This window comes from Hydra viridissima, unplaced genomic scaffold, assembly GCF_058129835.1.
Source record: "Hydra viridissima isolate aposymbiotic clone 2 unplaced genomic scaffold, HvirCarnegie_v1 scaffold_8, whole genome shotgun sequence".
Taxonomy (NCBI): Eukaryota; Metazoa; Cnidaria; class Hydrozoa; order Anthoathecata; family Hydridae; genus Hydra; species Hydra viridissima.
The window spans coordinates 16,491,221-16,614,124 of record NW_028324307.1 but is presented as its reverse complement, the minus strand read 5'-3'; the positions used below and the strand labels follow the sequence as shown (position 1 = coordinate 16,614,124).

Sequence of the window (122,904 nt, the reverse complement as noted above, 5' to 3'; positions counted from 1 at the left end):
TAAAGGTAAAACATTAGAAAACTCCGTACAAATTAAGCATGTAAAATTGAAATTAAAAGTGTGTGATTCCGTCACGATATTGCGTGATTCCGTCACGATATTGTGTGATTCCGTCACGCACATTAAACATTTATTCGCATAAACAATATATCCAATATTCATACAATTTATTCCAAATTTTAAATATTAAGATAATGTGTAGTTATTTACTTTGATGTTTGCCAGAAAAAATAATAAAATAAAGTTTTGTAATTATTTCGTGACGGAATCACAGAAAATCAATGAAATACAATATCGATTTAAATTAAATTAAATTATTAAATTTACCTAATAGTTTCTAAAAACTAATTTTACATATTTACTGTACAATATTTCTTCTTTAAAATGATACCATTCTTACCTGTTGATGTATTTTATAACATTAAATAATTAAAGATATATTGTTGTTGCATTTTCCACAAAAAATTCCCAGGCAATTTGTAAACATACCTCGGTTTCACTAATTACCATAAACATTAATTAGCGAACTTATTTATTCATTTATTTTATATTTTCTTGTGATTAGATACATATTAAAGCTAATTACGCCATAAATATGCTGTAAAAAATTAGTTTATAAAATCAAGTTAAGGTTACGATTTTCGTGGAATTCATCATTTGCATTTTATATTACTAAATTTTACATTTAAAGTTTTAAAACAAGTTATTGATAAAAAAGAAAAATTATCATCAGATAATTCATAATCTGACTGTAATAAAAGATCTCAGATGCTTTGTACTTCTTTTTCTCCTTCCCCTTTGCCTTCCGCTCCCCTTTTGCTTGTTTGCTTGTACTACTTCTACTTTGTATTTGTTGGAGTATCATTGGAATCTACAAAGACACTTTGAGTTTGGTTTTCACTGAGTCTCTGTATTCCCTTCTTGTTGAGCTAGAGTCCCTTGACTCTCTGTTGTTGCTCTTTAGTTTCAGAACTAGTTTGAGTTTCTGGTGTTTGACTTAAAAACCTTTTCAGGTGCAACTCTGTTTTTTTTTTTTAGTTTTAGTTTGACTTTGTGATTAAGCCTTTGTATTTTCCCTTTGTTGAGTCTTTTCTGATGTGACATGAGGTCACTCATATGGTTCACCTTAACAAGTTTTCTCCCAATTTTTGATGTTCGAACGAATCTTTGTGTAATTCTCACTTATAAATACTAAGTTACTAGTTTTTTTTGGGTTTACATTGTGTCTAAAATCTGTAGCTGTCCTTCCTCTACTGAAAACGTTCTTTGTAATAAAATAGAAGTCACAGGTATAGTCAAGTAACTTCTAGCCACACCAGTTAGCAGAGGTAATTTATTTTTATTTTGCTTCCACCATTCCAAAGCATCCAAATCTTTTTCAGGGAAGCCGATTGTCTGATATTTTCCACATTTGAGCATCAAAGATGGCTTGAAATTTGATTGGCTTAACTGTAAAGTCCTTGGGCGCTGCTCTGAAGCCTGCCTCCCGCCTTTTAAAAACTCAAGGTTCGCTGGATCCATAGTTTCATTGAGGTCTGATGTTTTTAGCGAAGAATAATCATCATACAATAACTTGTAGAGCTGGATTGTGTTTGGGTGATTGGCAACCAGTTCCTTGATAGCAGCTTCCCTCCCTTTCTCACTGTTTTCTATTTTTTTGAGTGTATATCCTCTGCAACATGGGTGAAAAAGTTAACCCACATTATATAATTTGATTCCAATGCCATTATTCGGTAGACTTTTCTCAAATTCGTCCATGAAGTATTCTAGACACTTTGCAACTGGAGAGTCAGACTCTTCAGGGACAGTTTCGGTTCCTTTGTAAAGCAAAGAGAGATTTAATGATTTTTTGAATTTTACATATTGTCACCTGCTTCTCTGAAGACCAGGAATCAAAGCATCTTTTTAGTTCTGCCTAAAACAATAAAATGTTGTAAATATTCTTGAATTCAAACTCATAAGGAATCAAATTTTGAAGATCTTGTTTGTCTAGAATTTCAAGAACAACCAATAAACCAGCCTTTAGTCTGAGAATTGACGGAAGCATCATGAAATTGGAATTCCATCTTGTTACCAAAAGCTGAGCGATCTTAAATTGTTCTATATTTGGTGTGACACCTGATGTCATAATGTGCTGCCAGCCTAATGAATCTTAAATTTAAAATATTCCTGAAATAGGAAACCACTGTTCAACAAAGCAAGATTCTTGGTTGGGCTGCCAGTTGACTGAAAATTGGCTCAGAAAAATGTCTGCATTTTAAAGAAGTTTTAAAGGTCAAACGCTTTTTCTTAACATTAGCCTACGTCAATCTTGAATGATCAAGGATTTTTGCTTTACAAGGCAGTTTCATAACAAATTTGGAAGTAAAAAATACTACATAGCAGTATGCTTAATCCAGGCCATAAAAACTTGCAATTAAAAATATTATTGGTCAACAAAAAACTGAAACAGTTTCCACCTGTCTTAACACAGGGTCAACCATTCATCATGGGTACTTAGGTATGAAGGCACACTTCATTTCAGACGACTGGGAGCGGATTAAGTTGTCCATGACGTTAACGTTCGTAGTTCGTAACGTTCTAAGTTTTGTGAAAGACATTCTGCCTTAATATTTTTTAGACACTAGAAAATGTTGAGCAAGAGTAGGAGTTAAAAGATAAGATCCCAGTCCGCTTCAGAGATAACTTTGCAAATGTAAAAACAGCTTTCAAAGAGCAGAAGTGTATATAAAAACCTATTGATTGTCTGAAACTTTCACTTCAAATTGTCGATAAAAATAAATTTTTTGTAATGTTGTTATTTGTTGTTTGGTGCGTTGTAAACTTGATAAGAAATGTTAAAAGCTTTACACTCATGTTTCTCATTCAAAAGCTTTCTTTTCTGTGTACTACAAACAACAAGACCTTCAAATAAACAGTTTTGACGGGCTCAAACTTAAAGATATTTCCCTACAAACTAAAATATACTAATTTTATGCTTGAAAAAAATTTTGAACTTGAAATTTTCCCACAGGTTCCAGTCATGCACTGAGTTTTCTGTGCATAGCTGGAACCTATGGGAAAAGCTGGTGAAAATCTTAACAACTTTTGACAAAACCACAAAATAGCTCTCTGGGATCTTTGCATCAGTGCATACATTTCAATCGTAACAACCATAATGAAGTCATTAGAAAATTCGATTTCACCCAAACTTCGGTTAAGATGTATGAATAGTTTTACTCAACAAAAATATTCATACTTTCTGTTTTGGTTAAGGTTTTGATTTCGGTTGTTCATTAATAAATATATTCAAGAAAGTGAAAAACATATGGCGAATAAAAGTCAGTCAGTGTTTTCATGACTATCTTTAACAATTTATCTCTTTCTCGACAAATTTTTTGTTTAAACATGTTTTCACAGAATTTCTATGATGTATATAAATGACACAGTTTTTAATTTAAATTTAATTTTAATTTAAATCTTTTCAAAACATTAAAGAAGTTAACTAAAAAAAACCTTAAAATTTAGAGATTACTTTTTAAAACTCATCGTAATTTTTCAGTGCAAAACTATTATCTGGTGCTACTATTATTTGGTTAACTAAATATAGACATTGGTTACATTCAAAGAAGTCTTACGGTTTAGCGATACAGTGGTCTGCGTCAAAAATGTTGCTAGAGTATTCTTAGGTGGTTCTTAATGAAATTTGTCTTCTAAATCCAAATTAAGCATTCATATCGTTCAATCACGTATAGTTTTATAGACATAGACTGAGCTCTATGGATGGCGTTTGAGAGGTTAATGCTAATTTTAATTCAAGTGCGAGGGGCTGTGTAGAGCTTGCTTGTCTCCAGGTGATGGTCAGCATGAGTGGCTGTGTATTGCAATATGTATAAATAGTGTTTAAAGTATATTTCTAAAGTAAATTTCTAAAGCTTTATTAACTGTTGTCAATTTTTACTGGTAAATACATCAGCTAAATAATCTATATTTCATAAAAATGAATAGAAAGTCTAAAAACAGTTTTAATAGATTCTGCTATAACTCCGTCAGTAAAGTCCCGATAGCATGCATATTTCGGAATAAACCTGGGGAATCAAAACAAAAGCTTTGCCCCACATATGTGGGGCAAAGCTTTTGTTTTATTACTGCAAAGTCTGTGTTGCAGCCTCAAAGCGCTGGAGTGAGGACAAGATAATCTCTCTGTTATTTTATGTATCTATGGTTATTGAGAAGGCAAAACCTTGTTACAGATTGATATTTTGACTAATGACTAATCTTCAAGGTAGTATTGTAATTAATTTAAAAACTACAGTTCTTGACAAACCCATATTTATTTTTAGAAATCTTTTTGGTGATTTTCCTTGAATAAAAATTGTATTAAAATTGTAGAAAAGGGGGTCGAGTATTTTAAAAAAAAAAATAAATCAATTGGTGAACATTTTTTTTCAAGTGTCAATGAGAAGAACAAGCACATTTTTGTCTATCTTGTTATTCCTTTTCCCATTATGATTATTCCTTACTACCACTTTGTTTTTCTGCACCTGGAAAAAACGAGCTAGAAGAAAACCAGGAGGTTACTGACGCATCTGTGACATGAGTCTTCGTTTTGTATTACTTTGCCAAGTACACTCGCTCAATGTCAATTAAATGACTTGAACAGAAGATCTTGTTCTTTCTAAAGAGAACGCATAAATTCTTGTTTCTCGTCTTAGTGAGAGCAACTTCCTCTCCAAGTATTCTTACATATTGGCAATAAAGTTTCATCCACACCTATTGGTCATTCAGTTCAGTTAACAGAAAATTTCAAGAATACCAGAGTATCGGTTAATGCAACAAAGTACTCCTACAACAATCAGCTAGTATGTGGTGACCGTAAGGTAAAAAAAGTTTCTTAAGTTCCTTGTCATTACAAAACTTTCCTTTGAAAACATTTTGCCATCATTTTGTAAATTTTCTTGAAAAATTAATGGCAAAAATGAACTAGTTTTTGTTTTGTGTGACAAAAATGAAATCGTTTTCCCTTTTCCCAAGAATTGTCGTGATGTTGCACACTATTTTCAAACTGTCAAATATTTCAAGAAACATTTTTTGAAATACCAATGGCAGAAGAATATATCACATATAAGTTTCACTCTTTTCCTAAATATGCATGGCTAAAATTTTCTATACCAAAAAATAAAAGTTCTTAGAAACTATTCAAGTCAATGTGCAAGCGTAAAGACAGTTTCACATTTAAGTTTACTACTATTAATGCATTTATGGATAAATCATTTATTTCAGGTTGTGCGCCTTTTACTCGGGATGCAAGGGGGCTACACAAAAAACCCTTGCTTTATATGCTTCTGGGATTGTCAGGCTAATAGTCTTTACAATAAACAGAAAGACTGACAATTCCTAAGGGGATTCATAAATGGATGCAATGTGGTTGATTAGCCTCTAGTCCCTCCAGAAAATGTTTTACTATTTCCTATTAATACAAAACTTTGCCTGATGAAGAACTTTGTAAAAGCACTGAATAAAAAAGATCAAGCTTTTAATTATATACTACAAAAATCCCATAGTGATGCTAACCTGCATGCAGGCATATTTGACGAAGCTAAAATTAAAACTCTGTTAAAAGACAAAAGCTTTAACTCTACAATAGAAGCCGTTGAACAAGATACAGGGCGAGGATTTAGTAATAGTAATCGGTTGCTTTCTGGGGAATAAAAGAATATCAGAACATGTCTCACGAAAAAGTGTCAAACATGTAAATGAGTTTGTTAAAAGCCTCGAAAAACTGTAAGCTCGTATATCAATAAAAATGCATTTTAATGTAAAAATGTTGTTACTTTTATACAAAAATTACAAGTAAAAGTAATTAACATAAAAGAGTTTTTTACTTTTTCCTTTTTACTATAAATTACCTTTAACTAATGTTTACTTTAAAAAGTGAAGGATAACTGCATTTTAATATGAAATTGCTTTTATGTATAAAAGCAAAAATTAACTAATGCAACTTAAAAGTAATGTGAAAGAAAAGGTTAGTTACTACTACAAGTAAAAAAAAAATTTTTCCTTTGAAATACTATACTTTACTTAGTAAGTAAAAAGTTATTTTATTTACTCTTATTCATCAAATAACAATAAAGTAATAAGTCATTTTATGTTGTTTTAACACAGATTTGAAAGAAAAGTTGCGAATTTAGGAATATTGCCTGCTTCTGGGTTCTTCTAGGTAATACTGATAGGAATTAATCAGCATGTTTACGGGACATTTTTGTGAAGAGGTTTTGTAATTGGGATCAAGTTTTTCAGCATGGTGGGTTGCTTCCTATTCATGGTAATCCATGACTACGTCACTTTTCTGACGGAGCGCTCTTTTTCGAAAACCTCCTTTATATTGAGCTTTTTGATCAAACATCTTTTTTGGAAATAAAACGTATCAGCGATGATTATCCGGCGGCAAAGTAACATACCGAAACATCAATTCTTTTTGGAGGTGCAAGGCACTCCCAACCGCCTCCCAAAATATATTTGTGGGTGGAATGTTTTCATCTCTATCTTCAGTATCTTCCGCCTTCCGATCGGCGGCCGCTGCTGGAAGTTTTTTTTGGAGGCCGCCGCCAATCAAAAGGTGGAAGCGACTGGCGGTTGCTGTTAAATAATATTTTGTAAGCAAGAAGATTGGAAGATTGTCTCCAGAGGTTCCCACTTTCCAACTGCCATCGGCTGCCAAATGGCAGGTAAAAGTTTTTACTTCCTGCCGCCAGAAAAAATGGAAGAAAATTAAACTTTTGTTTTTACGCAACTAAACTACTTAAAGATTAATTATTGCAAAATGCATTTTTCCAAAAAATTTATTTTTATATGGGGAATAAAAATCTCATACTGACAGTAAATATATAATACGAAATTTATACTGATGAGTAAAAATTTTGAATGAGATTTTCATCGTGTTAGTAAAAATTTCACACAACATCATAAAAATCTCCATTGTATAAAGCAATTCTTCGACAAAAAATAAATGCTATTTAGGAAATAAAATATTCCATTATTGTAAAAGCTTTAATTATCGGGAAAAATTCAATTAATGCTGTTAATCAACTCTAACGTCATTCGATATATTTTATACTTCGTTTGCCGCATTATCATATGTGTTTTGGGTGGAACATGGACCGTTCAAAACGTTTTGCAAAAATTGTAACTCAAGTAAGTATAAATTATTTGATTAAAAACGATTTCCGTTTGGGGAATGCCAAGCCGATAGACTTTCTAGTAAAGTTTTATGCACCTCAATAATTTTCATTTGATCTTCGTGGTTGTTAACAACAACCACGCTGAATAACAATAACCACATTAACGTTGTTAACAACAACCACTCTGAATATTAATTCGCAATTTCAATAACGATTTTAAAAAACAGACCAATTTATTAGATTTGTATAAAAAGTCTAAAACAAAAACAAAGAACTTGTCAGTTTTTTTAAACAAATGCAACTAAAGTTTTCCCAATTTTAAACCAAATTAAAAACCGAATAAGATTTGATTAATTTTGTTGAAGAATATAAACTGACAATTATATAACAAAATCAATCGCTGGGGCAAGAAAAAGGCATCTATTAGCTATATCATCGAGTTCCATTTGAAACGTGTTTTACAAACCCGTAAAATTACGGTCAAATAAATCTTCATAAATTATCCTTTAAGTATAACTTAAAAAAAAAACAAAAAAAAAAAACAGCCCCTGAAATTGCTGGGATGTGGGGGGAGCCTAACCACTCCCCTGCTTGTAAATGCCAAAATATTTAGGAACTACATGAACAATAATTGAAATAAAATAGTAACTAATAGTTAAAACAATCGCTATACTCTGTTAAATTAATCACACAATTTTTTTGGTTTGTCAAATCGCTGAACCCCGCATTAGACATATTTTATAAATATGTATATAAAGTTGAATGTATTGAATGTATCAAACATGATACTATCAATTGGCATCGGGAACTAGAAGTATTGGTTAGGCTAACCGGAGGGCACAATCAAAAGTTAAGAAGGCAGTATGTTCCAAATTTCTTGCCGAAGCATTATTTCTTCACGAACCGTATTGTTGAAAATTGGAATCGTTAGGAAAGTGATGTTGTCAATTCCATTTCAGTGATTAATTTTAAAAACAAACTTAATAAAGCAAAAGAAAAAAAAAAAAACGCTGTTAATATCTGACATCTACTGTAGTTAGATTCTTTCTTGAGACTCTCAAGAACACAGCTTCAATTATTATTATTACTATAATATCAATCAATATCAATATATTTTGTGCTAAAGATGTTACAAAAAATACAGGTCATTGCAAATAGTAATTTACTAATAAAACGCAATGACCTAAATAACATAAAGAAAAGACAAAAGAAAAATGTAAGAAATAAATAAGTCACATAATAAAAGTAGAACTTTGCACAAACCTCTAAGTAACATCTTTAAACAGACTTTTGAAAGAGTTAAAATATAGGTCCAACAGTTATCATAATGTGTCCTCACATACATATGGACATACGCATATACACAAATAAGAAATTATAAAATGTACATAAACATAAAGAAAAAAGTTATAGAGGTTAAGAATAATTTTAAGCGTAACTTTTTAGGTTCAAAGATTACCTCCAATATAACTCGTTGCTTCAATATCTGAACTACTCTAGAGAAAGTTCGTTTTTAATATCATTTAATACTTCTAGGTGCTGAGTATAATTTTTGATTTTAGCATAATCATAAATGGAGTCAATGCACACTTCAAAAACTAACTTTGCACCCTCAATTTCAAACTTTGTTTCCAATACATTTTTAATTCCTTTCATCAATTTTCTAAAGCAACCAACATCATCTGCTGAATCTGAGACAATATAACTTATAACTGAAGATACTGAACAAGGTACTGCAGCGCTAAAGATCCATTCTTCATCAAGTGCGTTACTGAAATCTCTAAGTATAATGTCTTCTATATTAGGCTTCTCATTTTCTGCTCTTGATCTCTGGGACCAAGATGGGCTTTTAGCACTTGCCATTTATATTTACCTCTAATTAAGTATAAATTTCGTAGGTGATGTTAAAAAGTAATCGTACATCTTACTTACCTTAATGTGTTGTTAACTTTATTTAAAATTCTGGGCCTACCGAACTAGCAGACGAAGTACAAACCATTCTTGCTTCAGAGGCTAAAATTGGAATATCGTTTTCTTATTAGAACCAAAATTCATCTAATTTCCAATTTTTTTGTTTTAAAGCGTAAATGAAAAAAAACAAACTCTTCTTTGATGTTTCTCTATGATCGTGTTTTTTCTGCGCATAGATTAATACCACACAATGTTGAAAATTTACTAAATCCATTTTTGTGGTTAACACGCAGTAAAGGTGAATCTTGAAGTTCTAATCAAATATTTGGATCTGTCCCTTCTAAAAATGAAAATGATTAATAATATTTATCTATATGCAAATCTTTTTATAATAGTATTTTAAAAAATTATTATCAAAAGTTTACATATATTAAAAATTAAAAACAAATAATATTTTTAAAGACCGCCGATCCGTTACTGTTTATCGGATTGTTGGATTGTGCACCAAACTAGCTTTACTGATCGGTTCAAATTAATTACGGATTGATCTGATCCGAAAATAATGTATCGGAAGACAATTCGTTGAAATTTTTTTGGATGATAAATTTGTGCGACACTTTTGGATTAGAGTGCAATCCGGAAAATTTTTTTGGAATTGGAATCCGAACCGATATTATTTTTGCGGATTCAGAATAATGCATGCTTTTGAAATAAGATCTATTTTTATTTATTTCTAATATTCAAATATATAATGAAGCGAAACCATTTCCATGTAAAGAAAAAAAAAAATGTCAAAATCAGATTGAAAGTTTATTATTTTCTAAATTAGTTTCAAGGCCACACAATATATTAAATTTTGCTTAGTTGTTTAGCTTTTTTGCTGAGTTGTTTAGTTCTTTTTAATATACCAACATCTCAATCTTTGAGATTGAAAGATTGGTTCTTCTAGAGTTGTTTACAGTAGCGAGCAAAAGTTACCAGACAAGCGAATAACTTCAGGTAACTTTTTAATAAAAAATCCAATTTCTTTTAAATTTTCACTGGAACGTCAAAAATTGATTACAATTCTTAAAACAAATGAATTTTTACTAAATCTAAGCAATCTTATCTTAAAAGTTCATTTTATTGAGATATGCGCTGCAACAGTATAAGGGCAGAACTAAAATAATAAAATTCCAAGCCTTTTGTTCGCTTTTATTTAATCTTTAACAACGGTAAATAAAACAAAAAGTATTTTTAATTAAAAAGAAGATTATTTTGAATAAATTTTTAAAATGGAAAAGCAAAAATATACAAGTTTAGCTGTCAAAGAAGCGGTATTGCGTGCAATTGAACAAGGCAGAACTGCAAGAGATATTGCGGATCAGTTTGATATAGGAAAATTAACTGTGGCAAATATATATAAATGATATCAGGAAAGAAATAACAATAGAATCTCTCTAAAGTCAGGATGACCTCAAAATACATTTGAAAGACAAAATAAAATTTTAATTCGTGCCGTAAAAAATGATCCACCCAAAAATGCTGTCTTGTTAAATGCTAAAATGAAACCTTTTATTTCTATAAAGAATAGAAAAGCACGCTTTTCTATTATAGAAATAAAACAAAATGTGCTAAGTAAAATAAAATAAAATATGCTTTTCGATTCTTTATAGAAATAAATGGTTTCATTTCAGCATTTAACAAGAGTAAGTGCTTTTTAGTGATGAATCTAAGTTTATGTTATTTGGAATTGATGATGAATCTAAGTTTATGCTGGTATTAAATATGTTCGTCGACCAAAAGGCCATATAAACGATCCTAAGTACCAGCTACCAACAGTAAAGCATGGAGATGGAAACGATACGGCCTGGGGTTGCTTCAATAGAAATTGCGTCGGTCATATCCATTTGCTTGATAGCATAATGGACAAAAATATGTACAAAGATATTATTAAGGGTGTTATGCTACCACATGCTAAAGACAAAATGCTTCGAAGATGGATATTTCAGCAGGACAACGACCCAAAACACACTTCAACCCTTGTTAAAGACTTTTCAAGACCAAAAAAATTAAATTAATTGAATGGCCTTTGCAAAGTCCTGACCTTAATCCTACTGAATACCTATGTGAACATCTTGATCGACAAATTTCAGGCCGAAAACCAACGAGTAAACATTTAAAGATTTATTTAAAATTCTGAAACAAGAATGAGAAAAAATTGACATTAATGTGATTATGAAGCTGGTGGACTCAATCCCATGTCGCTGTAAAGCAGTAATCAATGCCAGGGGTTTCCTGACGAAGTATTAAAAAAATTTACATTAAATTACAACATTTTTAATTTAAAAAATTTTTTTAAAAAAATCTACTTCAATTATTTTTTTCCGCCCGGAAATTTTTGCACGCACATATTTCAATAAAATGAACTTTTGAAATTAGATTGCTTAGATTTAGTAAAAGTTCATTTGTTTAAAGAATTGTAACCAATTTTTTAACATTCCAAAGAAAATTTGAAAGAAATTCGACTTTTCCTTCAAAAGTTATCTCAAGTTATGCGCTCGTCCGGTCACTTTTCATCCTTCTGTATGGTTCCTGCAGTTGAGAAAACTCTTTCGAATGTTGATGATGTAGTATTTATACAGGGGTTTTTTCTGGCTAGCCTTGACATTATTGGTAAATATACTGGTTTTGCTTTCAAAATTCCAGTACATTTGCATTTGCTGGAACTGGCTTTGCATTTAAATACTCCTCAATTTCAGCTTAAATGGCTTTCTTTGCGCTTGTTTCGCCTCCTGGATTAATGTAATCTGCACTTTCAGGATTAGTGTAATCAAACACTTTCTTTCACAGTTGTTCAGTGAAGTCAAAATTTTCATCATCCTCATCATCCAACACTGAAGGGGAAGAAGTGCCATGGCTAGCCAAAATTTCTTTTTCTGATAGTTCTTCTATTGCTTTCTTTACTGCAGTTTATACTGCAGAATACTTCAAACTTTTCCCACTCATTCACAAAGTACATGACCTTGCTGTTAGAGTCTAAACAATGAGCAATGGAGAATTTAATATTCATCAGTTTACAATGCATTGAAGTAGTAAGCAAGCTCTGTTGGCACCTCTGTTTTTGGTTTAATCATCCCCTTGCTAATTTTCCTCTGATGTTGAATAGGCAGTTAATAACGAAACAGATGCTAACATTCGTTTTGCTGCTGCATTTCTCGGAGAATTCCGAGAAGTCTTTCAGAATCCGCATGACAGATTGAATAGATTCCACTTCATCTTCTGTTGGTAAAAGATCTGTCAACTTACAATCTCCAGAAACAGTGGAATTTGGATTCTTTAAAGAATGCATCACCGGAAGAAGATCTACCACAGACTCCATTTGATGGAGATCAGAGTTCCATCTGGTGGGACATCTCTGCACTAACCTCGTTCTGGATTTAATTTAGGCTTTGGCAGCATTAACTAAAGTCATACCTTTTTGAGAGCACATGTTGAAGTGACCTACTAATTTTGTTATTTTGTGGCTAAGAATTAACCACTTCGGACATTGGATTTATCACCGATAGCACCATTGACAACTAGATTTAGACGGTGATTGACACACTAAATTGCACTTTGTACGCCAATGGATTTTCTAACAGCTATTTGGACATTAGCTGCATCGTCGATCGTTATCCAGGTTTTAACTCCAAAATTAAGTTCAAGTTTGTTGTTAGATTCATTGAGCTTCTTGGCAATATTGTCCCCAGTATGTTGTTCGGGGAAGAAGGACAATTCCACCAAGAAGCGCTTTAATTGGAACTTTGAATCTATATAGTGGAGTGTAAAGCTCATGAAAGACAAGTTGGTGTGAACATTCGTCCACATCTTGGATGTGAAGGCCACTCCATCAAGATTTGACTTGTTTATATTGAAAATGCTTTTTACTTGTTTCTGGATGAATTTAAAAAGGAGAAGAATGCATTATATAGATATTCTTTGCTGTAATGGCTCTAAATTGACCGTCGCTTGCAGTTTTCATCATCCGAGTGAATGCGTCAGTTTCTACTATAGAAAATGGTCGACTGTCCTCAATCACCAATCTAGTAATGTCAACAACAGTTCTTATTTGATTGATGTTAGTGACTTCCCATTCTGGTTTTGTAGCCTGTTTTTGTAGTTTGCTCCACCTTGTTGAAGAATTCCTAAACATTAACTAGCTTAGACATCTGAAAAGAAAAAGAAAAAAGAAACGACATTAAAGTGAAGCAAATCGGATTATTTTTCGGATTAAGTTTGCAAGATCGGATCGAACTTGTATTTCAGATTATTTAACAAATTCAAAATCCGAAAAAACCGATTAGTTATAATACGGATTATTTTTCGGATTAAAAATCCCATGGACCTATAAGAGATGGACGTGCAACCTATTGCTTTTCTTTATGAACCGTGCTCGTTGCGCATTGTTACAAATCTTTTGTTTTAAACAATAGAGAATAAATTATATTAAAGTCTGTCGGATTCGTCGAAAGTTTTTGGTCTCGTCAAACCAGTTACATCAACTTTCTTTTAGTTATTCAAGATAACAGCAATAGAATCATGTTTTAAGCTTAATTTTATAAAGCTCTATTCTTAATACTTTTAGAAATAACGCTGATGATAATATAGAAATTGAGATCCATTTACTTAACTACTTTAGTACGTGTATAACTAGAGATATAGTAAATAATACAAAACATCAACTAGTTTTGTAGCTACCTAGAACATATTGGTTTCATGTCCAGGGAACTGCCCCATCTACTATATTGCTGTAGACTTCCATTTTATGAATATTATAGAACTTTCTATTTTAATGTTTAACAACAGAAATATATAGAGTTAAGGATAAATAACTTATACATAAAATGAATGTTAATGCAGTAAAGAAAAAAATATTTTGTCATACTTTTAAAGAATTTAGCAAAGCCAATTTATGGCAAACCGCAAGAGTAACTAAGTATTTAATTTTAACATAACATGGTTTATCAGCTGTATATAAACTAGAGACTGGCCAACCGTCCTATGTGATCATTTTATTCGTTAATATCGATTATTTCGATTAATGATAAAAAAAAAACCAAACGATTAAAAAGTTAATTAGAGCGAGTTTTCTATAAACGATCGCGCGACAAGAGAGCGTCTAAATGATTAAAACGATTAATATTCATGAAACTTGATTTTTAATCGATTTGATTTTTTTAATTAATGTAGCTGCAATAACTCGATTAAATTATTGTTCAGTTTACTTTTGAGGATGTCCCTGCTGAGAGTTTGGATGATATTTCAGACTCTGAACCTTCTTCTGCCACAAATTCTGACTCAACCAATCCTGGAAGAAGCTCAGATTTAAATGAACTTGAAGATAATGCTTTGGCAGAGCAGTCAACACGACAGCCTTCAAGAAAGAGGAAAAATTCCTAAATCATCTGAAGCCGTGCCTCTGAAACAAAGTAACAAAAATAGCTAAACTAACTGAGAGACTTTTTGTTTGCCATCTTTTAATGTGTTCGTGATTTTTGTACAATAAATGTTAAAACAAAATGTGTTTCATTGTGTTTTTCATTTTGTGTTTTTCTCTTAAAATAAAAAAAAATATTTTATCGAGTTTTTTATGAACAAGGAGTATTAGAAATTTAAAAAATCTAACTAGATTTAAAATGAATAAAATGACTAATTGTTAGACAATTTGATTAAAATGATTAATAGTTTACTCGAAACTGATTAAAACGGTCACACAACTTTAATCGAATTAATTATTAATTTTTTAATTTGGTTGGTCAATAATCGATAATCAAAAATCGTGGTTGTCCGCTCTCTAATATAAACTAATTTTTATTTGACAAAAACAAATGGGTTATTATGTGCCTTTTATGACAAATAAAATAACATGAAATATGAAAAACGAAAACATGAAATATCTGGCCGCATTTTGCAAGATAATTATAAATTTTAATAACTTTTGAGAAAGTTTTGCATTATCAAATGAATTTTAAAAAATACTATCAGAAAATACGCCTACTAAAAAATAATGCATAGTGGAATATATATTATGGAGCTTATAGAGTAGTCGAGGCAAATAATGGCGACATATCGGAAAAAATACCCAAAAAGTACATAAAATTAAGCCTGGTGAATGAAGGACCAAGGAGTTGAATGAAACCAGATCTTGACAAAAATTTTATTTAAGCTTTTTTATATTTCTCTATACTTTTTTTAGTCATTTTAAAATTATCCTTACAGGTCTATTTTATTATTAACAGAACTTTGTTTACACGAAAAAAGTTTCCAAGTTTACAAATGCTTAACTTGGAAAAATGATGAAAATCCGTTCGTGCCGACAACTAACTTCCTTTACTTTGGTGTAAATTGTTTAGTAATTTGTCAACACGTGAAGTAGTTATTTTATTCTGAACAGTCTTATTAAACAAATGCTATAAAAGTTTAAACTAATACCACGTGATGAGAGTTTCTGTTTTAAAACTGTGGGCAGCTATTTTGATAGATTTTTTTGTTGACGGGTGAAAATATAGAGTTTGTCGGAAACTCGCATGGCTCGCTGATTTCTGCGGCCTCTGATGTAAAACAATAGGGTGCACGTCCATCTCTCATAGGTCCATGAAAATCCGAAAACACGGATCGAATTACATTTTCGGTTTACGGACTTTTTATTGAAATATTTATCTCAATATTTCTTTAATATTTCCCTAAATAAAACTTGATGTATGCAGACCGTTTTTAATGTATGCAAATAGTTTATAAAAAAGAACTAAGTATTCAAAATTTTCCCTTAATATTTGTCTTCATAAAAAATACTTTAGAGGTATACATAAAGTTTTCAATAAAAGAATTCATTATTTAAAGGTTATTTGCCTTAAATGTTGAAATCAAAGTTACTATTTTTCAAACTAGTTTATTTCTCTATTTTTTTTTATTTTTATTTCTATTTATATTTTTTTTTTTTTTTAAACAGAAGAAATATAACATAAAATTTATTGGACCAATCCACTAATTGTAGCAATCCGCAAAGCGAATTAATTCGCAAAGGAATTCGATCCGCAAAAAAGAAAAATCCGCAAAAATTCAGTTCGAAAAGTTCTTAACTTTTAAATCAAAATAATATAGTTATGGCTCACCATATTAAATCAAAATAATATAGTTATGGCTCACCATATTAGATGTAAGTGAAGAATAGAAGACTTGTTGATTTATTGAACGAATTGTTGTAGGTTAAGATTCCCAAATAAGACTGATTGAAACTAAAGAAAAAACCCACTAATTCTATGGCTTGCCATAATAAAAATGTAATTTTTTTGGATCACACCATTTAATGGTGACTTGAACGGAACACGATTGATGTAATTCGTTTTTAAATTAATTTTTGGATTATGATTTTTAAAATATTTAACTATCGGACTGTTATAATCCGCAAAATAAATTGGATTGACGTTTTGTGGATTTTACGAACCAAATCGCCGATGCCTAAATATTTTATAACTAACCACTTCTCGGCTGGTTTTGGTCATTTTGCAAACAAGTGTAACTTTTGTTTTGGAGATATCTTTGCAATAAAGTATACCTTCATGAGCTTGAGAAGACCACTTCGTAACATGTTTTTTTTCTCTCCCAAAGTAGATGATTGTGATAAAAAACATTTGGCTGAAGATTCATTTTCAAGAAAGTTTATTAACGTATTTTGGACAAATTTAGCCGACGAAAGTGTTGGAAAATTTCTAGTAGAGAGAAGTTAAGTTGCTTCAAAGAATGGCGCAAGATTATGTTGTTAAATTTCAAGGATATTCCAATCTTCTGATAACAGATTTAGGTTTTTGAGTTCAGTAATCTGTTTTTCTATTAACCCATCGATAGTATTAGGTATCTATAGTATTTTTATTATAAACATTTTTTGCTTTAATTATCTTATAAATCATTAAAAAAGTTGAGTTCCAACGTACATGAAAATCTGATGATAAGTTATTTATTTTTAGTCCTTGTTTCTTAATCTCATCAAAAACAAATGATTGCAAAATTGAAGACTTTTAATAAGAGTTAAAATTTTTCTTAATCTAAAAAATATAACGGATGGAAAGTTAAATAAACGATTAACAGTTTTATCTGGTGGTGCTTCTTCCTCCTCGCTACTTTTATCACCATCACGTTTTCCGTGTCGTAAGTATACGCATTTTCTACTTGATTGTTTTCATCGTGCATTTCAAGCTGTTCGTCCGACGATTTTCATTAGACTCGATTCGCTTTCATTATAGTTATTTTAATAAATAACATCCTCATCGATATATGATGTGCCATCTAATAAGTTCTGTGACGGTTTTGTCCACAACTTTATTCCATGATTTGAAAGAAGATTTAATTTATGACAAGCGCATCAAAGTCGTAAAGCAATTGATCCCATCGTCTTTTTAATATCTTCAGCATTGGCTGTTGTTATTGAAATAACTTTAGTACCAATATCAAGTTTAGTAATTTCTTGTTTTACGATCGCTGTAAGTCTATTATTTAACTGCCTGAAAATGAAAATGAAAACTATGTTTTACAGATTTGGTTTAGGCCCACATACAAGGTTTCCATTCTCCGGGTACATCAAACAAACATACCTATTAGTGTTGGCCGAAAAACGAAAATAGCGTCTTAACAGGCAATGATTTTATTTTACAGACTGAATTTATAACTTGATCCTCGTCGGTATCTGAGTTCGAACCTACAGTACAAATAATAGTTCATAAAAACATATTTCAATTATCAACGCAAATTAAATACCAATACTAGTACAGTATCTTTTCTGAGTCATTTACTTTCTTTGACCTTTCTGTTTCTGTTTCTGTTTTCATTTACAAATACATCTTAATATTTAAATAAAATTAATAAATATACTTGAATATTGTTACCAGATCTCATGCTTCAACAGTAGGTGTGTTTGTTTAAGATAAAGACAAACTTTCTGACGATGTGTGTTGATAAAGTGTTGCGTTCCAAATAAAGGTCTTTTAAATTCTTTTCTTTTTTTGTCTTTTTTTTTCCAGTCATTGTGTAGAAAAATTTTTAAAAAAACAATGCGTTACTTGCTTTGTGTAGGAGAAGCCTCGGATTCAAATCGTATATTAAGTCCCTGTTAGTACCATTTAGGTTGTAATTTAATGTTGTGCAATTCTTGTTTTGATATATTAAAAGGTTGAAAATATTTTTTTTCAGATCAATTAAAAATTGGAAAGTCTCATGACAAGATTAGAAATTATCAAAGACGACATCCTTTTTTTATGTAAAGGGTTTTGGAGAAAAGGATGATTGGTTGAAAGTTTGCGAGGAAGCGGTCGCAAAGATTGAAGAACTTCAAAAGCGAGATGGAAAAAAACGAAAAAAGATTTTGAATTTTATGTCAGCACGAAGAACGTGTAGTTGTCGATCGCGAATTTCGAAAATCTGATTACGAAAATCCAAAATTATTTTTGGTTTAAGCGATGTTGCAAGCGATGTTGCGAGCGATGTCGCAAACTAGTGTAAAGGTGAGTGATTTTTATTTCAAACCACAGATGTCTTTTTTTGCAAACAAAAAGATTTGTCCTCGAAAGAGTTATTTACATAATTTTTAAAAATTTCAGTGAATGTTAAGTGTTTCAATGATATTTTTGACGTTTTTCTTATTTAACTTTAAAATATTTAAAATTCCATAAAATTTGAAGAAGAAACTTTCATCAAAATGATAAGTTTAACTGGAGAAAAATCACGATTGATTGCAATTGTGATTCTTAATGCGATCAATCCCGCGAGATGAAACACGTCACACGCGTTTAAACAAAAATAACACGAAAAAAAAACGCAGACATGAAACACCTAACAATAGTCGTCCGTCACTCTACAAAACAATAGAATGAAAAGTTTTTATTACAAAACAGTTTAGCATTCAACCCCTTGTTTTATAGACGAACCCCTGTTCAAACATTGTGAATACGTGATTTTTATTTATTTGTAAACTTATATAAAAGGAGCAAATGAGCTAAAAAAAAGTATTTTGATATATCCAACGTTCTTGGAGAAGACATTAACCATAAAAAAAGCTAATGAGCAAATAAGTTATCAACCGAAATTTGTCATCATCATAAATGAAGTTTAATTTTAATCAATAAAAATTAAACATTTGTAACTGAGAACACGGATTTGTACATATCTAAATTTATGCACTAAAGGGCCTTTTTTTGTCAGACGAGGTATATATAACATATATACAATAAAAAATGTAAAACCTTTATTTTCGTACGCAAATCTCTGAAACGATGAAATGAAATTCTTTTCTAGAACACTGATAAGAAAAATACTTTTTTTCAATTTATATTCCTTGTTTACCTTGTGTGCTAAAGAAATGCCCAAATTTCTCTTTTTACATAAAAGTTATCAAGTTTATAGCAAATTGGATATATCCGTAAAGTAAGCATTTTTTATAGGATTGCAGTTTGAAAATTGCGAAACTACACTAAAGTTTAATTTACGCAAAAATTTCCTGTAATTACGGACAATTTATCAAAATTTGTGCTATAAGCTTTATTGGATTGGGCCCAAGAAAATATGGAAAGTAAAAAAATTTTAAATAACCACGAGGTTTTTAGCAGAATTGAAATAAATGGAACATCTAACTGTTTTTTTTAACTCTGAAAGACCACAAAGAGAACTTTATAAATTGCCCAACAGTCTGATTACTTAATCCTGCTAAAAATAAAATTGGTAGAATCAATAAAAATATACTATCAAAATTAAACTCTAATATCAAACATTTAGTTGCTTTTAACCAATGGATATGCACTCAAAATAATTCTGATTGGTTCAAGAGAATTATTAAAAAACACCTTCATAAGTTTCTTATTTTTGACATAAATTATTTCTACCCATCAATTAATGAGAAACTTCTAAACGACGCAATGAGCTTCGCTGAGCAACACATAACAATTAATAATGAGCAAAATGTGATTATTAAACATGCAAGAAAATCTTTGCTGTTCAATAATGAACAAGCTCGCGTAAAAAAGAAAAGCAGTTCGTTTGATGTTACCATCGGTGTTTTTTACGGCGCCGAGGTTTGTGAACTTGTTGGTATTTTCTTAATTTACCAACAATCGCAAGATTATAAAAAGGTTGATTTTGGATTATGTCGAGAAGACGGTTTTGCTGTATTTAAAAACACCAGTAGTTCGCAAATAAAAGAATCAAAAATTACTTTGTCCAAATCTTCAAAGACATTAGTCTACTTATTTCCATCCAATGTTATATGAAAAAGGTCAATTATTTTAACGTTACTTTAAACTTCGATGACTACTCTTTCCAGCCTTACAGTAAACCTGACAATGTTCTAAGCTATATTCGTGCTGAATTCAACCATCCACCAAACATCTTAAAGCAGATTCCGCACTCCATCGAGCTACAATTTTCGGCTAATTCCTCTAGCGAATACATCTTCAGAAACTCTTTCTATATGTACAAGGAAGCCTTAAGAAATTCCAGTTACAACGAAATGCTTAAATACATTCCCAACTTACAACCCATTAACAACAAAAACCGTAAGTGAAAAGTTATCTGGTTTAACCCTTCCTACAGTAAAAAGTTTTGCCCAAACATAAGAAAAGGGTTCTTAAATTTGGTTGATAAACATTTTTCGTTAAACCACTAACTCCATAAAATATTAAATTCCATCAAAGGGAGTTGCTGCATGCCAAGCATAAAAGACATCGTAAATTCACACAAGTTACACATTCTGCAAAAAAGTAGAAGAGGAAGAAGAAGAGGAAGAAAAAGAGGAAGAAAAAGAAGAAGAACAAGAAGAAGAAGAACAAGAAAAACAACAATAACAAGAAGAATATTCAAAAACCCTTATTCCTATGACGATTATATACAATTCAAACTTGATAAAGTAAATATTTGAAAAAATGCAAATAAAATAAGATTTGTTTTTGTAGTGGCTTATGGGACATAAGGAAATTAAGCGATCAGTAACTAATACAATTGAAGAAAAAGATTTTTTAAAGACTTTTGTAAGTTTATTTGAATATATAGATTCTATTACTTATTACTAATATGATCTGAGTGTGAATTTTCGGTCAGTAAAAGGCATTCAATTCGTTAGAGCGATTTATAATATCAGTAAATATCCGATATTGTGATAGAACTGTAAAGTTCCGTGGTTTACACCCACCAAAAGCCCAAATTTTTCAATAAATAAGCAGATGATGGTGGTTCACTCTTTAAAAGAATCATGGATATTTTTTAATTTTAAAGTGAATAAAAACGTTCAGAAGCTTACCTAAAATGATTTAGATCCTTACTCAGTTATTTTTAAAGATATTCTAGAATCTTATTATTACCAGATGTAAATTATAGAGAAACTGAATTTACTCTCAAACATTCTATTTTCAATTTGAAGGAATGGAACGAATTTAAATTTTCGTTGGAACGAATTTTTATTCCTATCTGGATTTTCTGGAAAAAAATCTTGTTTATGGTTCAAAAAAATTTTACTCCAGTGACAAATGAAATTTTTTATTAGTATTGATTATTGGTACAGTAAATATGTTGAAAATAAGGTAGAAAAATTATCAATGAAAATCATTATGAAATGCATCCATCCTCAATTTGTTATCTTGATCTGGATCCAGATCTATTAATTGAGCAACTGATTCTTCCACCAGAATTTAATTTTTTATTTGGTGTTGTTCAGCAGCTTGGAAACGTTTTTCTGGATAATTGGTGTGGGTTTGTGAAGCTAAAAAAGTTCTTCAAGAGGCTACCAAGAAAGAGATTGGAGTTGAAGCGTTTTAAACAAAGTTATAAAACAAAAAGTTATGAGAAAACTTGGGCTATCTTTAAACAAAACTTTTAGAGTCATTTACAAAATTAAATCGAATTTTCCTTGCAAAGATAGCCTAACAATAAGGACCCATTAACAAATCTAAAGATTTCATATCTTTCAGCGCAAGAGTTTGCATTGAATGTATATTTTTAAAAAGAATTTAGAAAATCCATAATCTACAGTATCATATACAGTCCTCCCTTATTGCTTACTCAAAACTGTTTACACTTTACGTGAAATGCTTTCTCCTCATAGAACAATTTAGGGAGAAAGCATTTATGTAAAGTGTAAACTAATATAAGTGAGGGTCAAGAGACAAAAGAACCATTAGATGATAGAGGCAACCTACTCTCAAGACATGAGCACCGGCAGCCAGGGGCAAGTGAGGGCAGTTGCCCCCCTCCCCTGGAAAAGTTTCCTCACCGTAATGTAAATGACTACAGTTTAAATGAAATATTACTATCAAATGCAATAACTTCCACGATGGCGGAAGCTTTTTTATAAAGACATACTTTATATTTTAAAAAAAAGATGGTTGAATGAAAGTTTAAAAAAAAAAATGATAGAAATACATCATAGAAAAATAAAAAAGGAATAAATAGAAAAAAATAATAGATAAAGGAGAAGTATAGAAACCAAAAAGAAGAGAAGAAGAAAAAAAAAGGAAAATAAAGGAAATAATAATAATAAAAAAAAAGAAATCAAATTACAATTACAAAGTTCTTACGCAAACAAATAAACTTCGAACTAACGAAGAAAGAATTGGATGCAGTAATCAAATTTTTTAAATTATTTTTTAATGTGTCAGTTTCATTTACTTTTTTATGCTGTTGTTTTTTTGTTTGTTGGCAAAATGTTTCTTGTTTGTATTGTATTTCTATTTATTTTTTTTTTAATATATTGTGTTATATTCATTTTAGTAATACTATTACCTTGTATTTTTTGCTAGCTAAATGATAATTATTATAATTATATACATGGCCGCCGAAGGGGGGGGGGGGGGGAGTGGGCGGGGAAGATTCCCGAGGCCCCGTGTGTGTACAAATAATTTTTTAAAATAATTTTTAAAAGATTTAAATAGTTTTGACTTTTAAAAGATTTAATTAACTTTTATTTTTAATTTTCAATGACCAAAGCACGCTTCTTTTGGTCCTGGGTATGTAATTGATCATAATGAGGGCCCCTTAAGAAAACTTCCCCAGGGCCCAAATTTCTCTCGGTTGCTATGATTGTATATATTTAATTTGATTAATTTGCATTAAACTGCTGTATTTTAATTTTTTTTTTTTTTTTTGGAATATGTTTAATTTGTATTTAATAAATCATTTAACGTTTTTTAACTAATCATTATATTATTATATTGTGGGGAATTATTTATACTTTCCCTGAGACACTAAAGAGTCACTTTTTGAACTTGATAATATATTTTACATCTGACTGCGAATCAAATATTTTACAAAATACACACTCTTTTTATACACTTTTACAATCGCGTCATTTTCACACATTTTATGCATTAACAATTAAATACCTTAACACCTAAAAATATTAACACCTTCAAACACGCCTTCACACAAACACACCTTCAAACACGCCTTCACACACCTTCAATTACGTCTTGAAGACTTTATTCACGACACCCTCCCCAAATTAAAGCTGAGACTTCGGCTGTAATCAGCTATCTTCCATCTCGTCTTCCATGATGTAATTGATCTTTTGTCTTGCATCCAATTTCGCCAGTCTCGTTTCTCTTTTCAAGGTATCCTCTTCGGCTCTGGTTTCCAAATTCTCGTCCGATTCGATTTCGCTTTCTGCCCCACAACTCATTTCCAAGTCACACACCAACTGAGTTGGTCGTTCAATTACATAACCATTTCCCAGTCGTATTTTAAAGCCACTAATAACTCCATCTTTCCCTTTAATGTTGTTTTCAATTCGACCGATGTTGAGAAGTGCCTTGTCCTTCACATCGTCTTTAATGAGAACCATGCTTCCGACACCTGGGAGTTTTGCATTACCTCTCTTTTCCTTTGCTTGTTGTCGCTCTTCCATTGCGTGCACGTACTCGTTCATCCATCTTTTCCTTAAGTGATTCTTACAAGTTTTCACAAACTTGACTCTCCGGAGTGCACAATCGCCCCTTGTTATTAAATCAATATCTTCTTCAAGCAAGATTGCAGGTCTCCCCCTCATTAATACATTTGGCGTCAATACTTGATTATCGAATTGGTCACCTTGGTAACATAGTGGCCTATTGTTCATAGCACATTCCACATCCAACAATACTTCTTCCAATTCAAAGAAGCTCAGGATGCCCTTACCGATTGTTTTTGACAAACTTTTCTTCATTATTCCAATTAATCTTTCAAACAAACCTCCCCACCACGGCGCTCTTGATAAATTGAACCTCCATTTTATGGCTGTAGTAGCAAGATAGTTTGCAAGATTTTCATCCTTCTTAAGTGTTAGTAACCACTTCCCTGTTGCCACAAATGTCCTTGCGTTATCACTAATCATCATTTGTGGTGGTCCTTTTCTCGCAACAAACTCCTTTAAAATTCTCTGAAATTCTCCTGCCGATAGATCATGACAAAGTCTAAGGTAGACAGCTCTTATACATGCGCATGTAAAGAGTGCAACATAACATTTTTCGACCAACTTTTGTGGCGTTTTATATTTTAGCGGACCAGCAAAATCAACACCTGTAACCGTAAACGGTTCGATATCTTCAGTTCTAAAGCGTGGCAACATTGCTCTCGTTGGCGGTAAAAGCGGCTTCACTCTATATCTCTTACATAGATTACATTCACGAATGACCTTTTTTACGGCAACTCTCAAATTCGGTATCCAAAATCTTTCTCTTATGCTACTCATTGTATCTCCTACTCCCCCGTGTAGCGTTTTTGCGTGATGATGCTCAATGATTCTTAGAGTTAGTTGGAATCCTTTTGGTACAAATATCGGATTATACCCAGAGACTTTTCTGTGACATCTCCAAAGCTGTTTCTCATCCTGTTTAAGTTCCACATCGGACTTTATTGCAACAGCTCTTGTAGTAACTTAATGTTCATTAACTCCGCTTCCATCATCTCCTCAGCTTTTAGCGGTCCTGTTATTTTTACTCCATTTCGACAATTGTATATAAACATTTTTATAAAGGATGATATTCTAATGATCTTCCAATACTTGTGTTTACTCAATATTTCTTTAAATATATTATGTCCCTTTATTTCTTCAGTTGCCATACCGACGTTCTCTTTCACACTAATAGTTTCACATGATGCATTCGGCGCTTCGATTATTTCTGGTTGGATTGGCCAATTTTTCTTGTGTTTCAACCATATAGGTCCATTTAGCCACAAGCTTGATAATTTCTCAGGACTCACTCCTCTTGTTCCAAGATCACTTGGGTTTTCTTTTGTTGGGACATATAGCCATTTTACTTCTCCATTCAATAAGATCTGTTGAACTCGGTTCCTGACAAACTGTGACCAACTGCCCCTTTCTTTTAACCAGTAAAGTACCGCAGTACTGTCAACCCAATGATATGCTTCAATGACATTATACTTGGTTAATGTCTTCCTAACATGATTCATTAACTTGCTCAAGGTGTGCGCTGCTACCAGCTCAAGTCTTGGAATACTAAGATCCCTCGGTGCAATCCGTGCTTTTGCTACAAGTAAGTTGCTTGTTTTTGAATATTGATGACTCACTGCAACGTAGACGCATGCACATACTGCTGATTTACTTGCGTCTGAAAATCCATGGAGCTCCATTTCAATGATTCTTCCAGACACGACACTCCGCGGAATTGAAATAGTTCTCTTGATGTTTATTGCCTTGATCCAGGTTTTCCATTCTTCTAAAAGTTCATTTGGAATTTGTTGATCCCAACCGAGTTTTAACAAGCATATTCGACTGTATAGTAATTTTCCAGTGATTAATACAGGTGCACTAAATCCCAATATGTCAAAGACACTGTTGAGAGCGGAAAGTATTGTCCTTTTTGTTATCACTTCTTTATTTCCAATATTGATGCATGCAGTAAAGTCAATCGATAGCTGATCCGTTTCTTTGCTCCAAGGAATCCCAAGTATTTTTGTTGATTTGACCTTAGCGTCGCTTTCCAATTTGCTTACGTTGCTATGCCATTTGTGTAGCTGGAAACCAGCTTCCATTAAGATTTGCGTTGATTCATTTTTAAACCTGATAAGTTCTTCTTCTGTTTCTCCACCTGCCTGTATATCATCGACATAAGTATCTTCTTCCAAAACAAGCACCGTTTTTGGATAAATGTCCTTGTATTTTGATATATGCTTTTTAATTGTGGCGCCAAGAATGTAAGGACTTGAACTTGAACCAAAAATTACCCTTGTAAATCGTAACTCCGTTAATTCCATTTTCTTTAAGTCCTTATACCAAATTAAGCGTTGTGCGTCTCTATCCATTTCGTGTATTCTAATTTGTAGAAACGCCTTCTTCACGTCAGCTAACACGCAGAGTTTATTCATCCGATTTCGTATGAGTATGTCAAATATCAAAGGTTGCAGCGATGGTCCCACTTCTAGACAGTCATTTAATGAAGGTGATTGAGCGTCTTTCTTAGCTGAACAGTCATAAACTATTCTCATTTTCGTTGACTCAGCATTTTCTTTGATTACTGCTTGATGAGGAACGTAGTGAATAATTTCTCCCGTAGGTTTTTCTGGTGCCATTTCCAATATTCCCTCATTGATTTGTTCCATCATTATATCATTATACTGTTCTAGTTTTTTAAGTTTTTTCAATCGAGTTGTTACACTTCCCAATCTTTTAAGAGCCAGATTTCTGTTGTTTGGCAGTTGAAAAATACCCTTTTTCCACGGCATTCTGGTTTCATAGTAACCTTCGTCGGTTTGATGTAGTTTTTCGCTGAAGTCTTGGTGGAACATTGACTCACTGTTTGTGTCTGATAATCCAAGTACTTCTAAACTACACATTTGCTCAAACTCATCACGACCAGTGTTCAATAAGAAACTTTTCTCAATACCAGAACTCAATTGTGTTCGTCTCCCAGAAAGAGTCCATCCCAACATAGTTAATTCTGCTCCTGGATCTTTATCCGGATTTTTTCCGAGAACTACCACTACTATGAAAAGCGGATTCTGAGCCATTGATACTTTTCCTATATTTAAGGAATAGTAGATGTCGTTGTGTAATTAAATGTAAAAGTGTAATTAGATTGTGTGTGTGATAGTGATTAGGATAAAAATGTTTCTTTTTTTTCGTAAGCTATTCTAGCTCAAAGACTTGATCATAATCCATAAATTTAAAACAAGGTTTTAGTTTGTAGTGTCCGATGGCTAGCGTGTGAATGCCGTCTTGTAAGATGTGTCTTTTATCATCGTTAGCGCTGAGTGCGACTTTGTTGATTTCTTCGGTGTAGACATCGTGAAGATGTGATCGTATAACGTTCATGGTTTGTTATTTTTAAAAAACTTTATTCTTTAAAAATTTCACCACAAGGTATTGATAACTTCTTGAAAGTCAAGACAAAATTAGCTGTATTCAATTTTTTTAAAACATAAAGACACAAATGACCACAATAAGACGTATCACCAAATTGAACTCTTTCACTGTTGTAAAAGACTGGGCTTTTCAAGTATTTAGTCAATTCAACAAGAGGAGGTTGAGCATAAGAGTCGAAGCTGTATTTTTTGTCAACGTCTTTATACCAGCACACCCAATGAAACCCACCAGTGCTTGAATCTCCTGTGTTGACAATTCCACATTCTTTTTTTCTTGTCTTTTTTGGTAAATCATCCCTCACAAAAACACCTCTAAAGTTTTTCAATTTTAACTGTTTAGCAGCCTTTATCAATTGAAAGTTAGTTAAAGCCTCATTGGGTAAAACAATTCCTTCTACGTCAATCCATTGAAAGTCGATCATTTTTTTAATTTCTTAAAAAGTTTATCCGAATTTTTTTAACAAGCGATTTTCATAGAATAGCACCTAAAAAGGGTATGCTATTAAAGGGTGAGTTAGGTCCGAGCAATAATCCGGCTCCAACAGATTGATAGCCTTTTCCATTTTTAACAAAGAGTCCATCACCGTGAACATTTTTAGTCCATGGGGTGATAAACAATCCTTCTCCACCTAAAGTTTTTATCTTCATTCCTTTTCCATTTTTGCTCATGTAAAAAAGACCTCGCCCAGCAATTTTATCAACCATAGCAGAGCCAGCAGAAGATCCTACACCTGCTAACAATCCAGTGGCGAGAGCAGGGACTACTCTTGTTGCAAGAGTGCTGCCTATCATACCTAATAACGGTAAAAGAGCTCCGATGAAACCTCCTTCTATTTTCGAGTTGTATGATAATTGTTTTTTGCTCAATTTAAGAGTGACTCCTTTACCAGCTTCATACGCTTTTCTAATTTTGTTCAATTGCGCATTAGTGATAGCGAGAACATGTTTACCGTTCAAGTCTTGATGAGAAAGCTTAATGTTAGTATCGGTTTTGTCTTGAATGGCTTTTTTAATTTTATCAGATTGGCTCTGCGAGATATTAATTTTGATATTTTGATAATTGCTCATTTTTTATGTATTAAAAATTATTTATTTCACTTCTCGAATATGATATCGTATTGTAATATCCTCTCCACGAAAATCAACCAAATCTCCATTCTGATCAATGATGCGAGTAACCATTGTTGAAATTTCAAACAGTTTAACAGGAAGATAAATCAAATGCATTGGTCTCTCGATGATTTTATAGCCTGGACTAACATTTGGATAAAAGGAGTAAATGCAATTGAGTTGGGTTCCATTAATATAGGATGATCCAATAACGTTGTTAACGATTCTGATGGTGTTAATGCTTGAAATTCTAACGATATGATCCGACTCGTATTCGGAATTGGAATTTAATTTTCTTTTAGTAAACCCTAAAACTGAAGAGATGCTATTCTCCACATTAAAGTCAATCAAATAATTCAAGCCAAGTTTAATGGTTGATTTTAAAGTATTAAGATTGATTCCAATTTGAAGGTTGTTTGGAGAGTAATTAATTTTATTTGCAATAATATAACTTCCACGTTGAGCTGATTTTATTGTGTTTAAAATAGACATTTGCAAATACTCATTGATGTCTTTAATGTCATAGCTTCCTGATGGAATGATAATGTTCTCCCAATTAGCTCCATTGTTCATGCTGTATTTGAAAGAATTGTTTTTACTGTTTACATTTGGAATGCTGTTGTAAGTCTCAAGACCGAGAAAAGCCATTTCATAACTTTTTCCTTCGTCAAAAACGATTTTATCCAAAAAATCAGTGGTGATAACACTTGATTTTCCATCTACATCGATTATTATACCTGTCATTTTTTTAAATAAGAATTATTTTTTAAATTGTTTTAGAAAAATAAAAAATTGTCAAACCCGCTTCGGTACTTTCCCTCGTTCTTTTTAGAAGAGAGATCAATAACGGCAAATCCATGAGGTTCATTCCAGCAATGATTGCAAAAGGCTTTAAAATCTTCTATTTTCATATCGCACGAAACGTGGTCTTGATAAATGTGATTAACGCTTTTTTGGTCCTGTTTAAAGAGGAAAATAAAGTTAGCATTTTCTCTGATGGTATGTCTTGGAATCTCAAAATAGTTTTGAGCGAGGTAAAAGCAGTCGACGTTAGAATGTCTTCCTCGGATGTAGTATTTTTCGCACTTGTTTTGATTGGTTAATTGCAAATCGTCAAAGATCATTAAATTGTTTTTGGATGAATCAAGATCTTCTGGTTCTGGCACATCGTCCGCTGTTTCAAAAAATTGACACTCCATATCATCATTGTTGGAATATTTTTTTGAAAGGTTGTTAATAACATCTTCAGGGTTTAAATTCAATTTTTCCATTTCGTCTTGTACATCATCCGTTAACAAATCAACAATATCCTTTTTAGGAAGTTTATTTTCGAAGGATCTTTTGAGTATTTTGTATTCAGGTTGAAAAAGGGATTTTCCAAAGACATACAATCGGTTGTAATCTAGCCATCCCGGTCTGAGAAGTAGATTGAGCAGCAACGTTGTTTTTCCATATCCAGACTTTCCAACGATGATTCCTCGAATGCTTCTCGGTAAAAGCTTGCTGTTGTTTCTTTTGATTTTCCCAATTTTACACGACAATTTCATCACTTCCATTTTTTATATTTAAAAAGTTTTTATATATGTTAAAATGTACTGCGTTAAGTGTAGAAGAGAGACTGAAACCATTCACTTGAAAAACGAGATCACAAAAAACAACAGACCTATGTTGAAAGGGACTTGCAACTCTTGTGGGATAACAAAATGCAAGTTTGTTTCTTCTCATACGCCCAAAGGATCATCTTCGCATGCGGTCAATGGAGGAGACTTGGTGGAATCGATCAACAATTTTTCAAAAAAAAATAAAGCTTCCATGGGCAAAGTTTCCAGGAGAAATGCACGTTCCAGGGATGAATTTTGCAGGACCTGGAACCAATTTAGACAAAAGACTCACTTCCACGGACATGTATCAAGATTGGAGCAAACCGGTGGATAGAGTAGACAATGCTGCATATCACCACGATTTAGCTTATAAATATTTTAACGACCGACAAAACAGAAATTTAGCAGATCGAATGATGCTTGAAGAAATGAATTCGATTCCCAATCCCACTCAGAGAGAAATAAGCTCCCATCATCGTTCCCATCATCCCATCGTTCCCATCATCAAAGCCAAAGCTAAATTTGGATTGGGTGTGAGTGATTTGAAATGGACGGATCAGCTTGCAGAGGAGCTTCATAAACCGGTGATTCATCATTTTAAAAGAAGAAGGGTGATTGTAAACGACATTGATGAAATATGGGCCGCAGATTTGGTGGACATGCAATCGTTTTCAAAATTCAACAACGGTGTAAAATATTTGCTCATGGTGATCGATGTGTTTTCAAAGTATGGATGGATTGTTCCGTTAAAAATCAAAACAGGTCTTGAAGTGGCTGAAGCGCTGAAAAAGATTTTCACAGAAAGAAAATGCATTAAATTGTGGGTAGATAAAGGAAAAGAGTTTTACAACAAGCACGTGAGAGCGTTGGGTGTGCAATTATACTCCACTGAAAACGAGGAAAAAAGTTCTGTTGTCGAGCGATGGAACAGAACGATGAAAGAGAGAATGTTTAAATATTTTTCAGCCAACAATACCAATAAATATATTGACGTATTAGATAAGATGGTGAAAAATTACAACAACACAAAGCACTCTTCTATCAAAATGACACCAGTGGAAGCTAGCAATGAAAAGAATAAAGGTAGGGTATGGTGGAATCTGTATGGAAAGGATCAAACATTACCAGCAAAACCAAAATTTTCCATAGGCGATCAAGTGAGGATCGTAAAAAACAAGTCTCATTTTGAAAAAGGGTATACGCCGAGATGGACTGAGGAGGTTTTTACAGTGTCAAAAGTTCAGTATACGAATCCGCCTACGTATAAAATCTCTGACGCTAACGGTGAAGAAATTCAAGGCACCTTTTACGAGCAGGAGATGCAAAAGACGCAACAAGACATATTCAGAATTGAAAAAATCATTCGCAAAACCAAGAGCAAGTCGTTAGTCAAATGGTTGGGATATCCAGACTCGTTTAATTCATGGGTGGATAATAATGAATTGTTAAGTTTGCAAAAATGATCTAAAAATTTATTTTTAATATGTAAAATGCATGCTCCTCACAAGTTTTTTAGAAATGTTGTATCAGCAGAAGTTCATAGTTTGGATTTGCAATTAAAAATTTTGGAAGAGAGGGTTAGAGAGTTGGAGGAAAGAAGACCGAGTAACATTATTGTGTCTACGAAAACGTTAGATCATCCACCTTATTTCAACGTTAACGAACAATATGAGATTTTTGCCCAGAAAGACATTAAATTTGTTGCTCTCTCACATACAATGATAGCTTTATCCATTGGGCTGAATTTGGAGAAAGGTGTTGCAGTGATAACATTAATGAATAAAATTACTGATCAATTGAATTATAGAAAAAACGAAGTTATTATTTCAGAGTCTGTAGATGATGTTATTATGGACGTGAATAGTAACAGCAAACAGGACGTGATTGTTAAAAAAGGAGAAAAACTTTGTAAGATTAGTTACATTGATTTAAAATAGTTTTTTTCGCTTAATAAAAATGGAAATATTGAATGAAAAACTTTATCCAGTTCTTCCATCAGCTCCTATAGAAGAAGGAGGGCATGTTTACCGTCTTCATAAAATAAGCGAGATTCAGAAAGAGATAGAGAGTGAAAAAGCAAAGCGAGTTCATCTGAGCAAAAAGTACCATCGTGTGTTTAGGATCATTTCGAATGTGGACAATGTGATGCAAGGATTATGTATAGCATTGGGTGCGACTGGAATAGGGCTTTTGTCTACGATTATTGCCAGTCCAGTAGCGATTGCGTGTGAAGGTGTGGCTATTGGCATGGGGTTTTTATCGATTGTTGGAGGTCAAGTGAATAAAAAGATGGTATTAAAAGCGGAGAAGCATGAAAAGATCAAAGTGTTGGCTGAGTCGAAATTGAACACCATCAGCGAGCACATTTCCAAAGCGTTGATAGACGGAAAAATAAGCGATTCAGAGTTTCAATTGATTCTTGGGGAGCTTCAAAAATTTAAATCCTTGACGGTGGAAATACGAACCAAAACCAAAAAGGGAATAGATGAAGTTACTAAAGAAAACTTGATCCAAAAAGGTCGAGAAGACGCGATTCAAACGTTTAACAATTTGTTTAAAAAAGGATCAACGTAGTCGTAAAAACCAATTTATGTTTTTTTTCCACGTATTTTAAAAAGGATCAACGTAGTCGTAAAAACCAATTTATGTTTTTTTCCACGTATTTTAAAAAGATGTTTTTCTTTAAAATACAAGACCTGAATAAAAGGGATGAAATTGTGAAACAAATTAATGACAGAAGAAAGAGAATTTATCAGAACAGCATCAACGACAACATTTCAGATGTTAATTTTCAAGCTGATTTGAGCAAGCTGTTCAAGCCGATCATAGAGAGCAATGAAAAGATGATCAAGAGCCTGTCAGTCGATCAAAAAAAGAAAAGGCCTTTCGAAGTGAACAAAGTTGGAGATAAAATGTACATTGGAAAAATGGAGGTTGAAATAGATGGAGATGATATCATTGTCGGTGGTGAAAGGTATGAAGGGACAAAAGGTCTTTGGGAGCTGATGAGTGAATTAACAATACCAAAGAGTTATACCGATGAAGATTTGCAAAATTATGAAAAAATTTTAATGGATAGTGATGCTATAAGATCTGATTCGCAACCGCATAAACCGAAATCATCAAGAAGACCAAAGTATCAGCAACTTATTGCTCCTATTTGGGAAAAAATGATGCGTATTGAAAAAGGTAAAAAAGGTAGTGGTGTCATTATTCTTCCAAGCGATCCTAATGCGTTGGTGGAAAAGCTTGAATTGAGTATTGCTGCATGGCATGCTGGGAATAAAGAGTCAAGAAATGTGGCTGTTGCTATTTGCGATGAGCTGTTGAGACAAGGAGAGATTAATAAAGAGGAATATAAATCGTTAATGAGCACTATTGATAAAATTATTTAAAAAAAGTGTTTTATTTAAAAAATGCTCATTGTGAACAAAAGAAGATATGTGAAAAAGAACGTTGTTGGTGGAGGTGGTATTGTAGACATGATTAAAAATTTCATAAAAAGAGCAGCTGCGTCAAGTGTGTCAAAAGCAACAGTGAATTTGCTTAAAAATGCTGCAACAAGCAAAATTGGACAAGAAGCGATTACAGCTGCAAAATCTGCTGGGACAGAGTTAGCCCTTTCAGCCATTTCCGCTGCTAAAGATGTAGCTATTGATAAAGGTAAAAAGACCATTGAGAAATTAAAGACTGGTTCATCTATTCAAATTAAGAAAATGTCTAAAAAGAACGCGATTCGAATCCAAGACCTGGTGAAAATGGGACAGGGCATGAAAATAGTATGAAGATAGCATTTTGTTGCGATGACTTGCAATGAGAGACATTTAAATGAATTAAATAATTTTTTTATTATATAAAAAAAATGATAAGTACTGAGCGATTAAGAGTTACTGAGAACCCAGAGTATGATATTGGTATTGAAAAAGTTGATTTTTTTGAGTATCTTCCAACCAATCTCGATTTAAATTCTTCAGGTACGATTACTTTTGAGATAGACTGTCAATCGATTCAAACAGTACCATCAGAGGCTTACATTCTTATTGAAGGAGTGTTGAAAAAGAGCGATGGAACCTTTTACGATGCTAAAGACAACATTGCACTGGTGAACAACGCTTTGTTGTATTTGTTTAATGATGTGACTTATGACTTGTCGGGAGAGCAAGTGGAACGAGTGATGTATCCAGGTCTAGCCACCACCATACTTGGATTGATGAAATATCCTTATGGATTTCAGTTTGCTGATGGATTAAAACAGATGTGGCATATGGATACGTCAAATCTTGTTGGAAATTCAGGATTCAATGTTAGACGAGACCACTTGTTTGCAGACACTACATCCGTTGGAGCTTTTTCGTTTAAAATTCCGTTGAAGCACATTTTTGGATTTTGCGAAACCTATGACAAAGTTGTTTATGGGTTTAGGCATACCATCACCTTTACAAAGAAAGAATGTGATGATGCGATTTATAGAGCGGAGAGCGTTAGTGCAGGAATGATCAACTTTAAAAAATTCAGACTTTATATGCCTCGCGTTGAATTAGATATTTCGAAAAAGACTGATTTCATGAATTTAATAGCTCAAAAAATTCCCATTCAAGTGGCTTATAAATCAAACAAATGTGAAAGACAGCTTATTCCAGCCGGTCAAACAGAGTTTACCTGGTCGCTTGGAAGAGTCACTGACAAAAGCATTCCAAGATTTATCTTGTTCGGACTTCAGACAAACAGAAATTCCAGTCAAACAGTTAATCCGTCACTATTCGACCATTGTGATGTTAGCAATTTTTACGTGACTGTTAATGGAATAAAGTATCCAAATTACAATTACGACTTGAATTTTGGAGAAAAGAGAGTGGTCATGGCTTATTCAGATGCGTTCTCTTTTGATGAAAAATATTACGGCACAAATGAACTTGTTTGTCAATCTGGGTTAAGCTTGCTTGAATATATAAAATTATATCCGTTGTTCTTTGTGGATATCAGCAAGCAAAAAGAAAGAATGACGTCGGAAACAGCTGAATTAGTGGTAAACCTTAAATTTCGAACTTCAACTATTGCAAATACCGTTATTTTTGCAGTGGTGATCTCTGACAAACTGCTTAAATTTGTTTCAGACGGAACCAACATGACTGCTGTTTATTAAGATGTCTTTTCAGGAAAAATTGAATTGACTTAAAAAAAAAATCTTGTTATAATAAAATGAGATATACAACATCGTATTTGAAAAATTTGTTGAATGAAAACGGAGTTAGTAAAACAGCAGATGATTTAATAACGTTGATGATGCTTGCGGTTGAAAATAATTTGATCAGTAAAGATGAGATTTTAGAAAGAGCAAAAGAAAAAAAAGTAAAGCCTCCTCCAAAAGAAAAAAAACCTGTTGATCCAAAATGGGAATGGCTTAGTTTAGTTAAGAAAAAACCCATCACTGTGAGAATAACCAACATTGAAACGGGTGAGGTGACTGAATACAAGTCTCTTTGCAAAGCGATGGCAGGGACTGGACGTGGATGGAGATATTTAGAGCGTCGAGATGGAAAGGTGGATGATGGAATCAAGATTGAATTTTTAAATTCTGAAAAGCTTGAAAAACGTAAAAAGCAGCAAAATTGATTTTTTAACTTTTAACATGTTAAAAAATTGACTTAAATAAAATTCTTGGCATAAATAAAAAGATGGAAAGCATGCAAAAGGATGATCTTTTAAATGCTCTTGATGATAGCTTTGAGTCAACTTCTGATACGACTAAATCAAAAAGTTTGCTAAAATTTCTAAAAAACATAAGAAAACTTCCAAAGGAACATCGAATCATTTTCAAAGAAATGGTTGAAGTAGCACCTTTTGAAGAAGTGATCAGAAATATAAAAGAAGACATTGATCTGCGTAATAAATTCCTGATAGGAACAAATTGGAAACTAAATGCTAGCGGACGTAATAATTGTCGTAAAATCACTGAACATATTAGAGAGATTAAAAATATGTATTCACGTCTTTCCAAATAATTTTTTAATTCTTTTCGCGGGGAATTAAAAAAAAACGGTAAAAACTTTTCGAAGAAGAAAATATGCTGAAAGTGTGCCAAGATTTAAAAAAAAATTGAATTGACTTAAAGAAAATCTTAGTATAATAAAAATGAGTATCTATTCTTCAAAACCGGAATTAATTGTTAAAGAGCGAAAACTTGAATGCATCGAAAAAAATTTTCTTTCCATTAATAAAATGGGTGATAAAACTGATGCTAAAAAGCAAAAAGCAAAAACTACCGCCAAAGAGCGAAAAATTGAAAGTGACATAAAGAAAAATCTTTCCGTAATAAAAATGGAAAGTAAAACTGTTAAAGATCGAAAAGTATCAATGGCATCATTAAGAAGAGATGCTAAAGAAAGAGCTATAAAAGACTATACCAGAATGACCAGGGAAGAGCTTGTTGAGGCTATTAAAACAACAAGACCCATCATTGGTCAAAAGTCTGTTAATGATCGAAAAGATCGAAACTATTCCAAAATGACTGTAAAAGAATTAAGAGAGATGGCTAAAGGTCGTGATGATATCAAAGGTATCTATAAAATGAAAAAAGCTGATCTCATTACAGCTTTAAATATTACCATCATTGGAAGTGGTTCACGTAGACGCACGACTGAGGCAAGACCGTTGCCTGTTAATGAAAGCGTGGTTAGAGTTGTTCAACCAGCTGTTAAAGTTTCTGTAAAACCGACAAAAGTAAGGTTTGTTGTCAAACCTCCTATTGCTCCGAAACCTGTCATTGCTCCTAAACCATTGTTCATTCCACCAAGACCTGTGGTAAAACCTCCTATTGCTCCGAAACCAATTTATTTGCAAAATCCTAATATTCAAAGACCTGTCATTGCTTCAAATCACATCCTTGATGAGCAGGTTTTAGATTCATCACCTGTCATGACACCAAAACCAGTCATTCCACCAAGACCTTTATTTTCAAGTCTGACGGCAGTTGCAAAAAGTGTGGCGTCTTATGTTAAAACTAAGTTTAATGATATTAAAGAATGGATAGAACCTTACGTTCCTGAAGTAGTCAAGAAGAAGGTAAGCGAATCAATGGAACAAATCGATGAAAAGGTAAAGTCTATCAAATCACTTGTATTAAAAACAGTGTATAAACACCCCGCGCCAAAGCCTTATAAAATAGAATTCAAGTTGACTGAACATTCTGCAGAGAATGCTGTTAGACAATTTTCTTACACACCTTCTTCTCAATACCAAGACATTGCATCGTTTTTTAATTTGGTGAGAGAGTCTGCCATTCAAACCATGGAAGGAGAAAGAAACACAAAGGTAAGAATTGTTTTAATCTGTGAAATGAAATCCGTAAGTATCATGACTGGTGAAGAAGTGACTCGGGAAGCAACCTTTTCATCAAGATCAGAGATTATTCTAGAGGCTAAAGATGTAAGAGAGTTAATGAGCGAAATGGAAGAGAAAGTCTTAGAGAATAGTGTTAAATATAATGCGTTGGGATCTAATTGCACTATATCTAAGATTTTAAGAATGGATATCAACTTTACTGATTACGAACCTATTAGCGGTTCTTCCTACATGGAGCTGCCTAAAGAGCTGAAAGACAAAAAGGCTATCATCAACATGGAAAACGAGGACAATCAATGCTTTAAATGGTCAGTCACCAGAGCTTTGAATCTGAAAAATATGCATAACGGAAGAATTGATGAAGACTTGATTCTAAAATCAGAAAAGCTCGATTGGGATGGAATGGAGTTTCCTGTCAAGCTTAATAAAATCAATAAGTTTGAGAAAAATAATCCAGACATTAGCATCAACGTCTTTGGGTATGAAAATAAAAAACCTTACCCTTTGCGAATATCTGAATTTGTTGATCGAAAACACTGTGTTGATTTGTTGTTTATTTCAAACGAAGACACTGACCATTACTGTCTCATTAAAAGTTTGAGTCGATTATTGTCTACACAAACATCAAAAACAAAAAGAAAACAACATTATTGCCGAAATTGTCTGCAAGGCTATGACCAGGAAGAAAAGCTTCAACAGCATCAACCTTATTGTTATGATAACACCTCAGTAAGAATTGAACTTCCTAAAGAAGGAACAACCGTTCAGTTTAAAAACTATAACAAGTCTATGAGGGTTCCGTACGTCGTATACGCAGACTTTGAAAGTTTCATCAAACCCATCGAGGACAACACTGAATATAATAATAAAGAGTCGTACACCAAACAGTATCAAAAGCACGTTCCAAGCTCCTTCTGCTATTATATCAAATGCTTTGACGACAACCTATACAAAGAAAAACCAGTCATGTACACAGCTGAAAGTGATGATGACGATGTAGCCCAAAAGTTCATAAATATGCTTGAAGCAGACCTTATAAAGATTTTCGACAAGATTGATTTAATAAAAAAGAAAGTGATGACTGATAAGGATGAAAAGAATTTTAAGGATGCAACCCTATGTCACATTTGCAATAAAAATCTTAACGGTGATAAAGTCTTAGACCATTGCCATTTGACCGGAAATTATCGAGGAGCTGCTCATAACAAATGCAACTTGGATTATAAAATTCCGAAATTCATACCCATCGTTTTCCATAATTTGTCCGGCTACGACAGCCATTTGTTCATCAAAAAATTAGGAGGGAAATTAAAATGTATACCCAACAACGATGAGAAATATATCAGCTTCACAAAAAGCATCAAAGTGAGAGAATTTATTAATAAGAAAGGTAAACTAAAGGAAGTATGGAAAGAGCTAAGGTTTATTGATAGCTTCAGATTCATGGCTGGTAGTTTAGACAGTTTGGCTAAAAATCTAAACAACGATCAGTGTAAAAACGTTGCTCAATATTACTCTGGAAAGCAGTTTGATTTATTAAGAAAAAAAGGTGTTTACCCTTACGAATGGATGAACTCGATTGAAAAGTTCTCCGAAACGAAATTACCTCCTATTGATGCATTCCATTCCAAACTGAATGATGAGGAAATAAGCTCCGAAGACTATGCACATGCTCAAAACGTTTGGAAGGTATTTGGATGTGAAACGTTTAAAGATTACCACGAGCTGTACAACGTGTCCGACGTGTTGATACTTGCCGATGTCTTTGAAAATTTCAGAGACGTGTGTCGTACCTATTACAGGCTTGACCCTCCTTGGTATTACACCTCTCCTGGTTTGGCTTGGGATGCAATTTTAAAACTAACTGGAATTCAGTTAGAGCTTCTGATCAATATTGATATGCTTCTCATGGTTCAAAGAGGGATACGTGGTGGAATTTGCATGATCTCCAAACGACATGGAACTGCCAATAACAAATACATGGGAGACTCGTACGATCCTTCAAAACCATCTACATTCATTCAGTACTTAGACGCTAATAACCTTTATGGGTGGGCTATGTGTAAGCCTCTTCCTGTTAGAGGATTTAGATGGATGGCTGAGGATGAACTCTCCAATTGGAAATCCATACCTTGCATTCTAGAAGTTGATTTAAACTATCCTAAAGAGCTTCACGATTTACACAACGACTATCCTTTAGCTCCTGAAAGAATGACTATTGGAAAAGTCAACAAGCTTGTTCCCAATTTAAACAACAAAGAAAAATATATCATTCACCATGAAAACCTAAAACTTTATGAACGAATGGGATTGATCATCACAAAAATTCATCGTGGTATCACCTTTGAAGAAGAACCTTTTATGAAACAATACATTGACCTCAACACCCAATTAAGAGCAAAAGCTAAAAACGAATTTGAAAAAGAATTTTTTAAGCTCATGAACAACTCCGTGTTTGGAAAAACCATGGAGAATATTCAAAAGCATGTTGATGTTAGGCTTATTACCACGAGAAAAGAAGTCTTAAAATTGTCAAGAAAACCTAATTATGAGCGAAATACCATTTTTGATGAAAACCTGATCGCGGTTCACATGAAGAGAACAAAACTCTTTTACGACAAGCCTGTTTACTTGGGAATGAGCGTCCTGGACATCAGCAAAACTCTCATGTTTGAACATCATTACGACTACATGAAGCCTAAATACGGAGATCGCGCGAAATTACTCATGACCGACACTGACTCGCTCATTTACGAAATCAAAACAGATGATTTTTATCAAGACATTGCTGATGACGTACTTGAAAAATTTGACACGAGCGACTTTCCTAAAGACCATCCTGCCATTCAAAATGCTGGATTCAAGGTTGGTTTAAATAAAAAAGTTATCGGAATGTTCAAGGATGAGACTGCTGGCAAGCAAATTAAAGAGTTTGTTGGGCTGAGACCGAAACTCTACTCCTATGAGATCCATAATGAAATAAAAGAACACAAAAAATGCAAAGGGGTTAAAAAGAAAGTCGTTGAAAAACACATCACTCATCAAGACTATTACGACTGCTTAATGAACAAGAAAGAAAAACTCGCAACCATGAACGTTCTTCACGATGTCTACACCGAAGAAATCAACAAAGTCGCTCTCAGCGCTAACGATGATAAAAGACACATCTTACAAGACGGCATTCACACGCTAGCCATCGGACACTACAAACTAAAACCTTGTTTTAAATTTATGGATTATGATCAAGTCTTTGAGCTAGAATAGCTTACGAAAAAAAAGAAACATTTTTATCCTAATCACTATCACACACACAATCTAATTACACTTTTATACAAAAATGGAAATATCAATGACTCACACAATCTAATTACACTTTTACATTTAATTACACAACGACATCTACTATTCCTTAAATATAGGAAAAGTATCAATGGCTCAGAATCAATGTCGGAAAATCAACATTATTATGCAAAAAACTATCAATGGCTCAGAATCAATGTCGGAAAATCAACATTATTATGCAAAAAACTATCAATGGCTCAGAATCCGCTTTTCATAGTAGTACTACCGGTTCCGTGGTTTTTATACGTTGATAATCAGCAGCACCGAGTATAATGTGAACAGGTTGAAGTTCGTCACTCCCTTCATCATCGCTAAATTTCAGTCTCCTTAGTCTTGCAAAATGCTTCTTAACATCCTTAATCATCGGATTGGGTAAAAAGGTGAGTGTTTCTTTTTCTGCGTTGGTGCATTCAACCTTAATTCGAAATTCCGGTATCGTTGTTGATTCTATCGTAACGTTATAGATTTCCACACGCTTGTCCACCATTCCATAGAGCTGTTCAATACTTTTATATTCCTTTCGTGTAGGTTTCAGCTTTAGTTTCGTAATCAAGTTTGTACATATATAGGAACTTCCAGCACCCGTATCCAACATTATCCTTGCTTTTTCACCATTTACTTTTGCAATCACTGTCGGGTGAATAGTTGTACTTGCATTTAGCACCACTCCCATGGTTTCTTTTTTATTTTCCATTTTACCATCCATCGTTGCGTTCCCATCTTGACAAATGGACGTGTGATGTTTTTTGTTGCACTTTCTGCATCCTCTTGATTTACAATTTGCCGTCGAGTGTCCGTAACCAACGCAGTTGTAACATAATCTTTTGCTTGTTAAAATCTCACTGCGTCTTGCAACAGTTAGCACTTTTGTACAATCCTCGCTTTTGTGATTTTGTAACCCACAGTAGATACATCCATGCTTACCACTAGTTGCCATGATTTCTTTGTCATAAAGACCGCCATTGTACTGTTTGAATGTAGTGTCTCGATGTTCATAGGACCTTGACTGCACGTTTGTGTTCTTTTTATCGCCCTTTGTTTGTTCGTCGCTTGGGTTAAAAGCTGAGTTCAACGGATTCCTTTCAATGTACTTTTGCAACTTTTCGACAAGTTGCTCCAGTCCCCATTCTTCCCATCCATCATCGTTTTGTGTGAGTATTTCACGAACTGGTCCAAGTTTATCCATCAATGAATACACGAATGATTGAGCCATTTGAAGTTTCTGCATAGTTTTCAATGTTCGTACAGTACTCGCAAGCTTGTTGTAAAAGTCGTGAACTTCTTTGATTTTGTGCGTGCTGTGTATAGCCGTCAATCCTTCCAAATCTTTAATCAATGCTTTGTGAACCCAAATATCTTTTCAGTAAGTTTCTTGTAGTATGCGTTTAGCTTCATCGTATCCCTTCAACGAATGTGGTAAACCAAGTATGTCCTCTCTGGGCTTTCCTTCGACGAGTTCCAGTAAGTAATTGAAATTGCTGATGTTTGATATGTTTGAGTTGTCGACTTCTACCGTGAATTGATTCCAAAATCGCAACCAGTCTTTATAATCGCCATTAAATTTTGTGATTGTGTATTTTTGAAGCTTGACGGATTGTTGAGTAGCTTCTTTTTCGTTTCCAAGTGATTTACGCAATGTTTCTTTCATTTTTAGTTTCTTTAGATACCATTCTTCTTCGCTTTGAAGTTTTCTCAATGAGGCTTGTTCTGCTTCTTTTTGAATCGTTAACTGCTGTTCCATGATTTGTTTTTCATACTCGAATTTTCTGACGCATTCGTTTTTGTTTATCGAATCCAACTTGTCCACCATTTTGTTTTTGATTTCAATCACTGCTTCTACTTCCATTACTGGTTTCGAAAGCCATTCTTCTACCGAATCGATGTTTTTGCCGTCGTCGAGCATTTTTCTGGTCAGCTCATCCTTTGCCATTTCAAATCTTCCCAATAAATTTGTTATTTTGTCCAGCGCTAAGATTATGCTTGATTTGTCGCCATTAATCGTGTTGCGTTCTATGCCTTTAATGTTTATTCTTATCATGTTGATTTCTCTCTGGTAAATTTGCTCTTGGTCCATTCTTCGCTAACTCGTAGGTTTCGTTCGTCCTGGCAGTAGTCGCCACCAAATAGTGTGGGGAATTATTTATACTTTCCCTGAGACACTAAAGAGTCACTTTTTGAACTTGATAATATATTTTACATCTGACTGCGAATCAAATATTTTACAAAATACACACTCTTTTTATACACTTTTACAATTGCGTCATTTTCACACATTTTATGCATTAACAATTAAATACCTTAACACCTAAAAATATTAACACCTTCAAACACGCCTTCACACAAACACACCTTCAAACACGCCTTCACACACCTTCAATTACGTCCTGAAGACTTTATTCACGACAATATAATTAGCATTATTAAGTATAATTTAGCATTGGTATTATGAGCGTTTGTCTGGGCTTTGCATGCTGAGCGTGCATCGTGAAAAAAATACGCTCCAGAAAATCTGAATTTATGGAACAAGTTGTAAATAAGTTTGGCTGGGAACGCAGACGACTACAATTTCTACTTCTTATGTTTTTTTTTTTTACATTTTCTTTATTTTTCTTTTGTCACTGGTCTAATAAAATGACTTGATTAATTGATGCGTTTATGTAGTTTTTGAAATATCACTGTTGAATTTTATTTTGCACCCCCTTGTAAAAAATCCTGCCGGCGCCCATGTCTCAAGAGGTGTTAATTTTTGAGTAAAAAGATATTCTTTCCGTTTTTTAAACGTATCTTTTATGGCTAAACTTTGTATTTTTACATTTAAACATAAACTTTTGTATATAAAGTTTGTAGAAACATAAATTTTCGAAGCTTTAGAGCTGTAGATTTTTGAACGTCCAAAGGCCTCGCTCAAGCTTACTACTTTGCCCTTTTTTTTGCTCCTAGTACTTTTTTCCGGATTTCAGATTTCTACAACCACAAGATAATACTCTAATGACATGAATAAAAAAAAAAATTCGTTTCTGTAAAACATTGAACCTTGTGGAGACTATGTGGTTAGCATTAGATGACCTCCCTTAAACTATTTACATTTCTAATTTGATTTATAATCTTTTTAACCTGCAATAATAAAATTCTTCGCAGATAAAAAAAATTTCTTCAGCTTTTACAAAGGAAAGATGGGATAGTATTTGTTGTGTATCAAGACTAAAAAATGTTTTTACAAATGCTTTTTATTTGCATTATCTTCTCATAATGTTGGTAAAAAAAACTGCTGAAATCCGAGAAGAGTTTATTGACCGGGGCCTGATTACAGTTGGGATTAGTGTTCCTTTTTGATATATTTCTCCCCCCACAATTTTAGCACCTTAGCAATGATACTTAGGCTATTGACCCCTTTAAATACTATCCTGGTAGCGAAAGTTCCTATTTAGTACAAAGCCATAAGTGATCAGTCAGGTTGTTATTACTACTAATCAGCTACTGTATTTGATAATCAGCAATCAGGACTATTCAGCAACTTTATTTGATAAGTTTAACTTCACTATGAGTTATAATCGCTTTATCTCAGTGTAGGATACACATACAATCCTTATAATAAAATTAGTATTGGTGCCTGGTTCACTTTGTTGAGCAAATTAAAAGTTTTTTTTTTAAATATTTTGTCTTTATTGTCAATTTTTTAAAAGGAAAATGCATTTTATTTTAGCAACTAGTAAATTAAGCTGATAGTTTTATATTTAAAATATATTTATTATGTTTCTTCTGGTGGACAGCCCAAATATTGGATCTAATTTCAGCTATTTTCAATTACGAAGGGCTACTTTAAACTCCATGTATCTGAGCTTCTCTTTTTGATTGGAACAATATCGCAGAATAATTTAAAGAACACTGTGGTTTAACACAGACCTGGAGACACAGCCCAGGAGATGTATCGAGCATGTACCATCAACTTGTAACTCTTAAAAAGGTTGATTCAAAATTTAAAATTCAAAATGTCTAAAATTCGATTTTTAAAAATATCTGACAACCTGCGTGCATACTAGGTCTCGCAGCAGTTAAGAAAATAAAAAAATAGTGAAGTTGGTGCTTGTAGATCGTAGATATAGCAGGCATCTAGCTAATAGACTTACCCGTCCTGAGGTAATCTTTGCAAGTAATGTTCAATGAAGTAACTCCAGCTCTTCTTCACCAGGAAAACCTTTCTTAAAGAGACCGATCTTATGGTGAACAAGGAAACTGTTAAAAAGGTCGATACTTTTAATCACTCCCCTGCTTGCAAATAGAGATGAGGTCCTCTTATCTATTCGAAGCTACCCAAGCTAAATCTGGGTGATTTTATGGGTGCAGTGACACAGCTGTAGAAAAAAATGTACAGGTGCGACATATTTTTCATCAAATGTACAAAAACATCCCTATTCTTGCTATTGAGCAATTTACAAACCTTGAGATCTGAGAACCAAACTAAGGTTGGTACTTAAGATTTTCTCACGGAAAACTAAGCAGTTGTAAAAGTTTTGCCTCGAAATACTACAAGTAATTTGGATATTGAAAACTAAATGTGTGTGTTTCATATATAAATAGTTCAAGCTAAAATGATAAAAGAATCAACTAACCGGCTTTTCTCAGATGCCCTTAAATTAAAGTTACCAATAAAATTTATAAAGCCCTTGGACTTTTTATGATAATCAATTAGAACATCTCAGGTATCGAGAAATGATTGATGTCTATTTTTTTTTTAACTCAAGGATGGTTTTTGTTTACTAAACTCACGCCTGATATAATACTTTTTCTTGAGCACTTGTTTTCTCCTTCCTTTGATTATCATCTTAGAAATAAAATGATAAGTTAAAGTTGCATAAATCCTTTCATTATGTAACCATTGAATTATAACAGTTAGAACACTAAAAGGAAATTTAAAAATGTTTCTAAATTGATATAACCCCTGCTGTGTCTTCACTAGTTCAAATTAAACTTCCTTCAGCGCCTTTGTTCCATGTTTGCTGATGGCAAAGAGAGCAAGTAGATCTGTTCCGAGATATCTGAGTTAAAAACGTCCTCGTAAGCTGAAGAAAAAAAGAATTTTCGAGGAAACAATATTTATACTAATAAAATTTGATTTTGGATTTAGTGGATCAATTCTCTTCTTAAACCACCTTAATTTTACCTTATCTTATCTCTGGGTTTCACCTTCGGTTTTCTTACAATTGCACAAACACTAAGCTTTTTCCAGAGTAAAAAATTTGTAACTGGATTTGAAGAAATACAATTTGTACAATCGCTTACCGTATATACTCGGGTAAAAGTAACCACGGTGTAAAAGTTGAAGTGATATTTTTAAATTGTTTTTTTATGTTAGTAAATAGAATTCCTCATTATTCGCCTTTGTAAAAAAAATGTAAATTAACAATTTTTAAAATCGTTTATAAAATTATCATAAAATTACTATAAAACTCGTTTGTGATCAACATCTTCAGCATGATCTTCTGTATGATAATTATCTTCATCTACCTGATTATTTACATCATCTTCCAAATCACCTGTATTTTCTTCATTATGTACAAATAAACCGACCCATACATAGCATAGCTGATGTTGAAGAAGATGAAAAACGTACTTACACATTGATTGCTGATATGTATAAGCACAGATTTCCAGCTTCTTCAACCCAAAAAGCAAAACGTGTAATGTTAAGTTTTTTTAAGTTTCTGAGTTCATCTACTCAGTTCACATTTTGAGAATTCGATCTTTAAAGGGTTTGTTGATACAGACAACGAGCGGAGTATACGAAGAAGTTCTCCAACAGTTACAGGTCAGTTGGAGATGAGCTATTGTTTGTTTGAAATCATTGGTAAGGTTTCATGGTTCAAACTGTAGCATCAATACAACTAAATGTCGATTGCATCAAAGTAATCTGTATAGCCACCGACCAGTTAAGAAACCGTTGATATATGCAAGAAATTTGAAAGCAATAATAAAATTTCCAATAGATCAATCAGGTCCAAATTCCTTTTTTCTGACAAATCAAAGTTTATGCTGTTCAGTAGTGACGGAACTAGGTATGCCAGACATCCAGTAGAAGACAGATTCAATCCAAAATATCAGTTGCCAGCTGTTAGCCATGGTGGAGAAATTTTATGGCGTAAGGATGTCTTAGTTGTGACAATGTGGGTCCTATTGATGCATAGTGGATATTATGTTTATTTAAACGTCATAAAGAATGTTATGCTGCCACATGTAAAGAATAAAATAAGTCGCAAATATATTTTACAACAAGATAATTATCCAAAATTTGTGCCGGATCTGTCATGGATTATTTGAAATCACAAAAAATTAAAGTTTTTTAATGGCCCTCACAGAGCCTAGATCTCAATCCTATTGAGCATCTTTGGGAGTACATCGACCACTAATTAGTTGGTAGAAAACCAACCAACAAAGACCATTTATATTGTTTTAGTTAAAGTATGTTGGTATAATATTCCTGTAAAGCTTTTTTGAATTTCATCGATATGCCACCAAATACTAACTGTCCTATTGAAATTGTCGTATTGAAAAAAAAATGACAAGTTATTTTTGAAATAAATTTTTATCAAAACTCAGTTGTTATTTTTACAATTAAATTTTAATTAACCGTTATAATCTATAATTTTTGTGGTATTATGAATTAAATTAATAAAGAATATTTGGTAAAAATTTCTGCTGATTTGAGAAAGTTTGTGAAAAGTTATGCTTTAAAAACTGAAAAAAATTTGGTGTTTAAAAACTTTAGCACGCTAAAGTTTTGAAACACCAAATTTTTTATGTGGTATGTGGGAACCTTGGATTGGTTACAATTTGTATTATAACCTTGGATTGGCTGTAATATATATGGTAACTTAGTTATTACTTGGCGAAATGTAAGGCTGTTTTTGCACTTCGTAAGTTTTATTTATTTTTTTTTGTCACTTATTATTAGAGATGAGTAATTCTGACACAATTATCAGAAATTAGTAATCTATTTGCTATTTTTCTATTATTCAAGCTGATAGCATACATCCTTCCTATTATCTGCCTCTTTGTTTTTGTTTTTTTTTATTATCTGCCACCTTGTTGCTTTTTTTTTAATCCATTAATTCTTATTTAGGGTTTTTTGTTGAGATTTTGAAAAAATTTAGTTGTTAAAACAACAGCAATTTGGCTTTCAGATTTTCTCAAAATCTCAACAAAAAAAGAATCTGAAATTAGACTGAGCAGTTCATCATTAGCAAATTCATGCGACCTTTTGTATTAAATGATCACACTTAAACTAATAGTTTTATGAATAAGAGTTGGTTTGAGAAGAAGATTGAATTGAAATCGTAAAACTTTTTATACTAATGTTTTTTTGTTTTTTGTTTTTTTACAACCTTTTCTGATTGTTTTTTTGTTTTTTGTTTTTTTTATTTAACAAAAATGAATTAACAAAGAATACTAATGAGCTACCGAACTTTTAGGCGTAGAGAAACATATTTCCCATCATTCAAGAAAAAGTATAAACCATCTTAATGTGCCCTCCCCCCCCCCCCCCTTTATTATGAAACCACAACAAATCTCACGTTAAAAACGTGGCTGAAATATTTTACAATTTCTTCACTTCGGGTAATTCATCTCTATAGTAGCATTACCATGCAGAAACTTTCTGTTTTTAAAATAATCCCAGGAAACTACTAGACTCGGATCCAAAGTCCATTTGTATTGTCCGAAATTGAGTATTTCTTGATAATTCAAAAAACGGTTGTATAAAAATGCGAAATAAAATTTTCCACTAAAGCGGTTGGTTGGTTTGTCAGTATTGCAATTAGTTCCAGCTGATGACTTTTCGGTCATTGTCCCAAAGATTAAGGTTCCATCATTAGTTATTTTTTTATTACTGTTAAATTTATTAACCTCAGATACGTTTTTATTGGAAATGTGAAGTTTCAATTGACCTTTCGTATTCCTACTGATGCAAACAGGAACAGGATAAGTTCCGATTGGAAGAACGTTTGTTATATCAATAACTTCATCAAAAAATAAAAACTGATATTTTAAAGCATCCTGCTTTAACTCAAAAAATGGAATCCAACAATATTTGTCTTTATCATGCATATTTCGGTTTTTGTGACCATAGCTAAACACAGTCGTCAGACGATTTGTTCTCAATGTAAATGTTTCAAAAACAAAACATAATGTGAAAGAAAGAAAATCAATTTCTGCGGGAATCGGTGCAGCTACGTAACTTGGAGCCTGTTGGCCATTGATAGATATTGCAAACCATATATCTAAAAAAAAGCAACTAAGTTTACGTAGATAATAATTTTAAGAAACAAGGAAAAGGTTTTGGTTACAAAAAAAACATAATCTTTTTATTATTTATTTTTTCCTTTTTAGGAAAAACGGTTATTAAATCTTTGTTCATTTTCGTTGTATTTGTTTCATGCAATTGCACAGTCATTCATGCCTCTCACGCTTCGTATATATCGTCGTATTTTCCCCCGAATTCAATATTCATTTTCGTTTAAATTGCACTGCAAATCTACGCTTTTTTGAATTGATATATTTTTAAAAAATGCCCTTTTGCTACTAAAACGTTATCTTAAAATTTATGATGTAATTTATAACAGAACATTTAGGAAAATTTGTAAGGAAGTTTATCATAAAAGTTATAAAACTTATAAAAAAAATTATAAGAAAGTTTGTAAGAAAGTTTTTAAGAAAACTTATAATAACGTTATAAGAAAGTAATTTTACACATTATATGTGGGGCATTGTTGAGAGAGACATTAGTAAACACCCCCACAGCATTAAAGATTCTCTAAAAGTATCCACATAGGATACTTTTAGAGAATCTTTAATGCTGTGGGGGTGTCACAGTAATGGGCAACATTGATAAAGACCAAATGCATTTTAAATGCGCTTGCAGTTGGTTTAGGCCATGAATGGAAGTTGTCATTGAAGCAATAGAGGATTTCATTTATTAAAATTATTAAGTGATAATTCAGCTTGCGTATCTATGTAATTTTTTAATAAAACATGTATTTTGTTATTTTTAAAAAAATAAGAAAATTTATAAGAAACTTTGTAAAACAATTTGTAATAAAATGATAAACTGTATCAAGTGCTTTACTTTTTTCGCATATTTTACCAATTCGATATTTTGAGCATTGGCATTTTTTTTCTTTTTCAACTGATGAGCATTTTTCATTGTCATAGCATTGGTTCAGCTGGCAAACCTACAAAAACAAATTTTACACATCAGATAAATTATACGTATTTTCCCAAAAGTTTATTTGATTGAAGTTATTGTTGACTCAAAACATAAAACTACCTCTGCTTCTAACAAATAAATTTCCCATCCTTCGAGACGTACAGGTTGTTCACCAAAGAACTGAGTCTGCGAGAAAAGTTCACAAACTTTCCCGTCAAAGTTAAAACCATAACATCTGTCGTGTTGCATGCAACAATGCGCGCATTGAAGTTTTGAAGCTTTTTCAGAACTAAAAAAAAAACTTGCCAGTCTTTTATTTCCTTTGAACTTGATGTCAAACGCCTTAAATGTTCTGTGTAACTTTTCGGCAGCAAATATGACGTAAACGATTGTAAATGCTCCAAAAAGTTTTAAAAAACTTTTCTTCATCGCAAAGAGATTTTTTAAGATGGTCAATAAGGAGTTTGAAGTATATACTAAAGGGCATACTGTAAATAGATTTTACATGTACTTGTTTATATTTAACGTATACGCTAAAGTAAAATATGTTGTCTAGATAAATAGTTACATGAACACAGAACAGATTACTATGGAGCTCATTTTAAAAGATGCAATTGTTTTATTAATAATAACTAAAGCACTGTGGGCATATATACATATACACACGCTTATATGTATATATATACATGTCACGCTCATATGCGTAAATAGTGATAACTAAAGAAACAACTTCGTTGTTTTTAACATTATGTACAACATCCTACTTTTTATTCTATAAATTTTATATATATAATTATATAAATGCAATTTATGTTTATAACAGAAAGTCATTTCGCAAAAAGACTTTTTGGTATTAGTTATAAAATCTCTTCCATTATTCATTTCAGTTTAGTTAACTCTAGATTCAAATCATTTGATTCTCCATCTTCACTCATCCATCTCTTCTTAGAGTTTGTGAAGCAAGTATTTCCTCTTTCTCGTTTATATATTGTTTATATATCCCGTCTATATATCATTTTGATATTATTTTCTTATTTTCTTATATCAAAAACATCATAAATTCTTGTGGTGATCAATTAATGTGCAAGGTGCAGTGTGCAATTACTACCTTTCTTGCACCAACTATGTTGAATTCGTGTATCGATCTATTTGATAATTGTTATAACCATCACCGCCAAACGAGTCTACGATGGCTACAAAATGAAAATTGCAAATTTTCTTGTAGGTATCAAATACCAAACCACAAAAAAAAATAAGTACAGCATAACTGACGTATTCCCGTCATCAAAATTAGCTAAACATCTGCATGTTTAGATAAACAAATATTAAGAAAATAGATGCATATTTAAATAAATAAATATGAATAAAAAGGAAGGAACTGTTTTTTTCTAATTCATTAACTTTATGAATTGATAAATAAATACGACAATTGTATTTTACTTTTTACTTGACGGTTGTCGTTAAAATAAATAACCAGTTGGCAATTATACTTAAAATAAATTACCAATTGTGAACAACTCTGACGTCATTAAAGAAATGTCCCCTGTTTCATATTAGGAACAGCTGACTTGAAATTGAACTTCAAAATTTGAAGTTCGATATGAAATTTTAAAGTTCAGTATTCAGGCCTTAAACTATTTGTGAGCAAATTTTTAGCATTGAAAAAAAGGTTGAATTGGATTGGTTGAAAAAAGCTACGAAGATTTAAGAATACACCGAATTTTAATTTCAAAGGTTTTTTTTTAACTTTTTTTAAAAATTGATTACCAGGATTAGTCTTAAATCAAAAAAAAACAAAAAAACAAAAAAACAAAAAATTCAAACTCATTATAACCAGGGCTGCGGAGTCGGAGTCGGAGTCGTGGAGTCGGAGTCGGAGTCGGAGCTCATTTTGGCTGGAGTCGGAGTCGGAGTCGGAGTCGGAAAAAATGTACCGACTCCGACTCCAGTTTAAAAAAAATCTTTCAAAGTTTCATAATTTTCATAAGGATTTTATATATGTTAGTCATTAAAATATTTTATGTTCTGTCAGTCTAAAGTTTAAGTATCAAACTCTAGCTTTAAGTATCTGACTCTGTAGGATATCCAGACATAATGGCAATGGTAGTAATAGTTTGCAACAACTGTAGGGCTTGGAGTTTGATATGTTAATTTAAGGCCTTTAAAACAGTGATAAGCAACAGGGTGTTTTGCTGCTTATCACTAAGAATCATAAATCACCTCCCCTATACTCTCTTCCACCATCCCTTGTAATAGATAACTTCATGACTTACACTGCCTTACACTATGTTTCATATTCTTAGTAGAAAGTTAGACGTGCCAACACCAAGCAGAAAAAAGCTGCTTCACAGAACAGAAAGACTGAAAGTATTCCATTAACTTTGCATTATTCTTTTGTAAAGTGATAGTACATGAGAAATAACACTATCTGACCACTATAGTGCTTGTGTTTGGCATTGTTATCTCTTTTACTTTGTTTATTACTGCACACACAGAAACAGGATAAGTTCCTATATATAATTTCCTTATTATAATGTAGCCTCCGGATCATGAAGGACATTATAAAGAAATGCTGCTTTTTATGGTTGTGAATTTAGCACATATGCTCAGCTGTAAACCTCTTATGTAGATGTACAAAAAGTGCAGCTATTAGGTTTAGACACCAAAGGAGTTATTTATTAATTTTGTGTAAAAAAGAAGTGGCCTAGTTGCCCCAGGCAACTAGATTCCACCTTTTATTTTACTTCACAGCTTATTTGGAAAATGAAATGTGTAATCTGATTGATTGCTAGGGGCAACTAAGCCATTTGAGCATAGCGCGGCTAGTTAAGAATAGGGGCAAGTTGGGCAACTAAAATATCTCACAAACTACCCATCAAATGACAAAACATCTAATGGACGAAAGATAGGTATATATAATGGTAATATAATGCGCATTAAATGGTTGTTGGACGGCGTTCAAATGAGATGCGCGGGCACCTTTTTGATTTCGGATCAAAAAAGTAAAAAAAATTATATTTACTATATTTCTCTCAGATGCTTAAAAAACCATTTATCAACACTTAGGTTTGTGTAATGGCTAATGTTTATACATTACCCATTTATTTAACTTTTGATTATACTTTGCTAAACATTTTTAGGTAAACATTTTAAATTAATCATTCTTAAATACTCTAAGCAATTTAAGATATCTTTAATTCTTTTTTTTTTTGAAATATGTTACAGTTTAAATGCGAGTGAAAACTATTTAATTTTTGCTTCTTTTGAAAATATTTTTACTTAAATATTACTTAGTCAATAAAATATATTAGCTAAAAATTTAAATAGAAATTTTGATTTAGTTTTGAATTACGTATTACTTGTTTGCTATGCTTGATATGATGGCATTTCATACTTTATATATATTTTGATTATATATACTGTATATAAATAATTTATATATTATTTTATTTCACTTACTATTGGTATATAACTGTAATATATGTGTGTGTATATTACACATATTTGTATGTATACAAAACTACAGTTATACAGACACAAGCTTTCTCTCACACACACACAGATACATACATACATACATACATACATACATACATACATACATACATACATACATACATACATACATACATACATACATACATACATACATACATACATACATACATACATACATACATACATACATACATACATACATACATACATACATACATACATACATACATACATACATACATACATACATACATACATACATACATACATACATACATACATACATACATACATACATACATACATACATACATACATACATACATACATACATACATACATACATACATACATACATACATACATACATACATACATACATACATACATACATACATACATACATACATACATACATACATACATACATACATACATACATACATACATACATACATACATACATACATACATACATACATACATACATACATACATACATACATACATACATATATATATATATATATATATATATATATATATATATATATATATATATATATATATGTAGTGTAGTATGTAATGTACGTAAACTAAGGGTAAAAAGCGCAACTTTACTATTTAACAGAAAAGCGCATAATTATTGCACAATTATGCAACAAATGTAAAAAGCTGAAATGTTTGTAAATTTATTTCTTTGAATACTTCGAAGTTAAAAGTTCTTTATTATCTTTTTTTTTTTACGGTCTTGGCATTTTACAGTTTTTAAAAAACTGTAAAATGCCACTTATTTTCAATTTACAAATATTTTCAATTTCAAACTTTTCCTCAAAAGAAAATTGAAAATTTACTGAAGTCTTATTTATGCACTCTTTGGTTAAAAATATTTCAAAAACAAAAGAACTTTTTAATTACTTTTAATGCGCAATGTAGTAGTTGCGCTTTTTACTTTCTTAGTTTACGTAGATGAAATGCGACTCAATACTATGTATGTAGGTATGTATGTATATATGTATATATATTTTAGTTTTATAAAAGAATTCATTGTAGTCACAGAAATGCATTAATTTGTTTATTGCAACTTACCCCACAGCGGTAGGTTGAGCAGCTGGGTAAACTTTTCAAACAATTTCTCAAACAAATCTAAAAACGTTTTTCTCTCCTATGCCATTTTTAGCAGATATAACTATTTTTCCAATAGTAAAAAAATAATGTAAATCCGATGCACCGTTGAAGAGATCTGTTAGAATTAGTAAAAATTGCTCAACTAGCCCCACCCTACCCCCCCGACCTACTGCTTTACAATAGTTCCATAAATAACCCCTCGTGTCTAAACATAGCACCTGCACTTTTCACATTTTTCTTTCTCCGACAAATGTAATTCTAACATATAAATTTATACATAGTGGACAGCTGTGAAATACATATACTTGTGTGTATATAGATTTTAATGTGTGCAACTGTTTTTAGGAAAAACAGTTGTCATTTGAATTGTGAGCACATTATAAAAAAAACTGACAATGTCAAAGAAGCCTCCTGTTAAGTCTGCTGTATTTGAACATTTTACTATTACTCAAGATGGAAAACATTTTGTCTGTCAGTGTATGACAAATGATCCAGATGAAAACAAATGCTGTGGAGTCAAGATCAGTGCATATGCAGGCAAAGATAAAAATGCTCCTACAAGAGCTTCCAATCTAAAGAGACATTTACAGCGCTTTCATTCTGAACTATTCAAAGTAGTGAAAGAGAAAGACTGCATCCAAAGTAATGAACCAGTGACCAGCACTTCCAGCCAAATAAAGGAGCAGAAAACCTTGCAGATATCAGTTGCAAGATATTTTGTTAGTGACAAAGTTACTGTGACAATGACAGTTGAAACATTTAAAAAACAGATCATAGAGCTTGTGGTAAAGGATGGTTTGCCTATTTAATTATTTTCAAAACCAGCTTTTATGGGTCTTAATGGAGAAATGGCCTGCAAGCTTAGCGTTTCTCTGGAGAGAGAGAGTATTAGAAAATTAGTTATTGAAGAAGCTATTAAACAAAAAGAAGAACTTAAAAAATCTCTCAAAGGACGCTGTGTGTTTCTTAAAATGAACGGCTGTACACGTCACAGAGTGAACTATTTTGCGATCAATGTCCGATTTGTTTGTGAAAATAATAAAATAGTTACCAAGACTTTGGCAGTAAAAGACACCAAAGCTCATCATACTAGCGAATTTCTCCAGGTCCATGTGGAGAAGAATCTTCAAGAGTATGAACTTAAAAAAGAACAAGTTCTTTCAGTTGTAACTGACAATGCTTCAAACATGATAAGTACCATTAAACTGATGAACAAGACAACTGAAAGTGACAGGCAGCTGGAAGAACATACTGGGTTCAGAGAAACAGATATATTTGAAATGGAGGAACACAATATAGAGACAGAGGAGCAAACAGAAGTTGCTTCAGATGAACAGCAATATGAAAGTTTAGATGATCTTGTTGAAACTATGTCGATACGTTTTCGCATTCATCACATGCGCTGTGCTGTGCATACGCTACAGCTGGCTATACGGGATGGTCTGCAAGAAGGACATGCTGCTGCACTAATTGAAAAATTGAGAAAATTGGCTACTGCTGCTAGAACCCCTAAAGTTGACTCAATTTTGAAGAGACGCGCTGGAAAAGGGGCAATTATTGATCAAGCCACACGATGGGGAAGTACCTACTTAATGATTCAACGCTTGGTTGAACTGAAACTCTTTCTCGTAGACATGGCTAATCCTCAATTGATGCTACATGAAAGCCAATGGAAACAGGTGAAAGAGCTTGAAGAATTGCTACAACATCCATTTGCAGTGACTAAAAAATTGCAAGAAGAGGACTTAACTCCAGGTATTTTCCTTAAGGAGTGGAAAAACTTGATGTTTTGTCTGTCCCAAAAAGGAGCGTTATTTGCAAGTGGCATTGTCGCTTCAATGAAACAGAGAGAAAAAGTACTATTAGAAAATAAGATTCTTTTAGCAGCTATTTATGTAGACCCAATGCATCGGATACTTCTTGATGATGAACAACTGACTAAAGGAAAAGAAGCTCTGTTTGAAATAGCAGTAAGAATGAACAAGTTGCAGAACTGTCAGGAACAAGAGGAATTGGGTCATACTACCACATCTTCAACATCATCTACTGATGAAGAACTTGATTTTGAGAAATATTTGGACCATAAAGACCGTTCAAAGCGTTCCTGCATGGAAAAAGAGTCATCTCTATCAGAGAACACTGCCAGTAAATTTCAGCACAGTTTTTCATGTGCATTAAAAGTAGTGGAACAATTTGACCGTTCATCAAAAGTAACAGTACTGCAAGCTATTGATAAGTATCCTGAAATGGTCAGAGAGGTTGCCCGAGTGGTTACTGCTTTGCCACCAACTCAAGTTAGTGTGGAGAGGTTGTTCTCTGCGCTAAAAATAATAAGATCAGATTTGAGGACATCCATGAAGGAGGATCTGATGGAGGCAATACTTTTTCTGAGGACTAATTCATAATTTTATTAGTATTGTATATCTATTTACAAAAGTTCAGAAAAGTTATTTGTTCAGAAATTGTTTTCTAATAAATATTGTTTAAAGCACTAAGTGGTCGGATTATTTATATCATGGTGATGATATAGGCAATCTTAACATTTTAACGCGGTAAATTTGTTGTTACAAATTGGTGACTTATGAAGGAGTCGGAGTCGGAGTCGGAGTCGGGAGTCGGAGTCGGAGTCGGTCCATGATAAAGTTAAGGAGTCGGAGTCGGAGTCGGAACTGCGGTTTACCGACTCCACAGCCCTGATTTTAACATCTAATTTTTTTGAATTTTGAAAAAAAAAACTGAATTTTCTTACTTTAAAACTGAGGATCCGGATGCCACAGTTATCTCAGTTTTATCTCTTTGATCCAATTTTAATCTGGCACAGACCTTTTAGTGAACCCTGATTTACAGAGGGACTCAATGGTAGTGACCGATTGAACAATCTTTGAGTCTACTGTCTATTATTTCTTTTTAACTACTATTTTTCTATTTCTTCAAATTTGATTGTTTATTGTTATAACTTAAAACTTTTTAAATCATACACGAACTAATTTTTATTATCCAAGATTAAATGTGATATTTTTATATATAAAACGAACTATATTATACAAAGGTATTATGTAATGTAATTTATGTGAAATGTAATTTTTTTTTAGGAGGAGGCGGATGGGGAACTGATTTTGAATCTGTTTGAATACTTCGACATTGTAGATTAAATAAAAATATTTTTTGTTTAGTGTGATACTATAGCGTTCAATACTGGAGTACACTGTGAGCTGTTGTTATCTTTAGCTCTATTCTCAACATTCCTTTTCGATAGTCTCCCTGCAGGAGACATATGCTACAGATACACATCTTCCGCTTTGCGAAGGCTTTAACTGGAGAGAAGACAAGGGTCAAAGGAGAGCTAGATGTCAAATTCCAGAATGCCTAGCGTTCAACCAAGGAGGAGGTGGTCAAGATGATAGACCTGGTTAGGTTTGATTGGAGTCAGTTTCAATCTGGATGATCTCTGCATCAAATTATCAAAGAAGCTCAGGAGTTTAGAAAAGAGGCCCTTGTCACAAAGACAGAGGTGCCAGCGGTGATTACATTGTGATGGAAAGCACTTTGTTTTCTACTTGGTATGAGAAGTTCCTGGATTCCAATTTGCTTCATGGATAAATACCCCAAGGTTGGCTCTGCAGAGGTTGCCACTATGCAAAGACATCACTGATACTTGACGGAACAGTTGGTGGTTAAATTTTGTATTTGGAAAATTTTATTTTAAATATCAAATTATTTTTGTTTAGGTGAATTAATTTTAATAGTTGGTCTTTGGTAGATAAAAATATATAAAACAGGAGGTAAAAAAAAAAAAAAGATGTTGATCAGATTATTTGAGTTTCTGACATTATCTGATGTTTCTGACAAGTTTAGGAAACTTAAGCTACCAGTCCTCAGAGTCCAATAAGCTTTGGGAGCTGGTAGGTCCAAATAGTTGGCTCCTGTTAAAAGTAACAGAAGTCCTAGAGTTTAAGTAGAGCACAGGAGGAAACAGAAAGTCTTAAGATATATTCAAAAGTGTTGTTAAAGAGTAGACTCAATAAACGTTCTATTAGTGCGTAATGGTTTGCACTCTTTTGTTCATTACGTTTATAAAATTCAAATAATACTCTCTTAGTTTACTTGTAGTCTTCGATACTGTTTTTATCAATTATTCCTCGTTTTATTCTTCTTTTTCTATAAGAATAATTCTTCTTTATTTGAAACATCTGTTTATTCTTCTTAAATCAACATTTCTTCTGATTTCTATTTAATTCTTAACTTCTTCTAATAATCTAAAATTTCTTCTTCTTTTTTTTCTTTTGTTCACTTGTAAAACTTCTTGTTCATCCCAATATTTTTCACAAAAAATTTTCTCTCTTTAAAAATCTTCAAATACTTTCTTAAAAACTCTCTCTTACTTCTCTTTAAAACTCCGTTTTCCTCCTCTGCCCTCTCCATTTCCTCCTCTGCCCTCTCCATTTCCTACTCTGCCCTCTCCATTTCCTACTCTACCCTCTCCTTTTCCTCCTCTTATAGACCTCTTTTTTTAAACTTTGATAGTTTTTGGTTGTTTTCTGTTGCGATGCCTATTTATCGTTTATTTGTATGGCAAGTTGATGAGTCGTCGAGTTTACATCTTTTCCCGGTCGTTTTTAACTTTTCTTCTTTCCGTTTTATCATTTACTTACGTGAAAGGTTGGTGAATCATCGTGTATCAATCTTCTTCCGGTCGTTGTTTTTAACTTTTCTTCTTTTTGTTTATCGTTTATTTATATGGCAGGTTGAATAAATCTTCGTGTGTACGTCTTTTCTCAGTTGCTGCTTTTAACTTAACTCTTTTCGCTCTATCAATTATTTATAAGAAGAGTTGAAGGGTCATCTTGTTTATACCTTTTCCAATCGTTGTTTTTAATTTAGTTATCCCTCCTCATAATATGCAACAAAATTCAATAATGGTAGCCAGGGACAGCAAGAAGAAGCTTGAAAAAGTTCTTTCCAAGAACCGGTTCAAAAATATATAATTTATTGTTCCTAAAATTTATCTTTTTTGACAACTTTTTGTATCTTTATCAACATTTGTCTTCACATCAACGAAGCCTCGTATTTATTATCAAAAATCAACTAAAAATCAAATCCAAAAAGAAATTGAAATTCCTTAAATATACCACACTGTTGCTAAGAAACAAGATCTGATTGGAACCGTTGCAAGTGTTACTGGCATAGGAAAATTGATCAAAATGTTATCATTAAATGTGAAAAAAAAAAAATTCAATCTAAGGCTTTATAACATTCAAAAATTTAAATAATATTAGTATGAAATAAAATCGCTTCTTATTGCGATCTTTAAAAATTTTTAAAGTAATGAAAAAGTGGATGGGGTCGTAAAATAAATTTTTACTGGGGAGTAAAAAAACGTGATAGTTAAAATCTCATTCTACACCAGGCACCCTTTTCGAAATAAGCATTTTTTCGTTGGAACGTAAATCTGAAGCTGTCATTTACTTTATGCTAATGCCTTCTTAAGTTTAAACTTCTTATATTTGAAAAAGTTCTAATAAGAAAAAAGGACTTTTAATGATGCTCCTCCAAGTGAACATGATCCTTCAGAAAAACGGCTCATGAATAACGTAGAAAACGGTTTTGTAAACCAAAAAATGAAAAATGCTTCAACATTAAGATCTCACCTGGAGTTTCGCCAATAAGTTCTTCGAGATTTGTTACCTCAGAGCAAGCATAGGTTAAACAAGAAGATTAGCCGACAAAATAAGCTCAAAGGCTAGCTGTCCATTATTAGCAGCCAATACAAATCCTTCCAAAAGCATTTGAGTTTACGTAATCCTTGATCTGTGCCGGTCACTTGATAAATGTTGCAAAAAGGAAAAACAAGAATATTGCCATTTTTTTTCTGCAAGTTTTTTGGGAATAATTCATTTGATCTCCTCTGAGGAAGATGACAATAATATATGTAAGGCTATCATATATATATATATATATATATATATATATATATATATATATATATATATATATATATATATATATATATATATATATATATATATATATATATATATATATAGATAGATAGATATAGATATAGATATAGATATAGATATAGATAGATATATCTTGGAATCAAGTCTTCTTTACAAACATTTTTGCCACAATAATGTATAACTACTTAAACTCTTTTACGGAAGACCTATCGAAGATCTTTAAGTAAGAAAAACCGGTCAAAATTCCTGTTTCTATTAATTCTATGTTTTGTCCTAAAGGTTTGATAAAAATGTGATGTCACGTGATCATTCACCGAATAACCTGTAAAGATTTGTCGATTACGAAAGTTAAAACGTTTACTTAAATAAAACAATTTTGTAAAAGTACCTTTTCCTCCATGGTTTCGTTATGGTCAAGATTGTCATTTTCCATAGAAAGATTGAATATAAAACGGAAATTTTTCAATCAACATAGGTTTGCTCGGAAAAAGAACTTCAACTCCATTAGCGAAATTAATCGAACTTGTAAATGAACTTCGAATACAGGTTCTTTTAGTGGTTTAGAAGTAACGTAAATGAACTTCGAATACAGGTTCTTTTAGTGGTTAATGTAAATGAACTTCGAATACAGGTTCTTTTAGTGGTTTAGAAGTAACGCTGCGCCTAAATATTCAGAACACGGCTGTTAAAGCGTGCGTGAAATTTTTATCACCAATTCACGAAGTATTTCATGTTCACTTTTGGTTTGTCAAAATTGAATGAAAGATTTAGTTATAATTGAGAAATTAGGCATTGCTCTGTTAATCCTAAAAATAATTTATAAAACAAAACAAGAGTTCGTTATAATGTAGGAAGCACAGCTTAAATGCTTCATTTTTTTAAAATCCAGAGTAACCCTATTAGCTTTCAATGTTGCCAATATTGTATTATATAAATAGGCCATATAAACGATCGGCTTACAATATATATATATATATATATATATATATATATATATATATATATATATATATATATATATATATATATATATATATATATATATATATATATATATATATATATATATATCACTTATTTCTTTAACGAAGTGGATATGTCATTCAAAATTTCTGTATCAGATGCAACAAAAGATGGGGATATTGTTAAATTCACTGTTCAAAGTAAACTTTTGGTAAGTGACTTTTTATATTCGTGTATAAAGAAAGCCTTTCTTAGAATAAGTGTGGCCTAGAGTTTGAAGAAAAGCTGGAAATGCATGCTTTTTCATAAGTTAAGTAATCTGTGATTAATTATCAATATTGTGATTTCACTTGTAATTAACTTGCCTTACATGTAAAAAAGTTGAAGTTTCATAAGACTGGTACAATTTTTTTAGATAAATAAACTAGAAATCAAAATACAATTACAATATAATTTCTTATTTTTGTTTCTATTTTGGTTTTTATTTTGGTTTTTGTTTTGGTTTGATTTAATTTAATTTTCCAAATTTATGTTTTTGTTAAGGATAAGGGATACCTTTTTTCCAGATGAAAATCAGCAAAGCAACAGCACTTAACTCAAAAATTTATTTATTTTCATATCAATATTCCTAATTATTGACATAATGTCTTAAAGAAGTTCATAATACTGTATGATGTAAGAAAAAAACTGAGCATTAGGTACACATGACCTGATTTCAAAAAAATATAAAGTTTTAAAAAGAAGCAGTCATGCAAAAACTTTGGATTAATATAGATTGATGTTGCAGTTGCAGTTTTAAAGTAAAAAGTTAATAGTTCTTATCAACTCTTAATCTGACTATATTCTTATTTTTATTTTTAGAGTAGTGAAGAAGCAGATGCTGGAAAAGTAGTATTTCGACAATATGAAGATTTTGTATATTTATTACATTTGCTGACAACAAAAAATAATGTTGCCGGTGTTGTTGTAAGCTCTTACAAAATGTTGTTAAATCTTTTTAAATTTTTTTTTTTTTTTTTATCAATAATAAAAAAAAAAAAGCACAAATTTTATTCAGGTTTCCTTTGAACTAGATCAAATACTACTTTACAATAATGTTGTCTGATTAGCACTTTTCCCAAATAACATTAAACTGCAGCAGTTTAACTTTTAAGTAGTTTGTAATGTTTTCTAAAGTTTAATTTCAATTTCTTTATGTAAAAAATATGTTAACATGAAAAAAAATGTCATAGTTCATAAACATTAAGTTAAGTTATCAGAAATTTGAAAGGGGAGAATAAAGGTATTATAATGCAGAAGTTAAATACACTTGTTCAAACACATTTTATGATATTTTGAAAAATAATCTCTAAACTTAGCCGTAAACTTATATTACCTATTTTTAGTTTGTTTTTGAATAATCATTTGTAAAAATTATTAGGTATACTTTGTACATTTTGTATAAAGAAAAATTTCCAAGAAAGCCAGAGTGGTCTTACTTAAAATATGATCAAATTTTTTAATTCCATTTAATCAGATGTGAAAGTATGATTTTTATCATAAAAATTTTTGAAAAATCAAATAACTCCCCTTCTTGATTTAAATTACCCCCAAATTTTTCATTAGACCTATTAATGCTATTCCTTGTAGTGATTTCAAAAGGTTCCAGCCAGTCCTGGCTGCTATGAATTACTTAAAAACCCATCAAACTAAAAAAGTGCAAAATGAGACCCAAAAAAATCCACTTACGATGAAATAACTTCTACCTATGTCATGTGATAAGTTAAAGTGCTCTCCAGAATGCACTTTCAGTGAATCATGTTCAAATTTTATAAGTAAACCATAAAAGCATCTACTCATTGCTCTTTTTTAGAGGTTTTCAGTTGAAGTTGTGCACCAAAATAGATTCTGATGAGATTTTGAAATCTACTTATGAACTTTAATTCAATTTAAGGTTTTCCACTTTTTTTTCAAAAAATTTTTTCCCAGTAAGTTTGTAAGTTAGTGGTTTTTTGCCCCCATCTAACTTGTTTGGATAGTGCTTATATGTTCCTTAGCCAATTAAATTTATCAGAACCAAACAAAAATTTTCATACAGTAGCTTTTCAAGCATTTTTGATTGCATCGTCAGGATTTGTTCTCGTGTAGATGCTTGTATTACTCCTAATTTTAAGATCTTGTGGTTAAAACATTTTTGTTAAAACAAAGGTTATAACAAAGGCTTTTAAACAAAGGTTAAAACAAAGAAATTAGTGTGCAACTCAACTTTACCAAGAACCAAGAAATTAGTGTGTGACTCAACTGTGTGTGATTTTTGTTTAGATGGATGTCAAATGTTTTTTCTTCTTCAAATTCTTTTCATATTGTAGTTATCATTTATTAAGTAAAACCTAAGTTGGGAAAAAAAAAGACATTTTTAATAGGGGAAAATAACAAAATTTTAACAGGGTTAAAAAAATGGGATTAATTTTTGATTTTCTGCAACATAAAAAGTTTGAGATTTAATTTAGATAATAATTTATAACTTATAGTATAAAAGTAAGTTGCCTTGTTTTTTTTTTACTGTATGTAAGAAAATAAATTTTGCTCATAGGTACCTCCAATTCCTAACAAGCCGATTATTATTCCTGAAACAGTTGAATCAAAACTGAAACCAAAAAGCCCAGGTAAAGTTGTTAAAATTTATCATATATAAATTTCATAAATCTCTTTTTGTTTTATGATCATTTGTTCTCCATCCAAATAGGATGGAGAACAAATGATCACAAAACATAAGTAATTTTAAGGGCATATCAGATAATCAAAGAGGAGGACCTAGAAACCAAAGTTGGGAAGTCTAGTTTCTATGAGCTCAGAAAATAAATGTGAAGCTAATTGCACTAATCTAAGCTCACCCTGCACAATGTTTGCATTTGTAAACTTAATTAGTAATTTTGTTACAGTTTTTTCATGTTAGCGCTGCATTAACCTGTTGTATCTAATATGTGAATTTAAAAATAAGTTATGCATCATATGCTCAATATGTCTTTTCTTTTACTAATAGATATCCTTTCTGTTGTAGGTGTTTTTGAAGAATTACCAACTTATAATAATATTTATGTAATGTATGAGTTGTAAATGACTTAACTTGTACTAATAAAAAAAACAATTTTTATACTGAAAAAAATTATTATTTAAATTATATACAAATTATATACAATTCAAATTATAACCTTTAGCAAAGTTCCTGAAGGTTATTTTTTCTCCAACTGACTTTTAGCAAGAAGTAAATTATCACTGTGTAAATGTTTGTCCTACGTAAATGTCTTATGTTCCTTTGTTATTGGTATATTACTGATTTAACATTTTTTTCAAAGTTTTCTTTTGTAATAGTAGTTTTATATTTTTAGTTTCAAATATACTGTCTGCTGATGGATACTTACAAGATTGCAAAAGGCTAGAAAAGTAGGTGACTTTGTTGTCATTCAAAGCAAGCTTAAGTGTGAAACAATTTTTTCTATATTTTTTATTTATTTATTTTTACATAACACTTTTACAAACCTGCAAAGTTCTTTTTGAGTTTAAAATTAATGTGCTAGTCAGATCAAGTAGTTTTAGTACTTTTTTTTAAAATTAGTTGTGTGATAGTCATGTGGAGTAATTTTAGTACTTCATTTTATAATGGGACATTTTCTTAACAAACTCATTTTCATCAACTATATTTTTTTTTTGTAAATCTTAAATACAGTAGAAATTGCAGCGATTGCAGATTGTTTATAGCTGTTACTTATCAACAAGCCTAAATGCAAAAAAGACAAAGATAATGTTCTTTATTGTTACTTAGATGTTAAGGAGTTTAAGTTCTTGGTAGGTGCATTACATGGAAAAGATCAAATTTGTATCAACAGCTATTCACTCATTACACTTTAATTCCATGAAACTCTCTCTCATCTGCATTCATTATTTGATTTTAAATTAATTTTTTTGATGGCATTTATTCACATTTAGATTTTTTTTAAAAGCTAAAGAGTAATTATAGCTGTTTTCCAAGCAGATCTACTTTTTTAATGATAAAAGTTTTGTTGTTTTCTTTTAAATAAAAACATGACACTGTTCTTTCAAATATTCCATTCAAAATATAAAAGAATTATATATGGCTTTCTTTTAAAAAAACTAATATAATGCCCAACAGCTTAGGCATTTTTGAACTGAAACCTAATAATTGAATCCTTCCTACAACTTTTAATTTTATTTTTCAATTTCACAAATTATTAATGTTTTTTCATCATGACAAATACCCAGAATTCTCTTCTGGTGTGGCATTGTGTAAACCTTTTGCAATAACTATTAATAAATGCTGTATGCTTCTTTGCTTTTCCAAGTACTTATTTGTTTGGTTTTAACTAATAGATTTGGTTTGAATTTAATTAGCATCTTTACAAATTAATAATGTACAATTGTAATAAGAGAAATGTTATTTTTTATGCTTTTTTTAAACTACTTACTTGCCTACAAAAATTACGAAAATCTTAAAAAAAATTTTTTTTAAGATTTAAAATATGTGAATTTGTTTTATTCATAGTTTTTTATCGTAGGTTTTAAAAATTTTGTTTGATTCACTCAACTAGGATCAGTTTATTTAAGATTATGCTATAGGTTTTTAATGTTGTTAGTTTCATTCAAGTTAATATTATAAGCTTTAAAACTTGTTAGATTCTTGCAAGATATTGCCAATCATACTGTGTTTAAGGATGATGAAAACCTCAGAAGATTTTTGACAGAAGATGAGGTAATTTTTATGTAAAACATAAGTTCATAAAATTCTATTTGATTGTTTATCATTAATGTTAATAAATCACATTTTATAAGATAAAATACACAATGATTTTTTGAAGCATTAAAGATGGAAGTGGAAAAATACATGTAGTAATAGCACTGTTTTCATTTCTTACATTACTTATTACACTACATTTTAATTTATTTTTGTTCAGGGTCATTTTTAAAAGCTAACTTATTACTTAATACAAGGGTAATTCCATGTCAATTGAGCCAGGCCATGTCACCATACATCTCAGATTTTGCTGATTTTTATACAGTTGAGAGTACTTAGTAAAACAAGAAGTTCTTGAAAATTTTAGCTTCTAGCTACAAGAGGATCCTGAAATATGATCATTTTACTTTCAACTGATCTTGGCCAGGCCCCTCTTGACCTCTCAAAATTGAGACCTTTGTTTAAAGGTTCCAAGTCACATAGCTTTAAAAATATTTGATGTTTTGACTTAAAAATTTTTACCTGGCTATTTTTAGGGTTGAAGAATCCAATGAAATAATCAATATTATAAAAATATATTTTTAAGTACCTGTAGTTATCAATTTAAATAAATTTAGGCAATTTTTTGTATACCTGATTTTGATGCTCAAGAAACCTGCGTGGCCTTGATGATATCAACAAAAAAAATTTTACACATTATTCTAAATTTTATGATCTTTCAGAAAACATAAGAATTTTGATCTGCAAGTATATGGATTTCCATATATGGATAAGTGGGGCACAGGCCCCACCTTTTTGTAGCGGAATCTTGCAATACATTTTCCACTACCTTTCAGACTAGCTAGAGCTATCAAAATTTCTGTATTTATATAGTGTCAATAAACTAGCATTTTAAAGTTAAAAAAGGGCCCAAGACACTAGGGGAGGGAGCTGGGGGCATGTGCCCCACTTTTTTGAGCAGAATCTTGAGATGGATTTTTCACTATCTTCTAGACAAGCTGCAGCTCTGAAACTTTCAGCATTTGTGTAGTCCTGATGAACATGCGTTAAAATTGTTTCAGGTCAGACGACCGGATGGTCCATGGGGATGGGGCACCTGGGACCATGCCCCACTTTTTTTCTCAAAAAAAAAATTTTTTTTTTTTTTAAACTTATTTAAGATAACTTTAAAACTAGCCTTCAAATTTTTTTCTTAGATTTTCATTTTTAAACATTTCTTTGATAACATTGCTTCCCAAATTTTTGTGATTTATATTTGTTCCATTTGGTTTTGATCATTCTATGTTCAATAATCTTTCTTAAAATGTTTTAAGAAACTTAAGTTGCTTTCATTAAATTATATACTATTGGTTTCTCATTTTATATTAATCTCAGATTGTTTTTAGTGTTACAGTAAGAATAGATTCATGTGATTTTGGAAAAAAGTTAAATGATACTTGTCATAAGTTAACTAAGTTATTGTAGAAAGATTGATTTAAAGAAATTTGATTGCTATAGAGAAGATGCCAGAGAAGAATTTATTTGGATATCTGGAATAACAGATGATAAAATTTTAACAATCTGCCTTCATCATGCAAAGATTTTTGGTACACACTTTGAAAAGAAGCACACAAAATGTTGTAATTTATTGGACAAGCATAAATCAAAAAGAAAAGTAATCAAAGATAGATATTGTTGATAAAAAATTATTGTAAAATCTTTTTTGAATAATTAAATTAAAAAATGAAATTAAATTCTGGTTATGCATTATATATTGAAATAAGTACAAATAATTTTCATATTGATAGGTAATTACTAAAATCAAATTGTTCTTTTCATTTCAGGGAGTCATGTAATAACATTAGACATGGCAAAACAATTGAGAACTAATTTTCCAAATGTTGTGCCTGGATAACAACTTTGTCGGAGCTGCTTTGATGCTATAATCAGTAAATTTCATGAACAAGATAATTGTGAACTTGAAGAATCTATTTCATGTGGTACTTCTGAAAAGTCACGAGAGGCATTAAATGTTAGTTTGGAAGCAATAGGTGTATCCCCATAAAACTTCATGGCATTCCAAAGCATCAACGGTTATCTGTTGCTAAAAGAAAAGTTATGAAAACAATTTCAAAGTATGAAGAGCATATTTCAAAAGTATGTAATGTTAGGGAAGAAGAACTGAAACATAAAATTCCTCATACGAAAATTATTGACAAAAGAAAATACGATGATCTAGACAAACTAACAGCAGAAATAAAAGAAAAGTTAACTGTTTCTGACCAAAAAACTAAAATTCAGTTGTTAACATTTACACCCGAGTCTTGGTCAAGAAATTTTGCTGCAAGATATTTCAACGTCACTATATAAAAATTAAAAAAGCGCACAAACTAAAGAAAATAAGTGGGATTTTTTCAGTTCCAGGCACTAAGAAAGGAAAAATATTTTCAGAAATAACATTAAATAGAGTCAACAATGTATACCATGATGATGAAATTACTAGACAAATGCCTGGTAAAAAAGATTACGTAAGTATTGGTAGAAAACAACACATGCAAAAGCGCCTTATTTTATGTAATCCTAAAGAACTTTACGTTTCTTTTAAAACTAAATATCCTCAAGAAGTTATTGGATTTTCTAAGTTTTGCAGTTTAAGACCAAAATGGTGTATAACTGTTGGAGCATCAGGCACTCATTCTGTTTGTGTATGTACCCTCCATCAAAATGCAATACTCTTGACCAATGCTATACAAATAAAATGTACTTACAAAGATCTGATGATAAAAGTTGTTTGTGATGTGACAAGTAACGAGTGCATGGTTCATCGATGTCCGAACTGTACAGGTATAGTTTCTTTAAAGAAGTTTCTGGATGCACAACTAATTGACAATGACGAGGAGGTGTCATTCAATCAGTGGCAGAAAACAGACAGAACAACATTGATCTATCAGACAACAACAATGGAAGAATACAAATTGATGTTATCAGAGGCAATAAACAAGTTAACAGCTCATTCCTACATTGCAAAATGTCAAGCAAGATACCTAAAGCAACAAAAGGAAAATTTAGCAAAAGACTGCTGTATTGTTTTAGGTGACTTTGCAGAAAACTTCACTTTTGTGATTCAAGATGAAATCCAAAGTTACCATTGGTGCAAAAGTCAATGCACATTACACCCTGTCGCCCTCTATTTATTAAACAAAAATGACCAACTTGAAGAAAAATCGTTTTGCTTCATGTCAGAAAATAATGAGCATGACACTGGTTTTGTGTATGAAGTTCAAACACAAATAGTTAACTATTTAAAAGAATACCATCCTAAAATTTCAAAGATTCTTTATTTTTCTGATGGTCGTACTGCACAGTATAAAAATCACAAAAACCTTTACAATATCTGTCTCCATAAAAATGATTTTAACATTGATGCAGAGTGGACATTTTTTGCTACAAGTCATGGTAAGTCACCATGTGATGGTATTGGTGGCACTGTAAAACGATTAACTACAAATGCAAGTCTACAAAGGCCCATAAATGACCAGATATTGAATTGTAACAAAATGTTTGACTACTGTACTAACAATATTAAAGGGATTATTTTTTTCAAGATTGAAAAAGAAAGACTGACAGAATTGCGCACCACTTTGAAAACACGTTTTGAGCTAAGTAGAACAATTCCTGGAACTAGGAGCTATCATCAATTTAAACCAGAGTCTGTAGATACTTTTAGTTTTAAACGAACAAGTGAAGATGTTCATATAACAGGCATTTTTTCTTTTTCTGGTATTCAAATTTCTCAAAATCATCAGCAAATTAACATTGATGCCTTGAAATTGGGTGAATTCATTATGTGTAAATATGATGCGTTTGACTGGATTGGTATGATCAATGAAATTGATAATATAGAGCAAGATGTTATGGTAACATTTATGCACCCGCATGGTCCTTTTAATAAACTTTTCTGGCCATCTAGAGTAGATGAGTGTTGGGTGCCAATTACCAACATAACTTGTATAATTGATGCACCTGTAACAACAAATGGACATTTTTATACTTTGACCGTCGATGCGTCTAAGCTAATTTTAACATTATCTTGACTTTCTTTTTTTTGTATTTTATTTTGTAAATAATGAAGTAAAACGGAACAAGTATAAAGCAATAAAAAATTTTTAATACAATATTTTGAAAGTTATCTTAAGTTTAAGACACATTTATGTGTTTAAAAAAAAAAAAGTTTTTTTGAGAAAAAAAGTGGGGCATGGTCCCAGGTGCCCCATCCCCATGGACCATCCGGTCGTCTGACCTGAAACAATTTTAACGCATGTTCATCAGGACTACACAAATGCTGAAAGTTTCAGAGCTGCAGCTTGTCTAGAAGATAGTGAAAAATCCATCTCAAGATTCTGCTCAAAAAAGTGGGGCACATGCCCCCAGCTCCCTCCCCTAGTGTCTTGGGCCCTTTTTTAACTTTAAAATGCTAGTTTATTGACACTATATAAATACAGAAATTTTGATAGCTCTAGCTAGTCTGAAAGGTAGTGGAAAATGTATTGCAAGATTCCGCTACAAAAAGGTGGGGCCTGTGCCCCACTTATCCATATATGGAAATCCATATACTTGCAGATCAAAATTCTTATGTTTTCTGAAAGATCATAAAATTTAGAATAATGTGTAAAATTTTTTTTGTTGATATCATCAAGGCCACGCAGGTTTCTTGAGCATCAAAATCAGGTATACAAAAAATTGCCTAAATTTATTTAAATTGATAACTACAGGTACTTAAAAATATATTTTTATAATATTGATTATTTCATTGGATTCTTCAACCCTAAAAATAGCCAGGTAAAAATTTTTAAGTCAAAACATCAAATATTTTTAAAGCTATGTGACTTGGAACCTTTAAACAAAGGTCTCAATTTTGAGAGGTCAAGAGGGGCCTGGCCAAGATCAGTTGAAAGTAAAATGATCATATTTCAGGATCCTCTTGTAGCTAGAAGCTAAAATTTTCAAGAACTTCTTGTTTTACTAAGTACTCTCAACTGTATAAAAATCAGCAAAATCTGAGATGTATGGTGACATTTTTGAAATTTTCTGGCTCAATTGACATGGAATTACCCACAAGATAAGTTGCAGATTTCTTTTTATGAACTTAGAAGGAATAAACTGAACATTGGTGTATTATATTCAACTTCTTATGTCATTTGTTGTGCAGAAAATTTTTAAATAAACTTTTTATTTCTTGGAAAATGTCAAAAATTAGTGTTACGCTTCAAAAGTTAGAAGCAGCATAAGAAATAATATCTTTATTGTTGCTAAGCATAAAAAGTGGAGAATGATGTTGATGGTTAATTGTTTTTAAACATTTGAATATGGAGTTACATTGAAAATTTTGCTCAACCATTTTACATTTTATGCTTATACCTTACATAAGTAACTTAGTGTCTTATATAAGTTAAATATCTTGTAGTCCATTTCAGTACTTATTAAATATCTTGTAGTCCATTTCAGTACTTATTTTAATCCACACTAGTTGCTTTATTCATAAATGATAATAATTATTATGTGAGTCTTTTTTTTTTTTAATTCTGTTTCTAGCCTGTTGCCCGTATTGCTGTAAAGAGAGGAGTAATGAACTCATTAGCAGTCTTAGTAGACAGTGCTCGATACCATGCTCATAAAGTATTTATTTTTTTGCTTTTTGTTTTATTATTTGAAATTTTTTGTTTTTACCATTTTATAACTGCACTATTAAAAATACTCCTAAGCTTTAAGCCTTTTGAATTTGATGAGTTGAATAATTTTAAATATGTGAATAAAGGTTAGTAAAGAATTTTTTTAAAAAAAAGGTAGGAAACAAAGTAACTATATACTCATTCCTTATACTTTTATTTTTACCTCCATAGGATATTGATGAGGATTTCCAAAAAAAACGAGACAATGTTAATGCCTTACTTCTTCAGATAAGGCAATGTTATCTTGTGAGTTGTTGTGTTATTTAAATTTCATTTATCAGTCAGTGGTAGGTTTTTCATGATTTTAAAACCAATACTGCATTATACAATATGATACAGCATATGTTTTTTTTTATATAATATATTGTGTTTTATATTACATATAATAAATAATGCATTATATATTACATATTGTATTATGTATTGTAATTTATTTTACAATAGATGTTGTATTATAATGTATAGCACGTATTTGAATTGAAATAATTTGACAATTGCATTATGTTTTTTAAATATTTTACAAGTTAGTAGACAAATGCAATTGGTATTGGCTGCCTATAAATATCTCTATTATTTCTTGTTTTAATATGTAATTAGAAATCTACACTTTTAGAAGAGTATCTACATAATAATCATAACATTTATTAATGATCTTTTGCTAAATAAGTAAAAAACTATAACTTCATTTAATTTTCTTGAAATGTTATTAAAATCTTACCAAAGTAATATGTAATTAAATAGCCTGTTATATTGCTACTGGTATTAATTCATTTATCTTTTCTTTTGGTCTTACTAATAACTAATAATCTAAGATTGTGTTATGTAAGACTTTCTCAGGTTTCTTTTACAAAGTTCTCTAATTTTAGTATATTTTGCTGCCTCCTCTCAACAACTTTTGATCACCACCACCCCCTCCCTCCCTCACACACACACACACATTTTATGTGGGTTTGATATGTCTGTGCTGTTGGTGGACCATTATGGAACTTTCCATTTTAAACATTTTAGCTAAGTCATTACTCTCAAAAAGTGACAAGTTGTTCTATCTTAAACAAATGTAAAGTTCTTACCATTAAGTTGTTGAATTTTTGATTTTTTGAGCTTTGAGTATTTCTAAATATTTTTTGGTCTTAATATTTCCACAAATTATCTGTAAATCTGATGTTTCCTTATCAGTGATGGTTCCCCAGACTATGTCTGATAATATTTAGTTGTTTTTATATCACTTTGAAACTATTTTACTCTTTCTTCTTTGTGAACTTTGGTTGCACCGCCTTGTGCACATACTATCTAACATACTATCTAACAGTTTGTAAACTAACTTGATGAGTTGCTCATTAGGTAATTTACTATGAAGCTTGCCAGATGATTATATGTCACTTTGAAGAATATTTTGAATAAATCTTATGGTTTTTTTACAACATTTCTGGCTAGCTGTTCCAACTTTTTACTTAAAGAGATTCATTTTCTTCAAGTTTCTAAATACTGTTCTCAAGATAGTTCTTCTAGACATTTGTCACATTGGTCCATTATTAAAAACTTTCAAACATGTTGACATTTTTAAACAAGGTATTTACCAATATTTGTGTAACAGTCACACTGCAAAATTTTATGACTTAATATTTGAATTTCTCACACAGAATCTTAAAATTCGCTTTTTTTTTTTTTCGTTTTTGTTTTTTTTGTAGGCAAAGGAAAAGATGGTTCAATCAGAGAAAGGTAAAATTGTGTAAACTTTTCTTGACTTTTTGCAATTTACATTCAAAAGTTATTATTTCTAATCTTTCATATATAGATTTTTTATATATACAGAATGTTTAATGTAAATTAGGCTTTTTTCTTTTAATGTGGCATTTAAGTAGTTGGCTCAGAGTAAAACTATCTTTGCAAAAGGTGATTCAGAGTGAAGAATCTTTGTTTTAGGCAAATTTTACTTGATTTGATAGTTTTCTTCAACTCTTTCCCCTGATTCCCCATCCCTGGTTTTCTGTACTATTCAAAAACAGAGCCTTTAAAGTGTTGGATTATCAGTTTCCTATTTTGGTTTCAGAAAATGATAGAACCAATATTTAAAATTTTTTAACTGAGGTTTTTCACGGGGGGTATTAACATTTTTTGCTCTTCTCAGGGTCTGATACCCATTCGAGTCAGTTTTGGTTTTTATTGGAATGCTAGGATTCACTAGTATTTCTAAAAGCTCAATAGTTGTTACTTTTAGGTTGGAAAAAATTATTTCTTTCAGCTGTTGTTGTTTTTTTTTAATTTAGCTATTAAAATATATTTTAGCTTATATTTAGTAGTATGTTCATATAGTTTTATATTTAATAATATGTTCATATAATTTTTATTGATTTTGGGTATTAGATTTTCCATCTACATTATTTAGTTTACTTAGGCTTGAGTATTTTTTTTAAAGTATAGAAAATGAAAAAGATTGTGGCAGTCTGTGAAGTATAAAAACTTTATGAAATATATGCTGTAAATATAAAAACAAATTTGAAGATTTAAATTGTTTTATTGAAAGTTTATGTTAAAGTAAAAATTTGTTTTAAAAGAAATTTAAAATCAATTTATATTTAAGTTGCTGCTTTTTTAAAAATGCTGTAAGGTGCATCAATATCATTTGAAATAAGTTATAAATTTAATAACATTTTTTTTGTAAATTTAGTTACATTTGTTTCATAAATTTAATGTCATTTTTTATTTGATGTATATGTTATATAAACTCTGCAGTTTTGTGTATATCATTTATAAATTCTAGAGTATTTGGTGTTAATGGTGAGTAAAGAAAAAAAGTTTCACTTTATCGTCAGCCTTTTTTAAAAAGTATTTTCAGGAAAATTTATCAAATGCCAACTCAAAGATTGAGTCTGAGTATTTAGCAATATATTAGTTTGAGCCTTAACACACTACAAATTGAAAAAGCAACTCTAAAAGGTTTTTATTTTTATTTTGACTTTGGATTTATAATATAATCAAACCATGCAGAAGGTATTCATAATTTGATGATATTAGTAGGAATCTTGTTGCATCTCAATAAATCTAAAAAGAAATCTTCTTAATTGTTTTTATGTATTGGAAAATTTTTATATACTTCAAACTTCTGATTGTATAAGCATATATTTGTAGCATATATTTATAGCATACATTTATAGCATATATTTCATAAAATATATAAACGCTCTCAGTTTACATGCGTACCTAAGTATACAGATTTAATATAATAATTTAAGTATGCATGTAAGTATTTATATTTATGCATATAACAGGGTTGCCACCAAATCAGGGAAATCAGGAAAATTCAGGGAAATTTAGATACAATCAGGGAAAATCAGGGGGGAATAGTTGATTTTGGAAAAAATCAGGGAAAATCAGGGAGCTTTTAATTTTTCTTTAATGTTTTGAAATATTTTCTAATAAAAATTTTCCTTTTTCAGCGTACCAGGGTTAATGTTTAGCATTTTTAAAGAAAATAAATAAGATTGCGTTTACATTTGCTTACATATGTATGTGTATGTATATATATATATATATATATATATATATATATATATATATATATATATATATATATATATATATATATATATATATATATATATATACACACATATATATATATATACACACATATATATATATATATACACACATATATATATATATACACATACATATATATATTTATATATATATACACATATATATATGTATGTATGTATGTATGTATGTATGTATGTATGTATGTATACCCCTTCAGAGTTCAAGTTGATGGGATTCTGCTTTTGTTTATTTATTTTAATTTTCAAACAAATTGATTGGTTCATTACTCATTGGGGGATTATAGTATCTGTTTTTTTTTAGAGATAAAAATGCTCTGGGGTTAATGAAGAAGTTTGGTTTGGAAGTTAAGTTTGGGTGTTTGAATGCTGGAAATATCAGGGGGAGATAAGCAAAATTTTAGCAAAAAATCAGGGAAAATCAGGGAGAAAAAAGTGAAATTTTAGTAAAAAAAATAGGGAAAATCAGGGAATTTTGTTCTTTAATAACGGTGGCAACCCTGTATAAGTATGCAGATTTTTTAAACAAAGCAAAAATTAAAATACCATAACACAATGTATGTATTAAGTAACTTTTAATAAATTGCTTTTGAAAGATTTGTTACTTTAATTATATTCCTGACTGAACTAATGTGGATTGATATTTAACAGGTTGGATGGCAGTGTGATATTTAAACAGAGGATTTGCATTTGATCTTTTATATAAATGTTTAGAAAAAATATGAGTTTAAAAAAAATTATATTCTTATGAGAAAAAAAAGTTAACACTTTCCCTAACAAAATGCAAAATGCAAAAATAACATTATATATATATAAAAAAAAAAAAGCAGGTCCGCAGCATTTTTTATGTAAAAGAACTCTTCACCAATTGTGTTTTTTGGGTAAACACAAACTAAACATAATTTTTTTTTTTTTTTTTTTCCCTTTATACTAAATTGAAAATTATAAAGTTTGCTAATTTGCAAATGATTTTCTTAAATTAAGCTTTACACCTTTATATAGAGCAGGTAATTCTCTACAATAAAGTGCCACCTTTACAAATGATTTTCTTAAATTAAGCTTTACACCTTTATATAGAGCAGGTAATTCTCCACAATAAAGTGCCACATTTGTATAAAGATTTTTTGTTTTAGCATTACTGTTACAGAGATAAGTACAGAAATGAATTTTATTACAAAAAATAAACTTTGGCAAGTAATTTCAGAAAAAAAAAATAAGTTTTTGAAAACTGATTCTTCTAAAAGTAAATTTAATCAAGATTTCAGATAACTAAAGCAAAATTAGATTAAATAGTTTTATTGGTTTAAAATCTCAATGAAAGATATTATTAGAAGATATTATTTGTTTAGATAATTATCTTTTGTCAAAATTTTCTGAGTATAAGATTTAAGGGTGATAATTAAAAAAAGATTCTTAGCAATAATTCAAGGTGATTTATTATCAAATAATAAGTAACCACTAATAGTTGATTGATATTTTTCAAAGCTGTTTGATTTGTCATTGAAGTCATTAAGAATGGGAGTTAAACCCAAGGAATGGTTGCAAGCTCAGTGCAACTTAGCTACTGATTTGTTTAAACAAGGTAAGTTATTCAGATTGATACAAAAAGCAACTAGAATGGCATAAGGAGCCATTAGTACAAAGGGACACTCAGCTAGTTAACAAATTGTCAAGGTGGTGCAGGAAAACAATGTTTATCAGTTCCAAAGGTGTCAAACCTTTTTGAAAAAACCATTCCTTTCAAAAGCCCATTGAGAGTGAAGACTTGCATTTGCTAAGAAATCAAAACATGCCATTATCATTCTGGAAGAAAGTTTTGTGGACTGACATGTTAAAACTTAATTTTGTGAAGTCCAATCGAGCTCAAAAAGTAAAGCTAAACATTCAAACTCAGTTGCATTCAAGGAACAGGAAAATTTAATGGAACCAATATTATGGTGTGAGGATCAATGACTTAAAATGGAACAGGAAAGCTAGAGTTTTTTGATGGAACTATGTGATAATTTTCAATAAAAATCTTCTGAGTTGAATTCAAAAATTGCAAGTGGGAAAATATTTTATTTTCCAACAAGGCAAAAACCCCAAGTATTTGTTAAAGATAGTAAAAGAGTTTTTCGTTCAGAAGCAGATTGAGTTACTAGAGTGGCCAGCTCAAAGTTGAGATCTCAATCTAATTGTACACCTTTGGGCTATTTTAGATTAAAATGCTGGTGTACAATGTCTCAACAAAAAAAAGAAGAGCTGAAGATCTTGCTCCAAGAAGCTTGAAATCAAATTGATCCAAACACAACAAAGAAGTTGGTTAAATCAATGCAAAATTGACTTGCATTAAAAGCAATGGTAATCCAACTCAATTTTAAAAGTCACAAAAATTAATGGAAAGAAAATTTTGATCTCAAAAACTTTGTTTTGATTTTTATTTAATGTTGAAAATTTGTTAAGTTTGGATGTTTTGTTAAGCTTTATTAAAGAAAATTTATTAACATAAATTCTTTTTAAAATCTGAAATATTGATTAAATTTGTTGAATTAAGTTGTTATCAGAAACTTACTTTTTATCTGAAATAACTTTCCATAGTTTAATTTTACACAATAAAAATTTGTTTCTGATATTTATCTCTCTAACTGTAAATAAATGCAAATGAAAAAAAATTGCTGAACTGTTTTTTTTTTGTTTGTTTTTTTTTTTTTTTTTCTTTACTCTAACTCCAGTTTGCACTTTTTATGACTGTGATATTTTGTTAAACAAACTTGTGACAATTAAAAATTCAGTGCTGTAATCTAAGCATAAAAATTTGGTCTTGTTAAATGACTTTTCATTATGTAGTGCTCTGATTTATTAACCTGTTTAATTTATTACCCACAACCATTAAAGTTTATGTAATTTAATTTATGTAAATAAAGTTTTGATTGGTTAAAGTTTTTAAGATTGTTCAGTTGATCAACTTTAATTGCATTTTAAATTTTTGATAAAAAAAAAAACAATGATAGCAATTTTATATTTCATGGAATTTCATTTGAAGTTCAGATCTCCAAACAAATTTTTTTTGTTTTTGTCTTCGATTTGAGATCACTTTCTAAATTGTAGTTAACTTGGTTAGAGTAGGATTGAAACCAAGTTGGCCTCAAATACATTGGAGTGCCAATAAATAGTATTAGTTTTTTTGAATTTTGTTTTAAAAGATAAATAAGCTTAGTTAAAATGAAAGAACTTTTTTATCATGTAACTTTTTTATTATGCAGCATTAGGAAACCAAATTTCAAATTTGGCTATGGTGTCACGCAATTCTGCAACCTATGATATTCAGCACTCAAGAGACATTGTTCGGTATAATAATTTATCTAAAGTTCTTCTGAAATTTTTCTAAACGCATTAGGCCAAAATGAAGAAAAATCTCAATTTGAATTTCCAAAGAAAACCTCCAGAGGGGTTAATATGTACACTTTCTTGTTTCAAAAAAATGTAAAAGTTGAAATCAAACTACATGGTGCATCAGGCGTTTGAGAACATTCCATATTGTTTACATTTCTACATATTCCTTTTTTTTCTATTATTGCATGTAATTAGTCATGGCAGATAATAATTTAACATAAGAGATGTAAAGACATGCTGTAATAGTAGCATTACAGGCAGAACATAGCAATACACAAATTACACAATTTCTTAAAGTTACCCGATCTTTCATTTTTAAAATTCATAAGGAATTCAAAGACAACAATGGTGATTTTTATAAAGTTGTTAAACCTAAAAAGCATAACCAATGCTCTGACTACACTTTAACACCTGAATTTATTCAGTAAGTCCAGACTATCTTTGATGAGAACCCCCAAAAGTCAGAAAACACAATTTGAAGACTTTTCATGAAAATCTTTTCTGCAATTCTTATGTGATGAGCAGTAGCCAGTTTATGCTACAGACCATCAAAGAGAGTTTTTTGATGAGATCCAAAAGATTGTTAAACTGAAACATCCTGATGAGAAAAACATGCTTTGGTTTATTTCAGACGAAAGAAACTTTGAATAAGATCAAAAGGTGAACAGAAGAAATGACAGATGGCTATGTGTTGACCCTTCCGAAGTTTCAACTGTCATTCACACAAAGTTTCCTGTATCTGTTATAGTTTTAGGCGTTGTTAGCAAAAAAGGACTAAGAGTAAATTCTGCTGCCTAAATTGATGTTTTGGGTACTGTTGTTAAGCCATGGATTGACAGAGTGAGAAAAGAAAGGTTCTAAATTTTTCAATAAGGCTATGCACCATCACGTAAGGCTCAAGACACTGAATAATAGATGGTTGACCATTTTTATGATCACATGACTCCAAACACGTGGCTTCCAAACTCTCCAGACCTAAATCCATTGGAATATTATATGTGGGGCATTGTTGAGAGAGACATTAGTAAACACCCCCACAGCATTAAAGATTCTCTAAAAGTATCCACTGTCACAGTAATGGGCAACATTGATAAAGACCAAATGCATTTTAAATGCGCTTGCAGTTGGTTTAGGCCTTGAATGGAAGTTGTCATTAAACCAATAGAGGATTTCATTTATCGAAATTATTAAGTGATAATTCAGCTTGCGTATCTATGTAATTTTTTAATAAAACATGTATTTTGTTATTTTTAAAAAGGTTAAAAAATGTTCATAAATACCTGACAAATTCTGTATTTTTTCTGAGAAAGAAAATTTAGTTTGAAAATTTCCTTTACTTAGAACAAAATGTTGAAATGGTAGCATGCAAGTATTTGCATTTTTGCAGCACAAGTAAAGTTTTCTACATTAATTCATCATCCTAAATAAAATCTAATATAATTCATTTGTTTTAAGTTCATTTTCATGAATTTCTGATCTTTGTTTGTTTCTAGCATAAGGTTTTATTAGTTACACAAAATAAGAATAAAATAGATCTTTTTTTGAAAAAAAGACATAAAAGGACAAACAAAACATAAACAGAAATAAATAACACAAATTAGGAAAAAATATCCTGACTGATCAAAGGGTAGCAAAAATCTAACTTTGTGATTTTCTTCTAAAAAACTGTAAAGTCAAAACAGATTTTTCTTCATTATTTTACAACTGTTTGCTGTTGAAATCTAATAAATATGTTTCCAATTGCTTTCCATACTCTGGGTGGTTAGTAGGCCAATTTAAACCTATCCCAGTGCAAACTGAAGCAATTGTGTAAAGACTCTATAGCTGGTTCGTTGTATCAATCCTGTGGATTTTTGTAGTCACACTGGCTCTTTGTAGCTGATAGTAAGATCTCTGAAAGCTGAAGATCTTTTTAGCATAGCTGTCATCAAGATGGTTCCTAAAGCAAGCTGACGCTACAGGTTCAAATTTTCTTAGTATCAATGATCAGAAATACAGTAGCGTGCAAAAGTTTAGTTTTTAACGCATAACTTTTCACAAACTTTCTAAAATAACCTGAAATTTTTACCGAATGTGCTCTATATTATAACAATTCAAAATCCATTTCACAAAATATTTAAAACTCACCGGTCAATTAATTTTTATTGTTTTTTTGAAAAGGCTTCCGTGCAAAAGTTTAGAAACAGCTGAATTTGGATCATTTATTTCTATAATACTGAAATATTTACTAAAACTTTCAAAATTTACAATTTTTTAATAAAATAATTTCAATAAAAAAGTTAGTATCTGGTGGCATATCCATTTGCTTTTAAAACAGCATCACAGCGACGAGGCATTGAATCAACTAAACTAATGAGAACATCCTGAGGAATATTATACCAACATTCTTTAATCAAACCAAATAATTTGTCTTTGTTGTTTGGTTTTCTACCAACTAATTGCCTGTCAATGTACTCCCAAAGATGCTCAATGGGATTGAGATCTGGGCTCTGTGAAGGCCATTCGAGAACGTTGACTTTTTTTTATTGAAAATATTCCTTAACAGATCTGGCACAATGCTTTGGGTCATTATCTTGTTGAAAGATCCAATTGCGATTCATTTTGTCCTTTGCATGGGGCAGCATAATGTTCTTCATTATGCCTAAATAAACTCTCTGGTCCATAATACCTTCTATGCAATGAATGGGACCCAGGTTGTCACGACTAAAACACCCCCAAACCATAACATTTCCTCCTTCATGTTTAACAGTAGGTAACTGATATTTTGGATTGAATCTGTCTCCTATTGGACGTCTGACATATGTAATTCCTTCACTACTGAATAGCATAAACTTTGATTCATCGGAGAAAAGGACTTTTGACCAATCATTAACTGTTCAACTGAGATGATCTCTTGCAAATTTTATTCTGGTTCTTAAATTTCTTGCAGATATAAGAGGTTTCTTAACTGGATGGCGACCATACAGATTATTTTGTTGTAATCAACATTTAGTTGTATCAACGCTACAGTTTGTGCCAAGAAACTGATGCATAATTGAGTTAAGTTCAACAGCATTCATGCGAGGATTATTCTTGCAAAACCTTACTAATAATCTATCAGCCTTTTCAGTCGTAACTTTAGGTCTTCCAGAGCGAGGCTTGCTTTCAATAGTTTTGCACTGACGAAACCTTTTCATAATGTGACATATTCCTGGTTTAGAAACATTGTAAAGTTCAGAAATCCTTTTGTAAGTCATTTTTTTCCCCACAGCTTTTATAATTAATTTCTTTATTTCATCTGAAACTTCCTTAGCCTTTCCCATGCTTTTAAAATATCACTACGTAATTGAATTATAAAATTTCACAAATAATTTCTTAATTAGTTATACTTCATTGTTTTTGAAGTATCTCAAGTTAATTCAAATAATAAATTTCAGAAAAAATTTGACCTTTTATAATGCTTTTGTTTACAAAAACCTGATATAGTTGCGGGTTATTATACTGTTTCTAAACTTTTGCACGGAAGCCTTTTCAAAAAAACAATAAAAATTAATTGATCAGTGAGTTTTAAAAATTTTGTGAAATGGATTTTATAATATAGAGCGCATTCGGTAAAAATTTCAGGTTATTTGAGAAAGTTTGAAAAGTTATGCATTAAAAACTGAAAAAAAGTAGGTGTTTCTAAACTTTTGCACGCTACTGTACTACAAAGCACAATGGTTCTCTGCAAGTCTTTGCAAAATATCAATATTTTTGAGAAGCTTACGACACTCATTCCCTGCAAACTAACTACTACTGAATAGCTCATTCCCTGCAAGCTAACTACTACAGAGTTTAATGTGAAGTGAGATTGGCAATTCCTCTGCTTTTGACCATAATTCCTTCATGTCACAGAAGAAAATGAATCCAAGATTGTCTGGGAGGATAAGTATGAGCAGTGTATTGATGTTTTCATAGTTTTCAAAGACATGCTCTACTGACATAAGGGTTAGAGAACATATTGCTTCCCTTTTGAAAGCTTTATAAATCTTGTGTTGGACAGTTCTGTATTGGATTGAACATGATATAAATCTTGAGCAGACAACTTTGGTTTTTCAATGAAAAGCTTCTTTGATCAAGTAATCTCAATAACTAATACCTTTTAAATCAAGATTTATGATAAAAATCATAAGACCAAAGTATCAACTTAAATTACTATACATTTATTCAAAGCAGAAGAGAAAAGATTTTAAATTTTTTACAAGTTGTAGAAAAGTGGAAGTAATCTGCTAGTAGGATGTGCAATTCTGATTTAGTTTCAGAAGGCCAAGTTTGCAGATAATTTTGATAAAGTCAAAGTTGAAAAGAGATGGCAGAGAGACAATCTTTCCATTGTACTTTATTTTGAAGTCAAGTTCTACAATAGCCACACACTGTAACTCTGGGATCAGTAAAGTTGATTTGAGAAAATAATCTTGTGACACTGTCAATCAAAAAAGAATAGAGTTGTTTAGAGCACTTTAACAGGCAGAGAAAACAGTTTTTCTGCAGTCATAGTGAGTTTTGTCAGAATTTGGCTTTTTTTTTAAAAAAAAAAAAAAAAACCAACAGCAAAATATGATTTGCAATTTTTGCATACAAGACAAATGCCTTTTCCTAGAAAATGATTTTTTTTTTTTTTTTTAATTCTGTACTCTTACTTGCAAAATATATAGCCCTTTCCCAGAAATAAAATGGAAGTTCATAAAAATATACTTAAATTGATTGATTTATCTCATTTTATTAAGGTTGATGAATTAATTTACATTAACTTTACTTTTGATGTAAAAATTTACACGCTGTTCTTTTGTGTTAAGTAAAGAAAATTTTTAAACTAAATTTTCTTTCTCAGAGGAAATAGTTTGATTTCAATTTTTACATTTTTTTCAATCAGGAATGTGTATATATTAATCCCTCCAGAGGATTTCTTTAGAAATTCAAGTTGAGATTTTTTTTTCATTTCATTTTTATGTGCTGTAGAATGTGTAGAATTCTTTTAAAAATTTTCCTGTTATTTTTTTTGTTTTACCTTACTTAAAAATTATACTTGGTTCAATTCTAAGGTTTATGAGTCAATTTGCTGATGTCCTTGATGGAGTGGTTGTAAGTATTTCAAATTCCTTTTCTGTCCATTTTAGTAACAAATAGTTTGGTTTATTAGAGTTGTACCCTGAAAAAGTTGTGTAATCACTAAATAAATTTTATGTATTTCCATCAAAGAAAGCAAAAGTATGATTGGGATTATCAGAATTAGTATTTTCATAAGATAATATTCAAGATGATATCATGAGATGTATTTAGCCCTTGTATAGGGTAATCATTCTTTTTATAGCTGCAAACACAACTGCTTTGATAATTATGTACTCTGATATCTGATTGATAATTTTTCATAGTTTTATCATAATTTTCCACTCGTGTGATATTTGGTTCAAATTCAAGTATTAGAACTAAGCTTTTTTTTTTCTAGTCCTTACTTTTAGCATATGTTCTTTTTTTTTTTTTTTTTTTTTTTTTTGAAGTTTTGTTATATCACTCACTAGTTTGTGGCAGATTGAAGTCATCATAAGAAATGCTTCTATCATTTTCAATCTCATCTCCAATCCTTCTGTTGAGCCTCACATTAATCTCTTAAAGGAGCCGTTCAAACAAACTGTAGCTTCCAAGATACATAGTGTGTAGTGTTTAGAAATCAAATTCAAACACATTACTAAAGGCTTGTAATCAGTGAAAATAGTTTGCTTATCATAGATATTGTCAACAGAAATACATAAAAGAAGACAAAGGTTGCCTACTCTAATGCTCTTTTAATTCAACTTGTTTCAAAGATTGAGTATTGGCTTGGTTAAGAGACTCAATTTATAAGATAAACAGACCATAGTTGAATCAGTTTTAGTTAAAAGGTCTTTTTTTTCTTGAAAATTGAGATTTAATTTTTTTCACTTATACAAGTTATTAACCACTTTCACACCTGTTTAGTATGGTGAGCCAACATCTATAATGAACTTTTTTAGTTGAGGGATTGGTTTTTCTTATTTTTTCAAAAATTTTCAGAAAGATAAATGCTGGAATGTTTTAAAAAGCATCTTTCAATGTAACCCAATGTTTGAAGTGTAAAGCTTGGTTTTTTGTCAGTTCATTGTTGGTCCCCCAAACTCACCAGATTTTAATCCTATGGACTTTTTTGTGTGGAGAAAAATAAAGAGACAACTTTTGGAGGACCTACTTTTGCTCATTTTTAGTACTTCTCACTTGTAAAAAATTTACAAATTTTAGTTTGTTTTTATTTCAACTTAACCATATTACATATTTTTTGTCTCTAAATTTGCTCTCTTTTTTAAAGGTTAACAGTCAAAAAACAAGTTTGATCACAGAAGAGACCGCAGGATTTTCATTTGAGTTGTACAGCAGATACCTAGCGTCCTGTCAGGTTTGGTTATATATCTTTTTTTTCTTACATTATAACTTACTAGAGAGCCTACTAAAGGTCATAATTTAGTTCAAGTTTCTTTTTTCTCAATCAAAAATTTGTAAAAATCTCAGTGAGAATTTAACTTGCTTTAAATTTCCTTTGTGCATCAAAAAAAAAAATCCTGTTGATGTTGAAATAAGATTTTGTTTTGATCAAAACAGTTTTGATTAATTTCCAATTGGTTTCTGTATATATATATATATATATATATATATATATATATATATATATATATATATATATATATATATATATATATATATATATATATATATATTAATGGTTCTCTTTTTCATGGGGGTTTTTTACTTGCAGAATGTTGCAGTTTTAAATATAAATTGTACTTTTTATGTTGGATTAGTTTTTACAAGTTTTATGAATTTTAGAATGCATTGTTTCAACGTACTTGCAAGTTAGTAGAGTTAGAAAATGCAACAAAAGCTTTGGAAAAAGCAAAACCAAAAAACAGAGAGCAGGTCAGTGTTAACTTTAACATGCTAGAAATGACATTGTTACCTTTTTGTCAAAATTATGATAATTTAGTTAAGTACCTTTTTGAAAAAAAAATAGCCTGACACTATTGCAGCACTGAGTCACAAGTTTAATTTGAAAAGATCTCGCTTCAAATCTCTTTTTCTTTTGGTTTTCTTCCTTGTATCTGTCAATCCTAAAGATATTTAATTTGGTGCATATTGATATGGAGCATTTTTTAGGTTAACAAGTAAAAAGAACAAAATAAACTTTGCAACTCCACTTGTAAAACTTTTGAAAAATTTCAATAATAAATTAAAAACCATTAGCATCAGCAAATAAATTGAATAATTACTTTTTTAAAATTAAAAAAATGGAAAACCATCAATTAGATGGAGCATTATCAGAAAATCATATTAATGACTATACCTTATCATACCAAATCATACCCTATTGCCCATATTAATCAAAAGAAGATGCGCCATATTGTTAAACAGCAAAATAAAAAATTCCCAATTACAGGGGCCCTGGTTTATTAATAAAAAACAAGAACTGGTTAGGAAGTGTACACATAAATAAGCACATGCTTGCGTTGGTTGATAATCAATATCAGGATTGAACTACTATAAAACCATTACTGACCTCAATTCATTTTTAACTGTAACAGCTCAAGTTTCCATTTTATTTAAAAAATGTCAACTCAATTTTTTTCATATTTTTCTCTATTAAGTTTCAGAAGGGAACTTCCCACAGTTAACTAGCGTTTAAAACTTATGGCAAGGATACCTCCTTAAACACCAGCCTTATTATCAAGTTACTTCCACTTGTTTTAATTAAGTTGAGAAATGAGTGTTAAGCTACTTGTTTATTTTTTTTTTTTTAGTATTTTTTAATGAGTTCTTATGTTAAATAATTTTTTTTTATTCGCTTTTAAAACAGCTGCTGTCAGCAAAAGAAGAAGCTTCCATCGCATTTGATCGCATATCTGATGTTGCAAAAGCTGAGGTATATTTATCTTAAGTTTTTATCATGGATAGGAAAAACACCTGTGTATAAGGAAACAGTTTCCTTTTTTCTTAATTTTAAATGTATTATTGTTATTGCTGAATTTTGAATGACTTTTGAATCGAGTCAAAAAAAAAGATGTTTTTAAATATCAAATTCAAAAGTCAATTAAACTCTTCAAAAACGAAGGTTAAAAATAGAGATCAGTTCAACAGCATTTAAACGTTATACTGGTTCTGGTAAAGTTGAGTATTCGAAAACTTTATGTTGATAATCGGTCAGTTCCTGCCCGTAATATTACGCAAGTTGAAAGTGGTTTTCAAATGTCCCTGCCGTAATTTTACGGTTTCATGCATCTCTTTACATTTCATTATTAGTCATCAGTAATTACACGTCTTGATGTCACACTTGTTTACCAAGTTTTACTTGTTTACCACTTGTTTCACACGTCTTTACTTCTACTTTAAATATGGCAGAGAAGCAAGTTTTTTAATACTATCAACAAAAAGGCGAATATTTACCTATGAAGAGATTGAAAATGATATATTCAATGAAAGTGAAGAGTTGAGTAACATTTTAGAAGAAGAATACGGTCTTTTAGATGTTTCATACATACCCAAAAGGACTTCTAAACCACCAATTAACATAGTTCAATCCTTTAAGCTTCAGGGTACAACCAGGAAATTGCCAAAAATGATTTCTACTATTTGAACTTTATTTCACAAATGAAGTTTGTGAGTTTACTGTAATGGAGACTGATAGATTTACCTCTCAAGTTATGAAGCACTGGTTGCCTGTTACAGTTTTAGAAATTCGGAAGCAATGCATTTGTAGCAAAAGCGTCAGATTTGGTTTTAAAACATTTTCAAGTAAGAATTGTATAGGGAAATCTATTTTATATACAGAATCTGCGTTGACTAATACACTAAAATCAGATTATTGCTAAGTGGCAACAAAAGTTGTTATTTTTCTTATGGACGGACCACTTGATCAGGATAACAATATATTGATAACTGGTATTCTTCCCATGAGCTTTCATCGGTGTTTCATCGGTCTTTCATTGCTAATATCTACAGATATCATAGAAATAATTCGCAAAGACTTGAAAGGTTCGCTTAATGCTATCAAAACAAAGTTGAAAAAAATGAATGTATAGTTTTTTATGAAGAAAGAAAAAGTAGAATGGTATTACTTTAGAAAGATAAAAATATGTATATACCATTATTGATAGGAATAAAAATGCAAATTTCTTTAGTTATTGATGATTAAAATAAAAATTTTGGCAAGCGCTATTAAAAAGGGACAAATGAGGATATCGTACAAAGTGGAAAGAAAAAGTGTGAAAAAGTGGCATAAGAAGGTATTAACTCAAATGCACCCATTGCTACAACAAATAGACCGCATTCTTTTTTCATCCATGTCTTTCTATGAAACAGAAGAGATTTTCTAGAGTGGTAGACTATTCATTTTTCGTCAGCTGTAAAACAAACGTGTTTCTCAGCGAAGGACATCACTATTCTCAACAGCTCTTCACTAATTGATGGAAAAAAGTCGTTAATATCGAAAACGACGAATTTTTGTAGTTTCTTATCCTTGAATACATTTAAAGCAATCTATTACGTTCTGCGTGTTTTTCGATTAATTTAGATTTAACGTACTCCTTATATTATTGTTTATTTTGTCTGAGAGAAGTTTGCTAATTTTTCCCAACTCATTTTTTGTAGGATCTATTAACCGGTACGCTAGAGTTGTTTACAAAATTCTCTTGGTGGTTTTTAAGTGTTATAAAAGCCTTAGTCTCCCCGCTGATATGCATCTTGTTTAATTCAGCCGTGCCTGTCATGATTTCCTTACCTTCGGCATTTATTCTGTTCTTGAAATTAATTATTAACCTCTTTATAACTCGTTGTAATGGAATTTGTGATCAGCCTTTTGTACTCGTCTTTGTTTAATCTATACAAATTAGATGACTTATCTGCATGTGTGATTGTAAGCGTCGAATTTCTCATGTTTTTTATGTTCCTTTGTATGTTTTGTTGGAATGTGCTTCGTACCTTTCGAAATTTTATGTTTTTATCTTCTTCAACTAGTTTCTTTTCAAAACCAACCGTTTCCTTCACTTGTGGTGGACGTTTAAATGTTTTTAGACCACGCCATTCTTTTTCTTTTTTGATTTTGCCTTTTGGCTTTTGTTCTTGTAGCATACAGCCTTCCAACGCAATCTTTTTATGACGAATTCAATTTTCTCCATTAGCTTAACTTCATAACTTCTTTCTGATGGAATCGGAATATTTTTATTGACTATTTAAAGTCTACTTTCTCCATCGTGAGAATGAAAAGTTTTCGTAGAGTGCTCGACTTGTTTGGAGCAAATTTATATAGGTATGTGATTAGTAAAAGTCTTCTTCATTCAACAGTGCTCGATAGCCCGCTAGCTAGAGCAATTACATTGTAAATACATTAGAGATTTTTACAATTACATTAGAGAAAGTATATAGTGGTATAAGTGAACCACCTTTTAAGTTACGATATGCAAACTACAAGTCGTTTAATACTACAAGGTACAAAAATGACACCGAATTATCTAAGGAAGTGTGGCGCTTAGAAAAAAGAAACGGAAAACCATTCATTAAATAGAGTATTATCATCAGAAAATGACAACCTTACCAACCAACCACAAGAAGATGCTTAAATGAAAAAACTGAAATTGCTATCTACAGGGGCGCAAATATATTAAACAAAAAGCAAGAGCTGGTGAGTAAGTATAAATATGAATAAATACATGCTTGACAGTAAACACTGATTTGAAGCCACTACAGAGTGGGCCAGAATTCACTTTTACTGGACAAAACTAATAACTCTTTATATAAAAAAGGTTTGAGAGCTATTTTTGCACTGTTTACTAATTTGTTAATAAGAACAATTCTTTTAAGCATCTGCGTATCGTTATCGAAATATTGAAACTAACCGATGTTTTTTACTTTAATGTGTTTCGATATGATTTGATATGATCCGATATGTTTCGATATGATTTAAAATATCGTTTGGGTTTCGATATGCACGATATCATTATCGCTTTTAGCGATAAATTTAGCATAAGTTATCGTTAAAAAAATGTATAACGATGTTTTTTTAGTTTCGATATGATTCGATTCGTTCCGTTAAAATATCGTTTGGTTTTGGAAACTGTTCGATATTTTTCAATATTTTGTATTAGATATAACTAAATGTTAAGTTAAAAACATTACTTTTGCTTATTTTGCAAAATATTAAATATTGATAGAAATTAAAAATCGCCTATTTTTTAACGTCATTTTTTAGATTAAGTTGTTAAAAACGGTTCAGCCGGTAAGGAGGACAATTCAACTATTTTTTTAACCGTCTGGTCAATAACCGGGTATCCATTCCAGTTTCCAAAGTAGAATTTTTTAACGTCCCTTAAGAACATTTTTATGACTGCTCGGATCCCCAAAGTTGAAGTAGTTTGACACCACTTTTTCGTCAAAATTTTTTGGAATCAATGATTTAATAGCAGTTATTAACTATCAAACTCGATACCTCCTCTGTTCAATAACCGGGTACCCCGGTACTCACTTAAGTTATTATAAATGAAAGCCGGGTTTATACACAATAATAAGACTGTTTATTAAAGTATTTTTTTTATTTAAACACATTGCCATAAAAAATAACAAAGAAGTTAATAATTTCACACACTCCTCACATGTTGTGGTTGAAACACAATGCTCATCACAAATAGGGAACTCACATATCGAACATGATTTTTGAGTTTTGCGACGTTTTTTAAATTCGCTGGTGAGACAAACATGGCATACCCTAGTAATCTTTTTTCTTCTGGTTGAATCAAGTTTTGCCTGGGGTTTAGAAGATTTAGATGCTGTTGGTTGCACATACGGATTTACTGCTCGATCAAAAAAACTTTCAATTGCCACTTTCGTAGTAAACTGCCTCATGATTTGTGGATTATGCGAACGTTTTTCAACAAACGGAGTACACAGCTCTCTGCCCAGTTGCCGATAAAACAATCGTCGCTCATATGATTTTTTTTGAAGCACTTTATTATTCTCATAATAAAGGATATATGCTGCAAGGCAGGTAACATCAAGAATATTGTAGAAAAATGTTAGAGGCCATCTTTGAGTTAATCTTTTAGTAGTGTATCTACCAAGCATTTTATCCATTGTGTCAACACCAGCTTTTGACCAATTGTAAAATTCAATAATTTCTGGTTTTTTCTGGTTTTTTCATCACTGCTCGAGAAAAAAAAACCAGCTAATCCTGTTAAGTACTTAATAAGTTTCCTTCTAAAACTTAGTAAGTTCCTAACGAGTACTTACTAGGAACTTAGTAGGATTAGCAAGTTTTAGTATACTAAAACTTAAAATGTGAATATGAAATCTTTACTCAAATAATTCAATAAAACCTAAATAAAATATGAAATTAACTGAAAAAACTATTAACTAATCTATTAACTAAAACTATAGTTTTAGTTAATAGATTAGTTAATAGTTTTTTCAGTTAATTTCATATTTTATTTAGGTTTTATTGAATTATTTGAGTAAAGATTTCATATTCACATTAGCAGGGTTATTTTTCAAGAAATATGTATGTTTAAGTAAAAATGTAAAAATAATTATTTTTCAAATCTTACTTAAACATAGATAATTCTTGAAAAAATAACCCAACAAATCTAATTTAACTAGTTGCCTTAGCAATGAGGACGCTTTTTTATAAAACAACAATAAAAATAACAAATAATAAAGTGTTAGGTTGTTTAACTTGAACATTTAGAAAAATACAATAAATAGCAATGGTCAGTTCTTTTGGTAATTTCGCAGGTGCCAGTGGAATAATTGCACCCATAAGATTTGTCTTGATCTTTTATAATTGTATCTATAACGAAATTTTAAAAAATATTAACGTAATTCAACAGTTTAATAACATATATTTTCCAATAAAAACGCATTTTTAACTCACCATAATTTTAGAATGATGAAAAGGTTTCATTATCATTTCTCCATAGCTATAAAAATTAAAAATACAAGTGTATATATACACACACACACACACACACACACACACACACACACACACACACACACACACACACACACACACATTATATTTGGGTTTTAAACATTACATAATTAGATTGTTAGGGTTGTTTTTTTAAAAAAATTTATGTAAGTGAAAATTGCAGTAGACACTTATTTGAAAACCAGTTTTAACAAATTACAAAAAAAAAGTTGTTAGGTTGTTTACCTATCTTTTAAAAAAGTAAAATGAACAATGGTCATGACCAACGAATAACTTACTACATAACTGTAGGTATGAAAATTTTTTACAGGGGCCAATTAAATTCCACTCAAAATATCTCAACTGTCTTCGTCTTTTATTCGACCATACCTGTATTTATAATGAAATATTTAAAAATATTATTGTAACTTGATATAATTGTAACTTGACATATATGTATGTATGTATGTATACATATATTATATATTATATATATATATATATATATATATATATATTGACAAAATGATGCTGATAACAAATATGTTTAACACTAAAATCAAGTATTGCTTAATCTTTAAAAAAAAGGTCTGGAAAAATATGATGTAAATATAATATTTTTATCAAAATAGACATTATTATGTACAACTTCCCAGAAACACAACAGGCGTTCTTTTTGACATAATCAAAATGAAGGAAACTGATTTACCGACGCATGGTATGCTTTTTGCCATATTAGGTAACATTTTTCAAAGGGAAATGTTGAAAAACGGTTATGTCTCCATATGCGGTTATGCCCCCACTTCCCCTATATATATATATATATATATATATATATATATATATATATATATATATATATATATATATATATATATATATATATATATATATATATAATCTGTATGTATGACATTTTCATACATACATAATCTGTATGCATGACATTTGTTTAGGTCTTCAATAATTTACAAGAAGAACTTTTGGCACAATATATCACAAAAATTTCTGACATTTACTATGGACTTTCTCCCAAAGAACTGAGGAAACAAGCTTTTCAGTATGGAAAAGCTAATAACATCAAGTCAAGCTCGTGCTTCCAGTTTTAATCCCATGAATGTTAGAAAGTTTTGCAACAATCTGTTTTGAAACTGTTCTTAATTATTTAAAGTTGGAAAGTGGAGATATTTGGAATATAGATCAAACTGGTATTACTACAGTTCAAACTCCAGATTGTGTTGTAGCTCGTAAAGGTTTTAAACAAGTTGGACAAGTTGCAGTTGCTGTCTCAGCCAGTGGGAATTCTATTCCACCTTTTTTTATATTTCCAGCTAGTAAAGTTTAAAGAGTATTTTTTAAATGGTGCTCCCAATCGAAGTGCAGGCGCTGCAAACCCTTCTGGTTGGATGACTGAAGTTCAGTTTTTACAGTTTTCCCATCATTTTGTCAAATATACTAGAAGCTCAAAAGAAAGACCTGTTTTGTTACTATTAGACAATCATGACTCCCACCTCTCAATACAAGCTTTAGACTACTTCAAAGAAAATGGTATATCAGTTTGTTCATTTCCACCTCATTGCAGCCACAAACTGCAGCCCCTAGATCTCAGTGTATTTGGTCCTTTTAAAAAGTACACAAACACAGCTTGAGATGCATGGATGACAATGCACCCTGCTTCAACAATGACAATTTATGATATACCAAGTATTTTGAGTAATTCTTTTCCACTGGCATGTACCCCAAACTATATGGGTTTAAAAAAACAAGAATTTTTACACTAAACGTTGACATTTTCAGTGAACATGATTTTATGCCTGCATTACTACCGACAGACCAAATCCAGAACCAGGTACTGCTATGGAAAGTTTAGTGTTAAGTGTCAGTAATGTTACTCATGTTGACTTAACAATATCTGAAAATGACAAGCCAGAGGTTAATTGCTCAAAAGACTTAGAACCATACTGTCATAACTTATCTTCAGACAATAACGATGAGCCAACTGCAATTCTAACTTCTGAAGATTTAAGACCATTCAAAAAAGCTAAAGCAAGAAAAAGTATTTTAAATAAAAAGAGCAAGAAAAAAAAGAAGCACGTCAATATTTTAACAGCTTCACCAAATATGAGTATTTTGAAAGAAGAAAAAGAATCTATAAAGAAGAAAAAGTTTGATATGGAAGAGAAAAAGAAAAGAAAAAGAGTTAAAAATAAGTTTAAAATTGAGATGAGTAAAAAGCCAATTAGTAAAAGAAGCATATACCTAATGGAAAAAAGTCTTAATCATGAAAATAACTTTGATAATGAGGAGTGTTTTTGTTTGGTTTGTGTTGGTACCTTTTCTAAAAGTAAGCCTAAGGAAGTCTGGGTTCAGTTTATTAAATGTCACCTCAGGACTCATGAGTCCTGCATAACTGGAAACACTTTATTTTACATTTGTGACAACTCTAATGATGATGATTAGTAGTATAATTGTTACTATTCTTACTACATAATAATGAAGTTAATTGATAATTTTCTCTTTTGTTGTAAATCTTATATTGGTTTAAGGGCAAAAAAACTTAAGGTAAAAAATTTTGTTGAATGAAAATTATGATCAGTTTCCATGAAAAAGATACACTTGAAAAAAAATGCTTAATTTTGCTAAACTTGTCATTTTTAACATGGGATGCCAACTTACCCCGTTGGCGAAGGCAACTTATCCCTTCTCGGGGTAAGTTGGCACACTTTTTTTTTTTTTTTGAGGCCCTTTTTGGGCCACTAAATATTTTTTTGAATAATGTTTCTCACTTGAACATACTTGCCACATTCTTATTCTTTTGAATAGCAGTTTAAAATTTTCAAAAAAATTCACCAACAAATGCACAGAGCTCAAAAACTAAAACTGTAGCCAACTAGCACCGGTCTCCCCTATAATTTGTCAACACGTGAATTTGTTACTTTAGCCGGAACAGTTTTAATAAACATAAGCCATAAAGTTTAAATAAATACCATGTGATAAGAGTTTCGGTTTTAAAACTGTCGGCAACCATTTAATAGATTTTTTGTTGACGAAAGAATATTTAGACATTGTCGGAAACTCGCATGGTTTGCTGAAATCAGCGGCCTCTTTGATGATATTAAGTTGCACGTCCATCTCTTATACGTCCATACTGAGGTTCAACATTAAGGAAACAAGTTTTTTAATTCAATATTATAATAAACAGTTTTTTATATTTATTGCAAATTATTCTACTGCTTCGGAATTTTCTGATGATTGATGATGATGATGATGATGATGATCATCATCATCATCATGATGTTTTTTTTAGGTGGAGTTGTTCATCGAAAATCGTATTAAACATTTTAAAGACTCGCTAACTCAGCTTGCATTAAGGCATCAAGATAATCATCGTGCCACTTGTGAATTTTTATCGAGTGCTATTACTGAGCTAAAGAACCTTTGATTGTCTTTATAAGCTTTCTTATGGCTCTTTTTTAATTTAATTTTTCTATTAGTTTTGTTTATTACTCTTTGTTATACCGAAATATTTTAATATAGTGTACTTATGTATTTTTATAAAATATGAAATTCTTGTAGTGTTATGATGTTATATTAAGAGTTGCAAATTATTTTCTACAGTTTGATCTTTTGTTTTTTAATCTAAGCTTTGTAATAAAGTTATTAAATTTTTTGAAAGTGTTCAACTTTGTAATTTTTTTTAAAGAGGAATTTTCTAAAGAATCAACGCTATAGATTTATCGGATGAAGATTGCTGCACAAATGAGTCCATTTTAATCTGTTTTTTACGTCATAGTAGAAAGTTTACAGTTCTTTAATAGCAAAATGTCGCACTACTAGAAAATTACTATTGTTTAAGTTTGAAGGGTTAGGCATTTGTATATATATAAATTCTAGGGGGGGGGAGAGGGGGAGGAGGCGGTCAAATTAATACAACGAAACTAAATAGAAAAAGGTATGGGGTCAGAAACGGCGCTCATTTTGGTCGAGTATTTCATTAGTCATCCCAGAAAAAATTCTGCTGTTTTGGTTAAAATGTGGATTTTAGGTGAGTTCTTTTATGGGTAATTTTACTGCTCTAAAATAAAATGGTTTTAAAAATCTTAAAAATATATCAAGTATATGAACTGTTTTTTTTTACTAAAGGGAGTGTGTCAGCAATACTTAATATCACTTTCTCTTGTTAATAAAATCTTTTTCGCTTTCACGCTGAAGTAAGTCACTTTGTATTAAGGTAGATATCAATTTTTTAACTGTCGAGTTTCGTTAGTTTCGGGGCCTCGGGAAGTGCAACAACAGTATAAAAATAAAGCATCGTCTTCGGACACATCAAAATAATAATCAATGTTAATAAAATACGGGTTGAATGTGAATTTCATCTAAAGTATTAAAAGCGGTCTTTTCCTGTTGCAACTAATGCAAATGTCAAGTTTAATTACTTCTTATATGTTAGAACAGAATTTTAATGTTGATGTAAAATATTTTAAAAATGTATGGACTCTGAAGACTGCTTTTACTCATGTCTGCGGTCGCGTCAAGTGTCTTTTTTTAGATACTTAATGACCACATGATTGCTAATCTATTTACGCTGGGACATGCAAATTGCAAATACTTTAAAAGCTTAGGCCTCCTCTCGTATTTAAAGGGAGTATTTCTTTACTAAGTTAAATCCTCTCCTGAGTCTTCACGATACAGCAACCTTCATGATATTTTTACAGTCCTTTTTAGTTGTAATTTCCGAAAATTATTTCTCCAAGAATCAATTGGAACATCGAATTTAAACGTCTTTTGCATTAATTGGATTATTAGTTACCTTTGATAACCAAAATATTGGTTGTTGCAAGTTGCACATAAAACGTGGTGCCCTAAAAACTGGGGAAGTTTGTATCAGAATAACTCTGATGTCTTTTTAATTTTTTTTTGTAAAATGAGCTAATAGTTGCATTGGTGTTGTGTAAAAATCATGTAAATGAGTTGTATGTATTTCATGTAAAGAAATCCTAAGAAGCATGTGAATAAGTATTGTATGCATTATTTATTTTTACAAAGAATTTCATCATGTTGTGCATTTGTAATTTTTTTGTCTATTCATCGTTCAATACGTTTATTTCTATTAATTAATCAATAAAGTTTGTAGCAGAAATTTTAAGTAATAAAAGTTCGTCATATTAAGTTTGAAAGCCAGAAAATAAAGCTACTTAAATACGATTTGTGTATTATTAAAATATTATATTCTATATTTAAATATTTGTATATCATGATTTATATGTTATTATTTGCATGGTGAGCTACACATCAATAGTTGTAGAAGAGCAAAAAACGAATTCAGATTTTTCATATCAAACTTATAAAATAGACTAAATGAATTCAATATTTTTTAAATCAATTTTATAAAGAATTAAGAAAATGAATTCAAATTTTTTTCAAATCAAATTTATAAAGAAAATTGCTGTTTTTTTACTTATTTAAAAATCTTTTTATAAAAAAAATCATCCGACAACTAAAGCTTTTCTTTCTAAGTTAATAATTTTTTTCTTATTATTATTATTAACAGAAATATTTAGCGCAATAAAAATTTTAAAAATGAAAAATTTCTCTTATAAAATCAATTATTTCATTGTTATTATAAAAATTAAAAAATTAAAAGTTGGCACAATCCTTTAAAAAATAAAAAAATAACCATTTTCTATCATTTTTACTGCAGATAGAAGACTGACCTCAGTCATTACAGTTAGTTATTTTTTTTCTTGCTTTATTATTTTGTATCTTCACTCGTTGCTAATGAATTTAAAGAAATCTTTATAAACTGCCTCAGATTTTGCCACGCAACGTTTTCATCATTAAAATAAAAAAAATATGTTCTAAAATTTGGTTCATAAAAAATGAAGAGAAATACTTTTGGAATTAAATGCTGACATAGACACATCCACTTCATAAGTATCTATGCATAGGTAGATTGCTTACAAACATATAAATATACTTTTTATAAATACTTAAAAGAAAACGAAAATAAACATAAAAATATATTTATGTAAATTTATGTATATGTTTTTTTTATAAAAATTACTAAAATCTTGCAAATCTGCGCTCACAAATCTGTGCTCATAAAAACTTATAAATGTGCTTTGTATGGTACTTTCTTCATTTATGACGGATTTTCATTTTTTTCTTCAAGCTTCAACCATTTTCTCATTTTGATAAATTTTACAATCAAATTCGCCAAACTTTAAGAAGATTTTCATAAAAATTATTTCCGCAAGTTTTTCTTTTCCTTACTTACTTTCGTGTTATGCCGAAAGAAGTCTTTTATACGCACAATGTACATTTGTTAATGTCAACCCATGTGCATCCGTAGTCTTTTTATGACCTTTACAATCCACACGTTAAAATGTTTATTAGTTTAACGGCTAAAGTACATCCAGTTATAATTTTTTTACATTTGATATTTTAATTGACGAAAATTGAAACTGTACGAAAATTTTTGTGGAAATTTTAAGGTCTTTTTAAGAATAATTACGTCCCACTGACATAACTTCCAGACAAACATTTATCGAGTTAAAAAGATATTAAAAATCACCAAATGTATGCATGTATGCATGCATGCATGTATGTATATATGTATGTATGTATGTATGTATGTATGTATGTATGTATGTATGTATGTATGTATGTATGTATGTATGTATGTATGTATGTATGTATGTATGTATGTATGTATGTATGTATGTATGTATGTATGTATGTATGTATGTATGTATGTATGTATGTATGTATGTATGTATGTATGTATGTATGTATGTATGTATGTATGTATGTATGTATGTATGTATGTATGTATGTATGTATGTATGTGTATGTATGTATGTGTATGTATGTATGCATATGAACGATTCTATAAACCAATTGGGAAAACGACATTTAAAATAAGAGTTATAAAGGTTCCCATAATTCAATGATTCTAAGATTCTTTTTAATACAATACCTTTTAATCAAAGCTTGATTGATGACGTTTTTAATAACTCCGGAAAGTGTTAAATTGAGGTTGCGTAAAATTGAAGTTTTTTATTCTTAATGATTTTTAATGCTCTTTAATGAGTTCAGTAAGCATAAAAATCTTTGGAAAAATTTAGGCATTTTAATACAGCCATGGAGACACAAATGCGTACATACCCCACACATTTGCATGCATTAGTTTTTAGATTATATTCTTTTAACTCACGTCATGCGTGATTTTATTATATGAATAAATAATAGAGTTATGTAGTCACAGCTAGGTTAATCTTGTTTCTAACAAAGAAAATGACTTGTCACGATATAAGCCAAAAATTCTTCTTTTTAATTTTTATAACATTTTTTCTTTAAATTCTTTTTCTATTCCTTTAGCTTACTTTAAATAAGATATATTTACATTTTAAAAAAACAGCAAAGAAAATTTTGTTAACTATCCAGCATTTCATTAAGAATTTCACTTAGAAACTGAGATTGTTTTTTCTGTTATTCCCAGGTGATTGCTGACGCCATTTCCAACCAATGAAAAGTTTTCTCCACTTCGAGACATGCTTGGTCTGCTGTTCATAAGAAACATTTTCGGTAATGAACCGAAACTTTTCGGTATTGCTTGTTTAAAATCCCTTTTATACAGAGCGTAAATTAACGGGTTAATCAGCGAAATTATAAACCTAAGAAGAAATAGAGTTTCAAAAAATTCACTCGGGAGTTCCATAAACGTCGGAATGCTTAAGCTTATCAGTCCTTTAACCAGCAAGTAAGGACAACAAAACAAAACGAAAGAGACGAACATTATGCAATAAACTATGACGGCCTTTAATTCTCTTGACCACTTTGTTTTTGAGTGAATACCAGACTCCCTTTTTACTAGCCGTCGAATTAAACAAAACAACCATATATATTCAAACATTAAAACGAACATTGGTATAAATGAAAATAACGTAATTGTGGTGACGGTATAGATTTTATCATTATTTCGCACGTCTAAGAGAAGCGCCCGACTTCTCGGTTTCCGTATGTAAGGAACTAACCAGCTAAGTTGAATGAGAGTAACAAACGCTCCAATAACCCACGCAATTATCGATAAAACGATGAGCCTTTTTCTGGTAACAATTGCCGTGTAGCGAAGTGCGTAATAAAGCGAAACAAATCGTTCACTCGATAGCAACAGCAAGTGCAACACTGACGTAATTGTTAGGCCGTTTGTTAAGATGTCGGCAGAAGCAAAGTAGGTAGTTTCAAAAGTATGAAACACTAATGAGCAATCTGTTAATAGGATGTAGTAGTATGGCAGTATATGGACGAAAATGGAAATACCAGTAACCAAATCTGTAACCGAAAGGCTGAGCAGTAAGACATTTGCCGCAGTCCTTCGCAATGTTCGATTCTTCAGGAATAAGTAGATAACTAAGGAATTGGCGAAAATAATCAGAAAGCCTAAAACCAAAGCTGATATATGCACAGCTGATTTGAATTCCAGCTGACATCTTTTTGGATAATATTCCAGTGAGTCGTTTTCTGAGTGCATGAAAGAAGTATTCATGAATGTATTTTCAATGATTCTTTGAGATGTTGATTGAAATCTTTAGCATCTGCATTTATAAAAACTGTTAGTACGGAAATCTTGAAGACCTTCGTAAATTGCTCGCAAGTGTTTGTTCACACGGTTACACAGAAGTTTTCTTATTTGATTTCAAGTGAAATCTAAATATAATAGAGACGTTTTTAAATTATGCAAAATATTTTGTAGTTTATCATCCGCAATAATTCATATGATAAAAATAATCTTATTAAGCTTAAGATTTCTTAAAGATTTAGGAATTACAAACTAAATTAATTAGTATGTAACGTTCTTAAAAACTTTATAAAGTCTGAACAACTAAAAAATATTTCCGCTATAAAAAGCAATTAAAATTCTGTTCATTCGAACTTATGCAGCAGTAACCTTCATTTTTAGATTTCGGTAAAAAAACATCGCAAACAACGCCAATTTCTTTATAGTTTTTTTTTTTTTTAAATATTTTCGTAAAACATTTCAAGTACTCAAATTATAAATCAATTGAAATTCTTCAAAGAGAATTTTCAATGAACACAAATGTAACATGTTTTGAATTTCTATTGCGATAAATGCTAGTAAATAAAATGAGATTAAATGAAAATAAAAAGAATATCACAATGATCTGGTGAAATTTACAAAAAACCAACAACGTAAACTTTATTTTACGTACGACGCTAAAAGACATCATTACAATTAAAAATTATTATTATTATTATTGTTATTACTATTATTATTATTATTATTATTATTATTATTATTATTATTATTATTATTATTATTATTATTATTATTATTATTATTATTATTATTATTATTATTATTATTATTATTATTATTATTATTATTATTATTATTATTATTATTATTATTATTATTATTATTATTATTATTATTATTATTATCATTATTATTATTATCATTATTATTATTATTATTATTATTATTATTATTATTATTATTATTATTATTATTATTATTATTATTATTATTATTATTATTATTATTATTATTATTATTATTATTATTATTATTATTATTATTATTATTATTATTATTATTATATATGTATATATATATATATATATATATATATATATATATATATATATATATATATATATATATATATATATATATATATATCTGGTTGTGCGTGTGTGTGTGTGTTTATGCATGTGTACATTTGTAGGTATTTTTTTTTAATATTTTATAGATGCATATTTTAAAGTCGTTGTTTATAATGGATATATGATTTGTGCGATTTTTTCGATTGAGGTTTTTAAGCGTTTCGGTTAATATTGCGATTCGTTTTTTTAAGGTCAGCAAGCTTTGCGTCTTTTACAATAAATAATTTAAGCATTGAAGCTGTTTTGCTTCCCTGATGGTGATAAAGTGATGACGATAGTAAAATTTTTTTTTTTTTTTTTGTTTATTTGTTGTTGTTGCCATACACAAAAGATTTTCTCGTATTTTACAAGAAATTTTATTTTTCTAAATTTTGAAGTAATAGTTAAACGAAAAATAGTCTTACCACAAACATCTTGCGAGAACTGTGCAAAAATGTCGAAAAGTTTTAAGTAAAGGGGAAAACATTATCGAGTCGATAAACTTTTTAATGTTTTGAAATCTGACACACCTTGAAGGCAGTAGCACTAACCACTGAATAGCTCTGGAAATGTATTTCCATAGGTAATTTGGTTTTTTATGCTGAAATTGAAACCTTTGAACAGGGGGAGGAGAAAAAAAATCAATAATAACGTATTGAAATAATTTAGTACATGATTGTGTGTGTATGAAACGCTCAATTGTATTTAATAACAAGAATAGAAGAATCAGTAACCTATAGTTATTTTCGAAATCAGTTTGTTTTTTTTTAAAAGAAAGAAAATAACATAATAATAAAAAAAAAATTATCAAAAAATCTTTGTAAGAAGAATTAAAACTTCATTTATTTTCGAGAGAAGAATAAAAACTTTGTTAATTTTTGAGAAGATAATGAAAACCATATTAATTTTCGAGAAAAATAAAAACTTTATTAATTTTTAGAAAGTAAAATGATCTACATTTTTGTAAACATTTTTTCATTTCTATTCAAAACTGTTTGAACTATGAATTTATACACAAAAAAAAAAAAAAAAAAAAAAAACTGAGGATTAAAAACAACGGTTTTTGATTTTAAGATCCGCAAGATGCAGAAAACGGCAAGATAAAGGATCGATACAGCGAACCGTACATTACAGCATCGGTGTAGCGAGCCGCACGATATACTTTAATAAAATTACATAAAAAGTGTTGTTTCGAACCAAGTTGGCATGTGTTGCCAGATATTTAAGTAAGTAAGAATTTTCATTTTGTAATAAATTTACGAATAATTTCAGATAATATTGATATTTAACAGATAATGTTAATAAAGTGTAGATAGTATTACTGTATAACAGATAATATTGATATTAATATAGTAGACAATATTAACAGGTTTTAAGGTGTCTATATATTGTTTCCGCTCCAATAGTTATTCAGAAATTAATTTAGAAGCTGTGTTTTCAGCATTTATAATGCAAATACTAAAGCAGTATATCTAAATATATAGAACAAAGACATTGAAGCGAGACATCGATAAATACAAATAAAAAATAAATAAAAAGGTAAAGAATGCGTCAATAACTCACGACTTCACGAACGAAATGCACTTTAAACTTTTTCTCAAAGTTTTGGTGCAAATTTTGTTCAAAACACGACAATATTTAAAATACTTTCAAATAAGATTTTGAAAAACAATTACGTCAACTAAAATCATACCAAACAACTTTCCTCTGAATCCTAAATCCTTTTTTTTTTTTTTTTTAGTCTGCAATTTTTTAACCAGATAAAAAAAAAACTTTTTTATTAATGTTCAGTTTTCTGTATATCATCTGTAAAATATTGAGATGCCGTGTGGCACCGGATGAAGCTTCGACAGCGCTTATTTAATGCATTATATTAAGATGCTTATATCCTGCAAACAGTTCATTATCAAGGATTTTTATCTGAAATACAAGTTGTTTGTGAAATCAAAATCCCTAGAAGTAAATAATTTTACTATCAAACTTCTAATACATTTGTTCGCACTCTTTATCCTTGTTTCTTTAAGCCAAAGAACATAGGATAAGCTGCTCCATTAAACCTTAAAAGCTTTTTTGAAAAACTGATAAAATGACATTTTGCTTGATTTAACTAAAAAAAAAAAAATTGCTAATAGCATTTTTTCTTTAGTTGAGAAATCTTGCACGACTCAGAACTCTGGATATAAAATGAACTGGGCTCTAGAAGCAGTCCAGAGGAAATGTTCCAATTGCTTAACAAGCAATAACAAGTATTCCAAAAGAAAACTGAAGTTTGTCACTCAACATCCGTAGGGTTTTTTTTTTCAATGCATGTAATTATAATAATGTAAAAGGTATTTGCATTTTAATTGTAAATCAACGGATAAATTTTCCTTTAGTATGTTAATTTGTTAAACGCAGTAAGCTTCGGAAATGTTTTCTGGGGACTAAAGAAGATCGAATGAGCAAGTTTATCAATGCACTCCACGGAGTCAACTCCAGGTACAGGCGAAAAAACTCGGTGTTTTGTAACAATGCTTTTGTGCTAACAATAATAGGTTTATTAAATGGTAAAACTGACTAAAAGCATAATTTCGACGATGGCGCGTTGTCAGGGCAACATTATAAATATAAAAGGGTCCTATGGAAAAGTTAAGAAATAAGTTTTAAAACGAGATTCTTCTTCTGCGACATGACAACTCACGACTCTCCGTTTTTGTTTATGAAAGAAAAAAACGTTAAAAAAAACAAAAACACATGTCTAAATTTCTTTTTTTACAAGGATGAGTCAAACAAAACTTGTGCGTTACGCCTACTCGCATAAATATCTATCATACTATCATAAGAAATAAGATTATTTTTTTGAAGTTTCCATTTTGAGAGAAAAATATTAATTTGCTACCCTCTAGATCATCCGCAGGAAAGTATTAACTTATTACTTTATTAAGCTATTACTTATATTATTTTAGAAGTAGACCTCTTAATCGGGTGCGCAAATGAAGCCTTATTCTTCACTCTTCTCGCTCAACCATTTATTCTTCACTTTTCTCGCTCAACCATTTATTCTTCACTCTTCTCGCTCAACTAATCTTTTTTTTTTTTAAATTATTTTAATCCCATATAATCGTATTATTTTGCTTTTGATGATGCTGATGGAGGATACTCGTTATATCCGATAACTTTTATTTTTCCCTTTGTTCCTTAATTCAAGTGAAGTCATCTTTTGTGTATAATTGATTAATGGTATTTTACGAGATTATTTAGGCATCAAAAAAATGAAATTCACTCAGTTACCCGCTGTGAGCTCCAGCCCATTTGCTAATATTTAAAATAATTTATGTGATGTAATATTTTTCTGGATATGATAATATTTATCTGGTGTAGAGAGCGTCATAAAAGTTCTTTACTGACATTAACTGACAGGCATGTAATGCGTGACAAATATTATGATTTTCTTGGTATATAATGCTAAAATTTAGAAGTAAAATTAAAAGCACATTAATGAGCTTGATGTTATACTGTTATGTAATTTGGTGCTTGCATATCAAGCTAAGATTTGCAAGATTTTCCCGCCAATATAAGCGGCCCACAGGTTATTTTTGTATTAACTTTTGAGTTTTCGTTTTACTCACGTTGGGCAGTGGCTCCTAAATATAGTATTTATTGTTACGATGTTACAAGTGCATCTGAGTTTTGATTATTAAACACCCCCACTCCCCCACCCCCACCTAAAATTACATATTCGCTTTATAACTGTTTTACAAATATGAACACAAAAATATTTCTCAGCACGTTTTGAACGGCGGGATTAATTTTTATTATTTTAATAATTAACTGTATTATTTATTTGTATACTTAAATATAAATATATATGTAAAATACCTTGTCGAATATTGTCGAGAATTCTGTCTCCAGCCACCTCGTGAAACAATGTTCTTTAAATTACCATAAGAAAAGGAATTCTCGTTTTATACAGTTTTCATTTCATTCTTTGTTGCTATGTTACAAGAAATAATGGATGTAATTTATGACTGTATATTGAAATATTTTCAGGAATGAATTATTTATTTTTGGTTTTTTTGAAATATATCAGATTATTTTAATTTGCTATTTAGTATTGTTTGAAGTTGTCAAAAATAAGCAAGTGAGAGTAACGTACGATTGAATATTAGGGGGGCGGTCTAACAATGTTCTTTCAATTTGTTGTTAGTATAGAAATACTTTCAAATTAATTTAATGCAACGGAAAATTCACTTTTATTCGACATCTTTTAAATTCTCTCGTTTTTAATGTAAGAAACAAATGATGCTTTAAGATAATTTAGTAAAATTTTGAATAAACTTATTGATTATCAAAAAAATGTGAACCGTTTTGTAAATAATGAGTTTAAGGCTTTCGGTACAAATTATCACAGAACTTTAAAAAATATCTAAATGTTAATTTTCTTTCATAAAATTCTTTGCATTTGTTTTATTTTCTTTAAATTGGTTGTATTTTTGCTGGAACGTTTTATAATTAGTAACGTTTTTTTCATTCGCAGAATGAAAAAAAAAGCTCTCATCCTACCGTTATTTATGCTGTTGACAAAAAAAGTTTTTTAAATAAAGTTTTTTTTTTGCACCGTTTTTTTTTTTCTATTCAAGGTTGGGGTTTGCTTTTTCATTATCATTTTCGTTTAACTAGATGAATATTTAAAAATCAAGAAAATCAGACATTTTTTTGATTTTTAAATATTTATCTAAACCTAATAATATTTTCTTAAATAATTTTTTATCTGGAGCCATATTTTGTTAGTTTTTTGGCTACCCCTTTTTCCGTTTCAACTCAAGACACGCACTAAATTTTTAATATTTTTATTGAAATATTTTCCTGTACCAACTTTTAATCTAAATTTAAAAAAAACAATAACTCTAATATAACATAAAATATCACATAAATAAACAAAGCAAGAAAAATAAGCATTGTTGAAAATCCTTTTCTAAATAGATTTTTTTCCATGACACAAGTTATACACCACCATTGTTTTATAACTAGTAACTCACAAGAGTGTTTAGTAACACACATAAATGACTCATAAAACACTTATTACGCATGCTATTGACTCATATATAAGCTAATCATATATACAAACTGAAAATATATGAAGACCTCAGTGGAAATACCAGCAGTGTCACATTTTTAAAACTTTTGAGTTTTTACCGTTTTTCCAACAAACCATGTTTTATTTTATATACTTTTTAAATAATCAAGTGAAAAATATATCTCATTTTTTATAAAAGAAGATAAAATGAAACAAAACTAATGAGTAATATCCAGAGTTCCAAAAAAATATCCTAAAACTTTTTTTCGATAAATATTTTGATATAAATATAATCAATATGTATAAAAAAATAAATAAATAAAATAAAATTGCGACGTACAATGACTGAAATTCTAAGGAACGTTTTTAACTTTGAAAATTGATTTTTTCAAAATAAGAAAAATGTGACATCGCTATACAGTATATATATATATATGTATATATATATATATATATATATATATATATATATATATATATATATATATATATATATATATATATATATATATACATATATATATACATATATATATACATATATATATATATATATATATATATATATATATATATATATATGTATGTATGTATGTATGTATGTATGTATGTATGTATGTATGTATGTATGTATGTATGTATGTATGTATGTATGTATGTATGTATGTATGTATGTATGTATGTATGTATGTATGTATGTATGTATGTATGTATGTATGTATGTATGTATGTATGTATGTATGTATGTATGTATGTATGTATGTATGTATGTATGTATGTATGCATGCATGGATGCATGTATGTATATGTATGTATGTGTGTATGTATATAGAACTTTAACCAGTGTTCTTTCATATGAAAAGAACACTGGTTAAAGTTTTATATACATATAGTTGGTTAAGAAATTTACACAATGTAAAGAGTAAGACTAGAGGTCGTAAAATACTAATTTAGAATGGAAATGACGAAGATGAAGATCAAATGAGACGACGAGAAGTGACAAACCTCACTTACAAATTATATCACGTAAATATGTTATTGATTTTCTTAATTTTGTGAAAGATTTCACGGTAGTATCACCTGAACTCATTTGAGCTGCTTAGTTGATATAATTAGAATTTTTCTTCCCCCCCCCCCCCCCCTTCCCCTCCGTGTTGATATATCTGCATCATTTGCACCATGGATTTGAATTAATGACTTTTAAACTGTATTTAAACTAATGACGTTTAGTTTCAAAGTATTTTATAACTATCCATAAAACGTTCAAACAACCATCAAAAAGTAAAATAAATTAACAATAGTGTTGTCGGGTTAGTAAAAAGAAACACCATTTTCATTATCGTTTGCAACTTTTTTTTTCAACCAAACTTATTTCTGTCCCATCACCGTTCCTTATTCGGGCTTCTGTGCAATATCTACGCTACTAAGGTTGTCATTCGTGCGCTAGTAACATGCCACCACTGTTTTTCATCTGTCAACATGTCTCATGGTTTTAATCACAACAGATTTACCAATTTTTTAAGAATTTGGAATTTTTTTCATAAATTAATTTGTAGATCAAAAAATTTACTGGCGCCTGATAAGAAAGTGTTTACTTTTCAAAGAAATTCTTCAAACCAACTACTGGTTAATTAGTTACCTCATTCTTAACTTTTGGGTAGTCGTAAAAAGCATCGAAAACTTTTAGAAAACTTCTATTAATTCGTCGTTAATGCTTGCTAACATTTGATGCTTTTGTTATATGAACCTTTTTTAAAAAAACATTAAACCAGTACTTTAAGTTCGATCCAAAGAAAAAGAGACAAAAAAAGAAATAAATGCAGGTACTAAGTAAAATGAACTCCTATTTTCAGTTAGAAAAAAAATTTTCAGAAGTTTTATAACTTTAAAATTGTCCAATGAGATTGCAATTTATAAATTAATCATGACACTCACAGTATCTATGATAAATTAACTGCGAATCATTTGGTGTTTTTCAGCACCATTTTATTTAAAAACGAGTCTAAATTTTTATGAATTAAAAAAAAGATCACAAGACCCCGTCACAAAACCCCGCAGAAAATAAACTTTATTGTTTGTCTGTTTTCCTTTTACAATCAAAAACACTTTTAACACCATTTATAAAATATGAATGATCATAAAGCTTATATATTGATTTGACTTTTTAAACCTTTCGTTACCAATATCTCGGAGGAGTTAAATTGATGGAGGAAAATCACGGCGTGATGTTGTTTGTCATTTTAAACTAGAAGTAAATTCAAGGTGAGTAGCTGAACGCACGAAATTATTGAGAAAACCAAAAAAACTTTACATAGTACTTCTCATAAACCCGTCATTTTACCATTAAATTGGGTTTGAGCGTTACTTATATTTTATTGCAATAACTCTCTGCACTTTTTTGACAACTTCAAACAATACTAATCTTTTTAAGGGCTGAAAGAGAAAAAAAAAAATTGAATTTTAAAATTGCAGCAACAAAAAATTTAAATTTCCTGCATGTTAATATTATACTAGTAACATTTCTGGTCATATTACCTTAATATTCTTTTAGTTTTTTTATGTAATGATAATACTTGGGTCACCAACGCTTCTATAGACATGTATATGTTTTGCATATAGTCATCATTTTAATGAGGCTAAAACAACAATCGTTGTTGCGGAAGTGAAATACGGAACGGCCTCCTTATAAATTTGATTATCGATATTTAACACGCCTACTTTTGCTTTATTGCTAAAAATACAAAAGTAAATAAAAAGTTTAGAAATTAATTATTCAAGAGCGAAAAAAATCGTAACGAAAAAATTTCGAATCTTCTCATACACTTAGTCACACAAAAAACTTTCTTTAAAATTATCTGATTTGCTATTAAATTCTTAAAATCTTCTGATTCACAATCTCATCTCTCTTTTTTTTTAATATTGTAAAATGTGTTTTTTTATTTTTGTTTATTGTTTTTAAATTATCTGATTTAAATATTAGCTGATTATTATTTTATCTTGCAGAGAATTTAAAAATTATATTGTAATTTTGATTGTTTTTTGTGCAAGACCTTTTTGTTTTTATGCATTTGTATTTGATCTGGTGTAAAAATCACTTTATTGGCGCTGATATGCATTGGGTTACTGCTTAATTGGATACAAAAGAATAATTTAGTTTATCTTACCTTTTAGAAATTAAAATTCACTAACTTTTTATTGTACGGTGCAAATATTTAATACTTCAAATACTAAGGGTAATAAAATGTCAGCAAAAGATATTGGGGCTTGGGCAATGTGCGCTCATACGGTGCCAATAAGCTGGGCTCCGATATCGAGCTCTATCTTGGAAATCTCTCCGATTGTTGCTTCTCCTTTAACCAAGGTTGTTATCAACGTGTCGGGTCGCCGCTATGAAACTTACGATTATACGCTTCTAAACCATAAACATACTTTACTCGGAGGAAGCGATAAGAGATATTTTTATGACGAAAAGAATCGGGAATATTATTTTGACCGCGATCCGGATTTGTTTAGATTTGTCTTAAATTATTACCGCACAGGTAAATTGCACTACCCAAAGGGTGAATGCACGGATTATTTTGAAAAGGAGTTAGGATTTTTCGGAATCAAGATTAGTGACATGAACGAATGCTGCTTTGATGAGTATTGGAAAAAGAAAAACGAGTGCGATACTAAGTTGAATAACGAAAATAAGAAACCTGAGATATTCATGGAGAAATACGAAAGAAAAATGACTTTTCGAGAAAGGACTTGGAGATGGTTAGAAAATCCCCAATCAGCATGGATTGGTAAAATTTTTTATTACGTAACTGGTCTATTTATAACTCTGAGTGTTTTCTGCACTGTGTTTGAAACAGTCGAATGCGATAAAGGTTTCAGTTGCGGTAAAAAATACAAAGACTTGTTTTTTATGATAGAAACGTGCTGCGTAGTGGTATTTACTGCAGAATATATTGCTCGATTGTATGGAGCACCTAACAGATTATTGCATGCAAGAAGTGTTCCCAGTATAATTGACATAATCGCCATTTTGCCATATTTTGTTGGTTTATTCATGGCAAAAACAGTTTTTGGCGGGGCTTTTATTAGCCTGAGAGTCTTTAGAGTTTTTAGGATATTTAAATTTTCTAGACATTCGAAAGGTCTGCGGATTTTAGGTCATACTCTATTGAGCTGTGCGTCAGAGTTAGGCTTCTTGTTATTTTCTTTATCAATGGCGGTGATTATTTTCTCAACAGTTATTTATTACACTGAGAAAGATGAAAACAATACTCACTTTACAAGTATACCCGCAAGTTTTTGGTATACGGTTGTTACGATGACGACATTGGGGTAATTACTTATCATGCAATTTCCTCTTTTAGATTCAAAAAATTTAGAAGTTGTTATTTACTGCGCAATGTTTAAGAAAATTTGACGTTTTTATTGTAGCTACGGTGACATGGTACCAAAGACTGCGTTGGGTAAACTTGTAGGTAGCGTTTGCTCTCTTTGTGGTGTTCTTGTGATTGCTTTACCAGTCCCAGTTATTGTAACAAGCTTTAGTAGAATATATATGAGAAATCAAAGAGTTGACAGAAGGATGGCCAACCTTGTAAGGATTCTTGATTTTGCGTGATTATTTAATATTGCGTAAAAAAAAAAGTGCTTGGAAAAATTTTTCATCACAAAAACTCAAAAATTAGTGACAGAGTTATTAATTTTCTGAAACCTTTAAAAGGATTTTTTTACACCTAAATTGTTATTTTGGATTTGCAACTAAATCTGCTAAAGATACGAGTTTCAGAAATTTAGAATTATAAATGGCGGCAAAGAGTTTACATGAACCATGCTTCTTCAAGTTTATTTTCTTATTCTTTTTTGAACTTGTGTTACATTCTACCGCATACATACAACTAAACACTATGCTATTAATACTAATAAATGTAGTTTTTTGTTTTTTTAAACAATAGGAATTCCAGTTAAATGACGAAGAAAGCATCAAAAAAAAGTCAAAAGGGGTTGAGGCATCAATTGCTGATATGGCTAGACAAAGAATGACTAATCTTTCAAACGCATACTCATCGATTAAGGTAAAACTTATTTAAGAATTAGTTAAAGTGTTAAGTAACTCCATTTGTATGCACAGTGTAACTTTAAAACGCGAATGGCTTTTTGTTCAACAAAGTTTGTCTTCTCCAAAGGATTCAAATAAGTTCGGAAAAGACATGACGACAGCAAAAGTTCCAGATAAAATACTCACTTATCATACACCCTTGACTTCAAACAACGATTATAAGGCGAACGTGCGCCCGTCTAAAGCCAAAGTAAAACGATTTTTAAAAAGGGAAGACAGTCTAGAAGCTCAAAGTTTTGATGAAGATGATTTTGAAGAAAGTGGAAAATCGGATCAAGTAACTGTCAGACCATTAATTGTTGTTGATTTAATAGACGACAGACTAAGTATTTAAAATGAATAAAATTTTAACATATTTTATGACTGGAAATGTTGTTTGCTTTATATTATATTTTTATTGAAGATCATTTTTTTACATTTTGAGAAAATTCACAAAACCTGTCTCCTAATAAAATTTTTGTATTTTTGGATTCTATCATTTCTTTACTTTTGAGTCACAAGCTGCTAGTGTTTTGATAATAAAAACAGCACTTTCTTCACTTTTTCTTTCAAAGACTTTTTTTTGTGACAGGAATGTGTTTGCTCTTAACGAGTGGACGAGAACTCTTCATAAGCCTTATAAAAAGATTTAAAAAAAACAAGTCAGCCCTGTGTTGGGGTCGTTTACCTGCAACACAATTCGACACACAAAAATGCCATTGTGCCTTTGGTTTAAGACAATTATTTTGGTGAATAGAACTTTACGGTCTTCTTCAGCCAAAATGTTTCAATCAGATGTAATAAACATATAACAAGAAATAAAATAAATATAAAACGTATTTTGCAATTTTATAAAACAGAAAAATTAGTTAAACCTGTTTGATTGGACAGAAAAATCATACTTTTGTCCAGTCAAACAAAGAGAGTTGTTAGTGCCTCAAGCGAGCTTCTTCATTCTTATTCCCGCTTTTACACTTAATTTAATAAGACTAGCCAATCAGCTTAATTACACTTAATTTATCAATCAGTATAATTACATTTAATTACACTTAATTTGAAAATACTAACCAATCAGCTATCTTTTTAATTACCGGAAGTTGATTAAAACATTTGTTGGAGATTATCACTAGAACTTCCGGGTTTTCATAAAAAGAATTAAAAAAGAGAAAGAAATCCGTTTTTAAAGGTTTTTTTAAAGGTCCGCACACACGAGGTGAAATTAGTTATTTTAATGTTCAGATTTTGATTTCATGCAAAATAAATGACAAACAAAAAGTTTTAGCTTTCTAAACGAAACACTAAATTAATAATTTAAAGAATAATATTTTAAGTAAGTATTTTTAAAAATATCCCAAACGTGCATATCATTAAATTTAATGTAAAATATTTATTACTAATATGTGGTAACCTTATTTTTCTCAAAGATCTAAATTTTAAATATCAGAGTGAACATCAAGGGGTAGCATAGGAGCAGAATACGCTGGGGCTCTGGGATTTGAGCTCTACACGGAAATTTGGCACAGAGGCTAAGTCCTACCTGGGAAGTTTTAGATTGTTTATTAAATAAATAAAATTATGAATAATAAAGTTAAAAAGATTTTTACCAAAAGATTTTTTTTGTACTAAAAAAAAATTAGACGTCTCTACTAATCAATCAATCTCTCTGGGTAATATTGGCATCCGGTCATAACTTCGCAACAAAAAAGAGTTGTTTAAACAGGCTCTGTTTATTATTATTATTATTATTATTATTATTATTATTGCAACTTGATTGATGTGTTCAATTTAGCCATGCTGTGGTTTTTCTATAATTAGTTTATAAGTTCAGCTATGTGTTCTTTTTCTCTCCTATAACACTGTACAACAAAATATTGAATATAGTAAAATTCAGCAGTATACTATAATACAGATATTGGTTTTTTCAAAAAAAACCTTTCTTTGTCACCATTCTACAATTAAAAGTGTTTAGCTCAAGACGTCTACTTTTAATCCACGTAAAGAACATCGCGCATCCAACAAAAGTTGCTTGGCATTACAGGTGCCATCTACCTTTGTAGAGTTTTTCCATAGCAGAAATATCTTGGTGAAACTTTTCGCCGTGCTCATCACTGACATAGCCTATATTAGCAGAGAAAAAGTCCATGTGTGACATCATAAAATGGACTTTAAGGGGCATGTTGCATCAATGAGCTTCCTATGAGTGCAGTAATTCTCGAATAGTATCCATGTATTTTGTGGAGTGATGCTTGCCAAGAAAATCTGTGCAAGTTGAATGGAATACTTTCCAAGGAGCCAATTGAATGTCATCCAATGTGTTTTGGAAGTTTTCATTATTAAGAAGCTGCTAAATTTTGGTGCCACAAAAATTTCCCTCTTCAATACATGCCAAGTTCAATGTAGAAAATTTTTGAATCAAGGGGACTACTATGACTTGCCGATTCTGGCGCATTGACATTTCTTAATACTACATTGATACTTTCTATACTTAAGGAAATTCAAGATGGCGTCGTGTTTTTAATTTTCTGTCATCATGAATTCTGTCGCATTGCTATTTGTTTTGTTGACTTACCTTTTTTTTGTCTCGTTGATAATCTTTCTGCACTCTGCGATCAAGCTTTTTGACTTACCTGAAATTTCTTTGTTTTCCTCGATAATCTTTCTGCACTCTGCGATCAAGCTTTTTGCATCTGCCTCGTGTTCTGAGCCAAAGAGTTGATCATAGTCCATAAATGTAAAGCATGGTTTTAGTTTGTAGTGTCCAATGGCTAAGGTGTGAATTCCGTCTTGCAAGATGTGTCTTTTGTCGTCATTAGCGCTGAGAGCGACTTTGTTGATCTCTTCGGTGTAAATGTTATGCTGATGTGATCGGATAACGTTCATAGCTGCAAGCTTTTCATTTCCACTGAATAAGCAGTCTTTATAATCTTGATGAGTAATGTGTTTTTGAACGACTTTATTTTTAACCCCTTTGCATCTTTTCTCTTCTTTTTCATAGGTTTTGTAAGAGTAGAGCTTAGGACGAAGTCCAACAAACTCTTTAATTATTTTTCCACCAGCCTCGTCTTTGAACATACCTATAATCTTATTATTTAACCCTACTTTAAACCCAGCGTTTTCAATAGCAGGATGGTCTTTAGAAAAGTTGCTCGTGTCAAATTTGGTTTCAAGATCGCCAGAAATGTCTTGATAAAAATCTTCCGTTTCGATTTCATAGATGAGCGAGTCAGTGTCAGTCATGAGTAGTTTCGCGCGATCTCCGTATTTAATAAAGTGGACAAGCTCGTTCCTAATTTAAACAACAAAGAAAAATACGTCATTCATCATGAAAACCTAAAACTCTATGAACGACTTGGATTGATCACTACTAAAATTCATCGAGGTGTCACCTTTGAAGAAGAACCCTTCATGAAACAATACATCGATCTCAACACTGGATTAAGAGCAAAAGCTAAAAACGAGTTTGAAAAAGAATTTTTTAAACTCATGAATAACTCTGTCTTTGGAAAAACCATGGAGAATATTCGAAAGCATGTTGATATTAAACTAATCACCACAAGAAAAGAAGTCTTGAAATTGTCAAGAAAGTCTAATTATGATAGAAATACCATTTTTGATGAAAACCTTACTGCAGTTCATATGAAAAGAACAAAACTCTTTTACAACAAGCCTGTTTACTTAGGACTAAGCGTTCTAGACATAAGCAAAACTTTGATGTTTGATTTCCATTACAACTATATCAAACCTAAATACGGAGATCGCGCGAAACTACTCATGACTGACACTGACTCGCTCATCTATGAAATCGAAACGGAAGATTTTTATCAAGACATTTCTGGCGATCTTGAAACCAAATTTGACACGAGCAACTTTTCTAAAGACCATCCTGCTATTGAAAACGCTGGGTTTAAAGTAGGGTTAAATAATAAGATTATAGGTATGTTCAAAGACGAGGCTGGTGGAAAAATAATTAAAGAGTTTGTTGGACTTCGTCCTAAGCTCTACTCTTACAAAACCTATGAAAAAGAAGAGAAAAGATGCAAAGGGGTTAAAAATAAAGTCGTTCAAAAACACATTACTCATCAAGATTATAAAGACTGCTTATTCAGTGGAAATGAAAAGCTTGCAGCTATGAACGTTATCCGATCACATCAGCATAACATTTACACCGAAGAGATCAACAAAGTCGCTCTCAGCGCTAATGACGACAAAAGACACATCTTGCAAGACGGAATTCACACCTTAGCCATTGGACACTACAAACTAAAACCATGCTTTACATTTATGGACTATGATCAACTCTTTGGCTCAGAACACGAGGCAGATGCAAAAAGCTTGATCGCAGAGTGCAGAAAGATTATCGAGGAAAACAAAGAAATTTCAGGTAAGTCAAAAAGCTTGATCGCAGAGTGCAGAAAGATTATCAACGAGACAAAAAAAAGGTAAGTCAACAAAACAAATAGCAATGCGACAGAATTCATGATGACAGAAAATTAAAAACACGACGCCATCTTGAATTTCCTTAAGTATAGAAAGTATCAATGTAGTATTAAGAAATGTCAATGCGCCAGAATCGGCAAGTCATAGTAGTAAGGGGCTTTACCAGCTGCTTAATCAAACCTTTAGCTTTATGTGTAGAGATAACAATATCACATTTTGCGTATCAACTAAAGAAAAGTTGGTCACTTGACGCTGTGGCAAATCTTTCCACGTGTAGCGCTAAGCAGGGTTTCGATTATCCCACAGGCAAATGAAGTAGCAGTATTTCGTGTATCCTGATTATAGCCCATCGAAATGACAATAACTATGAAGTCAGCTTATACTGCCTATTTGTGGTCAACACATTGGATACAAAGAAAAACTTCCTTTAAGTCTTGATATGTTTTTCCTCTATGTGATCGAATAGGCAATGAGGACGAATATACATTGCCTATTCATATAATGGGGATATTATTGCCTATTTAGATATACATTGCCGTTACGAAGAAGAATTGTTTTTGTGTTAGATTTCAACGCCTCGATAAATTAGCGCCATTTATGAGCATAGTGTTCACTTTTCAGCAAAAGTAAGGAATTTGTAACATGATCTCCGGCCGTGTAAATCCATGCATAATGTGAATTGGAAAATTTTAAAGGGAATAAAAAAAAGTAGTGGCAAAAAGTGGCTTCACATCTGAAATCAGCATCAATCAACTTCGTATTGAGCACATATTGCTTTTGTTGAATTTTTTTGGTCGTCGTACAATGTTGTGCATAAAGTTTGTATTTTTGTTTTTCACAGTTTAATATTTTAATTTCAACAGTGCCATGAAGAAGATAAGTAAATGTTTTTCAATGAAGGAAAATAATAATGATACAATTCTGATCCAAAACTGATTCTGAAAATACTTTTGAAAGAGAATCAATTATTAAAAATATCTATTTTTGGGAAAGCCTAGAGTTTCCGGGTCACAACGGTAGCTGACAGTTACCCAAACAGCTTAATCATCAATAGAAGAAAAGATGATAGATAAAATATTTTTTTCGCTCCTTTATTTTAGTCTAGAAATGCTAAATTATTGATGAATTATAAATGATAAATTATGATAAATTATGTATTGTCATGATAAGTTATGTATTAGTTTTTTATCTCAACTATCACAAGACCTTGTAATTGTGGAAAAGATGAAGAGTTTTCAAACTTTTGTTTTGCTATTATTCCAGCAAAGATTAGATTCTCACGAACAGCTTAAAAAATACATATTGTTTTCTTCTGATATATCAAACAAAATCCTTGAGGCTTTCGTTCATTTAATACTTCGTATTCTATGTGAAAAAGTTAAGAAATCGCAGTGCTATAGTGTGATAGCCAATGAAACATTAAGACTTATCTCAAACCAACAATTTCTCAAAAGCGATTGAACCATTTTATCATCTTATCACTGCAAAAAAGCCTGCACTAATAATGGCGAACCTTCAAGAGGTTTTTTAATTTTTTTTTTTTTTTTTGTTTTGCTTGTTTTTAAAGGTGTCGATGTTGATTTAGATAACAATTCGAATAAAAAAATCTGTCAAAATAGATTATGAAATAAAGTTCCTGAAAAATCATCCTGAATTTTAATTTTTCGATTCAAGATCTTCTAATGAAAAAAAATTGCAATTGAGTCAATTGAGAATCGCCTCTTTACTTATCTCTGCGCGATGAACTATTATTTTATGTAGGCTCGAGAGAATATACAACCACGTCTTTAGCTTAACAAAATTTTCAGCAGTCTTTTTCGTATATTCACCAAATTAATTTGTGTTTTAAAAAAAAATTAAAACTGTGTATCCTTAAGACATAGTTGTTAATATTACAGAAAAGTCTTTTTTACGAGTCGATATATCAAACTCTATGAAGCATTCGTGAGTTTTATAGCGTTTACTATTCATACCTTTATCAGTTGCTCCACAAATAAGTATGCAAAATTATGCAATTTATGCAAAATTAGTTCATCATGTTCGTTAACCGATCTTTTTAATAATAACTTTCCAAAAAAAACAAATGAAACAATTATTGCAATGAACCACTGCTATAGATATAAATATGCACTTGAGGATTTTAAGAAACTTAGAAGATTTTTAAAAATTGGTTTCTTAATTCGAAAATTACGGCTCATCCTTTTGGGGATATTTAATTGCATTTTGCTGCAAAGAATGTCATTTTTCAAACAAGTTTTAGCTTGCTAATAGCTTTTACGACATTAGTATTTTAATTATCATCTTTTACTTTATTTTAAAGCAAACATAATTTCAGTTTCGCTACACATGCATTTTATTTATCTAGGATATAAACAAGAATCAAGCTCATATGGGTATGTTTATATTTTTACCTGTTTAATTTTATTCGCAGCATTTAGTATAATTATGATTTAATTTATACAGGTTTAAAAAAAAAAAGATAAACAATATTTGAGTTAAATATATTTTCTTTGAGTTAAATATTTTTTCAAATTTATATTTTAGCTTCCGTGAAAAATGTGCCAAGCGGAATATGTCAACAATGTGGATTCGACGTCAGTAGTCGCGTCAAAGCCAATATGATGGTTATATATGATAACATCAGGTTGAAGGTGTCAGAAAAAAAGCTAGAGACAACTCTTAAAGAAACTTCTAAAATTTCTAAAAATTTAAAAGAAATTTTAGAAGCAACAAAATTTAAAAATATCGAGCTTGAAACAACCATTCAAACCTTGGAACAAAAAATTTCTGAAATGAATATGGAAACAAAACTGAAAAACATAAAGCTTTGTGAATCTTCTTATTTTGACGATACGAAAAATTTAACATTTGAAAGAGATGACGTTTATTGTCCGACATTCCTCATTCATGACAAAGATTCAGTTGCGTCAAATGTTCTTATAAAACCAGATGTCAGCAACGACTTTTGTAATGAGATTGAAAAGGGTTCTTTGGGTGAGCAAATAATGAGGATATTAAGTGTGAGTGATATGAATACAGATACCTTTGAAGAAAATGATTCAGAAACAAACAGTTACGATGTTTTTTCGTTAACATTAGACGATCCTGAAGACTTAACAAGAACCCATGATGACAGAAACCCTCAACTCGTCAATGTAATTAGACAGCTCTACACTCATCAGCAGGTATCAAAAGAAATCATCCATAAACAAAAGATTGTAATAGCTTTATCCGAATCAAAATATGCCTATATTTTAAAAATTTTGAATCAGATTAGAAACAACTTTGATGAGATGCAGCAACTTATGACTGATAGCTGTAATGAAAAAGAACAATATCGTGAAGAACTTGATGAATTGCTAAATAGTTTTATAGAAATTGAAGAAGAATTAGTTACATATAGAAATGATAATCAACTCAAAGATGAGAAAATAAATGAATTAAACGAAAATGTTTTGCAAAACTCCGTTGAGATAAAAAAACTTCGACATGAAAATGATGTTTTGAAGTTTAAGCTTGATTGCGTGGCATCCTCGAACTATATGAATAAGGTCCCTAACCCAAGAATCCCATGCTATTTTGAAAGCATTAACAGTTCCACAAAATCACAAGATAGTTTAAACTATCGACAAGCTACAGCAAAAGTTTCTAACGCGTCATACTTCATAACTTCTTTAAATGATTTAAAAAATACCAAAGTAAATTCTCATCCTTTGACCTCTACAGCATGTAAAAAAAAGAAAGTTCAATTTGGAGAAAACTGCGTTGAAAATATGCCCCTAAAGATGATACATTCACTTGGCAGGAGCTTAAAAAAAAGTTGCACAGGGACTTATTTTGCTGAACAGTTCGAAATTATGAACGCATCCATTCAAAATGTGTTACTCAAGCATACATCCAGTTTAGGAAAATATGATAGTGTTGATATGCTTCGAATTTATTTGAGGCTAAAAGTTCTTATTGAGCTTATGACCAAGAATCAAAATTACAAAAAAGTGCAGTTAGAAGAACAGTGTCTAATATTGCAAAAAGATATAGATATAACCCAGCTGTTTGAGGCTGCTAAACAGATTTTTAAGAACTACAAATAAATATCTGGCTGTAACAAAATATATATTTTTTAAATTGATAATGAGAAGAAATTTTTCTTAGATGGTAAATCGTGTTTTAAAAATTGTCATAAAAATTTCTACAGGATATGTTCTACGCAAAATGTTAAATCTCATAAGATTTATGCGAAATTTTCATTAAATTTTCATTAAATTTTTATTGATATGTAGGAAATTATAGATAGTTGAACCAAAAATTGTAGATTTATTTAAAATGAGTTTCCATAACTTTCAAATTAGAGCTATTACTTGTTTAAATTTTTTGTCTATCCACCTGGTGTCCATCCACCTGGTGTCTATCCACCTGGTGTTTTATATACATGATGTCAAATACTTGTATTTAGAAGGAAACACCTAATAATCATAACATTCATTTTCAAAAAAAGTGTCTAAATGAAATAAATGTGAAATAATAAATACGTCTTTTTTTTTTTAATGTTAACAGTGTTTGTATTTTGTTTAACTTTTAATTGTGTTTTTTATTTTATTTACAACATGTTGTTGCTCCAAAATTTTAGACTTTAAAAAAATGTTTTAGTTTTTCCATTAAGTTAAAATTCGTTTTAAAAGTGAAAATTTTAGACTTAAAAAAAATGTTTTAGTTTTCCCATTAAGTTAAAATTCGTTTTAAAAGTGAAAAAATCATGCACAAATATTTGAAAAATTCTAATTAAAGCTACAATTAAATAGCAAACGAATTGCAAATACATTCCCACACCATTAGTCGTGTTATTAAACGTTTCTCTCAAATAAAATCGTTCAAATGGTGGTATAAGAAAAAAGGTCTTTCAAGATAAAAGAAAACTGGTTAGAAAACTTGTTAATGGTTTTAAGATTAACCTAAGCCTTTTACTTAGAGCTCACGCAAAAATACGGATACTCTCATTGCTTTGTTGCAAAAGGTCAAAGTAAGTATTGTCTTATCTTCCAAATCAAAAAAAAGTGCCAAACCTTATAGGAACTTAAGAAAAAATTACAGAAACTTGCAGATGATACGCTCAATATTTCATGTTGAGGTGAAAACGAAAATAGCGAATTTGAAAGTTTAGTTGATAGTGATTTAGATGTAAGTGAATATAAGTGATAGGTATAACGTAATTGATAAACTGGAAAGAGATTAAACTTTTTAACTTGCTCAACATGAAATTACCCAACTAGCATTCGGTGATTTAATTGTGAACAAGTTAGTTCCTGGTTAGTCAAACAATAATGAGAACAGAAAACGATAATGAGAGCAGAAAACGATAATGAGAACAGAAAACAATAATAGAGAACAGAAAACGATAATCAGAACAGAAAACAATAATAGAGAACAGAAAACGATAATGAGAACAGAAAACAATAATGGAGAACAGAAAACGATAATGAGAACAGAAAACGATAATGGAGAACAGAAAACGATAATGGAGAACAGAAAACGATAATGGAGAACAGAAAACGATAATGGAGAACAGAAATTATCTTTTTTTCAGTAAAAACTTTTTTTTTTTTTCAAAGAACATACAAATCCAAATCGTAAATACTCTTCAAATTCAAATATTCCAATTCTATTCTTCGAAGTGATACGCATTTTTCCACAGAAACTCGAAAATTCAACGAGACTTTTTTACTGTTGTAATCATAGTACATGAAAGAAGCTGCTTATAGTAGGGTAAGATTGCCAATATAGTACCCCCTAAGATAAAACTAAAAAATGTAGGTAATCTACTGAGTGAAAACATGGATTTTCAATCGGGTTTCATAATTTAGGGATTGTTTGTTGTAAAGATGTTAAAAAAACTCAAAATTTAAAAAGCGTTAAGTCTCGAAGAATCAAATTAAAAAAATAGCGCTAAGAGTACAATTAAGGAAACTAGATCCTTAATTGTACCATTTTCTTGATTTCAATTACTTTACAACTTTGCAAATATTTTATGATTTTAGATTTAAGGGATTTAAAGAACTGATTAAAACGAATGGTTTTTATTGAATCAGCAATTGGAAATATTCTGATATAACACAACATAACACCTAACTGCCCATAATATAATGAAATGAAGTTTTTTATTTAATAAACTCTATGCAACTTGATTTTTTTTTCCTTCTGGAAAATGCCGAAAACAGGTATCACCACATATGGTACAATTTTTATTTAAATTGTATGTTTACCAATGGGTTAGCTAAGATTAGAATAGAGGAGGAAGGTAGGTATTAAAGAAAGTTATACTAAATAATGTAAAACAATATATACTATATCTGTTTTAAAAACAACCACACTAAATATTGTAAAATAAAATACATAAAAACATTGTTTTTGGCAAAAGTTTTTGACATATTGTGTCTGTTTTTGATTAACACCTGCACAGTCAACATGACACTAGCCTTGACATATTGGTAAAACTGAACTAGAGAGTGCATCTTTTTAAGAACTGCTTGTCAATACAAAGGTAATACTAAAATTTTTATTTTTTTGTTTAAGTGGTGAAGTTCGTATTGTAAGTATGGATATTTCTCTAATTGAAATCTCAAAAGGATTTTGTAAAACTTTACACGCGTTTTTTAGCGGCCAGAATGGTTGCGTCGGAACAATTTAGGACATGCCTTGAGGTACAACTTACGCAACTAATCTGATATTCAGTTAATTAAAAAA

The 122,904-nt window shown here is 30.7% G+C and overlaps 9 protein-coding genes, 1 long non-coding RNA gene and 1 pseudogene across 14 annotated transcripts; 6 read left to right on the top strand and 5 right to left on the bottom strand.

Annotated features, from left to right (window-relative positions):
- Positions 1 to 23,589: 23,589 nt before the first annotated feature.
- LOC149885363 (uncharacterized) lies at positions 23,590 to 24,789 on the bottom strand. The gene has a single exon (XM_090094674.1). It carries the CDS (start codon positions 24,787 to 24,789, stop codon positions 23,590 to 23,592), a length of 1,200 nt encoding a protein of 399 aa, XP_089950800.1.
- Positions 24,790 to 24,950: 161 nt separating this feature from the next.
- LOC149885362 (uncharacterized) lies at positions 24,951 to 27,068 on the bottom strand. Its single transcript, XM_090094673.1, has one exon. The coding sequence runs from the start codon at positions 27,066 to 27,068 to the stop codon at positions 24,951 to 24,953; it is 2,118 nt and encodes a 705-aa protein (XP_089950799.1).
- A 20,647-nt stretch (positions 27,069 to 47,715) lies between these two features.
- LOC149885361 (uncharacterized) lies at positions 47,716 to 50,469 on the bottom strand. The gene is made up of 3 exons (XM_090095354.1): positions 50,136 to 50,469; positions 49,935 to 50,040; positions 47,716 to 49,089 (listed from the first exon to the last, which is right to left on the bottom strand). The coding sequence occupies exons 1-3, from the start codon at positions 50,442 to 50,444 to the stop codon at positions 48,419 to 48,421; spliced, it is 1,086 nt and encodes a 361-aa protein (XP_089951480.1). The 5' UTR covers positions 50,445 to 50,469; the 3' UTR covers positions 47,716 to 48,418.
- An 11,188-nt stretch (positions 50,470 to 61,657) lies between these two features.
- Positions 61,658 to 95,669, top strand: LOC149885357 (sorting nexin-5-like). Its single transcript, XM_090095692.1, has 14 exons — positions 61,658 to 61,775; positions 62,426 to 62,530; positions 64,137 to 64,209; positions 64,933 to 64,987; positions 66,236 to 66,311; positions 71,865 to 71,948; positions 72,173 to 72,247; positions 73,690 to 73,720; positions 78,804 to 78,888; positions 83,994 to 84,033; positions 85,271 to 85,357; positions 85,786 to 85,875; positions 86,810 to 86,875; positions 95,217 to 95,669. The coding sequence occupies exons 1-14, from the start codon at positions 61,698 to 61,700 to the stop codon at positions 95,349 to 95,351; spliced, it is 1,080 nt and encodes a 359-aa protein (XP_089951818.1). The 5' UTR covers positions 61,658 to 61,697; the 3' UTR covers positions 95,352 to 95,669.
- LOC149885360 (uncharacterized) lies at positions 67,484 to 70,496 on the top strand. Its single transcript, XM_090095691.1, has one exon. The coding sequence runs from the start codon at positions 68,780 to 68,782 to the stop codon at positions 70,364 to 70,366; it is 1,587 nt and encodes a 528-aa protein (XP_089951817.1). The 5' UTR covers positions 67,484 to 68,779; the 3' UTR covers positions 70,367 to 70,496.
- On the bottom strand, positions 91,649 to 92,325 carry LOC149885359 (uncharacterized). Its single transcript, XR_016454926.1, has 3 exons — positions 92,209 to 92,325; positions 91,871 to 91,916; positions 91,649 to 91,786 (listed from the first exon to the last, which is right to left on the bottom strand). It is a non-coding gene; the product is annotated as an uncharacterized LOC149885359 (long non-coding RNA).
- LOC149885358 (uncharacterized) lies at positions 93,316 to 94,472 on the top strand (annotated as a pseudogene).
- Positions 95,670 to 99,210: 3,541 nt separating the features above from the next.
- LOC145195075 (histamine H2 receptor-like) lies at positions 99,211 to 105,539 on the bottom strand. 3 transcript variants are annotated; one of them, XM_080072844.2, is made up of 2 exons: positions 105,437 to 105,539; positions 99,211 to 100,618 (listed from the first exon to the last, which is right to left on the bottom strand). In XM_080072844.2, exon 2 carries the CDS (start codon positions 100,455 to 100,457, stop codon positions 99,372 to 99,374), a length of 1,086 nt encoding a protein of 361 aa, XP_079928970.2. In that variant the 5' UTR covers positions 100,458 to 100,618; positions 105,437 to 105,539; the 3' UTR covers positions 99,211 to 99,371. The 3 variants fall into 3 exon arrangements, with proteins under 3 accessions (XP_079928970.2, XP_089951479.1, XP_089951478.1); XM_090095353.1 differs by lacking the exon at positions 105,437 to 105,539 and adding an exon at positions 103,272 to 103,443; XM_090095352.1 differs by lacking the exon at positions 105,437 to 105,539 and adding an exon at positions 102,004 to 102,356.
- LOC145194876 (potassium voltage-gated channel protein Shal-like) lies at positions 101,980 to 112,536 on the top strand. 3 transcript variants are annotated; one of them, XM_090095349.1, is made up of 6 exons: positions 101,980 to 102,161; positions 102,653 to 102,804; positions 109,806 to 110,966; positions 111,066 to 111,228; positions 111,587 to 111,706; positions 111,818 to 112,536. In XM_090095349.1, the coding sequence occupies exons 3-6, from the start codon at positions 109,876 to 109,878 to the stop codon at positions 112,082 to 112,084; spliced, it is 1,641 nt and encodes a 546-aa protein (XP_089951475.1). In that variant the 5' UTR covers positions 101,980 to 102,161; positions 102,653 to 102,804; positions 109,806 to 109,875; the 3' UTR covers positions 112,085 to 112,536. The 3 variants fall into 3 exon arrangements, with proteins under 3 accessions (XP_089951475.1, XP_089951476.1, XP_089951477.1); XM_090095350.1 differs by lacking the exon at positions 101,980 to 102,161 and adding an exon at positions 102,418 to 102,521; XM_090095351.1 differs by lacking the exons at positions 101,980 to 102,161; positions 102,653 to 102,804 and adding an exon at positions 108,751 to 108,896.
- A 2,478-nt stretch (positions 112,537 to 115,014) lies between these two features.
- On the top strand, positions 115,015 to 116,172 carry LOC149885356 (uncharacterized). The gene has a single exon (XM_090094672.1). The coding sequence runs from the start codon at positions 115,135 to 115,137 to the stop codon at positions 116,170 to 116,172; it is 1,038 nt and encodes a 345-aa protein (XP_089950798.1). The 5' UTR covers positions 115,015 to 115,134.
- Positions 116,173 to 118,443: 2,271 nt separating this feature from the next.
- On the top strand, positions 118,444 to 120,519 carry LOC149885355 (uncharacterized). Its single transcript, XM_090096397.1, has 2 exons — positions 118,444 to 118,559; positions 118,711 to 120,519. The coding sequence occupies exons 1-2, from the start codon at positions 118,556 to 118,558 to the stop codon at positions 120,255 to 120,257; spliced, it is 1,551 nt and encodes a 516-aa protein (XP_089952523.1). The 5' UTR covers positions 118,444 to 118,555; the 3' UTR covers positions 120,258 to 120,519.
- Positions 120,520 to 122,904: the final 2,385 nt, after the last annotated feature.

Excerpts from the sequence above, each read along its gene's own strand:
- LOC149885363 (XM_090094674.1), bottom strand. The coding sequence starts at position 24,789 with ATGAGTAGCATAAGAGAAAGATTTTGGATACCGAATTTGAGAGTTGCC.
- LOC149885362 (XM_090094673.1), bottom strand. The coding sequence starts at position 27,068 with ATGGCTCAGAATCCGCTTTTCATAGTAGTGGTAGTTCTCGGAAAAAAT.
- LOC149885361 (XM_090095354.1), bottom strand. The coding sequence starts at position 50,444 with ATGAAGAAAAGTTTTTTAAAACTTTTTGGAGCATTTACAATCGTTTAC. Across the intron at positions 50,041-50,135 it reads TTTATTTGTTAGAAGCAGAG|GTTTGCCAGCTGAACCAATG; the intron begins GTAGTTTTATGT and ends TTGTTTTTGTAG. Across the intron at positions 49,090-49,934 it reads TGGTAAAATATGCGAAAAAA|ATATATGGTTTGCAATATCT; the intron begins GTAAAGCACTTG and ends GCTTTTTTTTAG.
- LOC149885357 (XM_090095692.1), top strand. The coding sequence starts at position 61,698 with ATGTCATTCAAAATTTCTGTATCAGATGCAACAAAAGATGGGGATATT. Across the intron at positions 72,248-73,689 it reads AGATAAGGCAATGTTATCTT|GCAAAGGAAAAGATGGTTCA; the intron begins GTGAGTTGTTGT and ends TTTTTTTTGTAG. Across the intron at positions 84,034-85,270 it reads ATGTCCTTGATGGAGTGGTT|GTTAACAGTCAAAAAACAAG; the intron begins GTAAGTATTTCA and ends TCTTTTTTAAAG.
- LOC149885360 (XM_090095691.1), top strand. The coding sequence starts at position 68,780 with ATGCCTGGTAAAAAAGATTACGTAAGTATTGGTAGAAAACAACACATG.
- LOC145195075 (XM_080072844.2), bottom strand. The coding sequence starts at position 100,457 with ATGAATACTTCTTTCATGCACTCAGAAAACGACTCACTGGAATATTAT.
- LOC145194876 (XM_090095349.1), top strand. The coding sequence starts at position 109,876 with ATGTCAGCAAAAGATATTGGGGCTTGGGCAATGTGCGCTCATACGGTG. Across the intron at positions 111,229-111,586 it reads ACAGAAGGATGGCCAACCTT|GAATTCCAGTTAAATGACGA; the intron begins GTAAGGATTCTT and ends TTTAAACAATAG. Across the intron at positions 111,707-111,817 it reads ACGCATACTCATCGATTAAG|GATTCAAATAAGTTCGGAAA; the intron begins GTAAAACTTATT and ends TCTTCTCCAAAG.
- LOC149885356 (XM_090094672.1), top strand. The coding sequence starts at position 115,135 with ATGAAACAATACATCGATCTCAACACTGGATTAAGAGCAAAAGCTAAA.